Below are 106335 nucleotides of genomic sequence, written 5' to 3'. Positions count from 1 at the left end.
CCAACAGGAAGTGGTGTCAGGAGTTTGGAGAATAGGAGACTTGGAGAAGCCTGGGGATTTCTCAACTTCTGGGCTGTGGACAGCATTTTCCAGCAGGAGCTGTGTCTCCTCTATCCTCCAGCTCCACTCTGTCACCCCAGTACCTACCTGGCAGCCTCCTGCTGTGGTTCCAGGCCCATCAGATGGCCTTGCTTCTGCTTCTAGGGACACCACCTGTGTATCCCTCCAGCCCCAGGGCAGTGAAGATTTCCTGCTGGTCTCCAGGTTGCCTCATTCTCCTCTGTTTGCCTTCACAGTTCTTCCTTCATCTGTGTGATCTGTTCTCTCTATTATATTTATTTTGTTCGAAAACCCTGGAATACTTTATGCTTTCCAGACTGTCCCTGATATGAGGTGTTTTGATGAACTGATAGGTGTGACCCAGTGGGGTAGCCTATTGGAAAACATGACTTCAATTATTCCTCCCACCCCTGCAGGGCTGGGACAAGGCCAGGCAAGTGAGGCAGTCTCCTTGTGTCAAAATACACCATCATTCAGATAAATAAGAATTTAGTGAATTATCATAAAAACTCAAAACCAATGCTAAAAATCTATGATGTAGGTTGATGAATCACTGCAGGTGAACACACCCCCATCCCAGCCACCTGATCAAAAACCAGAGCATGATCAGGACCCCAGGTGCCCCCCAACCTTGAACCCCTTCCCAGGCACTGCTGCTCCTCGAAGGTAAACACCATCCTGAGACTCTCACATTCATTACGTTGGCCATTTAGTTTGAATATTTAATGAACAGGATCATGCAGCGTGCCCTCTTACATGCCTGCATCCTTTTGTTCAATGTCATGCTTAAGAGATTCATCTGAGTCTTCACAGGGAGCTGCAGTTTATTTTAAAATAAACAGGATCGTTTCCTTTTTTACCTGAAATGCTACTTCTATATAATAATAATACAGACTTGTCCGAAAAAATGAGAAAATTCGAAGAGAATAAAATCCAGTGGGACTCCCATCATTCAGACATTAGGCAGGTGACCTTCCCGAATTATTTTTAGATGCACTTAGAGTTTTCTTCCCATTCAAAATGGAATTATGCAATCAGTTTTTTCTTAGAACCTGATGGTTCTTAAATAGGATGGTTTTTTTTTTTTTTTAACAGAGAAGCACAGCCTTGGGAGAAGAAGTGATGATAAATTTGCCTTGCCTCCAAAATAATTGTGCCAAGTCAGAAAAGTCTCTCATCGCTTCCTGTCTCTGAGTGGTGCTTCCTTGTCTATAAAAGGGGAATAAGGCAGCGCCTCCGTCTCCCATCTCCCTAGGTGCTGTGAGCCACCGCGGCGGGTAACAGCTCCCCCGGAGCAGCCCCCAGGCAGACGTGGGGGTGGGGCTCTACATCACTGGCTCTGCAGACAGAGCAGCCTGCTGGCATTTTACCAGGTCCCAGGGGATAATAGGGACGATAAGAACTAAAGGCTTCTGAAAAGCAAGTCTGCAGATGTCCAAGAGGGAAGAGGCTGTGAGGAAGTGCTGCTGAGACATGAACGATTGCCCACTTGCTGACAGAAACCCCTGTCCTGGCTCAGCTGTTTGGAATACGCAATGTCAGTTTTCCCGGAGTCCGCAGGACTGGGAATAACTTGCAGAACAGCAATTCCAAAAGAGGTCTCCCTAGGGTGACCAGTTGAACTGTGAGAGCCCAACAGCCAGGGATGTAGGAGAAAGGTATCTCTGGAAAGGATGGGGAAGGGCCTAAAGGGCTGGGGCTTTATCCCTTGCCTCCAGGGCCAGCAGTTGGAGACACCCAGACCTGGGGTGTCAGGAACAGGGGATGATGTCATTTCCATATGGGGTGGGGAGGGCCCAGGCCCAGAGTGACAGTTCTGGTTCAAAGAAGCTACACTTGGGCTTCCCCGGTGGCTCAGTGGTAAATAATCTGCCTGCTAGAGCAGAGACATGCGTTTGTCCCTTGGTCTGGGAAGATGCTGCGGAACAGCTAAGTGCTTGTGCCAGAACTACTGCGCCTGTAATCTAGAGCCCGGGAACCACAGCTACTGAGCCCTCAGGCCCTAGAGCCCATGCTCCACAGTAAGAGAAGCTTTCACAATAAGAAGCTCATACCTCACCACTAGAGAAAAGCCCACGCAGCAGCGAAGACCCAGAACAGCCAATAAATAAATAAAATTCCAAAGATACTACACTTGATGCCCACCCTGAATCCTCCCAACTGCCCGCAAGGTAGGCAGGTTTTCCACCTCGGGGAGAGTGGCAGCTGAGCTTCAGCGAGTTCGAAATTTGTGCATCCCAGTTTCCTCGGAGTGGCAGAGCTGGGGGAGGCGCCTCCCCTCAGGTCTGGCCAGAGAGCCCACCTGTTTCCACTTCCCTCCACAGCCCAGAGAGAAAAAGCGGCTTAGTGCTGCGTGCTAAGTCGCTACAGTTGTGTCCGACTCTTTGCGGCCCTGTGGACCATAACCCACCAGGCTCCTCTGTCCATAGGATTTTCCTACGGATATCCTACAGGCAAGAATACTGGAGTGGGTCACCATGCCCTTCTCCAGGGGATCTTCCCAGCCCAAGGACTGAATCCTTGTCTCATGTCTCCTGCACTGGCAGGCAGGTTCTTTACCATTAGCAGCAACTGGGAACCCAAAAAGTTTTAAGGTGCTTCATTCAGGTATTTCTTGAACACTTGCTACTTGCCCCGACAGGGCTGTTCATTGGGAAGAACCTGCACTTTAACTCCCGGGCTCCCAGGAGGTCTTGGATGCAGGAGGTCTGGGGTCACACCCAGAAACAACTCTGATCTGAACATGTCAGTTCCCCAGCAGGGTTCCCCACTGAACCCCATATACCCAACTGTCTTCCTCCACCAGTGAAAAAATTCAACAACAGCAACAAACCTGTGAATCTGTTTCACCACACTGGCCAATTTTATTTTCAAAACTAAACTTCCTGTAATATGAAATAGAGAACATTAATGAGGCACTCCCCTGTGGGTTGAGCATGATAGCTCAGCTGGTACAGAATCCGCCTGCAATGCAGGAGACCCTGGTTCTGTTCCTGGGTCAGGAAGATCCGCTGGAGAAGGAATAGGCTACCCCCTCCAGTTTTCTTGGGCTTCCCTTGTGGCTCAGCTGGTAAAGAATCTGCCTGCAGGGCAGGAGACTTGGGTTTGATCCCTGGCTTGGGAAGATCCCCTGGAGAAGGGAATCTTCAGTATTCTGGCCTGGAGAATTCCATGGGTTGTATAGTCCATGGGGTTGCAAAGAGTCAAGACAGGACTGAGCGACTTTCATTTCCGCTTCTATGGGTGGACTATTTATTGTGATGCAGAGTCCACCCCTTTCCACTAGGGGGCGAGGTCTGCCTCAAAAGTGGGAAACGAAATTTCAGTGGCAGAAATTTGCAACCTAAAAACCCATCTTGCAGGTCCTCCTTGCTTAAGTGGTTCAAAGTGAACTTTTTTACATCCCAAGTGAGGCTCTGGTCATGCAAACATCAGCAGTGTTCACATCACAGAATCTCTGGACCTGGGAAGTAGCAATCGAGACAAAAAATTCTTAAGATTATCTTACACATGAGAACTTCTTAGACTGGGATTTAAGAAACCCACAGTCACAATGCCAAAAGCAGTGACCGTGAGTGTTGGTCAACATAACACGTTAAATGCCACATCCATGACCTTCTCTATATGTTCTCCCGTCACCCACCGTCTGGCTCACCTCCCCAGACCTTCCCCTCCAACAGAGCTAGCCTAGGATTCACTCTCTGCATAGCAACTCCTTTGGGTCCTGAAGTAGCAAGACAAGGGTTTGAGTCCTAGCTCTGCCCCCTTTCTAGCTGTGTCGCTTTAGATAAGTCACCTAACTTCTTGAACCTCAGAGTCTAATCTGAAGTGGGCCATAAGACCTGTGGTATTAAATAAGTTGATGTGATTGGTAAAGCACCTAACACATAGAAGGACCTTGATACATTTATATGTTCCTCCTTATTGTTTGGAGTCGTTTAGTATTTATTGCAACCCACTCCAGTATTCTTGCCTGGAGAATCCCCATGGACAGAGGAGTCTGGCGGGCTGCAGTCCATGGGGTTGCAAAGAGTCGGACACGGCTAAACGACTAAGCACAGCACAGTATTTATTAGGTCAAGATGGATGCTCCATGATATTGGTCAAATAACTTTCCTCCTCTGGGCGTGCTTCCCATTATGCAAAATGAAAAAGTCAAGCCAGGCACTCTTGGTAGACCTTCCCAGTTACAATCATTCGCTGAGTCCTCTGATTCCATGAGAGGAGAAGAATGGAAGTGAATGGCTGTGCCTATGACCAGGAAAAAGAGGACCTGGGGAAGAAATGAACTGTCTTTTCCCATGAGCTCATCAGGATGAGAGTGAATTAGAGCAGAGGTGCTTTTTTTTCTCTTTCTTCTTTTCAGAGTTTTTTATCCTGGAGATGAGTGTATCAGATGAGAGAGGAAAATTTGGCTTGTAAGCCTGGGATGAGAAGAGGGCATGCTGGGGCCTGCAGAGCTGCTGGTGGGGGAGGGTGGGCTCTCCAGGAACTGGGGGCTGGGAGAAGTCCCAGCCCCATTTGCACACAGGGGGATGGCCTGGGATGTGTGGGAGTCTGGCCCTCAGGCTCTGAGGCCTTGACATCTGGGAGGCAGGGAGGACGGACTCAGAGACAGGAGAAAACCCTCTGCAGGGAAACCTCTGGGGCAGGGCTGTCCAACAAGACCTTCTGCAGTGATGGACAGGCCTTATAGCCACCCTGGCCTATATGGCAGCCACTAGCCTCATGTAGCCACTGCACTGAAACGTGGCTAGTGTGACCGAGAAGTTAATGTAGTTAACTTTAAATCTTAATGTAGTGAAATTTAAATAGCCATAAGTGCAAGTAGAAGGAACAGGATCGGGTCCTTCCAGTTTCTCGAGATCCCCATCCCCCCAGAGTACTGAGCATTTGGTCTCTCCCCAGGCCCTGAAGGAGGGAGCAGCAGTGGCCAGCCATGCCTAGGCTCACCCTTCGGCCAATCCATACATTTGCCTGGTCTGCTGGGCCGCCTCCTCAGGGGCAGGGAGAAGCATGTTGGGAAAGAGGAGGGTTCTGATGTCCAGGATGCAGGACTCAGCTCTTGTGTCGAAGATTCCAGTGATACCCCAGTTTTACCTGCACTGACAATTATTTAAATTTCATTCAAAGTGAAATAAAATCAACAACTTAATTTCTCAGTGGCACTGGCCACATTTCAAGTGCTCAGTGGCCATATTTGGCCGGTGGTTACCATATTGGACTTCCCTGTGGCTCAGACAGTAGAGAATCTGCCTGTAATGCTGGAGACCAGGGCTCAATCCCTGGGTGGGGAAGATCCCCTGGAGAAGGGAATGGCTATCCACTCCAGTATTCTTGCCTGGAGAATCCCATGGACAGAAGAACCTGGTGGGCTACAGTCCATGGGGTTGCAAAGAATCAGACACGACTGAGCGACTAACACTTGACCATGTTGAACAGGGTGGAAGAGGATGAAAGGCTCCCAGGGCTCCCCTTGGTGACTCTGAATGAGTCACGTACCTTTTGTACTTTCAACCCTGACTCATTCGTTCGTGCCAGAGCTCCCGTGGGCGGCCACTGTGGACCAGGCATGGGTCAGGGCTTCAAAAGGGAACAACACAGTTTCTCCCCTCATGGAGCCTACAGTGTGGGGAGAGATGGGTGTTGATGGAATCCTTGCAATAACTGATGCCTGAGTGCCCTGAAGAGAGGAAGCCACTTCTTTAAAGCAAAGAAGCTGACCTCAGTCCCAGGAGGGTGTGCACGGCCCAGCGAGAGCCCTCCACGTGGAAGTAACACCTGGGCTGAGACCTGAGTAGGAGTGGAATTAAAATGGGTTTGGGTGGAAAAATTGGAACCCTCATATGCTGCTGCTGGTGGTGAAATGATGATGAAGAAAATGAATGTGAAATGGTGCAGCCACTTTGGGAAACAATCTGGCAGTCCCTCAAATGATTAAACATAGAATTGCCATATGATCCAGCAATTCCACCAAGTATATACCCAAAAGACACGAAAACATATGTCCACACAGAAACTTGTGCACGTGTTCGTTATTCATTTCATTTCCTTTATCCCTGCTGTTCGATCATATTTCCTCTTTTATGTATTTTCTTTGTGGAAAACACAGGAAAATATTTTAAAATTTAAAAAAAAATCCATATTCCTACTTTTAAAAAATATTCATTATTCGTAGTAGCCAAAAGGTGAAGAGAACTCAAATGTCTATCAGCTGATGAATGGATAAATAAATGTAGTAGACCCATTGTTGTTGTTCAATCGCTAAGTTGTGTTTGATTCTTTACGACCCCATGGATTGCATTTAGCCAGGCTCCTCTGTCCTCCATTGCCTCCCAAATTTGCTCAAATTCATGTTTGCTGAATCGGTGATGCCTACGATGGAATATTATTCAGCTGTAGATAGGAATGAAGTACCTATTAATACATGCTATAAGGTGAATGAACCTTGAAAACATGATGCTAAGTGAAGGAAGCCAAGTCTACACACACAAAAAGCCTTATATGATTTCTCGCATATGAAATGCCAGAACAGGAAAATAGACACAGAGTAGTTTAGTGGTTGCTTAGAACTGCAGGGAGGACAAGGCTGGAGAGAGAAGAGGGCTGACAGCTAAGGGGTACAGCGTTTCTGTTTGAGATGGTGAAAATGTTCTAAAATTGCTAGTGATGGCTGCAAAACTGTAAATATACTAAAAACCATTGCTGGACATTTCAGTGGGTGAATTGTATGATACATGAATTATATCTCACTGAAGCGGTTTTTTTTTTTTTTAAAAAAAAGGAAAAGTTGGGGGCTCAGGAAATTCAGTCCAGACAAGGACATGAGCAGAGGAGCCAGCTCCATTAGAGGATGAGGCAGGAGGCCACGTGGCCAGAGCCAGGGCAGCAGGCAGAAGTGGCTGGAGCTGTGATGGGCTGAACATCAGAGGGATTTGCAAACAAAATGTGTGCCTTGAAAGATCATTCTGAATGATATATGGCACAGAGGTGGAGATCCGGGTGGCACAGAGCGGGAAGGAAGCTTAACACTTAAGAGGATTTTGTCTGGGGAGAGATGAGGGGTTTGGGCAGGGGTGACCGCCAGACAGACGAGGAGGGACAGAGCTCAGGCCTGCTCTGCCCGAAGGGAATGACCATCCCTTCACCGCCCTTCCGGATGCTGGCTGTGCTAACAGGTCCCCGGGGGGCCACCCCAGGGCGTGACTGTGGCCACTCAGGGGACAGAATCCTCCCCTGCTGTCACACACTGTGTGCATTCTTCCAGAAGTGCTTGCCCCAGTTTGTTTAAAAATAAATATTCCCAAGGGACACTGGCTGGTGGCAGTGTCAATCGGCACTGCCTTTCTGAGGGTAATATGAAACATTTTAGAAAATGTCTTAGGATGTAAATTACTATGGGGATGGTTTAGTCGCTAAGTCGTGTCTGACTCTTGCAGCCCCATGGACTGCAGCCCGCCAGGCTCCTCTGTCCATGGGATTTCCCAGGCAAGAATACTGGAGTGGGTTGCCATTTCCTTCTCCAGGGGATCTACCCAACACAGGGATCAAACCTGTGTCGGCTGCATCGCAGGCGAATTCTTTGCCACTGAGCTTATAATATGGTCCTCAGTGAATCCCACCTCCTGTGTCTGTGCCTCTTGGCCTTGCTTCTCCACTCATCAAGAGACGGAGTCTCTTTCTCCACCCTCCTGAATGTGGGTTGGCCCTGGGCCTTGCTTTGGCCAATGTGGCGGAAGTAACACTGAGTGAGTTCAAGAGTTGGGACCACAGGGGCTTGGAACCTCCACCCTGGTCCTCCGGGAGCACCAGGACCACATTGTGCCGCAGTCCAGGCTAGGCTACTGGAGGCTGAGAGGCCACGTGGAGAACTGAGGCTTCAGCCAACTGTCAGCATCAATTGCCAGACCTGTGAATAAGGCCACCGGGAACCTTCCAGCCCATCGCACCCTCCAGGGGATTACAGTTGTGTGAATGACCCCAGAAGGGTATTCCCTTGAGAAGGATTTCTCTAAGTAACACTCAGAATCATGAAAGTAACAAGAAAGAAAGTGAAGTCGCTCAGCCATGTTTGACTCTTTGCGACCCCACGGACTGGGGCCTACCAGGCTCCTCCATCCATAGAATTTTCCAGGCAAGAGTACTGGAGTGAGTTGCCATTTCCTTCTCCAGGGAATCTTCCCGACCCAGGAATCGAACATGGGTCTCCTGCATTGCAGGCAGACGCTTTACCTTCTGAGCCACCAGGAAAGCCCTATTTCTCAGAATCATGAGAAATAGTTAAGGCTGTTTTAAGCCACTAAGTTTTGGGGTGGCTTATCACCCAGCAATAATAGAGTACTGAAAAATGCAGCCTTTTGGTTAAAGAAATCCACATTAGGCGTTTATATGGATGAAAACAAAATCCAGGAAAGAGCCGATGACTTAGTTACAGGTTGTTCCTTGCAGCATTGTTTACAGTACAACACGTCAGCATGATCTCAGCTGTCCAACAGTAGGAATTAGAATACTGTTCATTAGGCAATCATTGAAAAGTTATTACTGAAGCATTCTAGTGGCAAGATTTCCAGGATATACTATTAATTGGAAAACCAGAACAAATTCTAAAAACCTATGTGATCTCATTCAAATATGCATATTTTAAGTACACTTTTATATGAAGTTGGGCTTCCCTTGTGGCTCAGCTGGTAAAGAATCCGCCTCCAATATGGGATAATCTGGGTTCGATCCCTGGGTTGGGAAGATCCCCCTGGAAAAGGGGAAGGCTACCCACTCCAGTATTCTGGCCTGGAGAATTCCATGGGCTGTATAGTCCATGGGGTTGCAAAGAGTCAGACACAACTGAGCGACTTTCACTTTCACTTTATATGAAGTTGGTGGGTCCAAGGGCAAATTGTAAAATTGCTCTGTAATGTGGATGGTCCACTTTTTCTTTCCACCAGCAGTGAGCCTTCCTGTTTCTCTGGCTCCCAGTCACTTCCCACCAGCCACATTTGAGAGGCAGGTCAATCCATTCTCAGAGCTGATGTGACTTGAAGCAAACATAGCTTCAACTTTTATTTCACTGAACAGGATTTCCTGGTTTCTCAGCCAGCCAGAGCTATCTTCCCCTGACCCATTTCTCACCTCAAAAAAGGGGCCGGATTGACTCCTGGACCCCCTGAAGGAGAGACCTTTCAAGCCCAGCACCGCACAAAACCAAGCAGGAATCCAGACTCTATGGGCATGGGGTGGGAGGGCAGCCGGCGTCAGGGGGCTGTCACGTGTCCACCCGAGCCTCAGCGAGGGCTAGGCGAGTCTCGAACACAGTGATTAACTCCTCTTTATCTCCGCATCACTGAGCAGCCCGGCCAACTTCTTGGCTTCCCCGGCAAGCTCTGCATGAGTCACCGCTGTCTTACTGCGGCCTGAGCACGTTTCCTGGTAGGCAGGTGCAGCTGTTCCTTTACGTGCCCTTGAGATACCCAGGGAGTGAATAACACTTTCTGTCCCCCTCTAACACCAGCTAAATGTTGAATCTGTAATGCCTTCCTTAACACAACAAAACTTTGCCCCAGATTTTTTTTTTCCTGCTGGTTTCAGCACCCAAGAGATGAGTCCCCATTTTCCCCCTCTTCTCCTGGCTGTTGAATCAAGGCTGAAGGTCCCTGGGGTCTGGGGCATTTCCTTAAGTAACAGGAAGCTTATTAACTCATGGGTTAACTGAGAAAATCATTTACCAAACCACATGTGAACGTGCGTGTGAGCAACCCTTGAACTGCTGTGCAGACCGGAGACCCAGCATGGCTTGCTGAGCGCCTTCTCCGAATGTGGGTCACTCCTCGAACTAGGACAGGCTGCAGGTGTTCCCTTTGTGCTCAGACAGATACTCAAATCTTAACCCCCAAGAAAAGAAGGAGGGCCAAAGGCCGGCCCGGGCACGTTGAGGAGCAGAAATCTCAGAAGGAAAACACCAAAGACCTCTTTGATGATGCAGGTGCCTTGTTCGCCTCTTAAATGACTATGTCATCTGTTAAGTTCAGTTAGGATCACGCAGGCCTGGAGTCCACTTCCCCTTTCCTTCAACCTTCTAGCTGTGTGACTTTCAGAAAATCACATAACCTTCTTTAGCCTCAGTTTTCCAGCCTCCCAGAGCCACCGTGAAGACGAGATGCTGCGATGGATGGGGGTGTGTGGTAGGCAGAATACTGGCAATAAGATATCCATGTCCTGATCCACAGAGCCTCTGAATGTTACCTGACATGGCAGGAGTGATTACATTAAGGATTTTGAACTGGGGAGATTATTCTGGATTATTCAGGTGGGCCCGAAGCAGGCGTTGGAGTCTTTAAGGGGGGTGGGGTTGGCAGCAGATTGGAAAGGTGAAAGGTGAGGAGACCGTGGAAGCAGACACTGGAGTGATGTGGCCACAAGCCAGGGAATGCTAGCAGACTCTAGAAGCCAGAGGCGGTGAGGATCAGCTTCTTCCCTAGAGTCCTCAGGAAGAACCAGCCTTGCCGACACCTTGACTTTATCCCAGTGACGATGGCCGCCACACCCATAGGGGGATACATGGATGTTGTTTTAGGTCACTGAGATCGTGGTAATTCATCATAGTGGCCACAGGAAATGAATACAGGATGATGTGAAAATATACAGTCCTCCACAAGGAGAAGGATTTGCTGTAATGTCGTCAGAGCAGGTGAGGCCAAAGGCGGTGGGAGTGCCTGATAAGCTGGCAAGGAGGCCGACCGCAGGTGTCTCTTTGCATGAGCTTATTTGCCCAAGGGAAGGTGCCCCCGAGGCAAGCGGCTGTCTGACTGGAGCACGCCTGCGCCCGGACCCTGCCTGGTCACCAGCTTTGCGCGCCAGGGCAGTGGGGAGAGGCTCTGGAGAGAGCCTCATGGGGACAAGCTGTCCTGCTCTGGGGCCCAGTGATGAGGCAGGACACAGAGGGCGTAGGCAGCATTTGTCCCATTTCTAGACACACCACAGCCTGGCTGCGGCCCAGGAGACACGGCCGGGCATGTCCTGGCACCCTGAAGCCTGTGTCTCAAGACCGCTGGCTGACCTCAGCCTTGGCCTGGTCACTGTCCAGGTGGCCAGTGGAGAAACAGCCCCCTCGGAGCCTTGCATGCAGCAGCATGCGTGCATGCTCAGTCGCTTCATTGGTGTCCGTCTCTTTGCGACCCTGTGGACCATAGCCCACTGGGCTCCTCTGTCCATGGGGATTCTCCAGACAAGAATACTGGAGTGGGTTGCCTTGCCCTCACAGGTATCACTGGGCTTCCCTGGTAGCTCAGCTGGTAAAGAATCCGCCTACAATGCCGGAGACACCCGTTCGATTCCTAAGTCAGGAAGTTCCCCTGGAGAAGGGATAGGCTACCCACTCCAGGATTCTGGGGCTTGCCATGTGGCTCAGACAGTAAAAGAATCCGCCTGCAATGTGGGAGACCTGGGTTCAGTTCCTGGATTGGAAAGACCCATTGGAGGAGGGCATGGCAACCCACTGCATTATTCTTGCCTGGAGAATCCCCTTGGACAGAGGAGCCTGGCGGGCTACGGTCCAAGGGGTCGCAAACAGTCAGACATGACTGAGCAGCTAAGTATAGCACAGCACGGCACAGGCATCACTAAGAGGTTTGAGCCGAAGACACAAAGTTCCCCTGCACCTTCCTCAAAGAAGTAATGCAGTGAGCACTCGGGAAGGCGAACTCAAGCTACTGGAATGTGGACATCATATGATGGTGTCACTGATGAAGCCTTGGCCCCTGTCTGCCCTTCCTGTCACTCGTCAGGTTTTCCCTCCGGGACATCTACTCCCTGAAGGTCCACTGACCCGGTTCACAGCCACCACTCCACTCCCTGCACAGAGGTGACCACACCTAACATTTCATATTGCGGCTTTTTCCCTGGCTCTCACGTACGAATCTCTGAGAGTTCCTCCTCCTCCTGGCCACTCTCTTTCTGGGTCCACCCAGAGAGCTGTCAACCCCAGTGGCCCAGCAAGATGCTGGGTGTCCCAAGACTTCTCAAGCACCGGGTATCTTAGAAAGTTTTGTTAACCCATCAGCACTGCAGCTGATGGCAAGGGTGCCCTGCCCACTGGGGGTAGCCCTAGGATTGGGGTCCCTTCTGCTCAATTAGTCGACAAACCCTGAGTGGGTGGCCTGTCCTTGTGAGCAGACACTCACCTGCGCAGCTGTGCTCCTCGGCTACCAGCCTGGTTGAGCAGCCTCTGTGCCCTCCTGATCTGCAATTCCCACTTCTCCTCCTGCCTCCCCACTCCCCAGCCCACAGCCCACAGAGCAGACCCAACGACCCAATTAGGCTACAAATTAGATCAAATTGCCATTCCATTGTTTTAAAACCCTCTGTGCATGCTAAGTCTTGTGTCCGACTCTTTGTGCCCTTATGGACTGTAGCCCTCCAGGCTCCTCTGTCCATGGGATTCTTCTGGCAAGAAATACTGGAGTGGGTTGCCATGCCCTTCTCCAGAGGACCAACCTGGGTCTCTTACATCTCCCGCATTGGCAGGCAGGCTCTTTACCACTAGTGCCACCTGGGCAACTCGCTTAAAACCCTGTATAGTGATGGTGAAGTCACTCAGTCGTGTCCGACTCTTTGCGACTCCGTGAACTATAGCCCACCAGGCTCCTCTGTCCATGGGATTCTCCAGGCAAGAATACTGGAGTGGGTTGCCTTGCCCTCACAGGTATCACTGGGCTTCCCTGGTAGCTCAGCTGGTAAAGAATCCGCCTACAATGCTGGAGACACCAGTTCGATTCCTAGATCAGGAAGTTCCCCTGGAGAAGGGATAGACTACCCACTCCAGGATTCTGGGGCTTGCCATGTGGCTCAGACAGTAAAAGAATCGCTTGCAATGTGGGAGACCTGGGTTGGATCCCTGGATTGGGAAGACCCATTGGAGGAGGGCATGGCAACCCACTGCATTATTCTTGCCTGGAGAATCCCCTTGGACAGAGGAGCCTGGCGGGCTACAGTCCAGGGGGTCGCAAAGAGTTGGACACGACCGAGTGACTAAGCACAGCAAGAATACTGGAGTGGGTTGCCATTTCCTTCTCCAGGGGATCTTCCTGACCCAGGGATCGAACCCCAGTCTCCTGCATTGGAGGCAGACACTTTAACCTCTGAGCCACCAGGGAAGCCCTAAAACCCTCTGCTGCTGCTGCTGCTGCTAAGTCACTTCAGTCGTGTCCGACTCTGTGCGACCCCACAGACGGCAGCCCACCAGGCTCCTCCAACCCTCTACTACCTTTCAAATAGGACTTGGAAAATATATTTCACAAATAAAAACACAGAATGCCAGTTAAATTTGAATTCCAGGTAACACATGAATGATTTTTTAGTATAAAACTTATCTGAAATTCAGATTTAACTGGGTGCCCTCTATTTTATCTGGCAACCCCAACTGAATATGATGGATGCCATCTCAGTTCCTCACCTTGGCACAGCGATCCTGCAGAGCCCACCTCCCCCCCCACCCCCGCCCCCTGGTGAATTCACCTTAACTCTTTACCTGCTCCCCATACCTCCCACCACTCCGAGCTTCTTCCTGCTGCTTGAGCATTGAGTCCTTGCCTGCTCTGAGCCCTTGGGCTTTTTGTTCTCTCCCTGGAATATTCCTCTCCAGATTCTAACACCGCTGGCCTCTAGGTCCCAGGTCTCAGCTCCTGGTTACCCCCCAGGGTGGCTTCCCTGAAGTCCTCCAGGCTCTCTCTGCCCCATCCCTCTCTCCTGTTTTCTTCCTGCTGCTCATCTAAATCCACTGCTCACTGGGCTGGAAAATCTCAGGAACCAGCCGAGTGGAAAAGGCACAGGAAGCCAGTGAAGTGATTTTCCATCGGGATGGCCTGAGCTGGGGTCAGTGGAAAGCTCTGGAAGCGTTGTCCTGGTTCTCCTGCCACATTACAGCTTACTCTTCCCTGCGGGGCTGGAGAGATGGAGCGGGAGAGGGACGTGCGTCTCTTTTGGGGTCTTTCTCTCCCCACCTCCTCCTTGGCCTTGTTTTGTAACATCATCCCCCATGGCATCTCTCTGTCCTCGCCACTGCCTTGCCTTCTTTATTCTCAAGTTTGGCTCCTCTAGTCACACATTAAGGAAGGCTTTCCCTGGTGGCACTGTGGATAAGAATCCGGCAGCCAATGCAGGGGACACGGGTTCGATCCCCGGTCCGGGAAGATTCCACGTGCCACAGAGCAACTGAGCCCATTTGCCACAACTGCTGAAGGCTGTGGGCCTAGGGCCCATGATCTGCAACAAGAGAAGTCACCGCAGTGAGAAGAAGCTAGAGCACCGAACTGGAGAGTAGTCCTTGCTCTGAAAGCCCGCATGCAGAAAAGAAGACCCAGCACAGGCAAAATTAAATAAACAAATCTAGCAGTGTGTACATGTCAGAAAATAAATTTATTTTTAAAAAACAGTTATGAAAACTCTGGAAGGTTTCTCCTGGTCACTGGGTGTCTACGCAGATCTCACAAAAGATCTAAAAAAAACAAAAAACAAAAAACAACTCTCGCTATGAGTTTTCCTCTGAAAGACTTTTTCAGAACTGGGCGTCCTGAGTGATTCTAGAATTTCAAAATCTGTGGTGCCAAGAGGGGGCAGGGGGAGGGGAGCGAGCTGGAGAATCCTTTTGTTCAAGCAAGGTCAGCTCCTCTGGAAATCGGGAGCCAGTCCTCAAAAATCTCAACTGTTCCTGATGTGAGCCTCTCAGAGACCTTCAGAAGTGATCCCTGGCTGAGGACTTGCCAACCTCGAAGGTAACCTCTGTGCCTTGAAACTGTGATGTTAGAGCAAGAAGCCGGTCACACAAATAACCTTGCTATGAGCACTGGTTCTCTAACCTGAGTGTGCATGCACGTATCAGGATCACTTGGAAGGCTGCTAATGCAGACTGCTGAGCCCCCGCCCAGGGAGACTCAGAGTATCCGGGCTGAGACTGGACAATTTGCATTTCTTCGTTTGTTTGCTGAAATGTGACCCATTCTTGTGGGGTGATGCCAACACTGGATGCAGGACTATTTTAAAATCATCTTGGACCTAATCTTACTTTCACAGGTTCCACTCCTTATTACATCAAATATACTAAAACTTAGCCCATTACACATCAAAGCAAGTCTATTTTGCTACAAATTTTACAAGGGCTTTCATAAATATGCTTTTAATAAATGTTTACAAATAAATCATTAATAATAACAAGTGATAATGTAATTTATAATAAATCATTTATTTACTGTAATTTATAATTATATAAATTATTTAATAAATAATTTACTGTAAATGGTCTATGATTTCTTAACAGTCATATATGTTTGGGAGCTTTTTGTGAAGTAAAAGAAATCTAATCTCTGTTATTAAATGTTAAGACATTCAAACACGCAATTGGGAAACTCAGCAATTAGGGAAGTTGACAAAATGTTACATTACAGGTGGACATACAATTCAATGTTTATTCATTTCAATATCGTCATTTTTAATTTTGAAGCTAATAGATTCTTTTCTTCTGGTCCTAATCACTTTCAAAGGCTCATGGGTCCAGGGAGTGTCTTTTTAATGCCTGAAGTTTAAAATATTCCATCACATAGGCGCTTGGGATGCTCTTTGCACAGACAGCCCCGCCTGGGCGCCTCTCCTGAGAACAGCGGTGTGGTTCATTCTTTTACCTCCTTGAGGTGTGTGCGTAAAGTATCACCTTCTCCTTGAGACCAAGCCTGACCGCACCCGCCCCTCCTTGGCGTCCCTAATCTCCTTTACTTGGCTCGACTATTTCACCTTAAATGTACCATATAATTTACTCATTCTTTTTGTTTATCTGTCCCTCTCTCCCCATGCCCACTAACCGCATCCAGACAGAACTGGAGAACCAGAGAAATGGGAATGGGAATGGGAATCTTTGTGTTTTTCACTGGTATATCCCGAGTACCTAGGATAGTTGTTGTTATTTAATTGCTCAGTTGTGTCTGACTCTCTGTGACCCCATGGACTCTAGTCCTCTAGGCTCCTCTGTCCATAGGATTTCCCAGGCAAGAATACTGGAGTGGGTTGCCATTTCCTTTTCCAGGGGATCTTCCCAACCCAGGAATCAAACTAGCATCCCCTGCATTGGCAGGCAGACTCTTTATCAACTGTACCACCTGAGAAGCCCTGTGGGGAGGGAGTAGCCAAATCATAAAGGAAAACGGCTTGGTAAAAAGATAAAGGATAGAGTGATATAGTGACAGATTTCTTCTTGGGCTCTAAAATCACTGCAGACGGTGACTGTAGCCATCAAATCAGAAGGCATTTGCTTCTCGGCAGGAAAGTGATTACAAATTTAAGACAGTCTGTTGAAAAGCAGAGACATTACTCTGCCGACAAAGGTCTGTATACTCAAGGCTATGGTCTTCCCAGTGGTCACATATTGTTGTGAGAGCTGGACAGTAAAGAAGGCAGAGCGTCAAAGAATTGATGCCTTCGAACTGTGCTGCTGGAGAAGACTCCTGAAAGTCCTTTGGACAGCAAGGAGATCCAACCAGTCAATCTTAAGGGAAATCAACTCTGAATACTTGATGCCAAAGCCGAAGCTTCAGTATTTTGGTCATCTGATGCAAAGAGCCGACTCGTTGGAAAAGACCCTAATGCTGGGAAAGATTGAGGGCAGAAAGAGAAGAGGGCGTCAAAGGCTGAGATGGCTGGATGGCATCACTGAAGCAATGGACATGAACTTGGGCAAACTCTGGAGATGGTGAGGGACGGGGAGGCCTGGCGTGCTGCAGTCCTTGGGGTCACAAAGTGTCGGACACGACTGGACAACTGAACAGCAACAAATAGTGACAACAAAATAAAGATAATGCTGCCTTCGTATTAGAATAGTAGCAGTAACTAAGATTCATTGAGTTTACTGTGACAGATCCCTCACATACATCATTTCATTTAATCTTTAAATAACCCTGCAAAGTTCCAGATAACATCTTTATCTGCCCTTGAGAAATAAGTGAGGGAGACAGGCACAGAGAGGTTAAGGGGCAGTTTCGAAGCCATACAGCCAAGCACCAGCAAAGCCAAGACCCGAGCCCAGGACTGTCAGATTCCAGAGCTCTCAGCCACTGCCCTGCTGGAAAAAAAGACCCACCTCTTGTTATCCAGCTGAAAATTGTTTGAGGCTGGTTTTGAACAAGGCAAGAGATACTCTAAGAATGGTCTGGAGCTGTGAAAGTTCAGTGACTTAGTCATGATGGATGAAATTAACAACAACAACAAAAAAACTACAGCCCATGAACATCATTTAAATTCATCTTGGCTGAAATTTACTCCATCATTATGAAGGGAAAGAACCATTACCTTCCCTGATAGTCCCGAGTTGGCTGATGCATTTAAAAACCATTTTTGGTAAATTAAAGGGTATTTTTGCCCACTCTTCCTGAATGAAAAGCCAACAGAGCAGACAAAAGGGCACGTTTGTCCTAAGAAAAATGAAAGGTGATACACTTGAGAATTCTGCTTGGACGGAATTGGTGATGGCTGTGTGATTAAACCTCTGAAAAGAGCCCGTGGCCTGATTATCTGTCCGCAGACACGTCCTGCTGCCTAGAATCCCACCTTTAGAAATCTGTGCTTTTGGGGTAACACACGGTTGTTTCTAGAAGTCTTCTGCTTTCATCTTCTGTGTCTTATTTGGCTGTTTATCCTCGGGCCACTCAGTTCTTTCACTAACTTGCCATGGGAACTTCAGTGGCCACTTTGGGGACTTGTTAGACATGACAGGTGTGGGGGGAGGCAGGGGTGAAGGGTGTTGGGAGAAGGGCCATGCTCTCCACTGAAGTGCTCAGGCCCAGCAGCAGAGAGCAGACGAGACTCACCTGCAACTCGGGGAGGAGGAAAGAAGGACTTGAACAAAGTGACCTGAGGCTTCAGAGACAGATTCTTCTCAGCTAGCCAGTTGGGGAGTGACCCAGGCAACGAGTTCAGCACAATTTTACAGGAGTAGCAACGAAAAGCCACTTCTTTGGGGTGGCCAGAGGGTGTCCTCCTCCTGCTGTGTCACTGAATCCCCTGTGGCCTGTAGAGACGGGCTTCCCTGGTGGCTCAGAGGGTCAGGAATTTGCCTGCAAGGCAGGAGACTTGGGTTCGATCCCTGGGTCGGTGAGATCTCCCTGGAGAAGGGAATGCTTACCCATGCCAGTATTCTTGCCTGGAGAATTCCATGGACCAAGGAGCCTGGTGGGCTACAGACCATAGGATTGCAAGGAGTCGAACATGATTGAGCGATTAAGCACGCACGCAGGAAGTCAGCCAAGAAGGGTGGAGGTATGGAGAGCCTGGCGGGGGGTTTCAGTCTCTGCTGTTGCACTCTCACACCTTGGGCAAGTCTTTTTTTCCTATCAGGGCCTCTTTGTCTATAAACGGGTTGACAGGCAAGCACTGCCAGGCTGCCTCCCACAGATGTTGTAAGTATGGGGCCCGTGCTGTGAATGGCTCCTCAGTCAGGGCGCTGCTGCAAATGGGTCTTCGTTCCTTGCCCCAAGAGGCTGCTGTGACTGACGGAGCCATCTCCTGACCCACGAGCTCACAATCAGCAGGATGGGGGCCTCTCTGCAGGTCCTCCTTTCCTAGGAATCTAACCTGCCTCCCTAGCTTGCTCAGGCCAGTTGCCTCTTCTCTCGTGGGACAAGCGATGCCCACTTCCTCAGCAGGAAGTTGATGACCACCAAGGACGAAGCCCCAGTCCGAGCTGGGAGAGCACCTTGTCCGAGCTTGCCCACTGGCAGCTCAGAGAGGGCACCGCCTCTAGTCCGTGCAGACCCAGAACATTTGTCCTTGTTGCCAAGATAGGCCTCGATGGGACTGCCAAGGAGCCAACAGCTGCCTCTCTTCAGGAACCTGGTTACCCTGGTTACCTGGCAGGGGCACCTGGCCGCCGCTAAGAGAGCCTTCAAGGCAACTGGTGCTTTACTCATACCACGAAGGCCAGGGGGAGGGTGGGCCTCTGGCCTGAAGGAGATCAGTTGTTTACTGCCAGGTCCCTCCTGTCACTCATTTAGTGATGTGCTCACTCCATTCATCATTCATTCATTCATTCATTCAGGCATTCCTTTGCTTCTTGATTTTTTTCAGCTATCCGTTTGGTCATCCACTCATTTATTTATTCATTTATTCAGTCAGACAGTTGTCCACCAGTCCACTCATCCATCCATCTACCCACCCGTCTACCTACCTATCCATCCTATATCCCTTTATTTGTGTGGTCCATAATTAAATCAGCCAGGCAATCAATAGACACATATGTATTCCCATGTCCAAAGGACTGTTGTTTGGCGATAAGGAGGGCATGGTGCTAACACCAATTGCCAGGCCACTATGTGCCAGGCAATGTGCCAACCTCTTACCATATCTGATCTTCACATTAATCCCAGAGGCAAGTACTAAGCTCCCCACCTACAGAGGAGAAAAGCAAGTCCAGAGACTCTGGTTGACCTGCCTAGAGACAGTCAACCAGTGGGACTCAGAGCCAAGGTCCCACCCCAGGTCCCCCTGGCTTTGCAGCCCATGCCTCTTCCCATTTTTTTGTTTACCATCATTGTTTACACAATAACACAATCACAACAGTCAACATTTTCATTGCACCTCAAACTTTGCAAACCCTCCTCTTGCCCCACTTTACCTCTCCATCCTCTAATTTCTTTGTAACTATAAGTTAGTTTTGGAGAAGGAAATAGCAGTCCACTCCAGTATCCTTGCCTGGAGAATCCCATGGACAGAGGAGGCCGGCAGGCTACAGTCCATGGGGTTGCCAGAGTCGGACACAACTTGGCAACTTCACCGCCACCACCATAAATTAGCTTGCACTTCCCACAGTTTCTATTATAAAACTGGAATCATGGAGTATGTTTTTTGGAGGGAGAGTAGTGGGCTTTTTTTTGTTTGTTTGTTTGTTTTCAGCTGCACTGCACGGCATGTGGGAACCTTAGTGCCCTGACCAGGGGTTGAACCCAGGATCTTGGCAGTAAAAGCATATAGTCCTAAACACTGGGCCACCAGGGACGTCCTATGGGAGAGCAGTGGTTTTTCTTTTCCTATTTATGTTTTTCCTGTGTATGGGTCTGGCTTCTCTCACTTGATGGTATATAAAAATAAAATTGTTTTTGTGTATTGCTCCTGTATTCTACCACCCTAAGCTCATTTGACTAGCTTTTTGGAGTAAATTTCTTCAGATTTTATGGATAGGCAATCATGTTATCTAGAAATAAAGATCATTTTACTTCTTTTTTAAAAATCACTATTTACAGTATGCTTTTAGTTCTTCTGGTGCATATCCCAGTCCTGAGAGTTGCATCGTATGGTCCTACTGATCAAGTGACCAAACTCTGGCTCAGAGAGGCTGAGGGAGACGCTGAAGATCACAAGTTGCCAAGGACAGAACCTGAAATTGAACTTGAATTTTCTGACTGTACAGTTTTGTTCTTTCCACAGCATTGCACGCTCCAAGAATTAGGCCCACAGAGTAGCAAGTTCTGAGTGGCGCTGGCCTGTGGGGTGTGGGAAAGAACCCTGGGGTCTGGGAAGGGAGCCGTAAACATGTGCTGAGGGATAGGAAAGAATTTCTGGAAGAGGAAGAATCAAGCCAGGCCTTAAGTACAGGGAAAATGTTGCCATGTGGAGAGCACTCCAGTGGGGCAGGGGTGCAGAGAATCTATGTAGGGGGTTGGCTACAGCAGACAACCTGTGCTGGGCAAAGGAAGGAGAAGATACTGGAATCTAGGGGGTGTCTTTCCTTCCGGAAAGACTCATCAAAGAGTTCAGAGGACTTTTCTAACCCACAACTCTGATCACACCCCTTTCTTATTTAAAACTTTGTCATGCCTCTTCTCCAAATCCCCCAAGACAAAGCCGACACCACATGCTTGGCCTGCAAACCCTCCATCCCCACCACTCTGCCTGAGCACCCACCCCATACCCCCGCAGTCCTGCCCACAGAGTATCCTACCTCTGACATGCCTTTGTAGCTGCTTGGATGTGCTGGCTTCTCCCAGCAGTGATTCAGGGAGCAGCTTTTGTTTCAAGGAACCGCATGGGCAAGCCTGCCACTCCCAGGCTACCCTCTTGCTTCCAAAACAAACAGTCTGGCGGGTGGCATGTGGGCAGCAGAATGAAATGGAGGAGGGCATTTCAGGATAACCAAGAGAGCGCCCAGAGCAAAGCTTGTCTGTTGTTGTTAGGAAATAAAGATGATGAACCCAGGAATGGGTCTGGAGAGGGGAGGGGCGTGAGGCTTCTTCAATGGTCAGGTGGACACCATAGTGGTAGCCTTACTGAGCACTTGCCAGGCACTAAGCCCCATCCTGACAACCACTATGCAGCAGAGAGACAGTCTGACAGAGAGGAAACGGAAGCACGGAACTTATAATTGAGTGGTTCAGTTACACAGCCAGCAAGCGGTCGATTTGAACTCAGAACAGCAGCCCTTTGCCACAGTGTTGGGGGTCAAAAAGCTTAGATCACAGAGATGTAAACATTTAGGTCTTTGTGAAAGCAGAATTTCTAAGCAATGCTAATCATCTATGACCTAAAGCATGAATTGTTGAAGAGCTGTTAACTCAGAGACTGGCCTTTCTAAGTAGTGCTATTGGGTTGCCATAGAGAATTAAGAACTGTACCAGTAGCTTTATTTAAGTGATGTAAGTGAAGGACAGGAGAGAAATTAGAAAAAGTAACCCTGCAGCAGGAAGTCCACTGACTCCCACTCACCCAGCATCCTGGGTAATGCCAAATGTCCCACTGGAAGGGGCGTGACAATCATGAGGGACAGGGGCCACGTGGCAGTTCTTAAGACAGAGTTCTGGGCCATGGCAGAGTTAGGAGACCCCAGTCCCTCAGACTTGAGGGCCCACTGACACCCTGTCTCAGGGCTCTGTCCTCCCAGGCTCCTGAGCTCATCTCCACAGGTACCATGTGGGGCTCGGCATCCCAAGTTAAGCCAGGGGCTTGGATTTAGGACATTGGGGTTACTGTCAACGGTGAGTCCTGGGCAGCTGCAAGCCATGCTCACACCCAATCTGTCCTGCTGGGGCTTCCTGTCAGGTGCCTTCGTGGAAGATGCTTAGTTCCTGCCAGCCTCCCATCCCAAAGCCAGATCTGCCCCCAGGTGTCCCCACTGTCCCTGGCAGGAGTCTGGCCTCCCAGAAACTGGTCATTATTTCCTGTGGGAGGTGTACCCCTGAGAAACTGGATCACTGATTTATTGCTGGTAGGTGCATGCACGGTAAGTTGCTTTAGGTGTGTCTGACTCTTTGCAACTCTATAGAGTATAGCCCGCCAGGCTCCTCTGTCCATGGGGATTCCCCAGGCAAGAATACTGGAGTGGGTTGCCATGTCCTACTCCAGGGGATCTTCCCAACCCAGGGATCAAACCCATGTCTCTTATATCTCCTGCATTGGAAGGCAGGTTCAACCAACTTTAGACCAATGTCTCTAAAAAGCAGAGACATTACTTTCCCAACAAAGGTCTGTCTAGTAAAAGCTATATTTTTTTCCAGTGGTCATGTATGGCTGTGAGAGTTGGACTAGAAAGAAAGCTGAGTGCCGAAGAATTGATGCTTTTGAACTGTGGTGTTAGAGAAGACTCTTGAGAGTCCCTTGGACCACAAGGAGATCCAACCAGTTAACCCTACAGGAAGTCAGTCCTGAATATTCATTGGAAGGACTGATGCTGAAGCTGAAACTCCAATACTTTGGCCACCTGATGTGAAGAACTGACTCATTGGAAAAGACCCTGATGCTGGGAAAGATTGAAGGCAGGAGGAGGAGGGGGTGACAGAGGATGAGATGGTTGGATGGCATCACCGATTCGATGGACATGAGTTTGAGTAAGCTCCGGAAGTTGGTGATGGACAGGGAGGCCTGGCATACTGCAGTCCACGGGGTCACAATGAGTCGGACATGACTGAGTGACTGAACTGAAATGGACTGCAGCATGCCAGGCTTCCCCATCCATCACCAACTCCCAGAGCCTGCTCAAACTCATGTCCATCAAGTTGGTGATGCCATCTGGGAAGCACCACCTAGGAAGCCCCTTTTTGCTGGTAGGAATGTACAATGGTATAGCCACTCTGGAAAACACTTTGGCGGTTTCTTTTTTCTTTCCTTCATTGCACTGTGTGGCATGTAGGATCTCAGTTTCCTACCCAGGGTTTGGACCCATGCCCCCCGCATTGGGAGCACAGAGACTTAACCACTGGACCTCCAGAGAAGTCCCAAGGTCACTATTTTTTGACCCCTCCTATCTCCATGCCACGGTGCTGGGGGCTGAGATTATCGAGATAATTAAGACATGGTCCCTGTCCTTGAGGAAGTCATGGTCCCTTGACAGAGATCCCCCTAAATAATTTCAAACTGGAGAGCAGTGGTGTCACAGAGGAGAGAGGCTCATTGCTCCAAAAGGTCAGAAAGGTTCTCAGAGACAATGAGTTTTGCCTGGGGTCTTCGTGCTTGCCTGTTGGAGTAGGGAGATTTTATTTGTAAGAGATCAGGGGGTGGAATGAAGCTGGAGAGAAGAGCCATTTTGGCAGAGGGAGCAACACGGGAAAAGAAACAATAGGGGAAACAACCAAAATGTCCATTTATAGGAGAGTAGATAAATTGTTCTTAACTCATAAAATGACACATTACATAGCAAGAAAAAAAAGCAAATTGTTAACAACACTCAGTGACTAGATAAATTTCACAGGTAGGATGTTGAGCAAAAGAAGTTAGACCTCAAAGAGTACACAGCATAGTATGTAATTACAATTACATGACGTACCAGAACAGGCAAAACTAATCTACGGGTGGTAGAAATTGAGGAGTGATTACCTCTAGTAGGCATAGGAAGCCTCTGTGGGTGTTAGAAATGTAGTGTCTTGATCTGGATGGTTGTTACATAGTTTATTGGTCTGTATGCTTAAGAGTTGTAGACTTTACTACATTGCCTTAGCTCCGGCTGCTCTAACAAAATACTATACTGGGTGGCTTAAATAGAACTTATTTCTCATAATTCTGGAGACTGGAAGCCTGAGACCAAGGCGCTGGCTGATTCAGTTCCTGGTGAAGGCTCTTTACCTGACTTGGAGACGGCCACCTTTGCACTAAGTGTTCACATTTTGAACTTTCTGGTGTCTCTTCCTCTTTTTTTTAGTATGTATTTATTTGGCAGCACTGGGTCTTAGTTGCAGCATGCGAACTGTTAGTGGGAGCATGTGAAATCTAGTTCCCTGACCAGGGATCGAAGTCAGGCCCCCACATTTGGAGCACAGAGTCTTAGCCACTGGACCACCAGGGAAGTCCTGGTGTCTCTTTTTGTATGGACACTAATGCTATTGGATCAGGGTTCCATCCTTACGACCTCATTTACCTTATTTACTTCCACAAAAACCCCAGCTCCCAAACAGTCACATTGGGGATGGGGGCTTCAATGTATAATTTTGGAGGGACACATTCAGCCCATAATACTGTATTTAAGTTATCATTGTTGTTCAGCTGCTCAGTCATGTCCGACTCTTTGCAACCCTGTGGACTGCAGCATGCCAGGCTTCCCTGTCTTTTACTATCTATTTGCTTAAATTCATGTCCATTGAGTCGGTGATGCCATCCAACCATCTCATCCTCTGCTGCCCCCTTATCCTCGTGCCCTCAGTCTTTCCCAGCCAGCATCAGGGTCTTTTTCAGTGAGTCAGCTCTTCGCATCAGGTAGCCAAAGTATTGGAGCTTCAGCTTCAGCATCAGTCACGCCAATGAATATTCAGGGTTGATTTCCTTTAGGATTGACTAGTCTAATCTCCTTGTAGTCCACGGGACTCTGAAGAGTCTTCTCCAGCACCACAGTTTGAAAGCATCCATTTCTCTACACTCAGCCTTTTCTATGGCCCAACTCTCACCTCCATACGTGACTACTGGAAAAAAACATATTTAAGTTTTACTTCAAAGCAAAACAAAGAAGAAACAAATAATGCTAAGGTTAATTCCTTATTGCCAGAGATTCTGATTCAATTGGTCTAGGGTGGGGTCTCGTCCTAAGAAATACTTTTAAAGCACTCAGTGATCCTGACATGCAATAAGGCTTAAGACTCACTGGAGTGGTCGCTTTTAAAGACTTCTTTCAGAGGTTCTAGGGCTTGAATCTGGCAGGAGAAGAAGCCAGCTGCCAGGCTTATCCTGGGTTGCATAGACTGCTGTGCTGGATAAGAAGATCAGTGTAAAGCTCTCTTTTATCTGCAGGAAGTCTTGCATGAATTGCTGGTGCAGAGACAGCTGCTGAAGTCTCCAGCCTCGGGGCAGCCTGGCCCTGTCCCCCTGCTTCTCAGGGCCAGCCTCACGTGCACACCTGCATGGGCTGCTCTTGGCAGGGGCCCAGGCTTGGCATCCCCTTTCAGCTTCTCGAAAGCCCTGCCGAGGAGGCAGGGAAGCTGGGGATTCGAATAAGCCACAGGGGGACTAGGACCAGGCGAATAATTGTGAATGGAATCCATGCTCGAGACTTCTGGTTCTCACAGCTGCGGATGGGGGATCACCATGGGAATTCTGGGTATTGTTCAGCACTGACTGCAGCTTCCATTGTTGGGCTCTGATTACAGCTTTTGTTTCACCATAAAGTACAGTTATTAAATGCCCAGCCGGGAACAAAGACGTATTTACATGCCAGGGGGTCGGGAAAGGCAAGTTATTTTTAGAGTTGCCCTGCTGTTAAGACTGTGGATGGGGAAGGGCTTGGAGCGGTGGTTCCAGTTTTTAGGTGTAAGTGAAAGATTTCTAAAGGAACAAAGAGGATGGGAAATGATGAAGTCATCACAATCCTGCTCTAATCTTCTTACGTCAATTTATTTATATTTATTTATTTTTGTAGCCAGGAGAAGGGGGTGGAAAGAGCGCTTGGGAAAGCAAATTGAAGTTCCCCTGTATTAGAGATCTCCAGAGAAACAAACAGGAGATGGATGGATGGATCGACAGATATACAGACATAGATATGGAAGGATATTTGTTATAGGAAATGTCTTGCATAGTTATAGAGAAGTTCCATTATCTGCTGTCTATAAGCTGGAGAACCAGGAAACAAGTGGTGTAATTCAGTCTGAGTCCAAAGGCCTGAGAATCAGGAGTCCAATATTTTAGGGCAGGAGACGAGGGATGTCTCAGCTCAAGTAGAGAGAGTCAATTTACCCTATTCCCGCCTTTTTGTTCTATTCAGGCCTTAAATGGACTGGATGGTGCCCACCCATGTTGGGGAAGGTGATCTTGAATCAGTGTACTGATTCAAATGTCAGTCTCTTCCAGAGACACCTTCATTGACACACCCAGAAATAATGTTTTACCAGCTATCTGGGCATCCCTTAACCCAGTCAAGTGGATGCATAAAATCAGCCATCACATCCCCCGAGAATGGCATCCTGGGTCCTTCCAAATCAGGCCCTTTTTATTTCCCCAGCAGCGTGTCCACATGGCCCTGCTCCCCAGTCATATTGAATTCCCCAAGGTCTTAGACCACAATGACCACTGCTATCTCGTCATCCAGCTACGTGTGTGGTCCACAGTAATTGAAATAATTCTAGAACTTACTCACTACCCAGGCGAGAGACTCTGAATGTGTCATCCACCTTGCTCAGACAGGCTCAGGAAGTGGGCCAAACAAGATCACACTGATGGAGCCAGTAGTATGTGCCAGGCATTTGGTTAAGGGCTTCACATGTGTTATTCCACTTAAGACTTAGGATGAGGCTGTGAAGTAGGAATTGTTACCAATTCCATTTGATAGGCACTGAGGAAATATTGAGGCTCAGAGAAATAAGGTAACAAGCCCAAGGTCAAGGCTAGTCAGCTCAGATGGACTCCAGAAGACCAGGGTTTTTGTTTGTCTTTCCTGGTGCCCACAGGGTCAGCTGGTGGAAGCTGTGACATCTGCTGCTCTTCCCCTGGGGGTCACAGCACGGTGGCACACATCAGCCTTCTTGAACGCTTGAGGCATTTGTTCTTGTTGAACGGAAACATTCTCCTGACAAATGGCAACATGGATGAGTGAAACCATTGGCCTCTGACCTGAGCTGGGTTTAGCTAGCCTTAGATAGGTGAGTGGCAGGGGTCTGAGGAGGAATTTCCACTGCCCAAGAGGGACTCATTCCCAAATTCTCCCCCAGCTTTGTCTGGAAAGAGCCTTCACCTTCTAGAATGTTCCCCACCTCAGTGTGGCAATTAGCTGCTCAGATGTGACCCTGGACAAGTACTTTGGCTTCAGAACATCTTCCTTTGCAAATTTTCATGTCACATTGGAGCAAGAGTCCACATGTTTGGAAGATGCAGGCGTTGTGTGCTCTGCAATTTTGGGGCTTATAGGAATTGCAGACTGGCCACATGTGGTCAGAATAGTTAATGCATGACCTAACTGGGGTACCTGATGGGGCTGGGACCTCACCAGACCCCAGTGATCACAGGGGTTGCTGGGGACCCTTAGGGCTCCTGTGGCATCAGGCGATATTCCATGCCAGGCTCCTTCTTTGTTGCCTGATTGTCCTAAGGCAGGAAAGTGTATCCAGGGCAGGTGGTCCTGCTTTCCAAACATCTTGGAGGCAGTCATCCTCCCCAACCCTCAATTTTCTTCCCTTTGTGAGCCTGGAAGTCAGGTTGGTTGCTGACCTGTTTGGAAATCCTGTTCTTGAACCTCAGTAAGTATGACATATGGGCAGTCCCTTAGAGCTCCTCCCCGAAGGAGGATTGTATTCCAGCCCCAGGACACAAGGATTAGCTTCAGAAGGAGAATCAGTCACCTTATCTGTATTTTGAGCAGGTCACCTCATCCTGCTATGTCCAGGTTAATGACTGAGAATCACTCTTCCTACTGCATGGCTGAGACCAGGTACACGGGCGGGCCAGTCTTCTGACTCCTTGACCTCAAAAGCAACCCCCACAACTCCCCTCCCAGGGTGTGGGGTTCATTTTCACACCAAAAAATAGGAAAGAACTGTCTTTCACTCTCTGCTAGCCAGTTTCTGAAGGGGATAAGAAAGGATAAATGCTGGGTTCAGAGAATGAGTGATTCATGTTTGCATTTTGGTGTCTCTCGGTTCTGATTTTTAGTAAAAACAGAAGTTTACTTCTGGAGTTGCTTCTTCACGTTAACTTCTGATTCTGACTCTGTCCATGAAGAGAACTGGTGGTATCCATCATTCTACAGATATTTCTACTCTAGGCACTGAGGATCCCCTGGCAGTCCAGTGGTTAGGACTCTGTACTTCCATTGCAGGGGGCAAGGGTTGGATCCCTGGTCAGGAAATTAAGATCCCCCACGCAACATCCCATGGCCAAAAACAAACCAAAACAAAACAGATAAAATCCCTGTGGGTGTGAATGTTACCTTCTAGTGTGACACACAGAGAATAAACAAGATAAATAAGTAAAACATATAATGTGTGGGAATGTGGTCATTGCTAAGGAGAAAAAAATAAAGCAGAAAAAAAAAAAAAGAGCAGGGAAAGAGCTACAAAGTGTCTGTGAACGGAGGAAAAGTCAAGTGCTTGGTCTCTTTGTGTGACTTTGCATTATTCTCCTGACTTCTCTTCACTGTTTTAATTTGCATTGTCAAAGGAGCTAAAGTCTGTATGGAGGATCAAGAGCCCAGCAGGTAAGCATACAGGAGGGGCTCAATAAATATTTTTGCTGGAAACAAGTGCTTTACACCTGCAAGGCAGGATGATGGTGATGACAAGAATGTTTTAAAGGTAAACTGCAGATTCTTGAATTCAGACTCCTCCTCTCCCTTTTCTTTGGATGACAAGTATCCATGGAATATTCCAGCATTTCTCAGTGCCGTCTGTGGGTCCTGAATGTTCTTGGTTTGCTCCCAGACTGTAATTTCAACAAGGGAATATTCCACATACTTTTTTTTTTTTAAATAACACTGAAAGCCCTGTTATGCAATGAACCTCTCCATCCAAAAAAAGACTGGAGGAAAAGCAGAGAGTGTTTTTTTGTTTTGTTTTTTCTTTTTCTTTTCTCTTTTTTTTTTTTTGGTGGGGGGAAGGGGACCATCATGTTTATTCGCTGATCCAGAGCCACATAGAAGGATGCTGACAGGTTCTGGTTACACAGCAGCCTCAGAGTAGCCCTGGGCTTACTTTGCTGTATGTCTTTGGGCAATTTGAGTCACCTCTCTGTTTTTCCTCATTGTCTGTAAAGGTGACAGTCAGAATCAAACCACCGTTGGGGATTGTTACCCAAAAAGAGCAAAGGAATAATTTAAAACCACTCAGTCAATGATGTCAAATGAGAATAGCCATCAGGAGAAAGATTCGCTCTGGGTCCCATCTGGAGGGAGTGAGAGCTCTCTGCTTTAGTGGCCTAATCGCTGAGCTAGGATTTTCAGATCAAACACAAGACGTTAAGTTTGAATTTTAGATAAACAAAGGAATATTTTTCTTAAGTTTAAATATGTCCCATCTAGGATCTTCTAGGATTCTGGAGCTGGAGACCCTTCTAGACCCTCTGGCCAGGGACAAGCAGCTCAAATGTCCAGAGAGATCAGGCAAATGACATCTGGTGAAATCTCCCTATTTTTAAATGCTAGCCGCCCATTCAGTTAAAAATAAAACCCACTGTGTGGACAAAAGGAAATAGCTCTGGCCAGTTTATAAACTACGATGAGGCCAAATCCTTTCAACCATTGTAAAGATGAGGAAATGTGGCCCTGGGAAGACAGGTGTCAGCAAGGCAGCCCAGCTAAGGTTTCTCAAAAGATAACAGAACAGTCATCTTGGAAATGCTGAAGACAAGCAGCCTGAAAGAGCCAGGGCGGGACCATTCCATCCAGTCTAAAGAGCATTTTCCTCTCTATCAGCTTAGAGGACTCTGAGAACATTCTGGAAGTTTGAGCAGTTGAGGTCACTGAGGATCAGAAGGGTAGAGTGTCACCCTTTGTCTAAGGTCACACAGGGGAATGTCCACAGGTAAGTCTAGGGCTATTTTTAACTCCACCTCTGATTCAGATGAGATAATACCTAAGCTTCCTCAAGGATCCCGAGGAAGGCAAACTCCAAATCCGGTTCTCTGCCTCATAAACAGAGTTGAGTCAGGAGGCCAGGCCAAGTGCTGAGACTTTTGACCCAGTTCACAAATAAAGAAGGGGTTAAGTCGTCAAGGTTCCATCCGTGTCACCAGGCTTGTCCGCACGTATCTTGTGCCTTTTGTCCCAGCAGCTTGATTTGTCTCCTGGACATCTTCACATAAGGAAGGATGTTCTGAAAGGTGTTGCTAAAGATTTTGATGGGGGAAGGATGTGATCTAAGACTGGTTAGGCGAAAGAAAGCAAGAAGAACACAAACGGAACAAATATTTATCGAGAGCCTCATGTGTGCCATGTGCTGCGAAAGCCGTGGCCTGTAATCCTTTGCCAGCTCTTTGCATGTCTGAATGATTTTTCCCCCCCTCAGGTTTCAGCTTAAAATTCACTTCCTCAGAGAGCTTTCCCTGACCATTCTCTCCAAAGAACCCCTCCGTCTCCCCCATCGCTCTCTTTTTAAATATATAATTTTACGTGTTTATTTTTGGCTGTGCTGGGTCTTTCTTGTTGTGCACGGGCTTTTCTCTAGCTGAGGCAAGTCGGGACGGCTCTCCAGTTGCGCTGTGCAGGCTTCTCATTTCACTGACTTCTCTCGTGGTGGAGCAAGGGCTGTAAGGCCTGAGGGCTTCAGTAGCACGTGGGCTCTAAAGCACAGGCCTAACTGCTGAGAAACTCATCCCCACTATCTCTTTAATTTGCTTGGTTTCTCCATTTCCTAAACAGCTGTGTTTATCCTACCGGTTTAAGGACTGGCTACTAACCGCAGGCTCCCTGAGGCCAGGACGACCCTTTAGCATGTGTCTAGCGCCTCTCAAGGGACTTGGCATGGCATGGTAGGTTTACGAATAAATATTTATAATAAGACATCTATGTTCCAGCCCGTCGACTAATTGAATATCGACTAACTGAATTTTGACTAATCATTCTTAAGTTTCCCTAAGCCTCCTGTCCTACTAAGTAGGAGGCGGAGCTAGTTCTAGGAAGAGAGAAATTGTTAGGAGAAAAAAGAATTGGCATGAAGAGCTGGTAAAGCATTTTTTCCCTCAGGTGACCCAGCAGCCTGTGAATTTTACACTTCCCGGACTGATTTATGGGATTACTTGCAAACAAATTGTCTGTCGCGAATGAAGCCTATTTTTAAAGATCCTTGCGCCTGGAAGTTCTCGGCGGTGACATAAGAGAACCCTGAGCTCCACTCGCGAGCCAAGCCTCGCGTTCCTCCAAAACTACGGATCCCAGGATGCAACGCAGCGCGAGGGCCCAGAGCTCCGCGCGCGGCCCTCCCCTTGGAACCCAGGAGACGCCCAGAGCCCGGCCCGCCGCGCCTCCGGGGTCCGCGCGGTGCCTGCTGGGACTTGTAGTCCTCTCCCCGCCGGCTGGGAGTGCCCGCTCCGGAATCTCGGCCGCCGTCTGGGGGGCTGAGGCGGCGCGGGCACGCGTGCGCAGTGCGCGGGCGGGCCGTCGTGGGCGCCGCTCCAGGCAGCTGTGGGTGCCTGTGGGACCCCCCCCCCGCCCCACTCCCCGGACCGTGGCGGCGCGGGTGCTCCGGGGGCCGAGGGCCGCCGTTGAAGTTCGGCGTGAGGAGTGTGAGGAGCGGCGCCGGGGCAGGGGTGAGCGGGGCCGGGCTCCCGGAGCGCGGCGCCGACTGAAGCGAGCTGGGACGCTCGAGGGGCCGGCGGGCGCCGGTGAGTGCGGGGCGGCGGCGGCGGCGGCGGGCGGCGGCGCGGCGTCCCCGGCTCCCCGAGGCGCCTCCTCAGGCGGGGTTGGCCGGTCAGCCGGCGCGGCTGCACCTGGGCGAGGCCGCGGGGGGCCCGGGCTCACCTGCGCGCGTGAGGTCATGGGCGGCGGGGGTCCCTCTTCCCGCGCGGCTCCCGCGCCCTCATTGTTTTCCTGACCTCGGCCCTCGGCGGCGTCCGGCCGAGGAGGGTGTGGGGAGCGCCCCGGGCGGCCGTCGCAGAGGAGCTCTGCGGTGACTCGGTTCAAAAGTACCGTCGCGCCCTCGCCTCCCGGTTGGCCCGGCCGGCCAGCTGTCGGGGTTGGTGGTGGGGATTCCCGGCGGGCGACGCTTGTGGAGCGGGGGTGACTTTCAGGGTTGTGCCCACCCCCCACCCCCCGGAGGGGGTGCTCAGCCGCCTGGGGCACGGTTTTCTTTTTCCTGCGCTTTCGCTTTAGGACTCGCCGAGTCAGAAGTCGACTCCGCCCAGTGTACCCCCGCCGGCATCCTGCAGTATTCGTGCTTTTTTACCCTCGCACTCTCGTGGTTCAATGACCATAGGGTGGAAAAAGTTGGAAGTGACTCGTCCAGGGTCACGCAGGTAGGACGGAGGAGGCGAACCCAGGTCTTGAAAGCTTAAGAGGCCAGCAGCTGCCAGTCGCACCGCTTTGGGACCTGCTTGAATGGTTTGTGGTTTCTTTCGGATGCTTTCTATTGACCGTCCTGGATAGACCATCAGAGGGGAGAGTGTTGTCATAATGAAAGTGGCGTTTGGTAGAGTTCTAGTTGTGTTGTGCCCCACGGCAGAGCATCTGACCCCGCTGGGCACCTCAGCAATGAAACTAGATCGTTGTTGTTTGGAGGCAGATATAAGAGGAAGTTATAGAAGATAGAGGCAGGCAATTTGTGCCATTTTTTCTCCTCCTATTTCACCTTCCAGTCCTATAATACTTGTTTTCTTATTTTATGATTGATCGTTGTCAGTTTTGTTACGATTTTCTTTGCTTTAAGGAAGCCATTGCCATTTGTGAATTCGTTTTTCAACTAGAAAAATCTTATTTCCTGTGTGCTTAATGACTGGAACCAATAGCGCACTATGCGGTTTATACCTTTGTCTTTTATCCTAGAACTACTGATCAGTCGGCTTTATTTCCCCCAAGCACTCAGCTTCCAAACTCTCTGGGTTAGTTTAATGCCGTTGAAATACTTCTCAGTAAAATTTGGGTACCCTTTATATGAGTCAGACAAAAACTTGAAAAATTAATTTTGTAAAACTGTTTTTCTTCGCAAAAGACTGAAGAATTGTTATTTAAAAAAAATAGTAAGATTCTTTCTGACTAAAAAGCCTATTTTTTTCATACTCAAATTTTCATATTAACATGTTTGTGGCAAAAAATATTTCCCCAAAGAGTTTGTTTAAAATATCCTTAATTTGGCCATATCTCCCCAGGGGAAATGACATGTTAGAATATTTGCCGATTTAAGCAAGAATATTTAAGCTTAGCAGAATTTGAGTTAATAGTCAGTTTTGTAGAGCTGTAAGCCCTACAGTGTATCCATTGACAGGGTTCTCTTGAAGAGTATATCCATATCAAAGGATATGGCCAGGACTTTGTGGTAAGCAGAGGATAACTTTTGTGACATTGAGAAGATGTGATTTGTATAAAATTGCTTTCTGCCTCACTTTATCTTGTTAATTAGTATTTTTATTGTTGCTTTGGATAAAGGCGGGAAGTAGCAGGTTTGTATCCCCCCTTTCCTAAGTTTTAGCAACTTAGCAAAATAGGAAAGAACTGGTGTGTAAATTTGAGTTTGTCATGGACTAGGAGAGACAGTGAAACAGGATAAGTAAACAATTGTTAGGAAGCTGCCTTGAGTTCATAAGCCGGAAGGACCTTTTTAGAATTGTTTAAGGACATTAAGAATAGCATTGAGTTATTTTCTTTAAAAAGTCACTGTGGGCAATACTCACAAGTTGGTTGTTAATATATAGGATGTGATGTTGAAGACTCCTTGAAAAGTACTTGAGAGAGGTGGAAACATTTTATCTTTTTATAAGGCATTTTCTCAAAAAACATTTAATGCAGTTTAAAAAAAATAAGACCTTTATTTAAGCCTGAAAGTTTTTACAGCCCTACTGCCAAACCCACAGTTACTTCTGCTGATGACAATTTGTAATCTAGAATAAAATCTGTGAAGTAATTTATTAGTGTAATTTAACTTGGGCTTTCACATTGACGCACTGCTTGATGTTAAATAATTATTCTTGTTTAAATAATTGTCATTTAAGAATGAGGGAGATAAATAGTTTTCTGAACAAAATGTAGTAATTAGTCAGATGTGACAGTAGTTACATTCTGCCTTTATTAGAAAATTTCAAGTTCTGTGGCGGTAACTGCCAAAGTTGTGAACTGAGGTAATATACACATATTGCTTTTTTACATGCTTGAGTATTTTACTTTTGATAATATTAAAATTTGATTTAAAATTTCAAAATGATTGCCTTGCATTTAGATCTACAATAATACAATAAAATGGCTTTGTTAGGAGATAAATATTAAAATTTAGCTTTACTTCTTTTGAGCATTTGTAAGTCCATAGCATTTGGAAATTTATTTACTGGTATCAGGAAAGAGTTCTTAGGGTAGAAACTTTCTGTGGCTTTAGACACTTGTCTGTAATGCTTAATTATTTTTAGAAACATAAAAGTGTAGGATTTTTCAAATATAAAGATAAAAATTGTTGTATTTGCTATAGCCGTAGGACTTTGTTGTGCTTAATGAGTGACATCAAACCATTTGAACTCTGAGTGATTTCTTTTCCTAGTAGCTGCTGTATGATAAAGAACATGTGAGTTTGTAATTCCTAGAAGATATTTAAGCAAACATGTGTTTGTTGTTTATTTTGGTAAGCCTTTGATTAGCTGAGTTGCTTTGATTCAGGAAGATGGTATTTTGAGGATTTTATATTGTAAACATTCTTTGAACTGAAATTTCTGTTGAATATAAAAGAAAATCAAAGTCACTTAGGATTTTTTTTAACACTTAAGTCTACTTAAGTCGTGAGAGTTTTAAAAATATTGAAGTCTTAAATATTTTTTCCTTCATGAAACTCTTATCAGACTTATCAATCTGAGAGTTTTATTGTTCAAAAAGTTGTGGTTTTACTCTGTTGGGCCTTTAATAGTTTACCCATTGAAATCTGGATTCTGGATTCAAGAAGTTTAACCTCTTTTTGAAGAAAGGACAGTCACAGACACTTAGAATCGGAAGCACTCTCAGAGGACTTCTAATGTAGCGTCTTACCAGGTACAGTAAATCCCCCATGGGGATTTCCACATCAGGTATTCCTCTCATTAGTGAGGGCAGTGATGCTGTTCCATATGTCCTCAGGTCATTGAGCTTGGTGAGAACCAGACTTAAGATGGTTATATTTTTCAGCATCAACTGCTTTGAACCATGCTTTGTTGGATCTTCCCTCTTGCTACCTCATGACTCCATGGGCGAGTGGTAGCTTTTCTATCATTTACAGCTTTTAAAAGCTCCAGTCTAATCTATTTCAGTTTAGACCTTCAGTCTATGAAAGCCCCTCTTTTCCTTTACCCCAATATCTGGCCACTTTATCCTCAAAGCACTTGCAGTGGGGAGGGGTTGTTGCATGCTCCCTGGATACCTCTTTTCCCTCTTTGTCGGTCTATTTGGACAGGGACTGGTTAGAAGAAAAACGGGAAAAGGCAACTATCTCTCACCATCTTAATAAAGTTCTCTCTTGAATAACAATGGCAGGCCATTAATGTTGACTGGTAGGCTTCCAAACGGGAAATTTTGGTGAGATCTTGCAGGGAAACTCCCCACTGCATAGTCCCTGGATGTGAAATTTGCTGCGGGTAGACCTTTACCAGCCTATACTCCGTCCTCCTTGTTTCTGTCCTCTCAGTCTGCCCGCTGATTCGTATGAGTGTTTGGGGATGAGATGGGTTTCACTCTGCCATCCAGAGTTTTTGATAACAGAAAGACAGCTCAAGTCCAGCTACCTGCTGTAATTTTCACTTAACTCACTGGAAGCTTACTTCCTCTTGATGTCAGATGGCAGCACGCAGGCTGCTTAAGTCTGCACCCTTTCTGTGTGCTGCCTGCCGTTTCTCAACAATTCTCCTTGTCCCCCTGCTCACACAGGCCCTGGGACAGTCACTCAGTCTCCCTCATAAGCCGACATCGAACTGGAGAATGAGGTGACGCTCTCTGCTCCTCGTGGGCGCTTCTGATCTTGGTGAATGATTCTCTTGGGGCCCCCTTCCACAGTTTGTGGGTAGATAGCATCTGCCTCCCAGTACCCTTTTGCCTGGAAAATCCCATGGACAGAGGAGCCTGGTAGGCTGCAGTCCATGGGGTTGCAAAGAGTCAGACACAACTGAGCGACTTCACTTTCACTTTTCACTTTCATGCATTGGAGAAGGAAATGGCAATCCACTCCAGTGTTCTTGCCTGGAGAATCCCAGGGATGGGGGAGCCTGGTGGGCTGCCGTCTATGGGGTTGCACAGAGTCGGACACGACTGAAGCGACTTAGCAGCAGCAGCAACAGCAGCATCTTCCTTTCTCTGTGTTCTTCCTGAACACTTGGAATACCTTTCTTTTTTCTCCCTGTCTTCTGTCAATTGATTGTATAGAGTGGAATGATGATAAGGCACTGGTTAGGGTACCACAGCCCTGAGTTGTGTGTGTGTGTGTGGGGGGGGGTGTTGGTGTCAGACTTCACGGATGTTTGATCCTTGATGACTGTATATCTTTGGCTTTGTGTTTGTCAACAGTTTTGGGACAAGACTATTCCCACTCAACTTCTAATCAACAAACAGTGCTGAAGTCCTATGGGCCTCGTGAGGTCGCACTGTTCAGAATTTTCTTTTCTTTTCTTTCTCTCTTTCTGATTTTTGTTTTATTTTTGACTCACTTCATGGTTGCTGACTGATGAAGTGTTTTTAACTGTGTGCGTCAATTAATGAGTGTTTGTATACGCTAACCACTCCTAAGAACACAAGTAAATCTGAAGGATAGATTTTGTGGTGGTTTTAATAATACAATTTTATCTGTTCTATCATCTAAGCAAATCAGTTAAGTCTCCTAAACAATTTCTCATCAGATGAGGAAAAAGCAGCTTTCTGTCTGGAAACTTAAATGTTAATATTTGATACAATAATTATAGGTTCCTTAATATTTCATTCAGCAAATTGTTACTGAGTCCCTTCCATATTCTAGCCATTGTTTTAAGCACTGGAGAAACAATAGTAAATAGAAAAAAAAAATGTTGCTGTCATGAAGCTTACTTTTCAGTGTCGGGAAACAGACAAGAAATAGATAAATAAGTAAATGATACTGTTTGTTAGCAATAAATACTAAGAAGAAGAATGAAGCAGGGAGGGGAGATGGGATGGCAGGACAATTTGGAGCATTTTCAGTTTTCGATAGGATGTCAAGAAGGCTTCACTGAGAAAGTGATATTTGAGTTAAAAGGCTCTGAGTGGGGAGCTTGTCTAGTGTAGTAGGCATCCAGTGGCCAGATGTGTAGCCAGTCACGGGGGCTTGGGACAGGTTGAGTGGGGCAGGGGAAGCCTGTGTATCTTTGTAAGAGCTTTGGTTTTTACTTTGAATGCGATGGGATCGAATTAAAACAATGATTCTTAACCCTGGCTGAACATGGGAATTATTGGGGGAGCTTTAAAAATGTACTGATGCTTAGATCCCATCTCCAGAGTTTCTGATTTAGTTGATCTGGATGCTCTAGTCTAGGCATCAGGTAATTCTAATAAGCAGCTGAAGTTGCAGAGCTTTTTTGAGCAGAGTGACATTATGCAGTACTGAAGAGCATGGGCCTTAGAGCCAGATTCCTCTGGTTTGGATCCTGGCTCTGCTGCTTCCTAATCGCACGACCTTGGACAAGTTATTTGTAAAACCTTCTGTGCTTTGGAAGAGATCTTAGAGAAAGGAATTCCCTGGAGGTCCAGTGGTTAGGACTCCACACTTCCACTGTAGCGGGCCTGGGTTCAATCTCTGGTCATGGAACTAAGAGACTCATGGATCTCTGCTCAATGTTACGTGGCAACCTGCATGAGAGGGAGTTTGGGGGAGAATGAATACATGTATATGTATGGCTGAGATCCTTTGCTGATCACCTGAGACTGTCATATCATTGTTAATCAGCTATACCCCAATACAAAATAAAAAGTTAAACAAAAAATCTGTTCTTTGGTTTTCTCATCTGTAAAATTGTTGTTATAAGGATTAAATCAAATGTTTACTTGCAAATATTGAATAAACCCTTAACTATGTGTTTTAATGAGATCACTGACAGCTTTATGGAGAATGGAGTGAAGCGGGCAGGAGAGCCCTTGGAATAATCCAACTGAGAGGTGATGGTAGCTTGGGCCAGAATGGCAGGAATACGTCTGGTGAGAAGTGGTGGGATTCTGGATGTATTTAGAAGATGGAGCAAATAGGATTTGCTTATGGATTGGACATGGAACGAAAGAAGTCTTGATCCAGTGTGACCCAGATTTTGCCTGAACAGCTGGAAGAAGCGAGTGGCTATTTACTGAGATGGGAAGGACAGAGGGGAGCAGATTGCCGAGGATGTATATCTGTGCCCAGTTTGTTAATTGTAAGATGCCTCCACTATCTCCCGAGGTTTGCTCAAATTCATGTCCATGGAGTCAGTAATGCTATCCAACTATCTCATCCTCTGCCACCCCCTTCTCCTTTTGTCTTCAATCTTCCCCAGCATCTGCGTCTTTTACACTGAGTCAGCTGTTTGCATCAGGCGGCCAAAGTTTTGAAGCTTCAGATTCAGCTTTGGTCTTTCCGGTGAATATTCAGGGTTGATTTCCTTTAGGATGGACTGGTTTGATCTCCTTGCAGTCCAAGGGACCCTCAAGAGTCTTCTCTAGCACCACAGTTTGAAAGCATTGATTCTTCGGTGCTCAGCCTTTTTTATGGTCCAACTCTCACATCCATACATGGCTACTGGAAAAACCATAGCTTTGACTATACAGATCTTTCTCAGCAAAGTGATGTCTCTGCTTTTTAATATGCTGTCTAGGTTTGTCATGCCCGTCCATTTTAGCTTGCTGATTCCTAAAATGTCGATATTCACTCTTGCCGTCTCCTTTTTGACCACTTCCAATTTGCTTTGATTCATGGACCTAACATTCCAGGTTCCTATGCAGTATTGCTCTTTACAGCATTGGACTTTGCTTCTATTACCAGTCACATTCGTAACTGGGTGTTGTTTTTGCTTTGGCTCTGTCTCTTCATTCTTTCTGGGGTTGTTTCTCCACTGATCTCCAGTAGCATAATGGGCACCTACCGACCTGGGGAGTTCATCTTTCACTGTCCTATCTTTTTGCCTTTTCATACTGTTTATGGGTTCTCAAGGCAAGAATACTGAAGTGGTTTGCCATTCCCTTCTCCAGTGGACCACGTCTTATCAGAACTCTCCACCGTGACCTGTCCGTCTTTGGTGGCCCTACACGGCATGGCTCATAGTTAATCATTGAGTTAGACAAGGCTGTGGTCCATGTGATCAGATTGGTTCGTTTTCTGTGATTATGATTTTCAGTCTGTCTGCCCTCTGATGGAGAAGGGTAAGAGGCTTATGGAAGCTTCCTGATGGGATAGACTGACTGAGGGGGAAACTGGATCTTGTTCTGATGGGCGGGAATCATTTTAGGAAACAGCAAACTAAAATGGACTGGAATGGGTGAATTTAACTTGGATGACCATTATATCTACTACTGTGGGCAAGAATCCCTTAGAAGAAATGGAGTAGCCATCATAATCAACAAGAGAGTCCAAAATGTAGTACTTGGGTGCAATCTCAAAAACGACAGAATGATCTCTGTTCATTTCCAAGGCAAACCATTCAGTATCACAGTAATCCAAGTCTATACCCCAATCAGTAATGCTGAAGAAGCTGAAGTTGAACAGTTCTATGAAGACCTACAAGACCTTCTAGAACTAACACCCCCCAAAAGGTGTCCTTTTCATTATAGGGGACTAGAATGCAAAAGTAGGAGGTTAAGAAACACCTGGAGTAACAGGCGAATTTGGCCTTGAAGTACAAAATGAAGCAGCTGCTGCTGCTGCTAAGTTGCTTCAGTTGTGTCTGACTCTGTGCAACCCCATAGATGGCAGCCCACCAGGCTCCCCCATCCCTGGGATTCTCCAGGCAAGAACACTGGAGTGGGTTGCCATTTCCTTCTCCAGTGCATGAAAGTGAAAAGTGAAAGTGAAGTCACTCAGTCCTATCCGACTCTTAGCGACCCCATGAACTGCGGCCTACCAGGCTCCTCCGTCCATGGGATTTTCCAGGCAAGAATACTGGAGTGGGGTGTCATTGCCTTCTCTGGAATGAAGCAGGGCAAAGGCTAATAGAGTTTTGCCAAGAGAAGGCACTGGTCATAGCAAACACCCTCTTCCAACACCACCAAAGAAAACTCTACACATGGACATCACCAGATGGTCAATACCGAAATCAGATTGATTATATTCTTTGCAGCCAAAGATGGAGAAGCTCTATACAGTCAGCAAAAGCAAGACTGAGAGCTGACTGTGGCTCAGATCATGAACTCCTTATTGCCAAATTCAGACTTAAATTGAAGAAAGTAGGGAAAACCACTAGACCCTTCAGGTATGACCTAAATCAAATCCCTTAAAATTATACAGTGGAAGTGACAGATGGATTCAAGAGACTAGATCTGATAGACAGAGTGCCTGAAGAACTATGGACGGAGGTTCGTGACATTGTACAGGAGACAGGTATCAAGACTGGCCCCAAGAAAATGAAATGCAAAAAGGCGAAATGTTTGAGGAGGCCTTAGAAATAGCTGTGAAAAGAAGAGAAGCAAAAGCAAAGGAGAAAAGGAAAGATATACCCAGGTGAACACAGAGTTCCAAAGACTAGCAAGGAGAGATAAGAAAGCCTTCCTCAGTGATCAGTGCAAAGAAATGGAGGAAAACAATAGAATGGAAAAGACTAGAGATCTTTTCAAGAAAATTAGCGATACCGAGGGAACATTTCATGTAAAGATGGGCACAATAAAGGACAGAAATGGTATGGACCTAACAGAAGCAGAAGATATTAAGAAGAGGTGGCAAGACTACATAGAAGAGCTATACAAAAAAGATCTTCACGACCCAGATAATCACAATGGTGGGATCACTCACCTAGAGCCAGACATCCTGGAATGTGAAGTCAAGTGGGCCTTAGGAAACATCACTAAGAACAAAGGTAGTGGAGGTGATGGAATTCCAGTTGAGCTATTTCAAATCCTAAAAGATGATGCTATGAAAGTGCTGCACTCAATATGCCAGCAAATTTGGAAAACTCAGCAGTGGCCACAGGACTGGAAAAGGTCAGTTTTCATTCCAATCCCAAAGAAAGGCAATCCCAAAGAATGCTCAAACTACCACACAATTGTACTCATCTCACACACTAGTAAAGTAATGCTCAAAATTCTCCAAGCCAGGTTTCAATAGTATGTGAACTGTGAACTCCCAGGTGTTCAAGCTGGATTTAGAAAAGGCAGAAGAACCAGAGATCAAATTGCCAACATCCGCTGGATCATCGAAAAAGCAAGAGAGTTCCAGAGAAACATCTATTTCTGCTTTATTGACTGTGCCAAAGCCTTTGACTATAGATCATAACAAACTGAAAAATTCTGAAAGAGATGGGAATACCAGGCCATCTGACCTGCCTCTTGAAAAATCTGTATGCAGGTCAGGAAGCAACAATTAGAACTGGACATGGAACAATAGACTGTTTCCAAATAGGGAAAGGAGTACATCAAGGCTGTATATTGTCACCCTGCTTATTTAACTTATATGCAGAGTACATCATGTGATATGCCCGGCTGGATGAAGCACAAGCTGGAATCAAGATTGCCGGGAGAAATATCAATCACCTCAGATATGTAGATGACACCACCCTTATGGCAGAAAGTGAAGAAGAACTAAAGAGCCTCTTGATGAAAGTGAAAGAGGAGAGTGAAAAAGTTGGCTTAAAGCTCAACATTTAGAAAACTAAGATCATAAAAAAAAAAAAAAGAAAACTAAGATCATGACATCTGGTACCATCATTTCATGGCAAGTAGATGGGGAAAGAGTGAAAAGAGTGGCAGACTTTTATTTTTTTGGGTTCCAAAATCACTGCAGATGGTGACTACAGCCATGAAATTAAAAGGCACTTGCTCCTTGGAAGAAAAGTTATGACCAACCTAGACAGCATATTAAAAAGCAGAGACATTACTTTGCCAACAAAGATCTGTTTGGTCAAAGCTATGGTTTTTCCAGTAGTCATGTATGGATGTGAGAGTTGGACTATAAAGAAAGCTGAGCACTGAAGAATTGATGATTTTGAACTGTGGTATTGGAGAAGACTCTTGAGAGTCCCTTTTACTGCAAGGAGATCCAACCTGTCCATCCTAAAGGAAATCAGTCCTGAATATTCATTGAAAGGACTGAAGCTGAAACTCCAATACTTTGGTCACCTGATGTGAAGAACTGACTCATTTGAAAAGACCCTGATGCTGGGAAAGATTGAAGGCAGGAGGAGAAGGGAATGACAGAGGATAAGATGGTTGGATGGCATCACCGACTCAATCAATGGACATGAGTGTGAGGAAACTCTGGGAGTTGGTGATGGACAGGGAGGCCTAGCATGCTGCAGTCCATGGGGTCACAAAGAGTCAGACACGACTGAGGGACTGAACTGAACTGAACTGAGGTTTGTCATAGCTTTCCATCATTCAGATGCATTGTGTAGAATTTTTTGTTTTGTGTTGCATTTGTATATTTTTTCTCTTACTGTGAAAATCCCGATTCTTAATAACAAATAAGTTTTTTTATTTTATTTTAAATATAATCATAGCATCAATATGTTTGCATTGGCCTATTGTTGAAGTACATGAAGTACTATCATTTAAATAAAAGAGTTTCAGAATTACAATAGCAAGTAGGATTGTCAGTCATAAGGGAAGTGCACATTTGATTTTGTTAAATGATGCCAAATTCACCTCAGTAGGGCTGTACCATTCTGCATTCCCACCAGCAATTTAAAAGAGTTCCTATTTTCTCACAGCCTTACTAGTATAGCATATTGTCAAACTTTTGAATTTTTGCCAGTCTCATAGATCAGAAATGGTATCTCTGTGCAGTATAGATTTTGGGGGGAACTTTTCTTTTTGTAATGAAGAGCTGTGAATATCCACAGAAGCAGACAGAATGGTTATAACTACAGTACCCAGCATTTAGCCTCAACAGATATCAACCTGAGCCATCCCTCCTTCATCCATCCCTCCTTCCAGATTATTCAGGTAACACTTTGTGTGAATAAATATCTCTAGATGATAAGGATCCATTTTCTTAGTAATATAACCACAATGTCATTGCACTGGAAAAAAAATTAACTATTTCCTTAATATCTTGAGATGGTATTCAAATATCCAGTTTCCTTAGATAAGCCAGTGTTGCTGTTGTTGTTGTTAATGATTTAAATAAGGTCTACATGTTGTGATTATGTCTTTTCAGGTCTTTTAATTTTTATGTTTTTACTCAGGTTTCTTTCCCCAACCCCTTTAGAATTTATTTCTGAAGAAACCATGTCGTTTGTCCTGAGAAACTTTCAAGAGTTTGAATTTTTTCTGTTTGAAACTCTGATATAGTGGAACATGTTCTTTTCTCTGTCTTCTCTATTTCCTATAAATTGGTAGTTAGATCTTGTATCAGGTATTTTTACACTTTTTTCCCCCCGTAAGTGATAGATGGTATAAATTCCACAAGGAGGCACATGAAGTCTGTTGCCTTTTTTTGTGATGTCAGTAGCAATGTCTGTTATATCTCTGTATGTTATTTTGGGATTTTGTTATTATGAGTGAAGTTGAGCATCTCTTCATATATTTAAGGGTCATTTTTATGTTTTTTCTTGTAGAATATCTGTTCATGTCTTAATTGATTTTTCTGTTGAAGTTTTGATATATTGCCCTTGGCATTTTTTGCAAGCTGAACTTTAGGGATGTTAGCCTTTTGTCATGTAAGGTGCAAGTATTTTCTGCTGGTTTTGAGTTACTATCAGGATGTGTCACACAGAATATTTTTTAAAAAAATTATTTGTAGTCACATTTATCAGTGAATTTTTTGTTCTGGATTTTTAAAAAATTCTGGAGTTAAATTACATACACTAAACTTTTAAAGTTAACAATTGATAAAAAAAAAAACCCAAAAAACGATTGATGAATTTTGACCATATTGTTGTATGCATTACGAGTTCCTTTATATTATAGAGTGCTATTTCATGTTATAAATATACTCTGTTTTAAAAATCTGTTCACCTTTTGATGGACATTTGTGTTGTTTCTGGTTTGGAGCTGTTATGAATAAAGCAGCTATGAATATTTATAAATTACTCTTTGCATGAATATATTTTCATTTCTCTTGAGTAAATACTTAGAAATAGAGTGGCTGTGTCATAGGTTAGGTGTATATTTGGTTTTATTGCCAGAACTTTTCCCACAGGGATTGTACCATTTTGCATTCCCATCAGCAATACGTAAATTCTGGATGCCCCACACCTTTGACAATATTTGGTGTTGCCAATCTGTTTTAATTTTAGTCATTCTGGGTGAGTATATATGTTTTAAAAACATATTGCCATTATTGAGGTATAATTTTACATACAGTGAATTTTACCCCTTTTAGTGTACAGTTCTATAAGTTTTGATGGATTCATATAATTGTTCTACCTCTACCACAGTCTAGATATGCAACAGCTATGTTGCCAAAAAATTTTTTCTCTAGTGTTCTTTTGTAGTCAGGCCTATCACAAGCCCTCGCAACTGATGTCTGCTTTATATCACTGTAGGTTTTTATTTTTTCCTTTAATTTGTATGCAGTACAGCTCACTTTGTGTGATATGTGAGCCTATTTTTGATAAATGCATAGTTGTTTATCCTATCACAATCATGATCAGAACAGTTTCGTCACTCCATAAATTATCCTTTGAAGTCAGCCACTCTCACTGATCTGTTCTCCTCCCTGTAGCCTTTTGGTCTGACTTCTCTCAGTTAGCAAAATGCATCTGGCATTTACACACGTTGTATATATCTCTACTTTGTTCCTTTATCTTGCTAGATAGTATTCCATTGTATTCGATGTAACAGTTTCTTCATTTACCAGTTAAAGAACATTTGGTTTGATTCTGCTTTTTGCCAATTATGAATAATGTTGTTTTAAATATTTGCTATAGATGGGCTTCCTTTGTGTCTCAGCTGGTAAAGAATCTGTCTGCAGTGCAGGAGACCTGGGTTCTATCCCTGGGTTGGGAAGATCCACTGGAGAAGGAAAAGGCTACCCACTCCAGTATTCTGGCCTGGAGAATCCCATGGACTGTATAGTCATGGGGTCTCAAAGAGTCAGACATGACTGAGCAACTTTCACTTTCACTTCACTTTGTGTAAATGTAAGATTGCAGTTCACTTGGATAAATACCTAGGAGTGGGATTGCTGGGTTGTATTGTTAAGGGTAGGTGTAACTTTCTAAGAAACTGCCAAAGTGTCTTCCCAAGTTGCTTTGCCATTTTGCATTCCATCAGCAATATGAGAGAGTGTTCATTTGCTTCACATCCTTGCCAGCATTAGGTATTGCCAGGGTTTTCTTTGTTTTTGTTTTAGCCATTTTAGTAGGTGTGTAGTGGTATCTCACAGGTTTTATTTGCAACATCTTCTTCACTAATGATGATGAGCATCTTTATATGCTTATTTTTATTTGTATGTCTTTTTTTTTATTATTATTTTTAAAAAACTATGTATATCTTCTTTGTTGACTTGTCTGTCCAGAGTTTTTTTTGCCTATTTTCCAATTTTTTTGTTTGTCTTATTGTAATAGTTCCTTGCCTATTTTTGGATATGTGTTATGTGATAGATAAATATGTACTGAATATTTTCTTGTGTTCTGCAGCTCATCATTTGACTTCTTACCGGTGTCTTTCAAAGAGCAGTTTTTAATTTTGATTAAGTCCATTTTATTAACAATTTCTATGGGTTAGGCTCTTCATGTCTTACCTAAGAAATCTTTGTCTAACCCTAAGGTCATGAAGACTTTCATTCATATTTGTATATATTCATATATGTGGGTGTGTGCTCAGTCGTGTCCGAATCTGTGCAATCCCACAGACTGTGGCCCTCTCTTGTCCTTGGGATTTTCCCAGCAAGCATACTGAAGCAGGTTGCCATTGCCTCCTCCAGGTGATCTGCCCAACTCAGGAATCCAGCCCACATCTCCTGAATCTCCTGCATTGACAGGTGGATTCTTTACCACTGAGCCACCTGGGAATCCCATATATTCATAAAATATTATCAGTATATATTTTATAGATGTGTGTATATATGTATTAGAATTTTAATTGTATATTAGGTTTCCAAACCATTTCAAGTTAATTTTTTTCCACATGGCTCACTAACTGTTCCAGTATCATTTGTTGAAGATGTTTGGAGTTGCATTGACATCTGTTGAAAATCTGTTGACAGTATATATATGAGTTTGTTTCTGGATGCTCTTCTGTTCCCTGTATTTATTGTTATCTTTTCACCAATCCTAAACTGTCTTTATTGCTGTAGCTCTATGGTTAGTCTTGAAATCAAGTAGTGTAAGTCTGTTCTTTGGAAAATAGATTTAGCTTTTCTAGGTCTTTGCATTTCAACTTATAGAATAGAATCACCTCATCAGTTTTTATAAAATATCTTGGAATTTGATTGAAAATATTGATAGCTCATTCCTTTCTGTGTCTGGATAATATTCCATTGTATGTATTATGCATGTTGATGGACATGGGTTGTTTACACCGTTTGGCTCTTGTGGTTACTGTTGCTGTGAACATTCATGTATAAGTGTTTGAGTACCTGCTTTAATTCTTTTGGATATATACCTGGGAGTGGAGATGCTGAGTCATGTGGTAATTCTGTGTTTAACTTTTGAAGAACCACCAAACTGTTTTATGCAGCTGTTGTGTCATTTACATTCCCACCAGCAATGTAGGAGGGTTCCAATTTCTCTACTTCCCTGCCGATACTTATTATTTTCCTCTCTTAATTATATCCATCCTAGTGGGTGTGAAGTGGTAGCTCATTGTGTTTTTGATTTACATTTCCCTAGTAACAAATAATATCGAGCATCTTTTTGTGTGCTGGTTGGCCATTTGCTTCTCTTCTTTGAGAGAAATGTCTTTTTAATCCTTTGTCCATTTTTAAACTGGATTTGTATTTTTGTTGTTGAGCTTAAAATAAGAGGTTTTTTTGTATATTCTGGATATTAGACTGTGACTTCAAATATTTCCTCCCATTCTACATGTTTTTGTTTTATTTTCCTGATGTCCTTTGATGCAAAAAAATTTTTTTAATTTTTATGATGTCCAATTTGTCTTATTTTTTTCTTTTGTTGTATGTGCTTTCAGTGTCATGTAAGAATTCATTGTCAAATCCAAGGTCATGAAGATTTTCTTCTGTTTTCCTAAAGTTTTATAATTTTAGCTGTTATATTTTGATTAATTCATTTTGAGTTAATTTTTGTATATGGTGTAAGACATGAAAGTGAAAGTCACTCAGTCATGTCCAGTTCTTTGTGACCCCCATGGACTATACAGCCCATGGAATTCTCCAGGTCAGAATACTGGAGTGGGTAGCCTTTCCCTTCTCCAGAGGATCTTCCCAACCCAGGGATCAAACCCAGGTCTCCCTTATTGCAGGCAGATTCTTTACCAGCTGAGCCACAAGAGAAGCCCAAGAATACTGGACTGGGTAGCTTCTCCAGTGGATCTTCCCAACCCAGGAATCAAACCAGCGTCTCCTGCATTGCAGGCAGATTCTTTTTTCTTTCTTTTTTTAAAAATTAATTAATTTATTTTAATTGGACACTAATTCAGTTCAGTTTCAGTTCAGTCGCTCAGTGGCGTCTGACTCTCTGCAACCCCATGAACCACAGCACGCCAGGCCTCCCCTGTCCATCACCAACTCCTAGAGTCTACCCAAACCCATGTCCATCGAGTCAGTGATGCCATCCAGCCATCTCATCCTCTGTCGTCCCCTTCTCGCCCTGCCCTCAATCTTTCCCAGCATCATGGTCTTTTCAAATGAGTCAGCTCTTTGCATCAGGTGGCCAAAATATTGGCATTTCAGCTTCAACATCAGTCCTTCCAGTGACCACTGATCTCCTCTAGGATGGACTGGTTGGATCTCCTTGTAGTCTGAGGGGCTCTCAAGAGTCTTCTCCAACACCTGGCTTCAGTCCTTGGGTTGGGAAGATCTCCTGGAGGAGGGCATGGCAACGCACTCCAGTATTCTTGTCTGGAGACAGAGGAGGAGTTACAGAGTCGAACACGACTGAGAGAGTGAAAAATATAAGTTTCATGTGAATAGCCAGTTGTCCCAGCACTGTTTATTAAACAGGCTGTTCTTTCCCATTGAATGATATTGGCACCCTTGTTGAATATCTGCCACAGATGTATGGGTTTGTCTCTGGACTCTTAATTCTATTCCTTTGGCCTGTGTCTTTCTTCATGGCAGTATACCACACAAGTTTTTCGTTTTTACCTGTTAATATGTGTTAGTATAGTGTATTGATTTTTCAAGTTTTGGTTACATTTTAGAAGTTTTTATTTAAAAACTTTGGGTTAGTTCATTAAAAAATCATCTCCAAATGTCAGATTTATGATAACACATGTACACAAACTTAATGGATAGTTTTGTTTAAAACATTTTGGTGTGTTTCACCATTTCTCTAGCTGCATACAGATGAGTGATTTAGATAAGCAGTGTATCAGGGCATATTCTAACTGAATTTTCGCCACGAGTTTAAAGAAAAACTAGCTACATAAATAATTCAATCTGTCACAAGATGTTGACACTTGCTCTAGAAGGCCCAGAGTAAGAATAGTCTAGAGATTTGCATCACATCAGGAGGGAATCATATATCTATAGTTTCTTAGAGAAAAATGGATGGAAACACTGCTTTTTACCCAAGTCATGGTTTTTAACTTTAATCAACACAACAAAAATTTCAGTCCTTCAGAACCAAAATATGATATGCCTCTGAAGTTTCTTTTCAGCTGTAACTTCTCTCTACTCTCTCTCTTTTTCCTATAATAATTTATTTGCTGAAGAAAATGGACTTTTGGTCCTAATGTTTCCTACTTTTGCTGATTGAATAACTGTGGTGCAGTTTGATATGTTCCTGTGTTCTTTATTTCCTGTGAGTTACAAGTTGACCTTAGGGAAATCTAGAGACTTGATCAGATTGAGATAAAACATTTTTTTGGTTATATGCACCTCATTGCTAATGTTAGTGTCTTCTGTTAGGAGGCACATAATACCTGCTTCTCTGGTGACTCAGACAGTAAAGAATCCACCTGCAATGCTGCAGACCTGGATTCGATCCCTGGGTTGGGAAGAACCCCTGGAAGAGGGCATGGCAACCCACTCCAGTATTCTTACCTGGAGAATCCCCATGGACAGAGGGCCTGGTGGGTTGCAGTCCATGGTGTTGTAAAAAGTCAGACACGACTGAGTGACTAAGCATAAAATACCTGCTTATGTCTGTTTTTATCATGTTCGCTTACTTTATTTTGATTCATTTTGGTTTTAATAATTCTAGGGGTTTTAGATGGAAAGGTTAAGATGCAAGCTCTAGAGTCCAGGAATCTTGGTTCATGTTTTATTTCATTACCTACTAGTTCACTAATTTTGGAAACTCACTTCCCCTACTCAGTGTTAACTTTTTATCTATTAACATGAAGAGGGGATGATGGTGTCTACTCATGGGGAAAAAAGTAAGCAAATTATTCAGCTGAGATGAATAGCTCTCCTTTGTCCCCATCAGTGTACAGTTGCATATAGTAACCACTCAAAGTAAGCTTAATTGCAAGTGATTTTTGCCCTTGCTTTTATGTATTCACATTAATCAGCTCCCAACTAATGTTGGAAAGTAGGCTGTTTGTTGAATAAATTGTACCATAGCATGTTTTATGCTTGAAGTCCACTGAGAAGTACTTACTGCTAATTTTTTTTTTTTTAACAGTGTAATGTTCAAGCTCAGAAATGCCTTATGTGGATCGTCAGAATCGCATTTGTGGTTTTCTAGACATTGAAGAAAATGAAAACAGTGGGAAATTTCTTCGGAGGTACTTCATACTGGATACCAGAGAAGATAGTTTTGTATGGTACATGGATAATCCACAGGTTTGTAAAATCCAAAAGGTTCCCTCTTCAAAAGCATATGGATTTTAATTATTAAAGTATTTGACACACTGTGCAGGTGTTAGGATTGGTCTTCCTAAACAACATATGTTTAAGTTTATTTCTACTGACTACTTATTTCTACTATTCTCCTTGCCCTGTACCTCCAACTCCTACTGTTAAAGTTCAGAAGATGAAGCTCAGTTTGTTTGATAAAAATTTATGCATGTGATTATGTTTTTCCTTCCTTGGGAGAAGCAACTCTAACTCTGGTAGAAAATTTTTGGATTATTTAGATTTGAGGTACTGTCTCTAAGATAGAGACTACTATCTTTTGGTAAATAAGCTGCTTAACCAATTTGACTCTCTTGCACTTGTGTAGTCCTTTCATCTTTTAGTGTCAGACTTGAGTGACAGCCATTTGTGAATTTGATTTTTTTTTGTTACCTTGCAAATTATTGGGGGCAGATGTCATATATTAAAAATTAGAATCCCATTTTTAAGATCTGTGAGAGGCCTTGGCCTGGAGATCATCTGTTGAATGGTTTTAAATTTTCTTTATCTGTGAAACTCTTAATTCAAATTGAGATGTATATTGCAAGGAAGTATGTGCAAAGCAGGAGATGAGTCCCTAGCAAACTTTTAAGCTGATCTGGTCTAGGGGATGACCTGTATAGGTGAGGAATGAAAAATTGGGGAGAGGAGGGACTGGTAGGAGGTTCTGTTCTATTTCACAGAGAAGGAACCAGAACCCCTAACAACTAGTCTGGTATTCTTTTCTCTTCAATATTGATTTTAGATTAGGCAAAATGCATATTGCGAATACATTTATGTTTTTTCATATAGAATTTGAGTTGTGGGGAACTATATTTAATACATTGAGATAAATCATAATGGAAAAGAATATAAAAATGAATTCATTTTCTTTCATTTTCTTAATTCATGCAGAAAATATGTTCATTTTCTGAACACATATATATATGCAGCAGAAATTAACACAGCATTGTAAATCAACTATACTTCATTCAAAAAGTCAAAGAAAAAAGAGAATAGGATAAATACTTGACAATTGAAAAAGTAGTCAATTGATAGTATCCTTGAAGGCCACGGGGTTCTGAGTAATCCCAGCAGGACTTTGTGAAAAGCAAGTCCAGTCCGGAAGCAAACATCCCCTCATCCTCTCTTCTAATGGGGACAGAACAAGGAGAGATGATGAATTGGAGCTTGATAGTGATAAGTTTTTTAAAAAATTCTCTTATATGAAAGGTAATAAGGTGATAATCAAGTCCTCTAGGGGTTTATAATGTACGTAAGCTCACACATTGTAACTGGAAGTTGATCATCAGCCATTATTTTAGAAAATATAATGTCATATATCTTGGGTTTGAAGTTTATACATTTATCATTTACTATACCTGATATTCGGAGAAGGCAATGGCAACCCACTCTAGTACTCTTGCCTGAAAAATCCCATGGGCAGAGGAGCCTGGTAGGCTGCAGTCCATGGGGTTGCGAAGAGTCGGACATAACTGAGCGACTTCACTTTCACTTTTCACTTTCATACATTGGAGAAGGAAATGGCGACCTACTCCAGTGTTCTTGCCTGGAGAATCCCAGAGACGGCGGAGCCTGGTGGGCTGCCGTCTGTGGGGTCGCACAGAGTCGGACACGACTGAAGCGACTTAGCAGCAGCATACCTGATATTACTGACAGCTTCTACTGATAATTGAAAGAAATTATAAACTTCAAACTAATTTTTTTGAGTTGTAAGGGATCTTAATCCTTAGTATTAATTCAGTCTCCTCCTTAATGCAAGAGACCCATTTATCCCTAATGTTCACTATGTTGTTTGAACTACACATTACTAAAAAGTATTTATTATAGTTGAGACAGCCTTAGTTATTGTTTTGCATGCCAAAATCTAGTTCTTTGTATCTTCTATTTCTGGATCTACTTTCACCCTCTGATTCTCTATACATTTAGTCCTATATCCACATGGAGTCTTTCAAATTTCGGAGGATTGTTTGTATTTTAATTAGTTTACATTATTTGATTGCTGACCTTGTATGAGGCTTTTTTTTTTTGCTAGGAACTGTGTCTTTTCTACCCTTGTCCTTATTGAACTTATCGATACCCTGTTTTACTTCCTTATTTCTGACTATGACCAACTTTCTTGGGTGATAGTAACCTGTCTATGCAGCTACGTGATTAATACCTTTATTTACTTGATCAGAGTCATTGGGAGAAGGAGCAAGTCAGCAGAAATCAAAAGTTCATGTTTATTTTCTTTTCTCCTTTTTTTAAAAAACATGAATCCAGTTCCTCCTTTTTATTGCCCATCTCTTTATCTGTAGCACAATCCCACTCCACGTTTCCAAGGTGGGGAGTAACTTAGCCCCTCTTGACTCCCTCTGATTACAGTTTACTAGATTCCAGTTTCTGATTTTCCTCCCCACACAAACCAGTGCTTAGTTCTATCTATGAGCTTCCCTTGATTTCTCTCTTTCATAAGATCTGGTTGACTCTTGTACAGTTTCTCCTGAATGTTATTTACACCTGCTTGATTGTTTCTCTGTCTTCATATAATAGGTTCTTCTCCTTAGAATATCTCCTTTTGTCAGTACTTCCCACTTAAACAGAACTAAAGGAAAAGAACAAAATAGAATATGTGTATTACATAAACTTGGATTTCAGAGGGAAGTTGTGATTGTAGCTAGCAGAGAGAGTGAATGTCTTCCCTGAAGTGGTAGTAACATTTGAAATTGACCGGGAAGAAAGAGTATGATTTTGGCCAAGATGTAGAGAAATGGGTATTCGGTGCTCACCCAATAGGTGGGGCAGGAAATCAAAGTAAGGAGCCCTGTGGCATACTTGGAAAATAATTGGCTTTGGCTGTAGCAGGGAGGGTATTTGTTAAAGTATGTGCTTAGCTAGATCTTTCTCACATGCACACTTTTTTTAAAGCCAAATTTCTGTGGTGTAATTACTTAGCCCATTAGTTTTTTTGGAGTGCAGAATTTTAAATCTGTCTTTCTATTCAGTTTATTCTTAATAATTTTATCTCTTCATACCAACTAATAAGAATCTTTTACAATCTGCATTCTGTCATCCAGTGTATTAGCTTTCAATACCAGCTTTGTGTCACTTTAAAATGTATTAAGACATGTCATGAAAACTTTAGTAAAATGTCTTGCTAAGATTATTGTGTTGAACCACATGAAATTACCATTTTACTACCATTTTGACCTACTAAAAAAAAAAGAATGGTGATTTCATATGATTCAACCTGGTTGCATATGTTACATGCCCTAGCACTGTTTCACTGATTTTAATACCCTGTCCTTAGGGAGCCAGTCTTCCTCTGATCACTGCTTTCTTTACATTAACCATTGGTTTAAAAATCCATTCTAGAGTATTACTAGGGAATCAATTTGGGGCTGTCTGTGTTTTGTTGATGGTGTGAGACATGGTGGAGAATTAATTAAGTAGCTTTATTAGAAAGTGAATTTGAAAAAACCTGAAAGAGGATTTTCGCAAAATGAGTAGAGGAACTCATAACAAATGGCTTGTTTCCCTTTTTATCTTAAATGTCATACTAGTTTATTATCTCTTGTTCATTGTCAAATAACAGATTTGAAACCCACTTCTTTTGTGAATTGGCAGCAATCACACCACTTCGTAGAAACTAGGTATTTTGAATATCCTTTGTCTGCCAGGTACTTATATTTCATTGTACCGTGTCACTGATCTATGACCTTTTATGTCATACAGTCAGGATATAGTTGCTCATTTCTTTTTCTCACCCATGGGATTAGAGCTGTATTCAGCTAGTTCAAATGATAGAATTATGGAGGATTAAAAGAAAAATAATGATTTCGAATTGTGGAATAGCAGTATTTGGGGAAAAAAACTCTTTGATAGTGGTTAGAAGAGCTTGAAGACATTTTAATATTTCATTTCCTTATCCAAATTGAAAAGAAAAAACCCTTTAAACATAAAACATTTTGTATAAGGACAACCATTTAAAGATACACATTAAAAGTTATAATTTTATGTACATGTTTATGATATAAATATAAAAGCTTGTATCAGTATATAGTCTGGAGTTTAAAGCAAAACATAATGCAGTTTTACTCTGCATAGAAGTGACAGTTTTGAAAAGACTTGTCCATGTTAACAATAATGAATTTGTGATTGAGAATCTCGTCTTTTAAATGTCTAGGCTTCCGTATCATTAACTGTTTCCACTAAGCTTACAGAGGTTTGAGACAGGTACCTCCTAATCATTCATGAGAATAAGCCCATAGATTTTTTTCTTTAATGTACATTATTATAAAGGAAATTAAAAATTGATCCTTAATCTACAGTGGAGGAAACTTTTCAAAATCAGGACTATTATTACTTTTACTTTTGAAATCATCTATCAGTCTTTATGTTTATTACTTTTTTCCAGATTCTTCTATCTGGTTTTCCCATCTCCATCTTCCCTGTCTATTATAGTCCAAGACACGTTAATTAAAGCACAGTTTTGGTTACAGAACTGCTTACAAGCCTTCTTTAATGGTTTCAATGAGATATATATATATGTTTTTTTGGGGGGGGCTGCTTGCAGGATACTAGTTCCCCAACCAGGGATTGATACCCAGCTACCACACTGAGAGGACTGAGACCTGAGCACTGCATGGCTGGGAATTCCCTCCAAGTCTTCACAGTATAAATTCCTTGCTCCTTTGTTTCTTGTTTAGGTCCTCTATGATTAGGCTGTTAGTTTAAGTTCCTAAACCACTGTTTCCTACTTCAGCCCTGTGTGGCCCCATTTTACAGGCCAGCGTGGTCTCTTTCTTATTTCAGTACAGTACATCCTCTTCTGCTTGGTGAAGCTCATCTGTTTCTCTGCCTGGAATATTCTCCCTCCTGCTCTTTGTGTTTTGAACTTTATAAAGTCCAGCTTCAGTGCTTTTTATTCTTCCATTGAGTCTTTCTGATAGCCTCAGCCAGAAATGATTCTCCTTCTTTTAAGACACATACCATAACCCAAACTTGGGAAGGGAAGAATAATTACATTTTTTATGAATGTGCCAATATATACATTCCCTGCATATGGTTTTAAAAGTGTCAATAATTTTCTTGAAAAATGGTATCAATGTAGATTAGTAATGGTGTAATAAATACTAACATAATTTAAATGGGGGAAAATCCAGTCTTTTTAAAGATATATGTGATTTAATAATTTTAATAAAACAAAGTATATATTTACTCTTTTGAAATTTCTTACCTTTGTATTTGTTTTATGTTTAAATATTTTTTCCCCATTGCTTTCTGAAACAAAATCTGATCTTGCTTATGGTTTGTTAAGCTCATGAAAAAAATTTAGTTATAATGATAGTAAAATAGCCTTTAGCTATAACAGAATGTGTTGTGGTGGAACAGAAAGAATTCAGTGTTGTTATCTGTGTTGTCCACTTGATTTCAAACCTAGTAAATACTTGAACTGAAAAGTTAATTTGTTAAATGTGACATCTAAACGTCTGATTTCTTAACTGTTTTTTTAGTGTGTATAGGACATTTTATGTGAAATAAATTTGTAATGTTGGATCATTAATTATATATTAATAATTTGTTTATAGAACCTACCTTCTGGATCATCACGTGTTGGCGCCATTAAACTTACCTACATTTCAAAGGTAGTTTCTCTGTATTGTCTTACATTCATGCTTGAATGAAGATCCCTTAGAGTGAGAGTATGAATGAAAGGAGCCGACTCTTCTCTTTGTCATTTAAGATGATGTTCTGGTTCATATCACACTGAAAACAGTACTTGATTACTATGTTTAGGAAGTTCTTTGGTAAAATTAGGATATTTTATCAAATTTAGAATACAGAGACACATTATAGAATGTAGCAAATTGGGAGGTTAGCATTAACTTTTATGATTAGGCATATGAATGTCAGAAGGGGAGATTGATCTGTTAATTGTTAGGTTCTGTCTTTGGGAAATCTGGTGAAGATTTTTCTAAATCTGTATTTATTGAAACTAATTTTTAATCTCATTACCTTTTTTTCTTTACATCTTACTTTGAGGAGAATATGAACTATCTTCATGATGAAAGTTGATTTTTTCCCTCATTTGACTTTGTCTCTATTAATTTCTTTTCAATGTTTGTTGACTTTTTAGAAATTTTTGCAATACTATTTTTCTTTTCAAAAATTTAGATTTGTATTAGGTAGTTTTTCCCCTCTTATTATCTTTTATTAGTGTTTTGGGAACTGAGATAGAGAGATGCTGAGGAACTATTAATAGTTTTGTTTTACAGAAAGTAATAAGCTTGGTGATGACTTGAGATATGAAAGTAGCAAAACAGTATGATTAAATAATATGCATATACATACTGTTATGCATATATTGGGATTTATTAGCAAAGGTCTTCATCAGGGGACCAGTTTACAAGTATGCCTCTGTTTAAAAGAAAAAGATATTTTTGATAAATAAAAAGCTTTGTTATCAGTATCATAATAGAGCTATTCATTCTCACTGACCAAAAAATAAAATAGTCCTTGGACAACAAAAATTACATATTTAAAGGGAACCATTTTACTTTAAAATCATTATTATGTAAATTTTCAGAAGACAAATTTTGTTTAAATATACCTCAAGTGTTCCTATAAATTTAAGACATTTAGTAATACTTCAGGGTAGATAGCAACTTAAATTCTATAGAGACTATTGTTAGGAAGTGTAGGATTCCATTGTAGAATAGACTGTAGATGCCCCCCAACACCCCACCCCCTCATCAGTTTCCTTGATTGTGTGCAGTATACATACACTGCAGTGTAAACATGCTGCCAGGGATTTTTGACTCTTAGTGAAGTGATGTGGAAAGGCCTATTTCATTGGAATAGGCAGTTGAGGTAGAAATTGCCCATGTGCCTCTATCTTTTCAATTGCTTATTGCCTGGTCTTTTTAAGAATGGGAGGTCTTTTTAAGGATTAAGATATTAATTCAATAAAACAGGCAGACTGGCCACTGCTTTCCCCTCCTCCATTGCTTCCCTTTTGAAATATAACCTTCTCTGTGTAGTGAAGTTTCACCTCTGCCCCATACTGAAGTTTGAATTGTATGCTTGTACTCTACTTTAGACTTGCCACTTTTCCCTCAGAATTTATCCCTGGAACAAACTTCATTGTGATTCAGTGCTCTGAATTTGTAGTTGGGATCAGTCAGGAAACCTAAACTTAGAATTCCTTCTGAAGGTACAGAACAGATGCTACAATTCTGAGTTCTGACACTGGGCAGCAGCATGGCAAACAGCCATGAATGGGCTTCAATGTGAGCTACTCTATTTAAAGGGCTAGCAGCAACCAGGTGCAGCTAGTTGTTCACTTTCCAAATGGGACCATGTACTGCATGTAGTAAAGGGGGGTCCCTTATCCTAGGGTATTTCAATGTACAAATGAGGATCCAGTGCCATTTTGGTTTCCTCATTGCAGATTAGTGTCTTCTGGATTTTTGGACTTTATTAAATATACAATTTGGCCCTTACCCACCACCATTTCCTCATGCAGTTAATTTAGAAATATGAAATTTGGGAAGAATTCATGGTTTCTTTGGAGTATTCCTTGAGGGTATTTTGAAAATTGCATGAAACCAAAAATGTTTATATGTGTGACATAAAACTTACTGGTTTATTTTCAGTTTCTTCGTACTTCCTTTGAAGAAAAAACAATTTTGTTCAAAGAGAGCATGGAAGTAACACTTGTTTTTGTGCATCTTAACATTTGGGACCCATGTTCTAAATTTAATTTATAGTTCTTTTTCTTTTGCCTTAAAGTTTAACTTTAGATCTATGTGCTAAATGTGTGTGAGTACTGGGAAATCGTACATGTGGAAGTTCACACAGTGTTTAAGGTTGATTATAATAGCATATGAAGAAGTGAGTGATTCATTTCTCTCTCTTGTTAGGTTAGCGATGCAACTAAACTAAGGCCAAAGGCTGAGTTCTGTTTTGGTGAGTAGCTGTATTTTATACATTAGTAATTTTAAGTTAGACTAATATAATTATATCATATTGCAAGAGAAAACAGTCACAGAAGGCCCATGTCTTAGTCCTGTGGGTTAATGAATTATTCTAAGGCAGATTGCCTTGAAACTACTGTCTGGTGAAGAAGTAAAACTGCTCCCCCACCCCTGAAACCTCTTCCTGTGTCCCATCCCAGTCACAACCTCCTCCCACTCTACCCATGTGTAATCATTATCTAGGCATTTACAGTGATCACATCCAGTGAGATTAATTTTATTATTATTTGATGTTCAGTGCTTAAATAATGGAAAGGATTTAGTTTGCAGCTTATGGGAAATGAGAAGTGCACAGCTTGGGAGCAAGGTAGTTGGGGATATTTGATTAAGTACATTTGATTAAGTGCTCAGTAAACATTTAACGAAGGCCTAGTGTATGTGCACTTTACTTGGCACTGGGGCTGTGAGAGTCATGAGAAGCAGCTGTTGCCCTTGAGAGTCTCCCAGGCTGCAGTCTCACAGACAGGTTCAGTTCAGTTCAGTTCAGTCGCTCAGTCGTGTCCGACTCTTTGTGACCCCATGGACTGCAGCATCCCAGGTCTCCTGTCCATCACCAGCTCCTGGAGTTGACTCAGACTCATGTCCATTGAGTCGGTGATGCCATCCAACCATCTTATCCTCTGTCATCCCCTTCTCCTGCCACCCTCAATCTTTCCCAGCATCAGGGTCTTTTCCAGTGAGTCAGTTCTTCGTCAGGTGGCCAAGGTATTGGAGTTTCAGCTTCAGCATCAGTCCTAGGATGAACTGGTTGGATCTCCGTGCAGTCCAAGAGAGTCTCAAGAGTCTTCTCCAACACTACAGTTGTAATGCATCAGTTCTTCAGTGCTCAGCTTTCTTTATAGTCCAACTCTCACATCCATACATGACTACTGGAAAAACCGTAACTTTAACTAGATAGACCTTTGTTGGCAAAGTAATGTCTCTGCTTTTTAATATGCTGTCTAGGTTGGTCATAACTTTCCTTCCAAGGAGCAAGCATCTTTTCATTTCATGGCTGCAGTCATCATCTGCAGTGATTTTGGAGCCCAAAATCAGGTACAGGGCCAGGGAATTATCATTGCATTTATCACAGGTGGTAGATAAAGGGGTAGCAATCTATTTAATAGAATCACAGAAGAAGAGCTTCAAATCCTTTTTTGGGAATCTTGGGAGTCAAGGGAGCCACACTGCATGAGGCTCACGTGATCATCCTTTATCACTGGGGAGAAAAGGTGGGAGGACCCCTGGACAGAGGCGTGCAGGGGAGAAGAACATGGTGTGTGGGGGGATCTGAACACTGAATGAAGCTGGAGAGAGTGGTGAGAGACTGAAAAGTGAAAAGGCAGAAGTTAGGGTGTAATATGTTGACAAGTGATTTTTTCTTGTTGTTTTTTGGAAAATGAGAGGTAAGAGATTAGAGAACATCTAGAGAGAAGATAGAAGGTGAAGGAAGTTTTTTTGTGTTGACAGGAGAGTTTGATGCAAGGAGACAGGTTAAGTGGTTTTTAAACTACTGTTCCTAACATGAGCCTGAATTAGGATAATGGCATTGGGGGAAAGAGGAGGGATGAAGAGCATTAGAAGGAAAAGCACAAGGACTTGGTGACTGGACGTGTGGGAACCGAAGGGAAGACAGAGATGTCAAATAGGTTTGCTTCAAGGAAAGAAATGGAGGATCTAGGAGAGCTGATTTGATAGGGTGAAATATTTAGTATAGGATGAGATATTTAGTATGGAGTTTGAGTCGTGGAGAAATATCCAAATGGAAATACTCTGGTGACAGTAATTAGGGACTGGATGGAGCTTGAAGATCAAGAATGGAGAATGTTAGAATCTGTTATCATAGTGGGTATAGTTAAAGCTGGGAGAATCTATATGCTCTCAGTGTGTGGACGTTAGTGAGGAAAGGGACAAAAATTAGTAGGAGTTTCCAGCTGATCTCAAAAGAGACTATTTTACATGAAAGTAGAAGATATTTGTTAAATATGTTTTTTTTTGCTTGGGAAGGGCAGGTTTCTTCTGTAGGCAGTATGGTAGGGATAGCATTGTATATGTCCACTCAGAAAGTGTGATACAAGCAGGATATAGTATGAGGATCCTCTGTAATGCTTTTGTCACCACTAAGAAGCTATAAAAAGTCATGTATTTCTTACAGATTTATAATTTTTGGTTGCTAAATCAGAAAATGCCTCAGAACCTTGTTGAATGAAAAGCTCCTGGGGGCAAGTCACGTGACAGAGAACTTTGTATTTTAGAGTATATCATACACACACTCTTGAAAGTCGTTAATGTAAAATCTCAAACATACAATTTGAAGGGCTAGCAGTACACAGGGAGAGATTTGACATTCAGTTAGTGCGGTATTTAGAATGAGGGATTTTAATTGAAATCAGAGATTAAGATTAGTTATCTATTGCTCTGCCAGTAGTTTATTAGTCTTCTATTAGAGGGAGTGTTGCTCGGTTGTTTCCAAGTCTTTGCAACCCCACAGACTGTAACCCGCCAGAGTTCTCTGTCCGTGGGATTTTCCAGGCAAGAATACTGGAGTGGGTTGCCATTTCCTTCTCTAGGGGATCTTCCTAACCCTCCCCTGTCTCCTGGGTCTCCTGCATTGGCAGGCAGATTCTTTTAACACTGCACCACCTGGGAGGCCCCTGTTAGAGGAAGGATTCATAAAATGTTTACCTTCAGAAAGAGGCACTGACTTCTAAAATGGACCCACAACTTCCGTAAAAATGGCAGCATAAAGACTTTCCTCCCTTTTTTTTGTTCTTGTTCAGTTGCTAAGTCATGTCCAACTCTCTGCTACCCCATGAACTGCAGCATGACAGGCTCCCCTGTCCTTCACTGTTTCCCAGAGTTTGCTCAGATTCATATCCATTGAGTTGGTGGTGCTGTCTAACCATCTCATTCTCTGCTGCTTCCTTCTCCTCCTGCGTTCGATCTTTCCCAGCATCAGGGTCCTTTCCAGTGAGTCAGCTGTTTGCATCAGGTGGCCAAAGTATTGGAGCTTCAGTATTCAGCATCAGTCCTTCCAATGACTGTTCCTCCCCCCTTTCCTCTCAAATTCCCCCTAACAGTGAGAACAAGAAACATTCAAACCATATTCCCTGAAATGAGCAGATTTCTGTTAATTCACAGTATATAAAGATGGGAAGTGGATGGAGGAGGAGGAAATAACTTAGCAGAGTAGAAGAGGCCCCTGAAAAGCTAGCCATTTCCATATCCTGCCCCCACGCCAACTCTGGACAGACTAGGTGCTGGATCCTGTCTGGGTAAGCATCAGAGAGGAGGGACCCAGATCAGTGACTCTGTTGGCATGTCTCTGTAGAAACACCCTCTGGTCCCTACCTCCAGCTGGCTCAGGCAGGCAGCCACCCTTCCCCCATCCCAGCAAGGAATGGCATGTGTAGTATCTCCCGAAATAGAATCAGTGAGGCGATGTGCCTGGGGACAGTAGTCCCAGAGAAGAGGGGGAATGAGGCATGAAACGGAAAACGGGAGGATTAAATAAAAGTCTGCACACCGAATGCAATTCTTTCCTATGTCCAGGCCCAGAGCATCGGGCAGCCAGGTGGAAGTGGGGCAAGAAGCTGAACACCCCAGAGAAGAGAGCCATAGGTACTGACAGCTGGCATTTCTGTCAGAGGGGCTTGCTGTACAGTGATGCTCACCAGTCAGAATCCTTACATAATATTCAAGAGAACTTCCAAGGAGTTTTTTGGTATCTTGTTTTTAAGTATGAATGGCCAGCCCAGAATTACATGACATTTGAGGGGAGAAAACTGTCAAATAGGAAAAAGAACATGAGACTGTGAAAAACTCAGAAGAACAAGTCAAAGAAAGCTAAAAATGAAGCAGGTAGTAGGAGAGATAAGATGATTAAATTAGAGGCTCCCTTCAGAAAACTGATGTGTGACTAGTAGAGAAAGAAAGGACGAGAAAGAAGAGGGAACAGAGAAAACAGGAGAAAATTGGCAAAGAAATATGATAAAATGTCTCATAACTATTTTATCCATAGCCGTATTTGAACCATAGCGGTTGATCCTTGGTTGTGAGATGATTTTTATTTTGAATCAAGCTAATGTTTGTGCTTCAGGTTTTATCCATTTGATAACATTCACTCTGATGGTTAAGATTTGAAATGAAATAAGGGAGGTACTTAAGTGAAAAGCTAGTAAGCGTGCAAGCCTCTGCTCTACATTCATTATACACAATGAAACCTTTCCTTTAAAAGCGTGGAAACCTAACAGGTTTCATACAGTTTATCATTATTCTTATTAGTATTTTTCCTTCCTTTGCCTGTCCGCCTTTTCCCCATCACTGTTAATAAAATTTTTCGTAAGTTGCACTAACATTTTTTTTTTTTTAATTTTTTTATTAGTTGGAGGCTAATTTACTTCACAACATTTCAGTGGGTTTTGTCATACATTGACTATGAATCAGCCATAGATTTACACGTATTCCCCATCCCGATCCCCCCTCCCACCTCCCTCTCACCCGATTCCTCTGGGTCTTCCCAGTGCACCAGGCCCGAGCACTTGTCTCATGCATCCCACCTGGGCTGGTGATCTGTTTCACCATAGATAGTATACATGCTGTTCTTTTGAAACATCCCACCCTCACCTTCTCCCACAGAGTTCAAAAGTCTGTTCTGTATTTCTGTGTCTCTTTTTCTGTTTTGCATATAGGGTTATCGCTACCATCTTTCTAAATTCCATATATATGTGTTAGTATGCTGTAATGTTCTTTATCTTTCTGGCTTACTTCACTCTGTATAAGGGGCTCCAGTTGTCATCCATCTCATTAGATGGTCAAATGAATTCTTTTTGACGGCTGAGTAAAATTCCATGGTGTATATGTACCACAGCTTCCTTATCCATTCATCTGCTGATGGGCATCTAGGTTGCTTCCATGTCCTGGCTATTATAAACAGTGCTGCGATGAACATTGGGTGCACTAACATTTTTCACAATGCTTCTTTACTTGGAAATCTCCAGATGATACTGATGATCATGAAGGTGATGAAGATGGTGACAAGGAGTTTCTGTTCTCTCCCAAGCCCTGTGCTAGCTTCTTTACACACATCACCTTCACCCTCAAAGAAGGGATGGGTTACATTCTATTTCATAGATGAGGAAAACAAAGAGTCAGAGATTAAATAGATTTTATAAGATGGGATTGCTAGTAAGTGCATGAGCTAGTTAGGTTTGGTTAGCTCTAGGCTCAGATTTTCTCTCCTGTCAAATCACTATGCCTCTTCCTGCCATGAAAATAATTCTTAAAGCACATGATTTTTTATTTAGACTGCAAATTGTGCTAAGAGTCTTTTTAGAGGTGTATTTACCTCTCTTCTTTCCCTTAAAAGATACATTTCTATAAATGTTACTTATTCAAAAAATATATGTATTAAGCACTTCCTTTATAGTGGGTATAGTATATTACCAAGTGGTTAGAATTTTATACTCTTTAGATATTCTAGGCAGATGCCCAGAATAACATTGAGCGGGAAAAAGCCATTATGAGGGGAGCGCATAAGCCTAAGTTGGAAAAGCTTATAAAGGATGCTTTACTGAGTGTTGGAGATTAAAAACAAAAACTATATATTGACATATATAATAGTCTAGTGAGTTACTTATCTTAATTTATATTTATGGCTTTTTTTTTTTTTGGGTATTTATGGCATTTTTAATTTCTCCAGTCACTAGTAAGATATAAAAGAACAGATTTATAGTGTGTTAAATTTCTTTAGGTCCAGACTAATTGTTTTATAGCCCTTCACAAGATAAGATGTGTGTCAATTCAAGGAAGCTCTGCTCTAGTATCTTGTTCTCAGTCTTAGTTTCATAATCTAGTGTATTTGAGAAGTAAGCCTTTCCCCCTCTGCCTCACGTTCAGCTGAGTGTTAATATGCTATTTAAAATTTTGTTGGAGATGTATAGAAGTCATTAAAAAAAAAGTATATTAAAAACAAAAGATGCATCGTAGCTGTTCAGATGCTTTAGCTCTTAGAATATTTTTTTTTAAATAAATCATGTAATATATAATTAATAAGCTTTAATTTTAACATTGACTATAATAGTTTGTTGACAACTATATGCAGGAATGCTTTGCTTCTTAGAAGTAGTAGTCACTAAATGGGTATATGTAAATTAAACTGCATAAAAAGTTCTAAATGTGTTAAGATTATAAACATAAAATGCATAAGTGCTAGAAAAATAAAGGTTTATTTTTATAATCTTGAGTCAGGGAGACTTTCTAAATATCACATGAAAGCTAGAGTCTTTAAAGAAAAAGATTGATAGGCTATTTCTGATTCATTAAAATACTGTGAACTAAGTGACAAGACTAATGATAGACAGGGAAAAGTACTTGAATTAAAACTGAAAGGGTTAATATAAAAGTTCTTCAGTTCAGTTCAGTCGCTCAGTCTTGTCTGAGTCTTTGCGACTCCATGGACTGCAGCACCCCAGGCTTTCCTGTCCATTACCAACTTGCAGAGCTTACTCAAACTCATGTCCATTGAGTTGGTGATGCCATCCAACCATCTCATCCTCTGTCATCACCTTCTCCTCCCATCTTCAATCTTTCCTAGCATCAGGGTCTTTTCCAATGAGTCAGTCCTTCGCATCAGGTGACCAAAGTATTGGAGTTTCAGCTTCAACATCAGTCCTTTCAGTGAATATTCAGGAGTAATTTCTTTTAGGATGGACTGCTTGGATCTCCTTGGAGTCCAAGGGACTCTCAAGAGTCTTCTCCAACACCACAGTTCAAAGGCATCAATTCTTCAGTGCTCAGCTTTCTTTATAGTCCAACTCTCACATCCTTACATGACTACTGGAAAAACCATAGCTTTGACTAGATGGAACTTTGTTGGCAAAGTAATGTCTCTGCTTTTTAATATGCTGTTTAGGTTGGTCATAACTTTTCTTCCAAGGAGAAAACCTCTTATAAATAAAAGCTTTTATAAATCAAGAAAAAATACATGAACGACTCAGGAGAAATATGGGTAAAGAAAATAAACAGAGCTTACAAACAAGTGTAGACAACCAGTAAACATACAAAACTAATTTGTCTCAGTAATCAAAGATTCAGATTTAGACAAGCTATAATTTTTTACCAATTAGGTGGACAGAGAGTCAGGAAAACACACCACACTTGGCATTTCAAACCCAGGGGATTTGTTACAGGGAATTGGTTGACCAGATGTTGAGAGGCTGAAGGCACAGGAAGGGAATGCTAAAGTAACCCAGCGATTAAAAACTGTATGAAGCAGCTTCCATCACCAGGGCTGGAGAGAGGAAAGGGAAGAGGTGATATCACCAGAACTGAGGACTTGCTGAGGGGACTTCAAGGCTGCTGTAGGGAGCAGCAGAAGAGCTTGGAGCCACAACTGGTTGTGTGTTGCTGCTACTGGAGGGGCGTCGGCAAGAGCAGTCCCCTCCCCCACTTCCCTCCCACCTCTCGTCTCCCACCAGTACCGCCCGTTATAGCAAGGCATGGCCCAGGCTGGCAAGGGAGTCTGGGAAATAATGTCACAGCATCTCGGGGCTGAAAACAAAAGAGGTGCTAGTGAGGAATGTTAGATAATCGAGGCCTTTGGATACACTATTGGGTGGATTCAACCTTTGGGGAAGACAGTTTACTAATATCTGTAAACATGTTAAATGTGAATTTTCTTCTTACTGAAGCTTATGGTAAGAAATCTATCCTATAGAAATGCTAGCCAAAGTGTGGAAAAGTATACATATGTGATGTTTCATGGGATATTTTACATAGTTTCAAAAATCAGAAATAGTCTAAATGTCCATCATTAGATGATTGGCTAAATATACTGTGGTATTTTTACATTTAGTGAGAAACGTGACCATTAAAAATTAGAGTCTTATTAATAATAACTATTTTATTGAGTGATGAAAGCAATATCATATATAGTCTAACATTCTGTCAAATTCAAGAGTCACAGTACTGAAGCTGCAAGGTTTTTCAGCTGCTGCAGACATATGTCTAGGTAATAAGTACACAGTTTCACCTGTTGTAGTTTGTTTTTTCTTTCAACAGTTATGAATGCAGGGATGAGGAAATATTTCCTACAAGCCAATGATCAGCAGGACCTAGTAGAATGGGTGAATGTGTTGAACAAAGCTATTAAAATTACAGTAAGTATTTGTATTTTTTGTGTGAAAAAAATTTATTATCTTCACATGATCTTTACAGATTGTACAATATACCTACTGAGTGTCCTTAGCTTACCAACAGTTTATCCCAGAGTTCCTCAAAGTTTGTTTAAAAGACAGGTTATAATATGAATGTTTTCTCTTGTTTTAATACATGGTAACTTTTGCCCTTAAAAATCAACCCATTGATGCCTTTTTAACCCATTGTGTACCTAATAAAGGTCTGTATTACTGTAGATTTTAACTGCTGTTTATCCTAGTGTTTCTAAGGGAAAATGCAGGTAGAGTTCTACCTTTTGGATATGTTTTCCCCCTGCCCGCCCGCAGGGAAGAGTAAAAGACTTCTTGCCACCTATCCAGGGAATAGAAATGGCATTCTGTCTGCCTTTTAAGCCATGACTGGGACTGGTCGTAGGTAGGTAGGAGTTGAAGATAGGAGCAGGACAAGGCAGTGAAGGGCTTAGAAAGGACTTCAGGGTGGGGACTGATCTGAAGAACTGCGGTAGCCAGAGGGTCCTGCCCGCGTGGTCCTTGGGGGTTTGACTCAGGCTTGAGACTTTGTCGCACTGCTTTTTCCCCTCCAGTTCCTGGGCACTCATTTTCTGTGCTGCAGTTTCCTGCTTCCAACTCGGGCTTCTCTTCTTGATTTTCTGATGAACATTAATATGTGTTGTTTGTCTGTAGTGTGCCAGGCCTTGCACTGAAGTACCTGAAAAAGTGAGGCTTAGAAGGATCGAGTGACATTTATAGGTTCAATAGCTGTTACGTTGTGGAGCTGTGAGCCACACCATCTGCTTGACTCTGGAGCCTAACTCTGAAGCTCAGTGCCTCAGTGCTTCCTGAAAGAACGAGCCTCCATCCTTCTTCTCTGACCCTAAAGCAGAACACAAACTTCTGGGAGAGTTTAGTACTGCTGCTGCTGAGCAAGTGACGGGAACTGTTCCCTGATGAAGCCTCTCCTTCCCTTTCCCCTCTTACACTCTGTTGGAGAAGCACACACAGCAGGCCCATAGGGGAAGAATGGGGAAGGAGGTCCTGGGTGAGGTTGTCTAAATTGAAGGGTGTTTACTAAAATGAGGTTATTTACTGACCCAATATGACTTACTCTTTAAAAACATATGCCCTGACAGTCAGCATATGTTTGTTTCCATTTAAATGAATAATTCCATGTTTATATCATAACACAATAAAGAGTTAATGTAACTAAAGCTGTTCTCAGAGTTAGGTCGATTTTTTTGGGTCTTGCACCAGAACAGCTTGTTACCACATGACAGAAAACACCCACGCACTGCATCTGATCTGTACATGAAGCAGAAGTTATTTTAGGTTTGTGCAGTTTCAGGAAAGCAATTTTTTAAAAACTGATTCAGAAGTGCATTTTCTTAAAAGGTTTTAGCTGATTGTTTTTGACTCTTTGCAAATATTCCCTATTTGGGAAATTTTTTATAAACACAGTATGTAGTAATGTCACTGAAGTAATTTTTTTTTTTGTTTTTTTTTTTTTACAATTTGGAATGAGCAGCAGCATTGGTTTCTTAGTGCTTTAAGAGAAAAAAGTAGTCAATTGAATGGTCTCAGACTTTTTACCATTTGGGAGGTCTTTTGAACTGCTGTATCTAATTAATGGTATGAAACTGTCTTATACAAGTGACATTTTAAGCTTACTCAAATGCACAAGAAACTGATTAGGAATTGGGTAGTGTGTCAAAGTATGTGGACTCTTAAATAGCTTTTGTGGTCTTGCAGCTGTTGTTGAAACTTTTATAGTTTAAAAATGAATCTGTTGTACATTTAGAAAATATAAATTTAAGATATAGAAATCCATGCTTGTCAACGAAGTGGCGAAGTGGTTATAACTATGTTAAATTGAGTATAGAATCGGTATCACTTAGTAAAAATTGGTTTTATGTAGGTACACATTAACTCATAAGATAGCAATGAAAGAATTTCCCATGCTTTAATAAGAAACATTTTATTTCACTGTTCTTTAAAAAAAAAATCTTACCAGTGTTAATTCCATATGCATTTAAGTGCAGAATCTTTAATCTAGCGTACTTCCCTATGGAAGTTGCTGGTAATTTACATGTAGATTTCTTTGTAAATTTCAAGTTCCCATTTTAATATATGTACAGTTTACCTTTCTGTGGAGTCACTCCAAGTGACATTTGGTAAACTGTGTAATTTAGTAGTCTGCTGAGTACAATGTAATATATAAACTTGAAAGTTTTGGAAATTCAAAATTAGGTTTTGGAGGTGTATGGTTTCAGAATAGAGGTGATTAGAGGACAGTGGGTAAGGGAATGGTGATTATCTACTTACTAATTATAGTACCATGCCATCTTAATGGACCATCCTCTAGCACCATAGTTCATGGCTTTCCTCACTTTCATGAATTCTGTGTGACTGTGTGTTGGTGGCTGTCATTAAAACAGTTTTCCCCTTACTTACAAAAAAGAGAGAAAGAGCAATAGGAGAGAAACCAAAAAGCAAGCGAGTTCCAGAAAAACATCTACTTCTGCTTTATTGACTATGCCAAGGCCTTTGACTGTGTGGATCACAACAAATTGGAAAATTCTTAAAGAGACGGGAATACCAGACCACCTGACCTGCCTCCTGAGAAATCTATATGCAGGTTAGGAAGCAACAGTTAGAACTGGACATGGAACAACAGACTGGTTCCAAATTGGGACAAGAGTCCGTCAAGGTTGTATGTTGTCACGCTGCTTATTTAACTTATATGCAGAGTATATCATGAGAAAGGCTGGGCTGGATGAAGCACAAGCTGAAATCAAGATCGCTGGGAGAAATATCAATAACCTCAGATATGCAGATGACACCACCCTTATGGCAGAAAGTGAAGAACTAAAGAGCCTCTTGATGAAAGTGAAAGAGGCGAGTGAAAAAGTTGGCTTAAAACTCAACATTCAGAAAACTAAGATCACGGCATCTGGTCCCATCACTTCATGGCAAATAGATGGGGAAAGAGTGGAAACAGTGGCAGACTATGTTTTTGGGTTCCAAAATCACTGCAGATGGTGACTGCAGCCATGAAATTAAAAGACACTTGCTCCTTGAAAGAAAAGTTATGACCAACCTAGATAGCATATTGAAAAGCAGAGACATTACTTTACCAACACAGGTCCATCTGGTCAGGGCTATGGTTTTTCCAGTAGTTGTGAATGGATGTGAGAGTTGGACTATAAAGAAAGCTGAGTGCCGAAGAAATGATGCTTTTGAAATGATGCTGTGGTGTTGGAGAAGACTCTTGAGAGTCCCTTGGACCTAAAGGTCCATCCTAAAGGAAATCAGTCCTGAATATTCATAGGAAGGACTGATGCTGAAGCTGAAACTCCAGTACTTTGGCCACCTGATGCAAAGAACTGACTCATTGGGAAAAAAAAACCCTGATGCTGGGAAAGATTGAAGGCAGGAGGAGAAGGGGATGACAGAGGATGAGATGGTTCCCTGTCCTCAATGGACATGAGTGTGAGTAAACTCTGGGAGTTGGTGATGGACAGGGAAGCCTGGTGTGCTGCAGTCCATGGGATTGCAAAGAGTTGGACACGACTGAGCAACTGAACTGAACTGAACTGAGAGGAACCAACCTTGAAGGAAGTATTGTGATAACTAGAATTTGGAAAGTCAACTCTTCAAAGTACACTTTCAACTATTTTTATTGATGCATATGGCATATTCCTAAACAGAAACCTACTATTTTTTAAAATAGTGTCTTTTCCCACTGTAGGTTTTGATTTAAAAAATCAGTATTTGATTTTAATCTAAAAATAAGTGTTTTGAAATTATGGCCAAACTTCCACACTTTTTTTTTAAATTTTAATTGGCAACTGGGAGTAGATAGAATAACCTGAATAGAGGACTTCTGTCTTACCAAGAGGGTGTATGTATGTAACCCAAAGTGGAAGGCTTTATACTTGTGTTTCTCAGCCTGTAGGTAGAGCCCTCAGAAAGCTCCTATCATCCTGGAGTTTGTTCCTGAATGTTTCAGGTGTCAGTCTTCAGGCTTGCCATTTTGTTCATCTCTTCTCTAGTCATTTTTACCTTTTCTTTTTCTGCTATTAGAATTTCCTATCATTAGGATCATGTGCAGATGCTTGCCAAAAATACATGCAAATCTGTCACAGAAAAACCATCACAACAGTCATGGATGGGAAGCAGGGAAGGGGGATAAGCAGTCGGCAGTGAAACCAAGCATGTACGGTGTCTGACATTTCCCATCTGTCTAGTGAGGTCACTTTTCTGATTCCCATTACAAGTTGCCTGACTGGTTTTTTTGGTTCTGAAAATGTGTTTATTTTAATGACTGCAATGAGAGCTAACTTTTCTTTCAGAATTTTTTTTTTTTTTCTTTCAGAATTTTTAAGGGAGTTACTATATTCATGAGTATTTTGCTTATCTTTTTCTTGCTCTTAGAAATGTTTACAATTTAGATAATTTTGATTCAAAAATGTAATTCTAAGTCAATTGTTGAGCTATATAACATTGGAATTACGCTGTACTTAGCATTCTCATAAGGATAAATGAGAAGCAGTGGGTTTAACAGTATAGGCAAGGGGTTTTTAATATACTATCATTTCTAGAAGAAAAATGAAAAAAAAAAAAAAAGCCAATGTAAATTTTAGTATATTTTTAGGGAGATATTAAAGGTATTTTCTTAGGAAAATCTCACATATGACTAAACCCTCAACTTCTTGAAAGAGGGAGTAGCCACTTTTTGTATGGGTCACGTTTCAGCAGCACATTGCAGCTAGTACAAATGTTGGATAGCTAATTCTCTCTCTGGTTTCAAATTCTTTTAATGCGTTTTTCTGTTCTTATGGATAACATGGCCACATTTTCTCTGTCAGAATAATTGAAGTAGATGATGCTCTTCACTAGTCCCCCTCTTAACACTGGGACTTCTTAGCAGATTGTTTCTGGGTATAGTGAACTTTCTATAGCTCTTTCACTCTTAAGTATTTTTGCGAATCTTGGCAAGTAAAATTCTGTCTGTAATCATGTTGTCTTTAAAAAGCTTTCCAAAACGTGCAACCTCTTAGATAAAATCGCTTAGAAGAATTCAGAAAACTTTCCCCTCCAGAATTCATTTCTCTTCCCTGTCCTTCTTATTTCCTTCATTCTTTTGTTTCTGCCCACGACTGGTATTATAGTTTAATTATGGATGAGAGGGTGGAGGGTTGGCCTAAGGCCTGGGGAGAAAGCCTTTAGGGGAACATCTAAAGAAACAGGATCCCCTGTCCTCAGGATTTGCACAGTCTTGGGCAGGAATGGAGGAATGGGAAGGGTAACAGCACTGAGCTGTAATACATTCTCAAGTGCTCTGATAAAATGGGGATGTCGTTATAGTGGTTAAATGTGAAAGAGAGTTATACAAACTTAGCTAGAACGTGGACCAGCGGGATCTAGACTTACATTGCCTGATGCCTCTTGAGCCTGTTTTCTTACTGCTGTGGTGATGCTCCTCCTATGCATAGGATTGACAGGAGGATTAAAAGGGAAAATATATGAAATAGTACCTGCCCAAGTGAGCACACAGTAAATGATGGCTGTGTCATAAATTCTGTAAAAGAAAAATCAGTATGCAAACTTAAAAGGTTATATATATATATACACTAAAAAATAATTTTTATATATACCAATTATACATAGACTTATGATTGGTTGGAAATTCTTTGATAAAAGAGGATCTCAGATAATGCTTGTTGCAAAATGATTCATCGACTTACTATTTTAGGTCCCAAAGCCGTTAGACTCACAGCCTCATCCTGATAACCCAAGTCGCCAAGGCGAATGTGGAAAGAAGCAGGTCTCTTACAGAACTGACATTGTTGGTGGTGTGCCCATCATTACCCCAACTCAGGTAAGAAATCAGTTCTTCTATTGTGTGATGGTTTAGCTACTGCATATTGATTTTTTTGTTATCAAAAGTAAATGGTACATGTTTATTGAATAAATGCAGTAATTAAAACACAAGACTTTTATACTTATTTCAAAAGTATGTTTTTATTGTAAAAATCTGGAAAGCATAGGTAAACAACATTTAGCACTTTACATGTTTTCTTCTGAGCCTTTCTTTTAGACCCTTTTGCCCCCTAGAAATGTAAATACTTTGTAAACAGCTTTTTTTCCTTAGGTCTGAAACATTTTCCAAGTCACCAAAAATTATTTCACATCATTTATCATGACTGTGTAGTAGCTTTATTCCTAATCACCCAAACATGGTAGTAACCCAAGTGCCCTTTAATGGGTGATTTAGCCAATGGGACGTCCAAACCGTGAATATTGCTCCCAGTGAGAAGGGTCGAACAGTTGGTACAAGGACCAACCTGAATGAATTCCCTGGCGAATAATACAGTGTGGCAAATGCCAATCTCAAAAGCCCACGTACTGTATGATTCCATTTGTATTAAATTCTCTAAATGTCAGAGCAAGAAGGATGGAAAGCAAATTAGTGGGGGCCAAGCAGTTGGGGATGGAGGCTCTAAAGGGGCAGCCTGAGGGAGCCTTGGGGTGCTGGATGCTTCTGTGCTGGGGTGGTGGCGGGGACACAGATCTGGTAAGTAACACTGCACCGAAGGATACACGCACAGGGACAGGTGAATGCCTGTGAAACAGGGAAACGAACAGGTCTGTGACATGTTCAGTGTCTGTTTTGATAATATGCTGTAGAGTAGTTTTCCCTGTTTGGAGAAACTGGCTGAAGGGCACATAAGACCTCCTGTACATTGTGTTTTTACAATTTCCTGTGAATATTTATAATTATTTCAAATTAGAAAGTTAAACCCCAGCATCCCCTACCAAAAAAAAAAAAAAATGCTGGTGGCAAGACTTTTGCAGAAAAAGAGAGATAGAAATCTGGGTTTTAATCATTGTTGTTAAAAGTTGTGATTAAGTATCTCAAATTAATTAGAAAACACTTGAAGATCTGTTTTCCTGACTAATGGATTTTAAGATTGCTGGGATAACAACATGAACTGCAATATGCTTTTAAGCGAAACAAGCAAGAAAAGACTTTATTTTGCTTCATTCTAGAAAGAAGAAGTAAATGAATGTGGTGAAACTATTGACAGAAATAATTTGAAGCGGTCACAAAGCCATCTTCCTTACTTCACTCCTAAACCACCTTCAGATAGCGCAGTTATCAAAGCTGGATATTGTGTAAAACAAGGAGCAGTGGTGAGTAGTTTAACAAAGTATGCGAAATAATGAAAAATGAGTATGCATTAGCAAACTCTCAACATACACATGGTTTGCTTTGTTTTGTGAAAGACCAGCTTGCTGACCAGGAGTCAGGAGAGGGCATAGGGGTTATTCTGTGTTCAAAACTCAGTGCTATTATTTTCTTGGTCTGTAGGCGGCTGGGTAAGTTAATGTCCATTACAACTAACCTGCAATTTTAAATGAGCTTTCCTAACAATTTAAATTTATTCCAGGAAGTGTTTCTGTTGATTTTTTCACTCCCTTGGGAGTGGGTCAGGGAAAGGGAACTCTAGTAGGGAGATGACAGAAAAGGAGGGTGGGGTGTGGGTCACTTACTCGGTGCAGGGTTGGGCTGACCTGAGTTGAAAATGCTGAGACCTTGGGTTACTGACTTAACCTCTCAGGCTCTCAGTTTCTGTTTGTTTGTTTTTTGGTGTGTGTGTATGTAGAAAATCATATTATAAAGCCTACCATCCAGAAGGTTTTTTGAAAGATGTAGATGAGAGAACTCGCAGCATAGCACCTGGTCATTAGTAAGAGCTGTTACTGGTTGGCGCAGATAACAGATCAGCGATAGGAAACTCTGGAAAGAGCAAGTACATTCACCAGTATTGCTGCAGTTCCAAAGCTGAACTAAGTCTAGACTTTCATGAGAAAATAAACTTCAGAGTTTAGAAATAAAGTTAAAATTTTTTTACTTAAATGTGTACTGGCAGTTCAGCTTGATCTTATAGAATAACTTCTGGCAACTCTGGTGAACTCAGGCCAACCAAGGCAAGTTCTTTCACTCCTAATGGTTTGACCCTCTCTAGGCTACAGGAAATGAAGGTTTTTCATTCTTGCATGTCTGTAGATCAAATCAGAATTCTCATCAGGCTGTGTGTTAATTAGGGCTCTTAAGGAGACATTCCTTTCTTTGTACTTTTAAATCCAAAATACTGACCCTTAGAAAATCTGAAGCGCTTTCACAAAAACTATATTTCATTGACAAAAAATGTTTATACAGAGTAGGTTCACTTTATTAAACGTGTTAGTTTACTAGGTAGTATTATAAAGTGCCTGTTGAGGATTCATGCATTTTATAGATGAAGAAGCTTGATGTAGTTTAATAACATTTCCTGTGCTTGCTGTTGAACTCTTGACAGTCTTAACTTTGTGGGGAATGCAGGGGGTAGGGAAGTACTTGCTTTGTTTTTTTTTTTTTTAACTTTCAGAGCATCAAAAATGTAAGACCATATTATAAAAGCATATAATAAGAGCTAAAAGCCAAGCACCAAAGTTGAATTAGAAGTTCAAGGCCTGAGTAGCAAAAGAGATGAAATTTCCTGTATCTCCTCTTCTAAGGGAGGGTGGTGAGGTTTTCCGGTGCTTGACATTTCTGATTGTGGGTTCATATCAGAAGAATTAAGTGGTTATTAACATTTGACATCTTAGAAACAGAAGTCTTATGTCTGTGTTCATCTCTGGTAGATGAAAAACTGGAAGAGAAGATATTTTCAATTGGATGAAAACACAATAGGCTACTTCAAATCTGAACTGGTATGTTGCTTTGTCATAAATGTTGCTTTAAAAAGGTTTTAGAAGTGTTACACTGTGGAAATTATATAATTTCTTGTCCTGTTTTCTATTTTTAAAATAATTAAATTTGGGAGATATATACAGTTCAGTATTTTGTTGTGATGCTTTTGGTTAATGGCATTTTTATTCAATACATCTTAAATAAAAAGAGTGTACCTTCAAAGGCATTCTACTCTGAAAGAATTAAAAACATCAGAACCCCTCAGTCTACACATTTCTTCTAAAGGGTCAGTGGAGGAAATGGGAGAAAGTCCACATTTGACCCTCTGTATTTCTGCCTTCTCTTCCCTGCCCTCCCTTGACATTTTCTCTTCCTATTTCAGATTGACTTTTATGTTTCTTCACATAAGATGTTTTTGTCCCATCTGAAGGTAGAATCAAAGATTGAAGTTCCCTCTTTCACTTGTTTGAGTAGCATCCTTATTTAAAATACTCTTGTCATGTGACCTGTGTTCTGCAGTAGATTGTTGGATAAATTGAATGCAGTTCTACATCTTCTCTGATGGACGTTTGACAGAGGAACCATATACCTTAACGAAGGCACAGAGTGGCACTGTCCAGGTGGACTTTGCACTAATAGAAATGTTATCTGCCTTGATAGTGGTACCTGTGCCTGTAAAATACAGCTGGAAATATGGCCACTGTGACTGAGGAGCCTGACTGTGTTTAATTTTAAAGTTAAAACCAGTCATATTTAATATTCTTTTAATTCAAATAGTTACACAGAGCTAGTGACTCCTCTTGGACAACAAAGCACTGGAGAATAGGAAGGGCATGTTTTAAGATTCATCTCAGGTGTCTGTTCTTCTGGAAAACTTGTATGCCTTTCCTTTACATATGTGATATCGTGATATCCGATGCCCACTTCGGTCATAACACTTCCCACTGTGGTTTGTTACTGTGTATATATTTGTCTTTACCAGTTAATTGTACCAGCTTCTTGAAAGCAAAGATTCTCTTTTGGACTCTTTTATCAACACAGCGCCTGGTACTTAGAAAATAATCAACAAGTATTTTGAATGAATTGAAAAATGGCTTAGCATAACAGGAATAGCCATTTTAGCATGGGACCCTTTCTTAGATTTCAAAATCTAAGAGCCTTAACTGGAAGCAGTAGTTACTTGGTTCAAAAAGTACCAGCCTTGGTGTCTTAGAGGCTGCACTTTTGCTTGGTTGACAGGTTAACTGATTGCTTTCAGTTAATGCCAGTCCTTGTGGGAAGAGTCATTCCCACACCAGATATTCCTTGAGCCCTCTATGGCCCTGGGAACTGGGAATAAAGAGGCCAGTCAGCAATGTTCTGGCCTTCAAGAGTTCAGTTTTACCAGAGAAATAGACATGTCACCCACTGTAGTTATATAAGACAAGAACTATTATAGACATATTTACTCTAATTCGAAAACCTGCATTTTATAGCATAATAAAGCACCTGAAGATTTGAGGGATCCTTCCTCATCCTCTTTTCCTCCCATCAATCCCAAACAATTCAGAGTAGATTTTGTAGGTGAGGCAAATCACCGCAGGTGTCCCTGGTAGTGGGACAGAAGCAGGAGCAGCTAGAGTAGCCAGTGTGGGCAGCCAGAGCCCAAGCGGATGAAGAGGCCGTCCTGGAGGTTATCTTAACATGAGCTACTTTCTAAAACTATGGTTTAATTATTTTGTTAGTGCTGCATAAAATAATGGTATGTCTTAAACTCATGGTGTGTCATTTTCGGTGAAATACAGTATATAGTATTTCATGAAATGTTTACTGTGAATGCCATGCCAACTAGGAACTAGTTATGTCATGCTCGAATCTTGTATCTGGTTTTGTAGCCTTAGTTAAAGTAATTAGTATGTCTAATCCTGTTTGCTCAGGGGAATAATAGTGCGTGTATTCTAGGGTTGTGGAAAGTAGGGTGACACATTTAAAACCTAGCACATGTCCTGTCACTTAGTACATGTTTAATAAACTGTGTTTGTTAAAAAGACAAATTTAACTCAGAGAAGCTGGGTATTCACTACTCTGGTCCCTCCTATATGGAAAAAAAAGAGGAAGTACTGACTGGGTCCATAGCGGTTCGTTGAGGAAAAGATGGGTGGTTATTGGCTTTTAATCAGCTTACACTATCATTTAGGACATCAGTAATGTGAACCTGGGTTATATGTCAGTTTCCTTGTTTCAAACCACAGTGTATATAAGGTTATAATACTTGAGCCCTTCTAATGCTAGATGGTTCAAGAAGGTAGATTTATGTCTTAGATGTGCTTCGGGAAGGAAGCATGATTTTCACAGTAGATCTCCAAATAAGACAACTAATGATCAAAAGCATTTTAAAAATGTATGTCATATATCTGTCTTTATTTGCTTTTTTTACAATAGGAAAAGGAACCTCTCCGTGTAATACCACTTAAGGAGGTTCATAAAGTCCAGGAATGTAAGCAAAGGTAAGCACCACCTCAGACTTAGTGCCTAACACAGCTAATAGCACACAGTATATAGTTCCTCAGTTTAATTGATGCACTTTCAGATGATATTTTTCTATATTACTGCCAGTGAGTTTTGCTAAAACTTTCAAAGCCTTCAGATTAAATATTGAGATTTTTTTGTTTGAAAACTACAAATTAGGGAACAATTCTTAAGCTTATTAATGGAAAGGACAATTTAATATGAACAACTTCTGTCATACTTGACAGATTGATGTATTATTAATTTTAGTATTTCCAGGTTGCTGCAAAATAGAGCTTTAATAAGAAAATATGTTAACTGTGCCACTGTTTCTTTGAGCAGACTCTTTCTTCACAGTTGAAAACTTTGGATTTTAAAGTTGTTTTTGCACCTTTCTAAAAATACATATAACTGTATAAAATATGTAGAATTCAATGCAAGAATAAATTGAAAAAGGATAATTTTGGTATTTCTCAATTAAATCAGTATTTTACCTTTAATATTTATTGACATGTATTTGGTACTGGGTAAATAAGTGAAAAAAAAACTGTCAAACAATTGCTACTTGAGTACAATTGGAAAATTTGTTTTGTTAACAGTGACATAATGATGAGAGACAACCTCTTTGAAATTGTAACATCGTCTCGAACTTTCTATGTGCAGGTAAGATACTTCTTTTGAGATTATAGATCCTCCTAGCAAGGAATTAATAATTTTAGAGGTGAAATAGGCATAAATAAATGTGTTGCTCATAAAAGCAAAAATATGACAAATGCAATTGCCGACTTAATAAAAAAAGATCTTATATCTAAGATTATTGGTAGGTCATATGTTCAGCAAAGTGATATTCTTTGCTATAAGTTAACTGAATAGAATTAAGTTTTATATGGAAGAAGGGAAATGTGCTATTTAGATGCTAAGTGGGTATTTCCAATTTGGATTATTTTTGCACATATTTTGGAATTTCAATTATATCACTTTTTGGTACTTTTCTAAAAAGGGAGACTCAAATATCCATAATAAAAGTAAATAGTAGATTTTATTTCACTAATGGTGGATAGGTATCCTATATCTAAGTTTAAAATATGCTTTTTATTTAACACATTAATTTACTTAAAAGTTTTTTTTATAAGAACATTTAGTTTTGTTTTTAAAAGTTATTACATATGGTTTTTGCAGAAAATGTAGAAAAATACAGAAATATGAAGAGAAAGGTGCTTTATAAAACATAGAATTCTACATTCAGGCAGCTGTTCTTTTGTTTGTTTGTTTTTATTAGGATATATGTTTTTATACCAAGTGGGATCATATGAAATATAGTGTTATATACTATTTATTTACTATATCATGGTCACTTTTCCCCATGTCATTAAGAATTCTCTGAAAGCCTTTTAGAACTATGTTCTCTTATATGAGTGTGTTACAATTAAACTATTTCTCTATACTGTTACCGATCATTCATTAACATAGTTTTTGTACATTTACTGTGGTATAACATGTTAGTGAACATTTTGTGAATAAATTTGTCTGGATTTCTTACTTCCTTCTGATCAGTTTCTAGATCAGAAATAACTATTAGAGCACGAGCTTTTTTAAACCTATCTTTTACCGAATTGATTTCTAGACTGGTGCTCCTGTTTGTAGTGGACGAAAGTATACTCTACCTCTGCCTGCTTTGAGTTTTTCCTTTTAAAAACTCTTTGTTATTATCATTGGTTCAAAAATATTACTTGTGTCTTTAAAATTTTTAAACTTAATCTAGAAGGGGCCCTACCTCGCCACCCCTCTGAGGGCCTTGTTTAATTGACGTCATCGGAAGGTTTCTAATGCACATTGGAAGCCACAGAGCTATCAAGGAACAGCCTGCTTTGGCATATGACTGCTAACACCGCTTTTAGGATTTTAGGGTACAATTAGAAATTGTTTTTAGAAAAATAACATAAAATGATGTCACTGGTTTTTTTTTACTGGACAATTTCATAAATATCCATCTTGAAAATTCAGACAAGTGTGACAATTGGAGAGCAAAATGAGAAGGTCTTTGACTTCTTCCTCTTCTTGTTTTCTCTCCAAAACTGTTCATGTTGATACTTTTTGTTGTGTCTCATTTTAGAACATTAAGTGCCCAACTTACTTCTATGTGTTATCATTTACCCGGCAAAATCTGGTTTAAAAAAGTGATTTCTAAAATTTCTTAGAAACCATTGCCTTGGGCTGATTTTGTTGTTGACATTATGTTAATTACCAAGATGAACACATTGGATTTATAGACACAAGAGCTGATTTTGAGGAAAACTTGAACGAATCCTTCCTTCCCCTTAGGCTGATAGCCCTGAAGAGATGCACAGTTGGATTAAAGCAGTCTCGGGTGCCATTGTAGCACAGCGGGGACCCGGCAGATCAGCGTCTTCTGTATGTTTCCTCTTCTCTGGGGTGATACTCCCTTGGATCCCCGATCCTGTCAAGTTATTTTTCTTCCTCTCCCCCTAATCCTTTTGATTTCTTTCTGTTTTGAGATTTATCTGCATGTTGACTTTCATACCGATTGGACTTGCAAAAAAAAAAAATAATGCATTTCTAATTTAATGCTTCCTATAGTGTTATGTATACATAACTTTTCTGTGCATTGTATTGTCTTAAATGCACAAGCAGGGCAACTAAAGAATGAACGTTTCCTTGTTTTGTTTTAGGAGTTCTTACTTGTCAGTAGGTCCAGATTTGGTATAATTTTACCAATTCTTAGTGTGGTATCTGACCTAATCATTTAAGGCACCTTTAGTTGTACCATTATACAATTTCGTGAAGTTTCCTTTTTAACTTCCTGTAATTTCAGTTTAGGTTTTTTGCCTCAGTAGTGCCATAAGACAGTTGAGCAGCTTGAACCTTAAATATAATGTTCTCTTTCCATTTCATTCTCATTTTTCACTTGGTTAATTTAAAAGGCTGCTTTTCACTATGTTAATTATCTTTGTGGTAGTATAATTAAACCAGCTAAACATTCTCAGTAAGGAGTATGTTTTTGCTTTTTAATTTACCATGTACATCATAAGAATAAGATTTAGCTTTAGGATACTTTGGTCACTGACCTCTGATCTGAAAATACAAATCTACTAAGGAATGAAAAACTTTCAAGCATGTTAAAATGCAGTATATTTGTCTACAGAAGGTAGTCTAACCCTAATACAGAGCATGATAGCCTTTATTACCGAGACTCATCATCGATGATGATATTCTGCACTTCTAGTATTTTCCTGCACTGCTAGTATTGCAGTAATGCTGTCTTTTAATCTTTTCTTGTTAGAAATGATCTAGGTCAGTAAATACAAAAAAATTCATCTTTTCTCACTTTTAAAGTTATTCCTCCTATATCCTTTTTGGAATAGCTCAGAAATTATTTTTAGAGGTGTTAATTTTGTAACCACCTGTGTTTTATGTGACCTTTTCATCGGTCAAGTATGAGACTCTCTGCAAAAACAATATCTGTTGGGAAGAGGAAAGGCTGGAGAAGGGTGTTTGTGTTCTGTGCTTTGTGGTGGGGGCAAAATGGACTCTCTGGCTCCAACTGTCAGCAGAACTGTCTCTTTTCCTCCCCTCCCCAGGATAGGTTAACTCTAATCTTAGCTTTGCACTGTGTTCCAGATGCGGCAGGCCAGAAGGCTGTCGAACCCTTGTATACAGAGGTATACGTCAAGAACTGGGGAATGCAGCACGTATGTGGGCTCTCACGCACACAGGCCTTCTTACTAGAGGGCCGGACTTACTCACTACTCACAACTGATTCTAGAAAGTTGAGTTAACCAAACTGCCTTCTGCAGTTACCATAACTGACTTTGTCAACACTAACGCAAACTGTTTCACTACGGTCATCAGGTTGGATATGTCTATTAAAAAAATTAAGAAAAAAAATAGAACTTTACTAATTTAAAAAGCCCTGTCTATTTTCTAAAGCTTAATTTCCTGAGTTGCCACAAGAATTTCAATTTCTGTATTTAATGTATTTGGGAATTTTTTTATACTACATGACTTGAAATGCACCTTTGTGGTAATATGTACAAACTCACAGGTGCACATGCATTGGATAAACTTTACATTACTGTAGTTTGCATGGCATATTAGCTCTTAGGTGAAATTTAGCCAACTAATGGAATTCTGTAGTGTTTCGGTGGTTTGTTGTAGCACTTTGTTTTCAAAGCCACCAATGTTACAAATGAACACAATAAATTAGGAACTATATGGCAGTGCATTTAGTATGGTCATATTTAAGGTTAACTTCAGGTTTGATTTAGTCAGAAGCATATTGAAATGAATATTCACAACTGACATTATTTTATGACAGTTTTAATAATTGCTTAAGTATGTACCCTTTGCTGTCTTTAAAGTGTCAAGCCATGTGAATGTGTGCCATGTGCAAAAATAAATAAATGCAGTTAAATAAGAAGCAAAAGGACTATGATATTATTGGTTGCAGGTGAAATTCAGGGAAGCAAAAACTAAGTTTATGAGGCTACCAGACAAAATAATAGGTTTGAAAAATGTTTAATTCTGCTTATTAAAGAAATAATTGCCTTTTATTTTTATGTTCTACATTTTCATTGTTTAATCTTTCTAAAACATATGGGATAATTCCTACTGTTTATTGAGAATAAACTCTTAAGTAAAAATGGTAAAGCTGGTAGGCCCCCTGTTAAACACAGTTCAGTTGCAGTTGGTACACTGCATTCCAGTCTAGGCTGACTGAGCCTTTCAAGTGTCAGAGCTGCCAGATTTGACTTTGGTGACAGAACTGGTTTCTTAGTGGAGATGGTTGTTGGCTGTCATTGCTCTAAACTCACTCCTAAAAATGCACTGCTTCGGGAAAGAACTTGCACACGTACGCTGCATGGCTCATGCTTCTGCTCCGTGTGTGTCTTGTTCTGTTTGTTTTTCAGAGAATAAAGTCTCACACTGAGTTACTAACCCTGTCGTTATTGATTGCCTGTGTCTGACCACCACTCCTCTTTGCAGGAGCATTCCAACAGTCCTTCCGAGCCCAAACACGCTCTCCGCTCTGCCAGTGCCGCAGCAGCCACCCCACATTCCGCAGCCTCTCGCAGCAACTCTTTGGTCTCAAGCTTTCCCATGGAGAAGCGAGGATTTTACGAATCTCTTGCCAAGGTCAAGCCAGGGAACTTCAAGGTCCAGACTGTCTCTCCAAGAGAACCAGCTTCCAAAGTGACTGAACAAGCTCTGCTAAAACCTCGAAGTAAAAATGGCCCTCAGGAACAAGATTGTGACCCTGTGGACTTGGATGACGCAAGCCTTCCAGTCAGTGACGTGTGAGGTGGAAGCTCGTGGAGCCTGACCCGCCTCATCAGCCCGCGGTGTCCTTTTCACAAGGCTTCTCGCCAAAGATGATAAAGGGGAAGTGGGTTTTAACGCGTAGAGTATCCTGCCTCGTCGGTGTCCTCTTTATAAGCTGGTAAGCCAAGGAGCTAGCAAGTGGCCAAACTAAATGTAATTTCTTTAAAAGAAAGAAAAAAGCCCTGTTAGTATCAACTGTCTGAAGCTTTGTTCTCATTGGGATGATAAAAATGTGTGTGTGTGTGTGTGTGTGTGTGTGTGTGTGTGAGACACTTTTTCCTAGTGAATTTGACAATTTAACCGCTTCACAATTTAAAACATGAAAAATGCTTATTAATTACTTTGGTTGTTTTAAAAAAGCTACTGTGACTTCCTATTAGATGTTCAGTCTCTATACACTCTTACTGGTTAATATTATTGAGTGAAATATTGTCAGACAAAGATGTCTAAACTCATGACGTCTGTGGTGCTGTAAAATTTATACTACAGTGTGGACAGTTTTGAAACGATAACCATTTTTGATGCTCTGGATCTCAAGGTGAGCAGTGCATTTTGATTAGAGGGTATTATTGAACTGTTAGTGAGGGTTGTGGGTTGTACTGTTGGAGAAAAGGGGAGAATTAGAATTCAGACAGGTATATCTTGGACATTTGTTTGTAAAATCTTAGTCAAGATGTGCAGCACAGTCATTGCTTTTATTCAGTGAAAATTATTTGGTATGAAATTTCTTGGAGGTCTGATTTTCTTGTCAAAATTTTGTAAATAGTTCTTCTATATTTGAATCAGTGGAAGACCTCGTTTATATGTAAAGATACTGCCCTTAGTCATGTGGTTGTAGCCTCTGCTTTTTGTCACTAGTAACCTGTATCCAAGTGTTCATCTTGTTTAGGAATGTTTTGAGATTAATGTGCTTAAAAGTCCTATGTGATTGGTTTTAAACAATTGGGATAAAATTAATTTTTAGTAGCATAAGTTAATGTGCTAAATAACATACCATTTTGTGTTAGAGATACCAGAATGTTGTTATTCTACTATCTGTGCAATACATGTTTTAAGCACAAATTTGAGTATACATTTAATCATGGCTTTGTCAAAAATACAAGCTTCTCTCAAAAACGTCGTTAGTTTCAGGTGTTGAATAATAGACCAGTTTGACCAAGTACTGTTTCTACGGTTCAGTCTTAAACATTTGCTTTAAGAAAATAGTCTTGAATTTCATATGCTGCTATTTTTTATGATATTTTGCCATATTACAGTACTGTTTTGTTTTGAATTCATACATGTCACTGTTTCTCCTTTTCATTTTCTCAGATGACTTTTTGTTTGAGAGCGAGAAAGTGGAAGTGGATTTCTTAAATCAGAGTGGAGTCCAGAGGTTACTATCTGTTACACTAGAATTATCATAGCATCAGTTTAAAAATCCAAATGCATAAAGAATGCACCACTCAACATTTTTATTCATAAGCTATTATTTTTGAAACTTATATTTAGATTTTTCTTCTTTTTTGCAGCTACATTTGAAAATGATAGAATGAAAAGGTTTTAAGTTGTTATTTTCTCTGCAGATGCATCCATTTCGTCGGCTCTTTCAGAAAGCTCTTTTCTCATGAGCACACCTAAGAAATCTTGTGCAGACAGTTGGTGATATTCAGGAGCTGAATATTCAGGAGCCTAATGCTGTTTTCTTTGGTACAGCTTCCACACTGCATGTTCATTTTAATATTTTGGTATTGGTAATTTGATATATTTCATAGTGGCAAAATATTAGCTCTATTTTGGGACTTTTTATAGAACTACCCTTGCATTCAATAGCATAGGAAAATGTTCTTGTGATTGTCAGGGTCTTCTAATATTTATCTCAATACTTTTATAATTCTATGAAAATTATTTAATTATTTTAAAACATATACTTTTCTTGTAAATATGTCACATCCGAATTGTCAAAGAATTACTTTGAATACCTTAATATTTGCTGCATTTTTTTCTGTATATATAACATGTCTTCTCTCAGAATGGGAATATATGTGTGCTTCCCGATGTTTACTTTTATGTCTGGTATCTTTATACATCAAACTGGTTAAACACTGTAATGCTTCAAAATAAACTCAGAATTAATTCTAACTTATTTCTCAGGACTGATTCAGTTCTTGTGTAAACAAATAAAATGAATACAAAATATGTTTCATTAATTGATGTGAATTTACATGTTTAAGAACAGGCTAATTAGTTGGTAGCCTTGGAAAGGCATAACTTGATAAGAAATTGTGCAAGGAAAGATGAGTGTTTTGGGGGAAATGAGCTTATTTTTGCTTAATTAGAAAACATGTTCTCAAAGGCAATATTAACTGTGTTGGGTTTAAAGCATCATTTGAATCATCTGGGCTGCACTTGTATTGCTTGGTTATTAGTTAGATGGGTGTGAGATGACTAAAAATGAGTGCAGAGGATGTGCTGATCCACACGTGGGCTGTGGACACGACTCGTAAAAACACCCCATTAAGTGTTAGAAGCTGCTTCTCGCAAACCTGCTACTAATAACAAATAGTCCACCTTTGCTGTGTATCCAGCATCTAATAATAATGAAACTGGATAAGGATATATTGACTGGTGCAACTTAATTTCTTTCTCTGAAAAGTGTTTTAAATGTTCTTAATTTAAAAAATGAGAAAGTTCTAAACTTCGTTACTTTTACAAAAAAGAAAAAAAGAGATCCCTTTCTTAGTCATCTTTTTACTTCTAGTTAAAGTTGGACTTATGTCTGTATCAAAAGTTCTAACAGTGAGGCAGGAAATGTTCATATAAAAATGGAATAATGTAACAGCGTAGTACCAGATTTCATAACAGTCTTCCTTGTTATGAGGGGTTTGACATTTCACACAGGACATGGCTGTAAACTCACTTAGATGGGTTTGTATTTGCCATATGTAAACTTCCCTGTTAAGCGGGTCTAGAATTGATTATTTGTATGTGTTGTTTATTTTTTAATGACTTATGAAAATCACATTTTGTCAAACCTCATTTAAGGCTTGTATTAATACTGCTGAATTTACAGCATTCAATGCAATTTACAGTTGCATTTACAATTTTGATCCATAAAGTCCTAGTGTTTTATTTTTATGACAGTGACTAGGTCTGTGATGTGGTATATTCATGAAGTAATAGCGCCATCTTCTGGTTATATCGTTGTTAAATTTGAAGTAATTTGAAATCTCACTTTGTTTCACTTAGAAAATTAAAACATGTAATTGCCTAGGATGACTTAGAAATTAATATAAAATTTAATGTAACATTTGTGAGTGACTTCTTTAAACCTTTTATTTGGAGATAATCATAGATTCCCATGATGTTGTAAGTAATAATCCAGGGGTCTTATATACCCTTCACTCAGTTCTACCCATAAAACAACAATTCCATCACCACAAGGATCTCTCATTGTTGCCCTTTTATAATCACATTTACCTCCCATTTTACAGGAGGAAAGTAAAAGTCATTTGCTTAAATTCACATTAGGTTTAAAATTTACTTTTTTATTCCTAGATCTGCGATCTTAACCATTATGGTATTGCTGCCACAGTAGAAGTCTTCAGAATTGCTCTGTTTATATTGTACTATCTCCAAGGAGTTGAACTTTCCTTCAACTTATTTTCAGGACCATAATATTTCAAATGATAGATTTCTTTATACATGCATTTGCATTTAATATTTGAGAATCAATAGTAGATAAGTATCCTGATCATTACCTCCCTGGAAGATTTTAAGCCCTGACATTGCCATTATATAAATTAATAAGGTCACCAAAATAATGATTATAAAATAGCTCTAGGATGTCGAATTCTTGAATTGAAAAGAGTTGTGGAAACTGGTTTATAGTCACTGGGTGTAAGGTAAGAATGAGGTGTTTTTCCATGTGGAGAAACTTTGGAACTTCTGATAAAGTCAGGTCAAATTGGTGTCTTCAGTGTACAATATGATGTGCACAGGAAACCTCAGAAGATGATGGGGATTTGGAAAGGTCCCAGGAGAGAAAAATTTCTTGATAAGTAAAAGCTATGTGACAAGACAGTAAATTTGGAAGTGTTGATTTGAAATTTGAAGTCTCCAAGTTGGTGCATAAAATTTAAGTTGTTCTCTTGAAGTTTCATTTTCTCCCTTCCAAACTATGGTACTTTTTCCTTGTCATACTGATCTTCTTCAGCATTGGTGAGGGTTGGGTGAGGGAGCCAGGAGAATGGCTGAGTGGGTGGGAAGGGGGGGAACTTTTCATGGGCTTCCCACATGGTGCAGTGGTAAAGAATCCACCTACCAGTGCAGGAGATGCAAGAGACGTGGGTTTGATCCCTGGGTCAGGAAGATTCCCTGAAATAGGAAATGGCAACCCACTCCGGTATTCTTGCCTGGAGAATCCCATGGAGGGAGGAGCCTGGCGGGCTACAGTCCACGGGGTCGCAGAGAGTTGGACATGACTTAGCACACATACACATTCCAAGATTTAGGAACTTAACCACCTCAGGCTCATTTTTGCCTGTCTTTGGTAACTTCACAACTTAACTTATTCTGTTCCTTGTGGATCCTTATTATTATTTCCAAGTAGAGACCATTGGTCCCAGTAACATTTTTCCTTTGTGACTTTCATATACACCAAGCTTCTCATCTTGGCTCATGTTAGCACTACCCTTGTTTCTCACTCTCCTTTTGCCTGTCTGTGTTGCAAAGGTGGAAGATTTCCTAATGGATTAGAAATGGTGAGTGAAAGGAAGTGATATGTTAGAGGTAAAGGCAAGTCCTGTGGCCTGAACAACTGGAGAAACGGAGTCCATGATCTGAGGTAGCAAAGTTTGCAGGTAGAACAGGTTTGGAGGCGGAGGTTGTGACTGAAGTATTGAGTGTGAGGGTTTGAGATGACTATTAGATACCAAGGAGAAACATCAGAAAGGCAGTTGGATATACAAATTTGGAATGGAGGGAAATCTTCATTGGAGATAAAAACTGGGGAGCCTTCAACATACTAGGTGGTGGTTAAAGCTTTGAGACTGGATTAGAGAGATGAAGAAAGAAGAAAAGAGGACCAAAGAATGGATGGGGCATTCCAATGCTAAGAGCTCAGAAGAGGAACCAGTGGTGGAAAATGAAAAGGTGTGATTACTGGTCAGTTGGAAGCCAAGGGACGCAAATGCGTCAAGGGGGAGGGGTCAGATGTGTCAATGATGCTCACAGGTCTAGTAAGAAGCCGGCTGAGAAATTGGGTTTGTCAATGTGAAGGCCATTGGGAATCAATAGGAGCAGTTTTGGTGGAGTGGAACCAAACACAGCTGCTGTGAGGAGTTCTGCTATAACAGGAGCAGAGAAGTGGGATGCTTGCCGATAGCAAAAGCAGAGTCAAGTTTTTTGTTTCTGTTTTAAGATGGAATAGTGGCATTTGGTTGATGAGATGACCCAATAGCAAAAGGAAGACAGATGATGTAGGAGATGGGAAGGGTGGTTGGAACCAAGTCCGGGGGGAGATGAGATGAAATCTAGCGCACAAGTAGGGGGCTTGGCTGTTTATACAGCAGCATCGATGTTTGTCTGTGGTAGGAGGGCAGAGTAAGTGGAGGCATGGGTGGGAGGAAGTCTCTGAAAGTACACTTGCTTCAGTCCCAGCGAATCAGGAAGTGATCCTCAGCGATGAGTGAGATGGGGAAGGCAGTATTGCGAGGTTTGAGGAGAGAGTAGATGTGAATTGTCCCTGCTTGTGGAGAAGGAAGGGACCAGGGACATAGAGGACATCTTGGCAGCACTGGGAGCCCAGTTGAGCCTGTGCTCACGAATTACAGGTTAATGTTAAATAACAGGTCACTGCGGTCATTTTTGTCATCCTTCTGTTTTGAAAAGCCCTCTAGGTTCCCACTGAAGGGCATGGTGCTGGCTTTTGGGCTGAGGTGGGAATATTTGATTCAACTATTCATATTTTATTGAGTTTTTTTAAATGAAGAAGGGCAGTTGAATTTTATCAAATATCTTCAGTATCTGTTGGGCTTCTGTGATGGCTCAAAGGGTAAAGAATCTGCCTGCAATGCAGGAGACTCAGGTTCAATTCCTGGGTCAGGAAGACCCCCTGGAGAAGGGAATGGCAGTCCACTCCAGTATTCTTACCTGGAGAATTCCATAGACAGAGGAACCTGGCAGGCAACAGACCATGGGGTCACAAAGAGTCTGACACGACTTGAGTGACTAACATGGAAATAATCTTGTTTCCCTCCTTAGATCAGTTAATTTGATGAATCATATTAATTCATTTCCTATTATCCATCGTTACATTTTGGAAATAAATACCATTTGGTCAGGATATATTTAAATAAGCTGCTGCTGTTTGCTATAATTTTATCAGGAATTTTTGCCTAAATACAAGTGATACTGGTTTGTACTTTTCTTCTGTATAGGTCTAGTCTTTATAGGTTTTGCGGTGTTAAACTAGCTTCATGGAAAGAACTTAGTAGATTTCTTCTAAACTATTTTGGAACAACGTGAAAAGAATTGGAATGATTAAAGAGTTGGTGAACTTTCCCCATTAAACATTCTAGACCCTTTTGTGGGGGTGCATCCTAACAACCTCCTCATTTCCTCCATGAAAACTGATGCACTTAGAACCGATCTTTTCTAGAATTCATTTTAATAAACAGTATTCCTAGAAAATTAGACAAGTTTTCAAGTGTATTTGTATGAGCTGAGCAAAATATGCAGGACAAGAACTCACTTTGTCTTCAGTTGAGAATAAATGAACTAACATGAATATTTCATTTATATGGCAAGTTGCGGTATCTGATTCTTAACTTTGCACCAAGATAATTCCAGACACAAACAAGGACCATAAAATAAAGTGGTGGTTTTCAGGTATGAGAGTTCCAAAAAAAAACATCTGCTTTATTGACTATGCCAAAGCCTTTGACTGTGTGGATCACAACAAACTGTAGAAAATTCTTCAAGAGATGGGAATACCACACCACCTTACCTGCCTCCTGAGAAATCTGTGTGCAGGTCAAGAAGCAACAGTTAGAACTGGACATGAAACAACAGACTGGTTCCAAATTGGGAAAGGACTATGTCAAGGCTGTATATTGTCACCCTGCTTATTTAACTTATATGGAGAGTACATCATGTGAAATGCTGGGCTGGATGAAGCACAAGCTGGAATCAACCAGGAGAAATACCGATAACGTCAGATACACAGATGACACTACCCTTATGGCAGAAAGCAAAGAGGAACTAAAGAGTCTCTTGATGAAAGTGAAAGAGGAGAGTGAAAAATTTGACTTAAAACTCAACATTCAGAAAACTAAAATCATGGCAACTGACCCCATCACTTCATGGCAAATAGATGGGGAATCAATGGAAACAGTGAGAGACTGTATTTTAGGGGGTCCAAAATCACTGCAGATGGTGACTGCAGCCATGAAATTAAGACTCTTGCTCCTTGAAAGAAAAGCTATGACCAACTTAGCATATTAAAAAGCAGAGACATTACTTTACTGACAAAGGTCCTTCTAGTCAAAGCTATGGTTTTTCCAGTAGTCATGTATGGATGTGAAAGTTGGACTAAAGAAAGCTAAGTGCTGAAGTATTGATGCTTTTGAACTTTGGTGTTGGAAAAGACTCTTGAGAGTCCCTTGGACTGCAAGGAGATCAATACAGTCAATCCTACAGGAAGTCAGTCCTGAATATTGATTGGAAGGACTGATGCTGAAGCTGAAACTCTAATACTCTGGCCATGTGATGTGAAAAACTGACTCATTGGAAAAGACCCTGATGCTGGGAAAGATTGGAGGTGGGAGGAAAAGGGGACAATAGAGGATGAGATTGTTGGATGGCATCACCAACTCGATGGACATGAGTTTGAATAAGCTCTAGTAGCTGGTGATGGACAGGGAAGCCTGGTGTACTGCAGTCCATGGGGTTGCAAAGAGTCGGACTTATCTGAGGGACTGAACTGATTCAGGTATGAGGAAGCCACTAAATCAAATGTCAGTGAAAGGGAAAAGTTAAAGTTGCTCAGTCGTGTCCAACTCTTTGTGACCTCATGGACTATATAGTCTGTGGAATTCTCCAGGCCAGACTACCGGAGTGGGTAAGCCCACTCTTCAGGGGATCTTCCCAACCCAGGGATTGAACCCAGGTCTCCCTGGGTTCCCGTGTTGCAGGCGGGTTCTTTACCAGCTGAGCCACAAGGGAAGCCCAAATCAAATGTCAGGGTCTTCTAAAAATTCAAGTGTGACATGTATAATTTCTCGTAAGGAAACAGTGATCCCAGGAGAACAAATCTGGGTTTCCCACTTGAGAAACTCTCTCCTTATGGAAAGTGTTTAAACTTCTTAGCTTCAGGCCCTCACATTTCCACCTCCTTATACTGCTCCTTGTGTCTCCTACACACCAGGTCCACTGAATCATTCTTTGGTTCCTGATTTTCCCACCTTCCTGTCATTCTTGCTGTCATTCTGCCTGAACGCCACTTACAGATGTTTAATTCCACTCATTGTTCAATTTCCACTAAGATGCAACTTTCTCCTTGAGATGTTGAACTTGCCTTCTCATCTTCCCCACAACACAAGCCATGATGACCCCAAAATACCTGATTGCCTCTCCCTTCCCATGCCAACATTCAATTCAGTTAATTGGAACTGGAATTCAATTTAAGATTTTGTTCTTAAACTCTGGGCTGATTATATAGCTTTTTCTCTCACCACTGTAGTCTTTAAAAAAAAAAAAACAAGCAATGACTTCAAAATTTGGAAGAGATTAGAAAATGGAAACAGCCCCAATCTAGCTCTTTGTTGATTAGATTGGCCCCAAAAAGAAGTACATAAGACCAGAAGCAAAATTTAAACAGATTCTGGTATTAATGGCAGCTCTGTAAAAATACTCAAGTATGCGTGATTTCAGTAGTCATGCCCAGCTGTTGGAGGTCAAGGGTCCCTTTCACACTCAACACATTCAATTTTACATTGAGTTTCAGGTCACCCATAACCACCCAATGGCTCTTCTGAGCCTGCAGTGAAAGTAAACTCTAATTCTTGAAAGCAGTGGCTCTTAAAACTGGTCGAACATCATCATCATCGGAGAACTTGACGTGCAACTTATCTGTTCCTCCCCAGTGCCTGTAGGGAGGGGACTGGCAATTTGTGTGTGTGTGTGTGTGTGTGTTTTTAATTTGTTTTAATACCTCCAGGTGATTCTAGTGCCAGTAGTTTGAGATAACTGCCCCAAAGCATCCATTGTGTGTAATGAATTCTCTCCTAGGCATCTCCTTAGGAGAGCTGAGAAAACAGTCAATCCACATCACCATCTGGGTTTTGGGGTTCAGTTAAGGAACCCCACTGAGAAAGGCTGCCTGAAACCGCCTGCTTTGAGAGATTACACTCAAATAGGAATAAAAAGTTTTCTTTGTTTGATATCTTCTATGTGTGCTAAGTTGCTTCAGTTGTGTCTGGCTCCTTGCAACCCTATGGACTGCAGCCCACCAGGCTCCTCTGTCCATGGGATTCTCCAGACAAGAATACTGGGACAGGTTGCCATTTCCTTCTCCAGGGGATCTTACCAATTCAGGGATTGAACCCGCGTCTCTTATATCTCCTGCACTGGCAAGTGGGTTCTTTACCACTAGCACCAACTGGGAAGCCTGATACCTTCTATAGAGACAGAATTTTACCAAGAATCTAAAAAGGTGCTTACACCATCTAGCTCAGCCTCCTGGCAATGGAAGAACCAGATGTTGAGTTCTAGAAGTCTTTGGTTGTTTGACGGAAAGAAACGTGTCACCTTTTTTGAGCCAGAGAAACTTCTTGACATTGAATATTCAGAAGCTTATGTCATGTGGATGTGTTACAAGGGACACTGAGTAAGATGGGACCAGTGTCCTTAACACCAGCACAGGAGTTCGTCCAGTTTTCTCTATGTGGTTAGTATTTAAAATCTATTTCTTCCCACTGATTTGAAATAAGGCTTTTATCAGTGTCTTAGCTTGGGCGGCTACAACAGAATACTTTAGACTGGGTGGCTTATAAACAACAGAAATTTATTTCTCACCATTCTGGAGGCTGAGAAGTCCAAGAGCAAGCTGTCTCAGTGTCTAGTAAGGCTCATTTTCCTGGTTTATAGGCGGAGGTCTCCTGGCTCTCATGTGGTGGAGGGAACTCCCAGCGATCTCTAAGAGGGGTGAGAGTGAAACCCTCATGACTTATCACTTGGCAAAGACCTCAGCTCCTAGCACGTCTCCTTGAGGCTTAAGTTTTAAGACATGAATTTGGGGGGAACACAGACATTCAGGTTCTAGCACTAATCACTCATGAAAGTGAAAGTCGCTCAGTCGTGTCCGACTCTTTGTGACCCCATGGACTTTACAGTCCATGGAATCCTCCAGGCCAGAATACTGGAGTGGGTAGCCTCTCCCTTCTCCAGGGGATCTTTCTAACCCAAGGACTGAATCAGGTCTCAAGTATTGCAGGCGGATCTTTACCAGCTGAGTCACAAGGGAAGCCCAAGAATACTGTAGTGGGTAGCCTATTTCTTCTCCAGCAGATCTTCCCAACCCAGGTATCAAACCAGGGTCTCCTGACTTGCAGGCGGATTCTTTACCAACTGAGTTATCAGGGAAGCCCTGATATGATAATCACTCATCGTAGAGTCCATTTCTGAACTTCCTATAACCTGAATATGGGTATTTCTCTGCCAGAATCATATGAAAAATTACAGTTAATAATACATTTTAATAGCACATAAATATTTTTCTATTCAATTTTTAAACCTTTGGATCTTTATTTTGGAGTTCAAAAATATCCTTTTTTTAAAAAATTGGAATTACGTTGAGTTTATAGTATTGTGAGGTGCTAGTTCCTGTTACACCTGAGAAGAGACACTACCTGTGTTTGGTGACTCTGGGCAGGTGAGTCTTTCCCGCCCCCAGGGATCTTCCTGGTAGCTGTTTGCATTTGGGGGGAAGGAGGTTGCAGAGAGGAGGCCCTGTGCACCATGAGAGGAAGGCTGGGTGCGGCTCTGAACACAGAGAAGGCTGTGAGTAACATCTGCCTTTGGAGATAAGATGATAAGAGATGCTTCTGCTTCAGGACCAAGCGGCAGAGCGGGTACAGACAAGGGCCTTCTCCCCAGTTCTGCAGAACTTGGTGTGGACCCGGCCCAAAGGGCTGACGTCTGTCTGCCAGGCCATGAGTCACCCCAGTCAGTGAGGTGCTGGGGCTGGCTCCGGAGAGTCAATTGTTGAGTTTGGGGGAATTGTGCAAGCTGGCTGTTGTCAACCAGCCATAGTTGAAAATCAGACTTATAAACTTACAATTATATAAATTTCATTAGGAATAAAGGTAATAAAAGCTCAAACTCATCACTCCCTAGTTTTACCACACTTTGCGTTCGCCCATGCTCTAGGGGTTATTTACAACTCCTGGACCCGAGGGGTCGCCAGACTGCGTGATGCTGTGCCCGCTCTCACCCCAATTCCACATTCAGTGACGTCATGTTGGCAGCGTGGCACGGGTATTTACACCATGGAAATTGGCAAATGCTACAAATTAGGCCTTGACTTATTCTTTTACTGACTGTCTAAATGAGAGGTTGGCAACTTTTCCTGTAAAAGACCAGCTAGTAAATGGTTAGGCTCTCCATACAATCCCTGTGTCTTTATTTTTATTTTTCAAATTTAGGTCTATGATCCACTTTGGATTAATTACGTTTGATGTCTGTATGGGACCAATGTTCATTCCCTCACCCTCCATATGAACATCCAATTAATCCAGCACCATTTATTGAAAATAACATATTTAATTGCAGTTATGCCTTTGTGAAATCAGGTGATTTCTACATGAATCTGATTGGGCTCATTTCTGGCCCACTGATCTACACTTTCATTTGTATGCCAATACACAGCAGTCCTGATTATTGTCACACTATGCTGTGATATCCAAACACCATCTTCAAAGGTATCCTGGGAGTTACCACCTCTGTAGATTTTGCAAGGGCAATTCCTTGCATCGGGACACAGAGCACTGGCCCTTAGGAATGGGGACAGTGAAACAGGCAAAACAGAACTGGAGGGGTAAGCCATGGCCAGATACCAAAGGGTCCTCGGTGGCTTAGATGGTAAAGAATCTGCCTGCAACACAGGAGACTTAAGAGACTGAGTTTGATCCCTGAGCCAGGAAGATTCCCTGAACAGAGGAATGGCCACCCACTCCAGTATTCTTGCCTGGGAAATCCTATGGACAGAGGAGCCTGGCAACTACAGTCTATGGGGTTGCCAAGAGTCGGACACGACTGAGCAATACTTTGACTTTCTTTCAGATACCTGAAATATCTGATATTTCAGATATCTGAAAGACGTTAAGCTTTTTTGTTTTTTTAAGATGTATAAAGACTTCCCTGGTGGTCCAGTGGTTCAGACTTCACCTTCCAGAGCAGCGGGAGCAGGTTTGATCCCTCCTTGGGGGGAGCAGGTTTGATCCCTCCTTGGGAAGCTGAGATCCCACATGCCTTGTGGCCAAAACAACCAAAACAAAAAACAGGAGCAATATTGTAACAAACTCAATAAAGACTTTAAAACTAATCCACATCAAAACAAATATTGAGAAAAAAGATGTAGAGATGTTCTTGTAGATTAAAAAACTTATAAAGGCACCCTCATATTAAAAATGTCAGAAAATATAGTTTTGAAACACTGCAACAGATTTTTGTTTTCATTCGGTGCTCAGCACTTGAGATGCTTTTTACTCCGTGTCCAGTAAATAGAAAGCAGTCATGGCTGGGGCAGATGCTGAGCTCAGAGGAGCGACAAAGTGTCTGAAATGCCTAAGGGACTAGGAGTGACCCCAGGAGGAAGCACAGCGCACAGCTGGGAGGCCCCAGGAGAAGGACCCTTGGCTATCAGGAGAGCATGACTGGGCTGGTTGTCCCCCTATAGAGCTTTGGTTTTCTCGACATTTCCTTCCTTCGTTTGAATCCTCTCTCCCCTCGTATCAATGGTTAGTACAGAAAATAAAAAGAAGCAGAAACTACCTTCCATCACTCATCATGCCTCCACCCAGAATGGACCACTGTTAACACTCAGGCTTTGTTCCTTCCAGGTTTGAGTCTGATGATCTTTTTTTTTTTTTAAACAATTGGGGGCAAACAGTACGCACAGTTTTATATCCTGCATTTCTTGTTCGGGGTATAAGTAACCCCCTGGGGTCTTTCTTCTGTTTCCTTTTGAGTCTCAAGCTAGGGAAATTGGGCTGTTAGCGGGAGGATTTCCTGAAATCCCCTTGAATGATCGCAGGAGTTGGGCTCCGTCTTCCTCCAGTTGAGAGTTCTGTTTTTTTTCCTCCCTCCCCTCCTATGAAGCTGCAGGTCAGGAAGGCAGACGGGAGACTCAGCTTCCAGGTCTGATTTCTAAAAGTGGTGGATATTCTTTTTTTTTTTTTAAGGAATAGAGAATCAATTTAATAATAGGGTGCCAGCAATGGCTAGGCTTGAGCACCCAGAAACTGTCCCTAAGAAGTGGAGTCCAGGAGGAGAGAGAGACGGAAGTCTCCGCAGGGTGAGGTGACTACAGAAGGATGGAGTGGAGGAGGGGCTGTGGCCGCGGGCCCAGTGGAAAAGTACCTCGTTCGTGAGTCATCACGGATAACACGTGGCTGGTGCCCCGCCATCGGCATCCAGGAGCTCGGCAGTGACAGCTGGAGGTCACATCAAAGACGGAACCACACGGAAGGGAAGAAAGTAAAGGAAAAGCGAGATGAAAGTGTACCACGTCAGGGCAATACCTGGCTTCAGCTGAGAGCGAGCATCTCCAAGTCAGCCAGCGTAAGCCCTGTGTCTGCTATGTGGCTGGCGCTGTCTGGCTCAATGGGCAGGCCAGGCGGCCGATCCAGGAAGCTTCCAGTCCTGAAGTGGGGCGGGAGAATGGCATGGAATGACCCATCGAACACAGTGTGGCTGATTAAAGAAGGGCTGTGGCTGAGACAAATGGAATTCCCAGTGCCACTGAATTTTGGATCTCTAAGGATATTGCCCTGATTATAGAATAACTGGATGGTTTAAACATGTGTTCGCATAGCATCAATATATAGGAATGGCCGGCGGTCGTCAGCTGGGCTGCTCATTAGAGTTCTTGGAAGACCCTGAAAACTAGACACCAGGGATTTTCAACCACATCCCAGAGGGTATTTTTTTATATATATGTAATTCAAATAGCATCCCATTCTCCTTAGAAAAGTGTACAATTCAGTGGGTTTTAGTATCTTCAAAGACACGTGCAACCATCACCATAGTCAATTTTGTAATATTTTCAAAATGAAACCCTGTACACTTTGGTTATTACCTCTCTATCCCCTTGTCCTCCTCACAGCTACAAATCTACCTTCTGTCTCTGTAAATTTCCCTGTTCTAGGCCTTTCATGTGAATGGAAGCATATAATACACAATACAAAGTTGACTGACTTCTTTCACTTAGGACAATTTATCCAGTAACCCCATGGGAGGTCTTGTGACTCTTTCCCAGGGATAATCCATGTTACAACATGTAACATGGACTGTAGCAGGACAGGCTCCTCTCCTCTGCCCTCCTCTGTCTCTTGGAGTTTGCTCAGATTCATGTTCTTTGAGTTGGTGATTCTATTTAACCATCTCATCCTCTGTCGTCCCCTTTGCCTTTTGCTTTTAATCTTTCCCAGCATCAGGGTCTTTTCCAATGAGTCAGTTCTTCACATCAGGTGGCCAAAATACTGGAGCTTCAGCTTCAGCATCAGTTCTTCCAGTGAGTATTCAGGACTGATTTCCTTTAGGATGTACTGGTTGGATCTCCTTGCAGTCCAACAGAATCTCAAGAGTCTTCTCCAACACCACAGTTCAAAAGCATCAATTCTTCAGCAGCGCTCAGCCTTCTTTATCGTCCAACGTGCACATCTGTGACTACTGGAAAGACCATAGTTTTGACTATACAGACCTTTGTTGGAAAAGTGATGTCTCTACTGGTAACTCTGTTTAATTATTTGATCAACAGATGGATTCTTTTTCAAAGTGACTGCACCACTTTCCATTCCGACCAGTAATATATGAAAGTTCCCATCTCCCCACATCCTTGCCATCTTTTATTATCATCTGACTTTTCAATTCTAGCCACCCTAGTGACTGTGAAGTGGCATCTCATTGTGGCATTGGTTTGTTGATGACTAACAATATTGAGAATCTTTTCATGTGCTTACTGGTGCTTTTTTCCCTTAAATTTTATAAATTTTGAAATAATTTTAGGTTTAGAGAAAAACTGTAGAAACAGTACAAAACTCTCATTTACCCTTAGCCTCAGTTCAGTTCAGTTCAGTTGCTCAGTCGTGTCCGACTCTTTGTGACCCCATGAACCATAGCACCCCAGGCCTCCCTATCCATTACCAGCTCCCGGAGTTTACCCAAACTCATGTCCATTGAGTTGGTGATGCCATCCAACAACCTCATCCTCTGTCATCCCCTTCTCCTCTTGCCCTCAATCTTTCCCAGCATCAGAGTCTTTTCAAATGAGTCATCTCTTCTCATCAGGTGGGCAAAGTATTAAGAGTTTCACCTTCAACATCAGTCCTTCCAAAGAACACCCAGGACTGATCTCCTTTAGGATGGACTGCTTGGATCTCCTTGCAGTCTAAGGGACTCTCAAGAGTCTTCTCCAACACCACAGTTCAAAAGCATCAATTCTTCAGTGCTCAGCTTTCTTAACAGTCCAACGCTCACATCCATACATGACCACTGGAAAAACCATAGCCTTGACTAGACAGACCTTTTTTGGCAAAGTAATGTCTCTGCTTTTTAATTAATTTGGGCTTCCCTGGTAGCTCCGCTGGTAAAGAACCCTTAGCCTAGATTCCCCAAATAAACCACACATGCTTGATCATTCTCCACTTCTGATACATTTAAGACTTGCAGACATGAAGGCTCTTTACCTCTAAATATTCCAGTGTATATTTTCTTAAAACAAAACAAAAACCAGGTTTCTCTTACTCTACCACAGTAAAATGATCAAAGTCCCTTTGCTATTCACCTGAAACTATCACAACACTCTTAGTCATCTCTACCCCGATGCAAAATGTTCTTGGTGTTTACAAAAAAATACAATTAAAAAAAAAAAACAAAATCAGAAAATCATCATTGACTCAACACTATCTGTAACTGAATGTATCCACATTTTGCCGAATTTCTAGGCACCAGCATTTTTAAAAAGCTCTACAGATGATTCTATTGGATATCAGGATCTCTGTCACCTCCTGTCATCAAAGAGGACCATTAATTCCAGGGAGGACAATGCCCTCCCCGAGGTCACCAGTGATTTAGGGCAGAGTTTTCACAATGTCCCACCCCCCAGGGCACCTTTATGTGACTTAGGAAAAGATGCCTCTCTGCTAGAGATAAATAAATGTGAGCTCTGGCCATCTCAGCTGTGCTCTTTCCAACTTCACATGTGATGTTAGCCCCATCACATCAGAAACGTCAGGGGGTAGAGCTCCGCCATCTGAGTTTTCACCAGCCATCCAGGTACTTCTAAAGCATGCTCATGTTTGAGACCCCCTGGCCTAGTAGCTATGGCCACAGGGAAGTCCAGGAAAGACCAGCACTTTTCTGTTTCTAGTTATTCAAAGTACACTTTCTCTATAGCCGGTGAATCAAGAATCATGACAAACATTTCCAGTGCACCTCAGTTCAGTTCAGTAGCTCAGTCACGCTTGACTCTTTGTGACCCCATGGATTGCAGCACATCAGGCTTCCCTGTCCATGACCAACTCCCAGAGCTTGCTTAAACTCATGTCCATCCAGTCAGAGATGCCATCCAACCATCCATCCTCTGTCGTCCCCTTCTCCTCCTGCCTTCAATCTTGCCCAGAATCAGGATCTTTTCCAATGAGTCAGCTCTTCGCATCAGGTGGCCAAAGTACTGGAGCTTCAGCTTCAGCATCAGTTCTTCCAGTGAGTATTCAGGACTGATTTCCTTTAGGATGAACTGGTTGGATCTCCTTGCAGTCCAAGAGACTCTCAAGAGTCTTCTCCAACACCATAGTTCAAAAGCATCAATTCTTCGGCACTCAGATTTCTTTATAATCCAACTCTCACGTCCATACATGACTACTGGAAAAACCATAGTTTTGACCATACGGACCTTTGTTAGCAAAGTAATGCCTCTGCTTTTTAATATGCTATCTAGGTTGGTCATAGCTTTTCTTCCAAGGAGCAAGCGTCTTTTAATTTCATGGCTGCGGTCACCATCTGCAGTGATTTTGGAGCCCCAAAAATAAAGTCTCTCACTGTTTCCACTGTTTCCCCATCTATTTGCCATGAAGTGATGGGATCAGATGCCATGATCTTAGTTTTTTGAACTAAGGAGCTCAGAGCATGAACTCCTTATTGCCAAATTCAGACTTAAATTGAAGAAGGTAGGGGAAAACCACTAGACCATTTAGGTATGACCAGTGTGCCTACTATGTGCCAGACAAAGGAAATAGGACGATGGCCTGGGTGGGAGAATGTGACTCGGTGAGTGGAATTCCAAAGCCTGTATAAGGCCATCTGGGCAACCACTCAAGCTGGTGGCAGGGCTTGGGGTTACACTGATGGAAGTCAAGATCTCAGCTGTCTGCAATTTCTGGTCCAGGTTAATTAGAGTAGACATGGGGAAACTTGCATAATTCTTTCATATTCTTACATCTTTACATATCTCATGGTTCCTATTAGTTCAAGAATTAAAAGCAAAAAAAAATGGCAGTTATATATAAGAAAAAAAACAATTCAGATTTAAAAAGAAAGAATCTGGGTCTTCTAGGTCAAGTTAATTTAAACTTTGGCTTCCAAGCACCTTAGAGATTCTACTGATAAACAAACCTAGTGAATGCTTTTTAATGCTTCTAGAACTTTGCTATTTTGTGGGTACTTGTGGTTCAGATGGTAAAGAATCTACCTGCAATGCAGGAGACTTGGGTTCAATCCCTGTGTTGGGAAGATCCCCTGGAGGAGGGCATGGCAACCCACTCTTGGAGTGGGGAATTCTTTCCTGGAGAATTCCATGGACAGAGGAGCCTGATAGGCAACAGTCCAGGGTCGCAGAGTCAAACACGACTGAGTGACTAACTCTTTTCTAGTGCCTACATAACTAGATGGTGAGATAACTCAAAGGTTGAAGCCCCCTCCCTTAAAAAAAAAGTCTTTATTTCCTTCAGTCAAAGTCAAACAATCTTGCCTAAAAGACAGCATGTTCTACACGTAACCTTGGTCCCATGTAGGTGAAGAGGGTCACATATGGTTCACATGTGAATGAAGGGGGTCAAAATGTACAAACTTCCAACTATAAGATAAATAAGTCCTGGGAATGTAATGTACAGCATGGCGTCTAGAGTTAATAATATTGTATTACATATTTGAAAGTTGTTACAAAAATAAATCTTTAAAGCTCTCATCCCAGGAAAAATTTTTTAACTGTCCATGAAGGACAGGTGTTAACTCAACTCACTGTGACCATCATTTCATAATATACACAAACACTAAATCATTATATATACACCTGAGACTACTATGATGTTATATGTCAATAATACTTCAATAAAAATGCATGCACCCAAAATAATACCCACTTACACTAATAAGTGCAAGTAAACAGATACACAGTGAACCATCAGAATGACTGATGGTGGAATGGAGCTGGAGAGATAGATAATGTGAATAAAAGAAAATAAATATATAAAACAAGACAGGGGCCTTGGATGGAAAAATATTAAAAGAATGATTTATTCACTCCTCAGCACCTGAAGTCCAAAATAAATACATCAATAAAAATACGAAATATCCTTAAAAATACTATACATCCCGAAAAGCCTTCTAAATGTTAAAAAAATATTTTCTTAAAAAACAAGAAAATCCCTTTTCAGAAGGCGGATTTTTTTTTTCCAGTAAGAGTTTTTTCCAGCTGATTTCTGAATGATATTTTCCAGGGTTCATTTTGTGACTAACCGAAGGGGGCAACAGGATGCTACCTTCTCTACCTAAAGATGACGTCATCAACCCACCACCAGGGGGGTTGCGTTTTGGTTTGTTTTCTGTGAGGAGGTGCTGGTTTGTGCTGACTCACACGAACTTCTTAGCAAGCACATGTCCTTTAACAGTCTCGCCCCCACCTCCCTTCCCATTCTTATTTCCCACCTGTCTAGACAAATGGGCTCCTTCCTCGCGGCTCTTTCAACAGCCTCATCATAGTTCCATGCCTTAGGACACGCATTCTGTGCCTCGTTCAAACGTCACTTCCTCCATGAAGCTCTTTCCAGCCTGGCCAGGAAGAGTTAATCCACACACAGTGGGGAGGAGACAGAATAATCTGGGTACAATTCTCACCTCTAACACTTAAGTGAAGTGAAAGGCGCTCAGTCGTGCCTGACTCTTTGCAATCCCATGCACTATACAGTCCATGGAATTCTCTAGGCCAGAATGCTGGAGTGGGTAGCCATTCCCATCTCCAGGGGATCTTCCCAACCCAGGGATTGAACCCAGGTCTCCTGCATTGCAGGCGGATTCTTTACCAGCTGAGCCACCAGGGAAGCCCTCTAACACTTATGACCTCGATAATTTACTGGATTTTTCCAAGTCTCAAGTTTCCTTGTTTAAAAAACAAGGTCGTGATAATAATACCTATGTTACAAGGTTGTTGTAAGATTTGGATATTTAAACTACTGGGAATGTGCTGATGCTAAAAAAAATGCTTGTTCCCTTTTTCCCCCTGGGGAGGGGGGGATAAAAGGCAAACAATCTTGCCTAAAAGGCATCATGTTCTACATGTGACCTTGGTCAGCTTTTCATGCTGCTCCTGAATAACAGCAAATCGACAAGCCATCATTCATTACCCGTTGGTGGCTGCCTGTGGATCTATTTGAACTTGTGTCTGTCCAATATGTGAAACGAAGAGTGGAAAAAATTGGTCATGTGCCGTGTACTTTTACTTTTTAAAGCAAATATATTGGAAAAAGCCAATTAGGCATATATGGGCTGTTGATCTCCTATAGTTGATTTAGAGGATGGGTTAGCCTAAATTAATGAAAATTCTGAATTACAGATCTTGAATGCTTGAAGGAAAACAGAGTAGCAACTAGGTCTGGGGTTGTTTTCTAGGGGATCCTTCTTGAATTAATAGCCCTGAATGTTTTGAGATTTGATATTAGAAATCCTAATATTTCCCTTGTGGCTCAGCTGGTAAAGAATCCGCCTGCAATGCTTGAGACCTGGGTTCAATCCCTGGGTTGGGAAGATCCCCTGGAGAAGGGAAAGGCTACTGACTCCAGTATTCTGGCCTGGAGAATTCCATGGACTGTATAGTCCATGGGGTCGCAAAGAGTTGGACACGACTGAACGACTTTCACTTCACTTCGATATTTCCAAAGCGTTTCATAAGTTCTCCAGACTACTGAAACATCCACACCATTTGCACTATTTCTGAAGATGGGGTTTGCATTGAAGAGGTCATTGCTGAAGTGAACGAACTATCACAAAGCTGATGGAATCTCTTCTCATCCTATCAGGTTATGATAACTGCATCTTCAATATAACTTGAAGTACTCCCTCACCTAAAATCTAATAATGTATCTGTATTTTAACATGTGTGTTGTTAAATCCACTTTTTAAACTCAATCTACCATCTATACTGCAGCAGGGTAATTTTGCTAAAACACATCTCCTTAAAAGCCTCGTGGAACTTTTCATCAGCGTCAGTGACAGCCCAGATTCCTTCGGAGGATAGCCGGAGCCCTTCACAACCTGCCCCCTCCACTTCAGCTGCCTCTCCTGCCCACAGTGACCCCCTTCCTCTTTGCAGCCACACGAGAGAACTTCCCCATCTGGATGGACTCATAATATTCCCTCCCTCTGCAACACCCTTCCCCCACAATGTGTTTCCTGGTCTTCCCCCTCCTTCACGATGGAGCTCAGTTAGCATCTTTCTAACGCCCCAATTTTCCCCTCACAGAATTCCTTCAACCCCCCAGCAATTTTCTTCTCATGCTTCTCTCTCCCGCACTAGTTTCATGCACCTCATGGGTTGCATTCAAGTGGCTGTTTGCACTTAAATGACTTAAAACAAAAGACAAATAAAATTTAGTTCCTTGCCGCCACTTGCAGCATTTCAAATGCTCAGCAACCACGTGCAGTTGGTGGTGACCACCTTGGAGGGCACCAGTTGGAAACCTTCCATCACGGCAGGGAATTCTAGACTTTGAGCTCCTGGTGGGCAGGGCCTCGGTCATTCACCATCACATCTCTGGTGGTCAGCAGAGTGGCCAGCACGTGGCAGACACTCAAGAAGCTTCTCTTGAACCAAACCAAACCTACTGGATGTGAGACTGGCTTCAGAATAGCAGGCTCAGGGTGCCTGGGTCAACAGAGGTCACAGCATTCTGATGGTGGAGTTGGGGGAAGGGGTGGGAGTGTGGCTGGTACTCAGAGGGGAGGGAGCCCAAACCAGCGTGGAGGTCATCTTTTTTTCTGGGTGGCATGTCCTAGCCAGGATTCTGTTACTATGGAGAGGATGAAAATTGTTGCCTGGGAGAGCCCCAGATATCTGCTGCCCTGGGGCCAGAGGACAGCCTGGGTAGAGGACAGCCTGGGGGAGAGCGTGGGGCATGAAGTCTGGACTCCATGTGACTGAGATGGAGAGGCCGGGAAAGTGGGGGCTAGGGGAGTGGTAAGACTTTAGGAAGAGTCAAAAGCATCACCACAGCTCCTTAGCTTCTGGTCCTTGGGGTGAGGAAAGGGTATAGAATCCCCTCCGCCCATCACCACCACTCTGTACCCAGGCCCCAGGCGGGAGATCTTTCTCCTGGGAAGCGCAGACATGGATGCTCTGTTCCAGTTCAGAAGCCGTACTTCCTAACCCAGGTTTTGGCAGCCCTGGTGTTTCATTGTTCATTATTTCATGAATAGACTTGACTTGGTCCGGAATTAAAGCTTCCATGCAGCTAATCTGGCCTGCAGAGGGGATGGCTGGGAACTCGCCTGTGTGGCTCCAGAACTGGCCCCTTTTCTCTGGAAAAATCCTCTCTGGGAATCTGTGCCAAGACCTGGTGAGTGAGAAATGACTTCATGATGTACCCAAAAATTGCATCTTTTTAAGAAACTGTCTTTATAAATGGTATCAGAGGGGGAAGAAAAAAAGAGAGAGAGAAAGAAAGAAGGGAGTAACCCTTTCAGATCAAAAGCATTCTCTCTAGATATGGAGACGTTGGGGCAAAGGGAAGGTCAGCCTGGGCCCCCGGGGCCAGGTTTCACCTGACTTGTACTGTGCTCTACCACACATACCCTGTCATGCACACGAGGCATACACACACACACAGCACCCTCCTGTGTGGATGGTTCAGGTCCCCATAATCCTTCTGGGGGGACTTTAATCTTCTAACTTGGCATCCATGGTCCTCTTGGGACTCAAGCTGTCTCCTTGGTGACCCATCTCATCCTCGGAGCCGAAAGGTGAGCTGCACTCACACCTGGGAGGTGATCATGATGCAATCCTGGTCCTTCTAAAGCCTTTTGTGCTGTGTTTAGTCGCTCAGTCGTGTCTGACTCTTTGCAACACTATGGACTGCAGCCCATCAGGCTCCTCTGTCCACAGGGATTCTCCAGGCAAGAATACTGGAGTGGGTTGCCATGCCCTCCTCCAGGGGACCTTCCCAACCCAGAAATCAAACTGGGGTCTCCCACATTGTGCGTGGATTCTTTACCGTCTGAGCCAGGAAAGCCCCAAAATACTAGAGTGGGTAGCCTATCCCTTTCCAGGGGAACTTCCCAATCCAGGAATCAAACCAGAGTCTCTCTCCAATTCTGCTTCTCAGGCTTGGCTTGGTCTTCTGTTCCTCCTTTGGTTGGCCCCTTGTGATGAAACCGCCAGTGTGGTTTCCAACAGCAAAGAGATGCTGTCTTCCTTCCCTAGTGGATCAGCGCTGTGGCCTCTGTGGCTTGCACTTCTGATCATCACCAGCACAAAAACTTCTTTTAGGTTGCAAACCATCACAGGAGTTGTTCCATTGCTGAAAACACACTTCGATTAGTTCCTCCAGGGAGACCCAAGGTCGCTGCCATTTTCCTGGTGAACGTCCCTGAGATCCAACTTGCAGAAAGTTACAGAATTAAGGGCCAGACTGGGATTCTGAATTCAAGCCCATCAGATGACATGGCTCCCACCTGCTTCACTAGGTCATGCTAACTTACCCTGGGAGGGGAGGAAGGATGCTTCAGACAGAGAGGAGAGCTTGAGCTAAGGCAGAGAAGCCTTAAACAGGAAGGTATGTTCCAGAAAATGCAAGTTATTCAGCACTGGGGGAGCAAAATATATGCAGTGGGGGGAATGGAGTGAAGAATCGGAGGGAGAGGGTGATGGGGACTCAGTGAGACACTCAGGGACTTATTCTCTGACCAGGAAG

At 42.3% G+C, this 106335-nt stretch overlaps 1 protein-coding gene and 1 long non-coding RNA gene across 7 annotated transcripts; one reads left to right on the top strand and one right to left on the bottom strand.

Moving 5' to 3' along the window:
* Positions 1–14096: 14096 nt before the first annotated feature.
* Positions 14097–22590, bottom strand: LOC122445856. Its single transcript, XR_006270707.1, has 3 exons — positions 21026–22590; positions 17901–18146; positions 14097–14545 (listed from the first exon to the last, which is right to left on the bottom strand). It is a non-coding gene; the product is annotated as an uncharacterized LOC122445856 (long non-coding RNA).
* Positions 22591–31506: 8916 nt separating this feature from the next.
* On the top strand, positions 31507–85019 carry PLEKHA1 (pleckstrin homology domain containing A1). 6 transcript variants are annotated; one of them, XM_043475237.1, is made up of 13 exons: positions 31507–31800; positions 49942–50102; positions 55727–55783; positions 58061–58106; positions 66215–66312; positions 72083–72208; positions 73381–73524; positions 75019–75087; positions 77489–77553; positions 78154–78217; positions 79877–79966; positions 81194–81234; positions 82559–85019. In XM_043475237.1, exons 2-13 carry the CDS (start codon positions 49962–49964, stop codon positions 82767–82769), a joined length of 1152 nt encoding a protein of 383 aa, XP_043331172.1. In that variant the 5' UTR covers positions 31507–31800; positions 49942–49961; the 3' UTR covers positions 82770–85019. The 6 variants fall into 6 exon arrangements, with proteins under 6 accessions (XP_043331172.1, XP_043331171.1, XP_043331168.1 ...); XM_043475236.1 differs by having other exon boundaries at positions 81194–81264; XM_043475233.1 differs by lacking the exon at positions 81194–81234.
* Positions 85020–106335: the final 21316 nt, after the last annotated feature.

Source organism: Cervus canadensis, chromosome 8, assembly GCF_019320065.1.
Source record: "Cervus canadensis isolate Bull #8, Minnesota chromosome 8, ASM1932006v1, whole genome shotgun sequence".
Classification (NCBI taxonomy): Eukaryota; Metazoa; Chordata; class Mammalia; order Artiodactyla; family Cervidae; genus Cervus; species Cervus canadensis.
Note: the sequence above shows the minus strand (reverse complement) of the source record. Positions and strands in the feature narration are given on the sequence as shown.

What these genes read in the sequence shown, in the direction of transcription:
- PLEKHA1 (XM_043475233.1), top strand. Translation starts at nt 49,962, where the DNA reads ATGCCTTATGTGGATCGTCAGAATCGCATTTGTGGTTTTCTAGACATT. An exon ending in AACTTACCTACATTTCAAAG is followed by an intron (nt 55,784 to 58,060) that starts GTAGTTTCTCTG and finishes CTCTCTTGTTAG; the next exon opens with GTTAGCGATGCAACTAAACT. An exon ending in AAAGGCTGAGTTCTGTTTTG is followed by an intron (nt 58,107 to 66,214) that starts GTGAGTAGCTGT and finishes TTCTTTCAACAG; the next exon opens with TTATGAATGCAGGGATGAGG.